Source organism: Orcinus orca, chromosome 4 (assembly GCF_937001465.1).
Source record: "Orcinus orca chromosome 4, mOrcOrc1.1, whole genome shotgun sequence".
Taxonomy (NCBI): domain Eukaryota; kingdom Metazoa; phylum Chordata; class Mammalia; order Artiodactyla; family Delphinidae; genus Orcinus; species Orcinus orca.
Genome location: NC_064562.1, coordinates 91,321,246 through 91,465,424, shown reverse-complemented (window position 1 = coordinate 91,465,424; position 144,179 = coordinate 91,321,246). Strand labels below are relative to the sequence as shown.

At 40.6% G+C, this 144,179-nt stretch overlaps 4 protein-coding genes across 14 annotated transcripts in view; 1 reads left to right on the top strand and 3 right to left on the bottom strand.

The window, feature by feature from the left end:
- Positions 1–8,342, bottom strand: part of TLR10 (toll like receptor 10) — a 10,095-nt gene extending 1,753 nt beyond the window's left edge. Inside the window, exons 1-3 of one of the 3 annotated variants that reach the window (XM_033421648.2) lie at positions 8,106–8,341; positions 4,471–4,555; positions 1–1,331 (exon numbers count right to left, since the gene is read on the bottom strand). The exon at positions 1–1,331 is cut by the window's left edge and continues 1,753 nt beyond it. In XM_033421648.2, the coding sequence (XP_033277539.1) occupies positions 1–1,243 (1,243 nt within the window). In that variant the 5' untranslated portion in view covers positions 1,244–1,331; positions 4,471–4,555; positions 8,106–8,341. Of the gene's footprint in view, positions 1,332–4,470; positions 5,291–8,105 lie in introns of those variants that run through there. The other 2 variants (XM_004266232.3, XM_049709617.1) reach the window with 2 other exon arrangements.
- Positions 8,343–22,659: 14,317 nt separating this feature from the next.
- TLR1 (toll like receptor 1) lies at positions 22,660–66,526 on the bottom strand. 4 transcript variants are annotated; one of them, XM_049708995.1, is made up of 3 exons: positions 66,336–66,526; positions 33,980–34,078; positions 22,660–25,302 (listed from the first exon to the last, which is right to left on the bottom strand). In XM_049708995.1, exon 3 carries the CDS (start codon positions 25,233–25,235, stop codon positions 22,845–22,847), a length of 2,391 nt encoding a protein of 796 aa, XP_049564952.1. In that variant the 5' UTR covers positions 25,236–25,302; positions 33,980–34,078; positions 66,336–66,526; the 3' UTR covers positions 22,660–22,844. The 4 variants fall into 4 exon arrangements, with proteins under 4 accessions (XP_049564952.1, XP_033277545.1, XP_049564951.1 ...); XM_033421654.2 differs by lacking the exon at positions 33,980–34,078; XM_049708994.1 differs by lacking the exons at positions 33,980–34,078; positions 66,336–66,526 and adding an exon at positions 56,637–56,767.
- TLR6 (toll like receptor 6) lies at positions 39,611–56,710 on the bottom strand. Of its 3 annotated transcripts, none has more exons than XR_007476950.1 (2): positions 39,908–43,823; positions 39,611–39,798 (listed from the first exon to the last, which is right to left on the bottom strand). XR_007476950.1 is itself a non-coding variant. In XM_049708993.1 (2 exons), exon 2 carries the CDS (start codon positions 42,488–42,490, stop codon positions 40,097–40,099), a length of 2,394 nt encoding a protein of 797 aa, XP_049564950.1. In that variant the 5' UTR covers positions 42,491–42,559; positions 56,637–56,710; the 3' UTR covers positions 39,611–40,096. The 3 variants fall into 3 exon arrangements, 2 of the variants coding, with proteins under 2 accessions (XP_049564950.1, XP_033277544.1); XM_049708993.1 differs by adding an exon at positions 56,637–56,710 and having other exon boundaries at positions 39,611–42,559; XM_033421653.2 differs by adding an exon at positions 44,309–45,411 and having other exon boundaries at positions 39,611–42,559.
- A 96-nt stretch (positions 66,527–66,622) lies between the features above and the next one.
- FAM114A1 (family with sequence similarity 114 member A1) lies at positions 66,623–126,789 on the top strand. Of its 4 annotated transcripts, none has more exons than XM_004266236.4 (15): positions 66,676–66,737; positions 67,301–67,452; positions 75,206–75,561; positions 85,533–85,620; positions 98,406–98,519; positions 98,639–98,745; positions 101,576–101,710; positions 106,480–106,632; positions 109,998–110,121; positions 113,665–113,756; positions 116,017–116,178; positions 117,023–117,162; positions 119,725–119,797; positions 123,978–124,031; positions 125,246–126,789. In XM_004266236.4, the coding sequence occupies exons 3-15, from the start codon at positions 75,214–75,216 to the stop codon at positions 125,345–125,347; spliced, it is 1,692 nt and encodes a 563-aa protein (XP_004266284.1). In that variant the 5' UTR covers positions 66,676–66,737; positions 67,301–67,452; positions 75,206–75,213; the 3' UTR covers positions 125,348–126,789. The 4 variants fall into 4 exon arrangements, with proteins under 4 accessions (XP_033277548.1, XP_004266284.1, XP_033277547.1 ...); XM_033421656.2 differs by lacking the exon at positions 66,676–66,737 and adding an exon at positions 67,153–67,167 and having other exon boundaries at positions 98,642–98,745; XM_049709044.1 differs by lacking the exon at positions 66,676–66,737 and adding an exon at positions 67,153–67,167.
- The last annotated feature ends 17,390 nt before the right edge of the window (positions 126,790–144,179 follow it).

Here is a 144,179-nt window from a genome sequence, read left to right as displayed (position 1 = left end):
CATCATTTTCATGTTGTAACAGATTTTCGCTCAGATCTAAGTGCCTCAAGGATGTGTTGCCGGCAAAGCAACTCACCAAGGAAAGTGTCTCCAATTTATTGTCCTTCAAAATGAGAGTTTTCAAATGAGGCAGTTGGATAGATGTTTTAAACACGTCATCTGTTAAGATATTGTTAGCAAAATTTAAATATTGGAATCTTGTAGGATATATAGGGAACAGCATGTGAGGCATTTGTGCATCTGATATTGTCAGGTTTTCTATATCCATTTTGGTAAAAAGCAAGTAGACTCTCTCCTGTGGGATATTAAAAATTCTGAAATGTACATTCTCCAATTTTATAGTTCTCATTACAGTATTTGAGTAGTCAAATGAATTGTGGTCAAGATAAACCTTACCTCCAAAAGTCACATGTTGAATCTGGAAGTATTCTACTGACGTATGCCAAACAAATTGGAAGATAAGCAGAAGATCATCCCAGAGTAAATCAACTTTATTAAGTAACAGAATGGATGTCTTGGCATTCTCTAAAATAAGATTTTGCTGAGTTTCATAACTTGCAAATTGGCTTTTGCCATCTATATTTGTAATTTCTAATATTTTTGAAGTCTTCATTCCGTCACGCAAAAGAACCCAGAAATTTGTGTTCATTGGTAAAACAATGTGAAGTTTTGTTGTGTTTAAGATGGGCAGGCTACCTTCTTCATAATGAGAAAGAGTTCTCAATCCTAAGAAGACAGTATTTAGATGCAAGTGAGCAATTTTCTGGAAATCTGATTTTTGTATTTTTGCCCCACTCAAACCTAGGATTTCCAGGTGTGACATGTTGCCAGTCTCCTCGCAGGTAGGCACGGTGTCAAAGTCATTGAAGGACAGATCTAGATGTCTGAGACCTGCCAGCGAGAACCAAGTTACACTCTTCAGTCTGTTGTAAGACACATCTAAATATCTTAACTCCTTGTTGAATTCAAAGGTCTTGATATCCAGCTCTTGGATTCTGTTATGGCATAGAATCAAAACTTTCAGTTTAGAGAAGGAACGAAAATCTGAACGCTGGAGTTGAAAAAGGAAGTTGTAGGACAAATCCAGTATGGTTGTGGTTGGGGTCAAGTCTTCAGGAACCTTTCTTAAAGACGCGTTTGAGCAGTTGGTGGTCAATTCTGTTTCTTCTGGCAGCTTTGAAGCCCCACTATGCACTGACGTAACAATACTACAAAATACGTAAATTCTTCTGATATGTTTCATTGTAATTCTGAGGATTTTATCACTGGTTCACCTCAGATGACTTTTTTCACACATCACCTCATATGAATGAGGAAGATGAGTTCAAATCCTGGAAAGACAACATATAATGTTAAGTGGTTATGTGATTAGTTAAACCCTGTAGGATTTTTGTTTTTTAATGCCAACATCTGACTGTATTCACCAAGAATCTGGATTGGGGTTCCAACCCATTTATTGAGTCTTTGACTTGATCTCAGAGCTTGGCTTATAGATTTCCAAGCCAGGTACTGTGTCACACCCCCATCACTGAGGCAAATCAGGATTCCCAGAAGGGAGATAGATATATAATAGCTGGCAGAAGTTCCTCTCACCCAGTTCAAATTAGGGACTGCGTTGCTAGGTCATATTCAATACCCCCCTGCCACATCCTCTTTTGATAGCCTGAAAGCTTTAAGAAAATGAAAAGAAATTTTTAAAAATTAAGATTTTTTTAGAGCAGTTTAAGATTCACAGCAAAATTGAAAGGAAGGTACAGAGATTTTCCATATCCCTCCTGCCTCCACACATGCACAGTCTCCCCCATTATCAACACACACACTGGAGTGGTGCATTTGTTACAACTGATGGACCTACATTGACTCCTCATAATCATGCAAAGTCCATAGTTTATGCTATCATTCACTCTTGGTGTTGTACATTCTAAGGGTTTGGATACATTATGGATACATGATGACGTGTATTCATCATTATGGTATCATACAGAGTGTTTTCATTTCCCTAAAAATCCTCTATGCCAATTCATCCTCTGCCCACCCCACAACCGCTGGCAACCACGTGTCTTTTTTTTTTTTTTAAATAAATTTATTTATTTATTTTTGGCTGTGTTGGGTCTTCGTTTCTGTGCGAGGGCTTTCTCTAGTTGTGGCAAGCGGGGGCCACTCTTCATCGTGGTGCGCGGGCCTCTCACTATCGCCGCCTCTCTTGTTGCAGAGCACAGGCTTCAGACGCGCAGGCTCAGTAGTTGTGGCTCACGGGCCCAGTTGCTCCGCAGCATGTGGGATCTTCCCGGACCAGGGCTCGAACCCGTGTCCGCTGCATTGGCAGGCAGACTCTCAACCACTGCGCCACCAGGGAAGCCCAACCACTTGTCTTTTTATTGTCTCCATAATTTTGCCTTTTCTAGAATGACATATAGTTGGAATCATACAATATGTTCCTTTTTCAGATTGGCTCCTTTCTCATAGTAATATGTACTTAGGTTTCTTCCATGTCTTTGCATGGCTTGATCGTTCATTTCTTTTTAGCACTGAATAATATTTCATTGTCTGGATGTACCTCAGTTTATCCATTCACCTACTGAAGGACATCTTGGTTGCTTCCAAGTTTTAGCAATTATGAATAAAGCTGCTATAAATATCTGTGTACAGGTTTTTGTGTGGACATAAGTTCTCTGTGAAAGTAATTCTTCATCACTGAATGCTGTGGGCCCCTGAATTAATGCCATGAAGTTGTTCTTCAACTTTGTATCTGTGAACATAGAGAGTCTCTTGAGTGAATATCTGACTTTCAATAACACTTAGCCATGTGTATAGAAAGTCCAAAACACGGAAATAAACATGATGGTTCCTGTCCTTGTGCCTCCATATGTCTTTAGGTTGGTGGCAGAAGCAGTCTGGATCACTGCCAAATAGGGATAATGATAGAAACAATTTCCATTTCTTGAAGCGTTTTGAGGTGCTAAGAGATATACTAAACACTTCACGTATATTATCTCACTTATCCATCACAAAACTCTGGGAGAGAAGTACTATTACCCACATTTTATAGATGAAGAAACTCATGGATGCAGAATTCTGAGGATTTTGAGAGAAGAACCAGGCTTCAAGTGTTTGATTAGACACAGAACAGAGGTGGTTGGAGAACTAAGAATTTCATATTATTATTCAAGATATTTATTGAGTACCTACTCTGCCAGGCACTTTTTCTAGCCACTGAGGATATAACAGTGAATAGAACAGATAGAATTTCTCTTCTGACTCAGCTTATATTCTTGTAAGGGGTAAGAAAGGAGAGACTATACACAAAATAATAAATTTATCTGTTAGGTGGTGATCAGGGCTAGAAAGAAAGTAACTAAATGAGGGGACCTGAGGGTGACTGGGGAGTGATATTTTGTACAGAATGGTCTAAAAAGGCCTCACAGGACCTTCATGCAAAGATCTAAGGGGAGCGAGGAAGTGAGCCACTTGTTGTCTGGGGATAGAGTATTCTGGAGAGAGAGAGCAGGTACAAGTTCAGAGACCTGATGGCGGGGGGACATGTTTGGAAAATGTGAGGAATGACTTGTGGAATTGGGGGAGGTGGATTCAAGACGTCAGACCTTGTAAGGATTGGGGATTTTCCTCTGACTGAAATAAGAAACCAGTACAGGATGTAGAGTAGAGGAGTGGCAGACTCTGACGTACATCTTAATGAGTCCTCTGCTTGTCTGTTGGAAATGACTGGAAGGGCACAAACCTGGCAGGGAAGAGCCCCGGGACACTATGGAATAATTCATGCAAGAAAGAAGGTTGAGAGGGAGGTGGTGAGAAGTGGTTAGATTCTACTATTAAATTAGTAAATTCTTCGACTTTACGTCCTCCTACACCAGGAACTCTGAAAACACAAGGGAAGGTAACTAGCAGTGGTGAGAGTTTTCCTGCTTCTACTTGCATGTGTTTAATACTCATGGACCCTCAGTCTCCCTCAGACTGGTCACTCCCATAGACAAGCAGGAGGAACAAGAGACAAACTCACGGTGTAGTGAGACTTCTCTGTACTGTTCATGCTGTCCCGTTGTTCTGAGAAGCTGTGTGCGTGTGTATGCACCCATGCAGGGATGGTGGGGAGAAAAACTGGCAGAGCTAACACAAAAGGATTCCTGGAATATTACCCACTCTCATCTGGATTTTTCTTTCTCTAGAACCTGTCTGGTTTTATTGTTGTGGTTGTTCTTGTTGAAGTGAAGGAATTCTAGAAAACATGTTGATATTTCCTAAGATAACTTACAAATGAAAATACTTTATAAAATTGTTTCATAGAAAATAGGAAAAGGGAAACAGAAATGTCATGTCAAGCATCCTGTGACGTGAGTGTGAAGAGAGAATGTTTATTTTTAATACTCCTTGTCCATTGTGCCCTCAGTGGAAGAGGACCATGAAAGGCACTGGTTGGGGGTGGGGCTGAGGAGGGGCGGGCCCAGAACTGACCTTTCACTTTTCCACTGAGATAGTCCCTCCATGTTTGTTTCCTCCAGTCCATCCCATGCAGCCCTTTCTTGGTCATCTCCTTTTTCTGTAACATTTAATATACCATCCAATGATCAAAATAAGAACAAATACCAACATAAAAAAAGAGTCTCGGGCTTCCCTGGTGGCGCAGTGGTTGAGAGTCCGCCTGCCGATTCAGGGGACATGGGTTCGTGCCCCGGTCTGGGAAGATCCCACATGCCGCGGAGCGGCTGGGCCCGTGAACCATGGCCGCTGAGCCTGCGCGTCCGGAGCCTGTGCTCCGCAAGGGGAGAGACCACAGCAGTGAGAGGCCCGCGTACCGGGAAAAAAAAAAAAGAGTCTCTGTGATATAACTTTATGTCCATGGTTATTTTCCAGATTTTAGGAATCGAGCAAAATAAATTAGTTGCCAATACCATAATTTTAATCCATATATTCAGCATGTCTAGTAGCATCTCCACGCCATATTGACTCTCATGCAAATGAGGCAGTGGCCACCTGATATCTTTTTGGATAACAACTACCATTCACTGACTTTCTGTAGATTGATTCCTACAACCACCACCTTGTAAGGTAGGTGCTATCACTGTTCAGCCTTTACAGGTAGACAGGGTGGCTCTCAGAGAGGCCCTGTAACTGCCTCACAGTCACAACTTAACCCATGGTGAGTGCAGAGCCTGGGCTCTTAGCCACTCTGCTATCTTGTCTCTCTAGGGTGAGTCAAGATAAATCTGTTTTCAAAATACACTATAATACATTAATCAATGAAATTATAGCTCACTACATCATACTGAGTCTTTAACGTTTCCTTATACACAGTTCAAGGAACCCAGTGAATAAGTCTGCAAGTGCCACCCAGCTTAGGTTTTAGGTCAGTTACTTACAAGGATTGACATGGATTGAGCCGTTATGTAGAGCACTGTCTTGTTGAAGCCACTGTATTTTGGGGTCGCTTGTTATAGCACCCTGCCTATGTCCTACCTAATGTACTATTGCACTTAGAATGAAATCCAAACTCCCAATACTGGATTGTAACGTCTCCCAGGAGCTGGTCTTGCTTCCTTCTGGGATCTCGTTTCACATAACTCTTCTCCTGACCCTCTGCACTCCAATCATACTGCCCCTCTCTTTGGTCCTTGGCCACATCATGCTTGCCCCAACTTCAGGGCCTTTACCCTAGCTTTTCCCTCAGCTTGGGATGCTCTTCTCTCATCCTTCCTTGGCTGGATCATTCTTACCATTCAGGTCTTGGCTTAAAGTTTATCTCCTCTAAGGAACCTGATTTGACCACCTAATCTAAAGAGGCCATTTTGGGCTTCCCTGGTGGTGCAGTGGTTAAGAATCCACCTGCTGGTTCAGGGGACACAGGTTCGAGCCCTGGTCCGGGAAGATCCCACATGTTGCGGAGCAACTAAGCCCGTACGCCACAGCTACTGAGCCTGTGCTCTAGAGCCCGCGAGCCACAACTACTGAAGCCTGCGCACCTAGAGCCAGTGCTCTGCAATAAGAGAAGACACCGCAATGAGAAGCCTGCGCACCACAACAAAGAGTAGCCCCCGCTCGCCGCAACTAGAGAAAGCCCGCGTGCAGCAACGAAGACCCGACGCAGCCAAAAATAAATAAACAAAATAAATAATTTTTTTAAATGGGAAAAAAAGGCCGTTTAGATGAACTTGGTGTTCATTCCCTTCATCCTATTTTATTTCTCTACAAAATAGAGCACTTACCACTATCTGAAACTTTTGTTCATTTATTTGTTTGTTGATTACTTCCCCACCGCTCACACCCATGAGAGAAGGGGTCCGACAATCTGGCTCATCTCTGTATTCCCAGCACAGAGAATAGTGCCTGGTACATCGCATGTGCTCAGTAAATACATTAATGTATATATGAGTAAATGAATTATCTCACTTTTTATTCCTTAGCACAATGCAGTACATAATATGCTCTCAAAAATATGTATCGGATGAATTAATTGAAGTTATGAATTCCTGTTATGATGCAGTGCATGATAATCAGAGAATGAGTTTAGTGATAGGAATTGATCACTAAGGCATAGAAGAGATAATGTATATAAACCACTTGGTATCACACCTAGCATATCACAAATGGTAGCAGTTATCAGGGCTAAAACTAGGGTGATTTCAGGCACATATTTTAAGAGGCACCAAGAAACAGTAATCAAGATAAATAATATTTTAATAAAATATTTTAAAATTAATATAAAATCCATAATGAACAAAATATCAAATTTTTTCATAAAGACAGGGTTAGTATTACTGATTTTTCCTCTTGTCTCAGGTTCCAGTGTGGCTTGGTAGGACATTGGCAGTTATAGTCATTAAGAAGATGAGGTGTTTTTAACATTATTATCTCACAGAGTACTTCAGTTCATAGCGACTTACTTTAAGTTGCTCCTATGTCTAGGAGCTATGGCCCTTGAAAAATACTATGTCTAGGAGCTATAGCAACCCAGTTGCTTTATCTGGAATCCCCTGAGGTGAGATGTCATAGCTTTCATGTTTTACCCATGTTTTACTCTTCTCTCTGCCCAATACCACAACCTCATCTGAAACTTATTCTAAAGAAGTGAGAGGAACTAACTCTTTCTGAACTTCTCTTAATACAATAAAATAAAAAGGTCCTCTCTCTCAGGCAATGCATATAAATTATGGCATTTCATTTAAACATTTTTAAAAGTAGGACAAACTTTTGATGAAAGATGCAGTCAATAAATATGTTACTATCATAGTCATGCTACTGTTACTGGGTGCTGAAAGCAGGTGAAAAACAGAATGACTTTCTTTAACAGTTTATGATTTAAAAGTCCAAGTCAAAAGACACCATGAAATGATTATTGGTGGCTTGCCAAAGAATACTTAAACATCTAATTTCTCTTTTCCCAATGATGCAAAAACAAAAAATGGAGAAGGGGTTAAAAACCCATCGAATGTTGAATAATCTTTACAACATAAGAGTAAGAAAGACTGACATTTTATGAGCGTTTCCTGTTTGCCTGGCACGGAGCTAAATGCTTTCCATACATTCATTATCTTGTTCAATCCTCTCAACAACCCAACAAAATGTTGGATACTTTTATCCCCATTTTACAAATGGAGGAGCTAAAACTCAGAGGTTAAGTAACTTGCCCAAGGCGAGCCAGTGAATAAGCGGTAGAGCATGAATTTGAACCCAGACCTATTTGGTTCCTTCGGAACCCAAATGGAAGGCATTTCAAACTCTGAAATGAAAGAGCTTAGGGTGTGATTTACCGAGGCTAATTCCGTTGCCGGGACTAGTTGCCACTGTGGCCTCTTCCTCTCTTCCCACCTTATGTGCCTCTCTCCGAAGCTATTTATACTCTGCTAGGTGTCATAAATTTCCGGAAACCCAAACCCTCAAGCACTTGCAAGACAATTCCTCAGATCAATAGTGATCAATAGTAAGCCCAAGGTCACTCACTAATCATTAATATTTAGATTAGTATAGGCAAAATAATAAATACTGAAAATCTGAACAAATCTACTTTCCTCCCATTTTCTTTAGAAAAGACTATGCAGCCCTTATTTCATTTTCATGAGTGTTAACAGCAAACAAAACTAAAGAGTTCTTACCCTCAGGCTTGCAGCGTCTCCGTCAGAGCTGCAGGTGTGGATGATTCATAGACAGGACTAGAATTGGCTGGAGCAGTGATTGAATCAAGCTTTTCTGTGAAGCGTACGCTCCTTTGCCCTCTACTGCATACTGGTGGCATTACATGTTGCGTGAGTTCATACAATCTTAGATCACTTTTTAAAGAATTGCAGTAAAATACACGTAATGTAAAATTAACCATTTTAAGTGCACAGTTCAGTGGCATTAAGTACATTCACATAGTTGTTCACCCATCAGCATCACCCATCTCCAGAACCTTTTCATCGTCCCTCCCTGAAACTCTATATCCATTAAGCAGTAACTCCCATTTCTCCCTCTCTTCAGTCCCTGGTAACCACTATTCTCCTTTCTGTCTCTATAAATTTGCCTACTCTCGGTACCTCAAATAAGTGGAATCACACAATATTTGTCCTTTTGTGACCGGCTTTTTTCATTTAGCATAATGTGTTCAAGGTTCTTCCATGTGGTAGTATGTACACAGTTTCCTTCCTTCCCTTCTTAAGGCTGAATAATGTTCTGTTATATGTATATAGCACATTTTGTTTATCCATTCATCCATCAGTGGATATTTGGGTTGTTTTCACCTTTTGACCATTGTGAATAATGTTTCTATGGACATGGACGTGTACAAATATCTGTTCAAGTCCCTGCTTTCAGTTCTCTTGGGTAGATACCTAGAAGTGGAATTGCTGGATCATATAGCAATTCTACGTTTAAATTTTTGCAGAACTGCCATACTGTTTCCTGCAGCATCTTAGAGCACTTTGATGCTGCTTTACTTCAAGGTTCGAATCAGTCATGCCGCCCATCAAATTGGGTGGGAAGGCCAAGTGATAATAAGAAGAAATAGGAATGGTGGCGCCAAAGTTTCAGCAATCTGACTGGAAGAGAGTGGGAAGGGGTTAATTAGAGGCTTGTCTTGAAACGAAGTGGTAAAACAAGCATGACATTTTTTAATGTAGACTGCAGAGAACAGATCAATTTTTTCAAAGCAACACTTTTTGAGGTTTTATTTATACTTGACTTTAGGTTCAGATGACACTGCTGGAGATCACTAAGGAAGATGAAAATTTCCAAATGGATTTGTCGACAGGTGCGTGATGGTCAGTTTTTAAATGGATAATTATAATAGGTTTATGTAAATGTAAAATTAGGGGGTCCTTAACACAAAATTTTTTTCACAGTTATGTTGAGGTTCTTTAGTAAAAATGTATGTATTTCTGCATATATTGTAGGGATAAAATCATACAATGAATAACTATAAAGAAAAACAAAAAAAACAGTCTTCTGCCCACGTAAACATATACAAACATGTCTACATTCACGTATACATGAAGTCAGGTGCTGGATGCATGCCCGTCGGAAATACTGGAGAGAGTGTTGTTAGCTTGTTGGATAAGCTCTAAAATTTCTTTCATCTCAGAAATTCTCAAACGACTCTGATTGGTACACATATTCTATACAGCCCTCTCAAGAAAAAATAATCACTTGGAGTTTTTCATGTCCAAAGACATATTCTTCCCTTTCTCATAGCCCAACATTTTTAAACACTCTACACTCTCAGTGAATGGGGAATTTTCTTTACTCATTTTTAATTTCCAGAAACAAGTCAAGCCAAGTTAGAGAGTAGTATTCTGTGTCGTCATCATCATCGTCGTTGTGATCACTATAGCTTGCATTCTTCCTAAGTGCAGAAAGTATTGCAAATAAGATATTGGCTAATCCTCACTACAAAGGACATAGAACATATATATGATTCCCATTTGACAGATGATGAATCTGGTTCAGTCAGAATAAGAAACTTGCCCAAGGCCATCATCTGGTAAGAGATGGAGTCAAGATTTAAAACTGAGTCTAGGGACTTCCCTGGTGGTCCAGTGGCTAAGACTCCGTGCTCCCAATGCAGGGCGCCTGGGTTAAATCCCTGGTCAGGGAACTAGATCTCACACGATGCAACTAACAGTTTGCATGCCACAACTAAGATATCCTGCATGCCACAACTAAGACCCAATGCAGCCAAATAAATAAATATTTTTAAAAATAAATAAAACTGAGTCTATCTGGCTCCAAAGCCCACAATATTCACTACTTCAGGTACCTAAGAGTTTGTATACTATTTCCTCTGCCTTCACCTGGAATTTCTAAAATCTTTAAATCCTAATAGTATGCTCAGAACCATATGTGCTGATATCTTTGGCTAGGCATTTTTTTTTTTTTTTTTGGCGGTACGCGGGCCTCTCACTGTTGTGGGCTGTCCCGTTGCGGAGCACAGACTCCGGACACGCAGGCTCAGCGGCCATGGCTCACGGGCCCAGCCGCTCCGCGGCAAGTGGGATCCTCCCGGACCGGGGCACGACCCCGTGTCCCCTGCATCGGCAGGTGGACTCTCAACCACTGCACCACCAGGGAAGCGCTAGGAATTTTTTAAATTCCCTTCAAAAGTCTTTCTCCGATGCAGGGGACACGGGTTCGTGCCCTGGTCCGGGAAGATGCCACATGCCGCAGAGCGGCTGGGCCCGTGAGCCATGGCCGCTGAGCCTGAGCATCAGGAGCCTGTGCTCCACAACGGGAGAGGCCACAACAGTGAGAGGTCCGCGTACCGCAAAAAAAAAAAAAAAAACTTTCTCCGTTTTCCTTCCTTTTTTTCCCCCTCTCCTCTTACTCTGGGCTTCAGAGATATGTGCCCTGATATCCCTCCACCTCGCCGCCCCGCCCCCCCCCCCCCACGTAGTCATTCAGTCACTCACATACATTTCTTCCCTTATGCCTTCCCCTGAGTTTAGACTTCTACCTGCCGTATTTCTGCCTTCATATAAAATTTGCAACCAACAGAGAGCTTTGGGTTACCTCAAGTGGATGGAGGTTTATTTTAAAGATAAAGCTCTTGCAGTCTAGCACATAGTCTAGTATGAAACATATGTTATTTGGGTAGAGCTCCTCTAGTTTAGTTATAAGTATCAGTAAGAGAAAATAGCGACAGAAGTTTTTTTCTGAATTTCTAAAAAACAAATATAAGTGAATAAAATTCTCACATGGTTAGGAAATTCAAATCATTTATCATTCATTTACTACACTCAGTGAGTATAAGGAGGGGAGAAAATTTTAATTCAAACAAATAAGCAGTGGAAACCTAATAATTTTGCAGAGATTTGGTACTTTATTACCAAGGACTATAGCAGCATTGTCCAATAGAATATAGAAAGAATGCAAGTCACACAAGTAACTTTAAATTATCTAGTAAACATGTTTAAAATGACAAAAAGAAATTGGTGAAATTAATTTTAATTATATATTTTATTTATTCCATTATATCAAAATGTTCGCATGTAACAGAAAAAAAAACTACTAACAAAATAGTGTACGTTCTTTTCTCATAGAATGTCTTAGAAATATGATGTGTATTTTACACTTACAGCACATTTCAATTCAGATTTGCCACACTTTAAGAACTCAGCAGTCACACATGGCTAGTGGCTACCATGTGGAACAGATAGGGCTAGAGTCTTAAGTTAATAAATGACCATCCTACAATTAACCAACAAACTGGAACCCTAATTCACCACAAAATATTTCTTGGTAATGCCAAATATTGCTGTTGCTCACTTCCTCATGTCCCTGATTCCAGCTCCTTCTCCCTTTCTCATCTGACCCTGTTCACTCTGCAAATGATCCTGTTCTAGGAACATCTATCAGGACCTGTGTCCTCAGAAATTATCCCAAAGCCTTTAGGGGCAAGAAAGGGAAAAAAATCTATATAGGTATATAGATAGATATATTGGAATGGGGAGAGAAGAGAGAGGATAAGCAAAGACTAAAGAAATATTAAAGAGGAAAAGAGAGAAAAATGGAAGGTTTGGAAAAGCCAGAAGGACAGCAGATTTAAAAAGGAAAAATCTCTTTCTGGGAGAAAGAATGGAGGACAAGAAAATGGAGGAAATGAGGATGGAAGGCAAGGGACAGGAAAGAAGAGAGACCAAAAGAAGGGAGAAAATAAAATATATAGGTTAAAGAAGGGAGTGGCAAAGGAGCACAGTAGAGAAGGAAAGAGGAAAGTCTAGATTTCTCATTCAGGTGCTAATTATTATTATAGCTTTATTAGTGAGTTGCCTGGCGTCTATCTTAGACAAAGTTATAGAGAAATTCAATGATGTATTGGTTGGCCAAAAAGTTCGTTCGTGTTTTCCATGTTAAACCCGAACTAACTTTTTGGCCAACCCAATAATAAACGTCCTATAAGACACGTCAGCGTAGGACTCTCCCTGGATTTCCTTGTTTGCATCCAAACCACATGCCACTGTTTTGGCTGAATATGAAAAAATTACACACTGAATCATGCTTACTAAGATATGTTCCAAAACATCCACTGGTCTGCTAGAGCCAGCTTACTCCAGCTCATGAGAGCCAATTTTTAATTTTCAAGAATTTGGTGGACTTCCCTGGTAGTTAAGAATCCTCCTGCCAATGCAGCAGACACAGGTTCGAGCCCTGGTCCGGGAAGATCCCACATGCTGCAGAGCAACTAAGCCTGTGCGCCACAACTACTGAGCCCGCATGCCACAACTACTGACGCCCACGTGCCTAGAGCCCGTGCTCTGCAACAAGAGAAACCACCACAATGAGAAGCCTGTGCACCACAACAAAGAGTAGCCCCTGCTCGCCGCAACTAGAGAAAGCCCGCGCGCAGCAACAAAGACCCAACGCAGCCAAAAATAAATTAAAAATATAATAAATTAAAAAAAATTAAATTGTATACACTTGCAATTAAGTAAACTATATTAAAAACAAAAGTAATAAGTACTCAAAACCCATCACTTCCTAATTATTTTACTATATATTTACTATTATTATGCTCTTGAAGTTATTTACATCTGTAGTATCTGTATGGTGGAAATATACACAGTGGTATATTGCTGGTACATCTCCTTCCAACCCCACCTTTAGTGACATCATATTGGTACCTTGAAAATGACCACACTGAGAGTATTTACACCATGAAATTGGCAAAAATTATAAATCAGGACTTTGTTTTGTTAATTTTCTGGAATTATTTTTGGAGAATCTGTTGTTAAACATTTACCAGCACACCACTGCCTCTGGTATCATCTATATCTAGCAAAAAAAAGAAAAGAAAGGAAATCATGTCTCTAACTCAATGATTAACTCTTTTTTTATTTTTTTATTTTATTTTTGCGGTACGCAGGCCTCTCACTGCTGTGGCCTCTCCCATTGCGGAGCACAGGCTCCGGATGCACAGGCTCAGCGGCCATGGCTCACGGGCCCAGCCGCTCCACGGCATGTGGGATCTTCCCGGACCGGGGCACGAACCCGTGTCCCCTGTAACGGCAGGCGGACCCTCAACCACTGCGCCACCAGGGAAGCCCGACCTGGAAGATCCCACATGCCGCGGAGCAGATGGGCCCGTGAGCCATGGCCACTGAGCCTGCACGTCCGGAGCCTGTGCTCCGCAACGGGAGAGGCCACAACAGTGAGAGGCCCGCGTACCACTAAAAAAAAAAAAAAAAAAAAAAGTTATCTCTTACTTTTGGTTAAATCATGTTCAGTGTTTACATTCTTGTGGTATGTAAATATTGGGGCACAGCTGAAAACTACATTGTATACTATGATTACGACTCCACGATTACACTTAAGTCTGACTTGTAGTTGCTGCCATTCTGCAACGTCCTTGCCCCTCTCTCCTCTGTTAGATTTATTAGATTGTCTGTTTCCTGGAATGCGTGGCATCTTCTTTCTTGATTTTCACCTATTGTAGTGGAACACATCTTCCCATAGTCTCCTAAGAAAGAGTGCTTTGACGGTTAATTTGGAGAAAGAACGTAAATGTCCCGCCTCATGTTTGGTTGATTGTTTGGCTGGATCTAAATTTCTAAGTTGCAAATAATTTTCTCATGTAATTTTGGAGATTTTTCTATTTTCTAGCTTATAGTATTGTATTGAGAAGTGCAATGCCATTTTGATTTCTGTTTCTTTGTACATGCTTCCTCCCTTTCTCTCTTTCTCTCTCTTCCCCCACTCCCTCCCTCCCCTCCTCTCCATCTCTCCCTCCCTCACCCCCAATCCTACCTGCCCTCTCATTCTTTCTTTCTATGGAAGTTTTTAGAATCTTGTCCTTGGTGTTCAAAAATTTCAAGGGAAAGTAGCTTATTCCTTTCATTTTGCTGGGCACGGTTTGGAGATGCAGGCCCTCCCATGGAATTTCTCAATTTTATTTCTTGGATAATGTCTTCCCCTCCATTTTCTCTTTCTGGAACACCCATTAGATGGATGTCGACCTCCTGATTTAGCTCTTTTTTTTTAATTTGTTTTATTTTATTTTTGGCTGCGTTGGGTCTTTGCTGCTGCGTGCGGGCTTTCTTTAGTTGTGATGAACAGGAGCTACTCTTCGTTGTGGTGCATGGGCTTCTCATTGTGGTGGCTTCTCTTGTTGTGGAGCACAGGCTCTAGGCATGCAAGCTCAGTAGTTGTGGCATGCGGGCTCAGTAGTTGTGGTTCGCAGGCTCTAGAGCACAGGCTCAGTAGTTGTGGCGTACAGGATTAGTTGCTCTGAGGCATGTGGGATCTTCCCAGACCAGGGCTTCAACCCGTGTCCCCTGCATTGGCAGGTGGATTCTTAACCACTGCGCCACCAGGAAGCCCCCGGATTTAGCTCTTATTTCTTATTTTTTCTCTTGCATTCGCAATTTATCTTTTTGTTCTAATTCCTTAGAAATTCCCTTAGTGTATTTTCCAATGTTTCAATTTATTTGGGGGAGGGGACTATCATATTTAAGTTCTAAGAAGTCCCTGTATCTTCAAGTTGTCTTGAATGAGAGGTGAACATCCTCATGGGCCTGATGTGACCACATCATCAACATGCAGCACTCCTGTCCCCTGACTCTCAAAGGCACGGTGCTGGGGACCTTGTTGATTAACTTTGATAATGGATTTTTTTAAGGGTAGTCATCCACTTGTGTGTAGGTGTTAACCTGGGGAATACAAGAAGTGACTGTGTCCTAGTATGAGGATGAAGTCCATCAGAGAGCTCAGGAACAGCCAAGGAAGGCAGGGATGAGCTGGTCCAAAGTGTCGTGGAGACACAGGAAGAAAACAGTCCAGAAAGAGAGCATGCGAGGTAGCCAGGAAGTTCAGCACACCTCTGAAACCCTCAGGAGGGACAGATTTCCTGTCACCACAGAGGTTGGGGACTCAAATTGTTTAATTGAAAATAAAAGGAAGTGGTAATCCCACAACTAGAAACTTTGGCAACAATCGTGTTGCACTAATGAGGTTGAAGTTTTTCATGTGTTTCTTCTCTAACTGGATCCTGTTTGGAGCTGTCCAGCTCATTGTCAATATATCAGTTGGGATCTTAGTGCTTTTCTGTTTTATCTTATTAGTTATTTCTATAACAAAGGAAGAGAGAATTTTATCTGTGATATTAGCTACCGGTTTACTTCCCAATTTATTATTTCCCCATTTGTCATTTTTAGTGGTTTTTATTTGTTTGCTTATTCATTTGCTTGTTTGTTAACATAGAGCTGTTTCCAGGGGGGTTTTTTTGTAGTCAAATTCTGTCTCTTTTATGATTTTCTTTAATCTTAGAAAGCCCAGGACAATCTAGACTGAACATGATCAGCAGCTCAGCTCCAGTTCCACATTTGGTGGCATAAGATAATGAAGATAACAATTATTGCAATAATAATGATATCATTATAAGAGATAGCATTTATTGAACTTTTGCTTTGTGCCAGCCACTGTTCTTTGACATTACATATATTAACTCATCTAATGCTCCTAACAACATTATGAGACAGGTATTACTATTCCTATTTTACATCCAGGGTAACAAAGCAGAGAGGAATTACATAACCACTCAGGGTCACTAGAAGGAGGTGGAAGAGGCAGAATCCAGGCAGAATCCAGAATCCAGCCTGTCTCAGGAGTGTTCCTCCTACCCACTGTGCACCTCCAGCCCTAGAGTGAGTAGCCAGACCCTGACTTTCCACACATTATACATCTGGTTTCTTAACAATCCTATAAGAGAGGTATGGTTATTATGCCATTTTACAGATGAGGAAAAGGAGGCTGGAAGAGGTTAAGGAATTCATCCAAGGACACAGAGTTATAGAGAAATTGAGCCAGGATTTAATTCCAGAATGCTTATCTGCAGAACCCAGCTTCATAACATTTATTCTCTGCTGCTTTCACCTCTAATGGAGACCTAGTTTTGTTCTCCTAAACCCCATTTCCTTTCTTCGTTGGTTGTAAAAATTTTAAGTACAGAAAAATGTAAAAGCAAAAGCAAGCATCAAGCACAGGCAAGTGGTGATAATGTTTTTGTATATTTTCATCTAGACTTTTTTCTCTGCATATTTTTAACATATTGAAACTATCCTGTGCATACAATTTTGCATCCTATGTTTTTCATTTATATTGTAATATAAGCATTCTCTTATGTTAATAAAGAAAGACTTCCTATACCTTTTTTTAGTTTGTGGTAAAAAACACATAACACAAAATTTACCATCTTAACTGTATATACTACTTTTAATAATTGTAAAATACATCACTAAATGAGCCCAGCACATCCTTCCATTGTTGGAAATTTGAAGTGCTTCAAATTTTTCAGTTAACAATGACTCTGCAATTAACCTATTTGTAAAGAAATATCTGTCCACATTTCAACTTATTTCCTTAGGATGGATTTCTAGAAGTGGAATTACAGGTCAAAGATCATGAATATATATATATATATATACACATACATATATATATATATACACACACACACACATATATATGTATACATATATATTCCAAATTAAATGCCCATTCCCTTGCAGTCTTGTTAATATAACAAGCTGATAAAAATGGAACTATTTTAATTTCAATGTTGTCGAGCACCCTACAGTGAAGTGTGAGACTAGATAACTGCAACCCTTTGCTGACTTCTAGCCAATAAAAAAGATTGGAAAGTCTGAGAGAAATTAAGGATTAGAAGAGGATTTTGGAGAGGGTTTTTGGTGTATTATGAACTCCCTCTTACCTCAATCCTAGGAAAAGGGGCTTCAAAAGAACCACTTGCAAAGTTGGCCATGTGAACTTTGCCCTTTGGGGGACGTATTGTAAACAGTCTTTAATTCATACCTGGAAATCTAAAGGTCTTGGCTAGCTACTCTAAAGGTACATTTTACAAATAATGAATTTAGGCTTAGAAAGTTAAAGTAAATTATCCAATGTCATTCATATATAAGTAATGGAGTTAGCATTAAAACCCAGACACTAAAAAAAAAAAAAAAAAAAAAAAAAAACCCAGACACTGCGAATCAGAGCTTGCTTATGTACCCAATCTGCAATGTTTTTTTTCTTTTTTAATTAATTAATTAATTTATTTATTTATTTATTTTGGGCTGTGTTGGGTCTTCATTGCTGCGCACAGACTTTCTCTAGTTGTGGTGAGCGGGGGTTACTCTTTGTTGTGGTGCACGGGCTTCTCATTGCAGTGGCTTCTCTTGTTATGGAGCACAGGCTCTAGGTGCACGGGCTTCAGTAGTTGTGGCACGTGGGCTCAGTAGTTGTGGCTTGCAGGCTCTAGAGCGCAGGCTCAGTAGCTGTGGTGCACGGGCTGAGTTGCTCCATGGCATGTGGGATCTTCCTGGACCAGGGATCGAACCCATGTCCCCTGAACTGTCAGGCAGATTCTTAACCACTGTGCCACCAGGGAAGTCCCTGCAATGTTTATTCTCCTTTACCTGTGACATCTTTCTTACTTTCCTTACTATATATTTATTCACATTTTGAACTGATTCTTCATCTCCCAACTTTGAATTCTTGAGCAGGAGATTCCACAAATACAATTTCAAGCTCCAAGGGGCCTCCTTAAGACCACTTATGAGATCAGATATTTACATATAGGATTGATCTAACTTCTCAAAATCTTTTGTTAAATAAACTTTAACTGACTTTATAACTCCCCTTAAGGGTGTTTTTTAGACTTGCAATATGTAATGAGTTGAATTGTGTTCCCCAAAATTCATTTGTTGAAGTCCTAAACCCCCATATCTCAGAAAGTGACCTTATTTGGAAACAGAATCATGTATATTATATTAGTTAAGATGGGGTTGTTAGGATGGCCCTAAGCCAATATGATTGGTGTCCTTATACAAAAGGAAAATTTGGACACAAACAGGCATAGAGGGAAACCCATGCAAAGAAACACAGAGAGAGATAGTCATCTATAAGCCAAGGGGAAGAGGCCTGGAGTAGATCCCTCCATCCCTCAAAAGGAACCAACCCTGCCAACAACTTGATATTGGACTTCTAGCCTCCAGAACTGTGATACAATAAAATTCTATTGTTTAGGCTACCCAGATTTGGAGCCCTAGCAAACTGATATACAACTAGTACTGAACAATTGAAACTTGGTTATGAAATCTTGAAGTTCAATACAGGAAGGGCATTCATCCTAGAGAAAACAGGAAAATCCAATTCTAACAACTGTTGCAACTTCCATTACAGAACGAGAGGTTTCATACATTTTAGCATATATTTCATGGTTTTAAGTTGCTTTCTATTATAAATGAAATATAAATGATGACTTTCCTGTAGCCCTAAATTTTAACTCCATAGCTTGACTTTCGAGACCCTTGACAATATGATCTTAATCTAACTTGCCATGCTTATATCTCACTGTTGTTTTTCATAAACTTCATGGTCCAGTCAAATTAAGACACCAGTCCCAGAATAGGCCTGGGTATTCCTGTGTCTTCTCCACATCTTTCTACTTAGAATGGCCTTTTCATTCTTCATAATTACACATTGAAAAATCCAACAGTCTTCTTTCAAGGCCCAGTGGAAAAACCGTCACTCCTAAGATTTTTTTCACTCAATCTAAATGGTCTCTGAACTTCCATTTATGTTTTTGTTTCATTATTTTTATTTTAGTTATCTGCATACATGTAATGTCCTCTGATTGACTGTAAGTTTTTTAGGGCAAGAAACAACTAGCACAGGTTAAGTGTTACGTGGGTTTCTCCTCCCAAAAGTGAAGACTCAGACAAGAGCATTGTGTGTGGGTCATTTGCTCTGAAGACGTAATCTCAGGGCTCAAGGGTGAGGAGACTGAGAAGAATGAAACAAGGAAGAATGGAAAGCCAAGCCAAGAGTGAGTTATTGAGCTGGTTACTCCTGTGGGCAAGTAAGTTTCAATCCCATGGGGGATTCTGAGGAATGGTCTAGACTATGCCTTATTTTTTTTACCCAAGAATAAAAGAAAAAGGAATATTTATCTAATGACTCCCATCCCTTTAGAAGTCAAGGATCTCTTCCCAGGGTATCTCTTGTACTTCCAGGTTTGTGCATAGACCAGAATAGCTGAACAGGCCTCTACAAACATCCTGTAGAGTGGTATTAGTGACATCATGGGGCATAAAGTGAGAAGTAGATGGTGCAGCTATGACAAGGTGCTGCCGGGCTACACCTGCCTAGCACTGGCTGCCAGAGTAAGAGTCTCTAGAGACTGACTGATGAGTATGGAAAATAGCTGATATCATAAAGCTGGGGAATAAAGTCTGATAAAGCCCATTCTTTGCACTGCTCCAATCTGCTCATGCCCTATTTTAATAGTTTCCCCAAAGACAGGGATGCTGTGTATAGAAGCAGTACACATCAACTATATTCCTCCCTCTGATCAAAAGAGCAAAGGCTCTCCTGCATGCTAGTTCAGACAACTAGAATCTTAGCAAGATATCCAGCCACAGAAAACCAGACTCATTTTCCATTTGGCCTGAAGTGCAACACACTCTTGGTTTGCGACCCTAAGACAAGTATTCTACTGCAAGTAGTTTATTTCAGAGGTGTTCCCAGGGAACACCCTTGGAGGAATGAGGATATGAAATAAAAATAGAAAAGAAGTCAATAAAGCCATTTCTACCATAGAGAATCAGAATTCCATCCTACTGGGGGATTCAGGGAGAATGTAAAGTATATCTCAGGTTTGTCTCCCCCAAAATGGGTGAGAAAGTTGTGGTATTTATCTGTCAATTCCTTTCTGACATTGGTTGATGGCTGCTTCCAAGGACAACTTCCAGCACTTCTGAATTGCCCTTTGTGTGGACTAAGTGTCTTCTCATGGCCAAGAAGAAAATCCTTCAGGCAAAGAGTGTCCAGTATTAGCAATAAACAGCCTTCCTCCAAGATCAGAAGAACAAGACAAGGATGTCCACTCTCACCGCTATTATTCAACGTAGATTTGGAAGTCCTAGCCATGGCAATCAGAGAAGAAAAAGAAATAAAGTAATAAAAATTGGAAAAGAAGAAGTAAAACTGTCACTGTTTGCAGATGACATGATACTATACATAGAGAATCCTAAAGATGCCACCAGAAAACTACTAGAGCTAATCAATGAATTTGGTAAAGTTGCAGGATACAAAAGTAATGCACAGAAATCTCTTATATTCCTATAAACTAATGATGAAAAATCTGAAACAGAAATTAAGGAAAGACTTCCATTTACCATTGCAACAAAAAGAATAAAATACCTAGGAATAAACCTACCTAGGGAGGTAAAACACCTGTACTCAGAAAACTATTAGACACTGATTAAAGAAATTAAAGACGATACAAACAGATGGAGAGATATACCATGTTCTTGATTGGAAGAATCAACGTTGTGAAAATAACTATACTACCCAAAGCAATCTACAGATGCAGTGCAATCCCTATCAAATTACCAATGGCATTTTTTACAGAACTAGAACAAAAAAATCTTAAAATTTGTATGGAGACACAAAAGACCTCGAATAGCCAAAGCAGTCTTGAGGGAAAAAAACAGAGCTGGAGGAATCAGACTCCCTGACTTCAGACTATACTACAAAGCTACAGTAATCAAGACAATATGGTACTGGCACAAAAACAGAAATATAGATCAGTGGAACAGGATAGAAAGCCCAGAGATAAACCCACACACCTATGGTCAACTAATCTATGACAAAGGAGGCAAGGATATACAATGGAGAAAAGACAGTCTCTTCAGTAAGTGGTGCTGGGAAAACTGGACAGCTACATGTAAAAGAATGACATTAGAACACTCCCTAATGCCATACACAAAAATAAACTCAAAATGGATTAGAAACCTAAATGTAAGACTGGGCAGTATAAAACTCTTAGAGAAAAACATAGGAAGAACACTCTATGACATAAATCACAGCAAAATCTTTTTTGATTCACCTCCTAGAGTAATGGAAATAAGACCTAATGAAACTTAAAAGCTTTTGCAAAGGAAAGGAAACTACAAACAGGACGAAAAGACAACCCTCAGAATGGGAGAAAATATTTGCAAATGAATCAAAGGACAAAGGGTTAATCTCCAAAATATATAACCAGCTTAAGCAGCTCACTATTAAAAAAACAAACAACCCAATCCAAAAATGGGCAGAAGACCTAAATAGACATTTCTCCAAAGAAGACATACAGATGGCCAAGAAGCACATGAAAACCTGCTCAACATCACTAATCATTAGAGAAATGCAAATCAAAACTACCATGAGGGATCACCTCACACCACTTAGAATGGGCATCATCAGAAAATCTACAAACAACAAATGCTGGAGAAGGTGTGGAGAAAAGGGAACCCTCTTACACTCTTGGTGGGAATGTAAATTGATACAGCCACTATGGAGAACAGTATGGAGGTTCCTTAAAAAACTGAAAATAGAATTACTATATGACCCAACAATCCCACTAGTGGGCATATACCCTGAGAAAACCATAATTCAAAAGGAGTCATGTACCACAATGTTCATTGCAGCTCTATTTACAATAGCCAGGAAATGGAAGCAACTTAAGTGTCCATCGACAGATGAATGAATAAAGAAGATGTGGCACATATATACAATGGAATATTACTCAGCCATAAAACGAAATGAAAATGAGTTATTTGTAGTGAGGTAGATGGACCTAGAGACTGTCATACAGAGTGAAGTAAGTCAGAAAGAGAAAAACAAATACCGTATGCTAACACACATATACAGAATGTAAAAATGAAAAGAAAAAGGTTCTGAAGAACCTAGGGGTAGGACAGGAATAAAGACGCAGATGTAGAGAATGGACTTGAGGACACGGGGAGGGGGAAGGGTAAGCTGGGATGAAGTGAGAGAGTGGCATGGACTTACATATACTACCAAATGTAAAATAGATAGCTAGTGGGAAGCAGCTGCATAGCACAGGGAGATCAGCTTGGTGCTTTGTGACCACCTAGAGGGGTGAGATAGGGAGGGTGGGAGGGAGATGCAAGAGGGAGGGGATATGGGGATATATGTATATATATAGCTGATTCTCTTTGTTATAAAGCAGAAACTAACATACCATTGTAAAGCAGTTATACTCCAATAAAGATATTAAAAAATAGGTAACTAATAAGAATCTGCTGTATAAAAAAATAAATTAAATTCAAAAATACAAAAAAAAAGAATTAGGTGAATCACTCATGTGGTAGAAATTAACTGTTTAAATAGAAATTATAACATTTCATCAACTTTATGACCACATATACATGGGGAACTGGGGCCTGAAAGGACATACCCATTTTTATCTACATCCTAAATTCAGAATCATGTTTATATCCATATTGATGCAAAATAAAGTCATTGCTGGAGCTTCCAAAAGCAGCAACATTTTTTCCGAACGCAGCAGAGGAATATTTTTATATTTGTGTGTGACTTATTTCTTTTGCTTTGTCCATCAGTTTAATATTTATGGATGCTCTTAGATTAGCCCAAAAAAGTCTATGTTTGCTCTTCTCCTTGGGCCATTCCAAATAAGTTCTCTGGGCCATGAGAGCTTTGAGCTTGTGATAGCTGCTAGGAACAGAATACTGTGGAATGGGATCCAGCAAGATCAGGATTAAGTTATTAGATCCTTCACTGAAGAGATTGTGGTGGGCAAAGTAGAGTTCATAATGGCACCACTCACTCTGGACAAAGTTGGGAGACAAAACAAAGATGCACTTGTAACTTTTCTCAATGCAGTTTATGATATTTTCCACGATGCTCTTGCCAGGAACAAAGTTTCTCTCATGGAGACAAATTCTTATATCTTCTTTTTCTAGGTTTGGTATTAACTCATTCTTCACCCAGGCAGAATCATGCCCACTATATGAAATAAAAGCATGGAACTGGACAGTTCTTTGGAGTTCTTCTAAGGGTACATTCCTAGCCCTGCGCCGGGTCTGGGTCCACTGACACACCATCCTGAGATACCAGGGCAGATCCAAGTAGATACAGAGGGCAGTCACGGTAACAGCCAATACCAGCCCAGGGACCCCAATGGTGACAATCAGCAGAGCTGTGTTGCAGGATAATGGAGATACACGGAAGTCCTTTAGTGGGGTTCCCTTATAGCTTTCTGGATAATCACACTTATAAGAATCAGGCCAACCCTCTACCACTTCACTTGATACTTGGCCTACACTTTGGATAAAGTCTCTTAACTCACATGTACATTGGAATGGATTGTTCCCTGCTTTTAGGGACCTAATCTTCTGGCAGCTCTGGAAGAAATCAGCTGATGGGTTGGAGACTGAATTATAGTCAATGATCAGTATGGAAAGGCTGCTAAAGGTACCACATCCAGGAAGGTGGGCCAAAGAATTGGAAGCAACATTGAGTTCTTGCAAAGTTTCTAGACTGGTGACATCTTTAGGGATGCTCCTTATTCTGTTATTGTGGAGATCAAGAACCTTGACCCTGGGAGGTAAACATCTGAAAACAGAGTCAGTAAGTATATTTGACGACATATTTAAACTTAATAAACTTCTGGTCCAAGGGCAATTTCCTTCACTTTCATCATACTTTAGGGAATTCTGGCTAACATCCAATTGTTGTAGAGACTTCATCTCCTTGGTCATATGAACTATATTTGCAAGTTCTTTTAACTGATTCATCTGTAAACTGAGTGTCTTCAAATTAGCTAAGTTTGAACAGTTTTTAAAAACCATGTCTGTTAAGAGATTGTTGGAAAAATTCAAATACAGAAGTGGGCTAATTTGGGATGGGCAGACCATGTGGACCATGTGTGCAGCAGACACTGTGAGATGCTGGATGTTCATATTTGAAAGGGTTTTATAGATATAATCTTGTGGAAGACTGAACACTTCATTGACAACTTGGTGTATAGACAAGGCCTTCAGTGAAGTACCAGAATAATCAAAATCTCTGAAGTCAACGCGACCTTGTAGTTTCACATTTGACACTGAGAAATAGTTGATGTTTGTATGCCAAACCAACTGGAGGATCATAAAGAAGGAATTCCAAGTTGTTTCAATGTTGTTTAAAGTAAGATTCGATAACCTTGAATTCTTTTGAAGTTTTGACAGAACATTTTGGAAAGAAGAACACCCATTATCATCTAGCACACATTTGATATTAGACAGTTCCAGACTTACGGCGGTGCTGACTGACACATCCAAAATAAAATGGAATTCATTTCTTGTGGGGAAAACAATGTGCAGACTCTGGGTGTTAAGGTCTCGAAGGCTCTCAGGGTCTTCTTTTTCCCCATATGTGTCTCCTAAGACCAGTAAAACCTTACTGATGTGCAAATAAGCAATCGGCAGCATGCTGGATTTTTGTAACTGTGTGGCACTCAACCCCAGAAATTCTAGTTGAGACATGTTGCCAAGCTCTTGGCATATGGGCAGAGCCTCAAATGCATTAAATGAGAGGTCTAAGTGCTTGAGGTTCAGAGTAGGGTGGCAAGAAATCTTCTCCAGCTTGTTGTGGGACAAATCCAAGTATTCCAGTTCCTGGTTAAATCTGAAAACACTCATGTCAAGATACTGGATTCTATTATGAGAAATTATCAAAATCTTCAGCTTTGATAGTGATATTATGTCAGAAGTCCAAAGTTCAGAAATGTAGTTTTGTGATATATCTAAGATTGTTGTGTTCAGGGACAGGTCTTTGGGAACATGGGTAAGACCTGTTTTTGATCTGTCAACTAAAAATTCACTTTCATCAGATAACTGGGTTCTGATCTCAAGTATTAATATGAAGACGATGGCAAAATGGAAGATGCTAGAATTCGTTTTAGTCATTTTGTAACAGTAGACAATCCTAAGAGTAGTTGCTATTCTTCAGAGCATCTTGATACAGATACAGATCCTAGGGGGAAAAAAATCAACATTAACTGACTGTATTAAATTAGGCATGGCTGACATTAAACATTTTTTACTAGAGACTCATTAAATGAAGGCTACATTATTTGGAGTCACACAACCTGAAACCAGGAAAATGTACATATTTATAAACAATTATATTATCTCTAATCAAATAACTTTTAATATGGATATGTAATGGGTTGAATGGTGACCCTCCCCCCCAAAAAGATATGTCTGCCTCCTAACCATGTCCTAATCTCCTAACTGAATATTATCTAATTTAGAAAAAGGGTATTTGTAGAGATAATTAAGTTAAGAATCTTGAGAAGATCATCCTGGATTATCTAGGTGGTCTCTAAATGCAGTGACAATTATCCTCATAAGAAAAAGAGGGAGCGTTATTTACAATAGCCAAGATACGGAAGCAACCTAAGCGTTCATCAGTAGACAAAAGATAAAGATGTGGTATACGTATACAATGGAATATTACCCAGCCGCTAAAAAAAAAAGAAATGAAACCTTGCCATTTGCAACAACATGGACAGATCTAGAAGGTATTATGCTAAGTGGAATAAGTCAGACAGAGAAAGACAAAAACCACATGATCTCACTTATATGTGGAATCTAAAAAACAAAATGAACAAAATGAAAACAGATTCACAGATACAGAGAATAAATATGTGCCAGTGGGGAGGGGGATGGAGGGTGGGAACAATAGGTGAAGGGGATTAAGAGGTACAAACCACCAGTTATATAATAAATAAGTTACGGGGATGTAATATACAGCATAAGGAATATGGTCAATAATATTGCAATAACTCTGTATGGGGACAGATGGTTACTAGACATATCGTGGTGATCATTCCATAATGTATTCAAATGTCAAATCATTAGGCAGTACGTCAACTACATTTCAGTTAAAAAAAATAATTAGAATTTTTTAAGCATAAAAAATTATAAACAAGAGAAAGGCAGAGGAATATTTGACAGAGACAACAAAGACATGGAGAGGAAGGCCATATGAAGATATGAAGATGGCCATATGAAGGCAGAGAGTGGAATGATACACCCACAAGGCAAGGAATGCCAATAGCCAGAGAGCTGTCAGAAGCCGGAGAGGCTCTGGAGAGAGTGCAGCCCTGCTGATGCCTTGAATTTAGACTTCTGGCCTCCACATCTATGAGAGAACAAGCTTCCGTTGTTTTAAGCCACCAAGTTTATGGTAACTGGTTACAACAGCCACAGGAAACTAATACAGATGGGTTTACACATTCAAGGCAAGTCCTCTGACCCCAACCTCCCCAAGATCCTTTAGAGCTCACATTAGGATTCACAGCTGGTGTACTTTCTATGTTTGATACGTACCTCCCCATGGCTTTTTTGAGAGTTCCATCCCTGTGTGGTTGAATTAGGATTCTTTTTGCATTACCTTTTTTTACCTACACACAGTTTGGTGCCTAACTTTGGTCTTATTCAAAAGACAAGGATGTCCACTCTCGCCACTCTTATTCAACATAGTTTTGGAAGTCCTAGCCATGGCAATCAGAGAAGAAAAATAAATAAAAGGAATACAAACTGGAAAAGAAGAAGTAAAACTGTCACTGTTTGCAGATGACATGATACTATACATAGAGAATCCTAAAGATGCCACCAGAAAACTACTAGAGCTAATCAATGAATTTGGTAGAAGTTGCAGGACACAAAATTAATGCACAGAAATATCTTGCATTCCTATATACTAACAACGAAAGATCAAAAAGAGAAATTAAGGAAACAATCCCATTCACCATTGCAACCAAAAGTGGCGGGGGGAGGGGTGGTAGTGGTGGGATGAATTGGGAGATTGGGATTGACATATATACACTAATATGTATAAAATAGATAACTAATAAGAACCTGCTGTATAAAAAATAAAATAAAATTCAAAAGTTCCATAAATAAAAGAATTCTCCTGCCAATGTAGGGGACACAGGTACGAGCCCTTGTCCAGGAAGATCCCACATGCCAAGAAGCAACTAAGCCCGTGCACCACAACTACTGAGCCCTCGTGCCACAACTACTGAAGCCCACGCACCTAGAGCCCGTGATCCACATCAAGAGAAGCCACCGCAATGAGAAGCCCACGCACTGCAACAAAGAGTAGCCCCCGCTTGCCGCAACTAGAGAAAGCCCATGCGCAGCAACGAAGACCCAACGCAGCGAAAAATAAATAAAATTAAATTAATTAAAAAAAAAAAAGTAAGGGTGGTATTTTTATGTCATTGTTTGTATTTGGCTGAAAGACCCAGACATGACCCAAGTCTTCCTCTCTAGCTTCCTGAAAGAGCTACTCATACAAGGAGAAATATTTCAATGAGAATAAAAATAATACTCAATTACTGCCTGGGCCAGTGCCTAATATCTCAGAACAGAACCATCCTGTATAAGCTATATTGAAGTAGAAGTGGTTTGGGCTTATGGCTCGAGTGGGTTTCCCTACTTATTCCTAAACCTGAATCCAAATCTGGGGATCTTTTAACTTTCTGGCCAAACTCCAGAGTTCAAGGAAGTAGTGGTCAGCACCATCAGGTATGGTGCACAGCGTGTGACTGGAGAGACAAAGGGCAGAGACAGGATCCCACACACAGACGTGAGTGCTTAGCACACAGTGAACCCACCACAAGCAAGATGAAAGCGGTCTTTGTTTGCTTAACAACGGCAACCATCACAGCAAATTTAAATTTATAAAACTGAGACAAGCTGGGACCTGGGACCCTTTGTGGCAGTGCTGCAGTGCTTGTATCTGGACAAATGACTCCTCAAGCAACAAAAAAACCCCAAAACAACTATAAGGGACTAAAAATAACTGCGTGCATGTGCAGTTGGGGCAAATTCTGGACAAAAGACACAAAAAGACCAAAAAAGCCCAGCTGCCGCTTCTAAAGAACCTGGAGCAAAAACAGGGTGTCGGGAGCAAAAGCAGGGTACTGCGCATGCCCACTGCACACAGCACCACAAAGGGGCGGGCAAACCACCAAGCCACGCCTCCAGCGACCCCCCTGGATACACCCCTAACCTCACCCCAAATAAGGAACCAGCTTGCCACCCCCCTCCACCTCAGGCCAGCAAGCAAGGGAAACTGTTACTTGTTCTTGCTCCCCTCTGCTGTGGCAGGGGCCCCAATAAAGCCTTGCCTGAGTTTCCTGTCTGGCCTCTAGTCAATTTCTATTTATTGGGGAAGTCCAAGAACCCTGGTCAGTATCAAAACTGCCTGTCTTCAAGCATTTAATGAAAGCATGGCTTCAGTTTTCTATCTAGCTTAATTAGTTGACTCAAATATCTTCTATTTGCTCAACCTCCATTTTGCCCTTTCATTTATAGTCATTATCTGAAGCACTCAATTTATGAAACCATCATATTACACCTGAGATGAATGGCCAGCTCTTTTTACATTCCTATCTGTTTATGCCTGACTGTCCCATCCCTTTAACGGGAAGAGATTTGTTAACTAAGTTAGGGGCCACTCTTTCTCGAGGGGCAAGGGAACCACCCTCATCACCAAACGGTTCTAACAAAAAGCAAAAAGGAACAGATAAAATCTGAAGCTAAGGGCTTCCCTGGTGGCGCAGTGGTTGAGGGTCCGCCTTGCAATGCAGGGGACGCGGGTTCGTGCCCCGGTCCGGGAAGATCCCACGTGACGCGGGGCGGCTGGGCCCGTGAGCCATGGCCGGGGAGCCTGCGCGTCCGGAGCCTGTGCTCCGCAACGGGAGAGGCCGCGACAGTGAGAGGCCCGTGTACCGCAAAAAAAAAAAAAAAAAAAAAAAAAAAAATCTGAAGCTAAAATAGAAGCCTTAGTAGGCCCTGGAATGTGCAATATCGAGGTTCCGGGCTTGGCCAAAGATATCCAGCCAGTGATTAAGTAAAAAGGGTTATACAGTGTCTAAATATAAGGTACAAATTTCTTAAACCTAAGGAAGATCTTCAAAAATGTTTGGAAGTAGATTAACAAAATAGGAGGCCACTGGTCTGACTAAACTGACCATAGCTGATATTCAGACCCTGATAGGAATTTTGGAAGAGGCCTTCTCCCCTAAGCTGAATGAGGAAAAGTAAAACTTTCCAACATAGGTGAATGGGTATGTCAGTCCTTCAATATCATTGAGGTAACCACCCAATTCTTTGAAAAGGAGAACAAAACTTCCTTGTTTTATAAATGTAGTCTTTACAGGACCAGAGGTGTGGTTCCAAAAATAATCCAAAACTCACCAATCCTTTTGCCACTCCCAAAGCCTTGAAAGTATTAAACAAAGGGGAAACAAAATCATCCTAGGAGGAATTTGCCTGTACCTTTGAGATGCAAATGTCCTATCTGGTCTTTTCAGGAACCCTAATTTCTGACATCTTTTTAAATGGAAATTTTAAAAAAGAGGGTAAAGTAATTTAGAACTTGACTTGTCAAGGATAAATAGAAATCTTAAGTGCCTTTTCTGTAAACACTAGTAAAATGGGTTTGTTCATCTGCTAGAAACCCAGTTTGAATCCAGCCCCTTGTAACTGATGGCTTTTATGTTATACCTGACTGAGGGCTGAAATTTTGAAATGGGTACTATAAGGCCTCTGTGTTTGTTTGTGTGTTCATATGTATCTACGTGTGTTGTAGGTGTATGATATTGCAAAAAATGAATTTGTAAAAGAGCTCTACTTAATAGGCTTAAAAAAATTAAGTGCTTATATAAATACTCAGAAATAGAAAATAATCTGGGCAGAATGAATTTCAGGTTCATGTTATCTGGATAATATTCACTACTAAACTGATATCTGGTATTGAAGGTGGCTTAAGCTTGTTGGTTTGATTAATATAGACATGTAAGAGTCATCAATGTTAAGTATAATACTTCTGTTGTAACTAGGTTTTTTTTTTTAAGTTTTTCCCATACATATATTTATTTATTTATTATTTATGGCTGCATTGGGTCTTCGTTGCCGCACACGGGCTTTTTCTAGTTGCGGCGAGCGGAGGCTACTCTTCCTGGCGGTGTGTGGGCTTCTCATTGCGGTGGCTTCTCTTGTTGTGGAGCATGGGCTCTAGGTGCACAGGCTTCAGTAGTTGTGGCATGCGGGCTCAGGAGTTGTGGCTTGTGGGCTCTAGAGCGCAGGCTCAGTAGTTGTGCACGGGCTTAGTTGCTCTGTGGCATGTGGAGTCTTCCCGGACCTGGGCTCGAACCCATGTCCCCTGCATTGGCAGGAGGATTCTTAACCACTGTGCCACCAGGGAAGTCCTTCTAATTGACTTTTGATCAGGCCACTATTAAAGGTGGCTGAAAGTGGGAAGAGGGAGGGGTCAAGATCAAAGTTTTGCTAAAACTCATTCATAGAGAAGATCACTCATGGGCTTCTACCAAATGGATGCTAATCATGTCTTTTCCGACAAACTGGATTTCAGAGAAAATCTGGTGCTCAAAGTTTTTTCCATGGATGTTTCAAACTTTCTTCAAAAAGTGATTTTTGAAATCTCCATGTGAAAAACACGCTAGCTAACAATCTCTTTTCTCCGATAAGGTCCAAGACATTTCCTGTGGGTTCGTTGCTGTTGTCGGCATGCTCAAGGAATCCAACCTCATAACTCCACTCTGGTCTTTTAAAACAACAGTAACAAAACAACAAATGGGCAAATAAAGCTAAGAAATGCTAGCTAGCTGTCTTCCTCTGAACTTGTGCTCAGCCTGGTGCTGCATGATGTCCTATACAAGCTGGATGCAATTCTTGCTGGAATCAGCTTTTCTCCCACAGCAAGCAAAGTCAACTTCCCTAAGAACCCTGAGATTCTTTTTGACTTGTACTATTCTGTCTCTCTCTGTTTCCTCCTAGCCCCTCACAACTTGTTTAAGTGGGAGGCATGTCTATAAATATATTTTTGTGACTGAAAGAATGAACGTCCTCCCCCCTTCCACTCTCACTTACCATTACTTCCCCCAGGTCCATAAATGGAGATAAGGGGGCTCTTTGATTAACAATTCAGTTCCTGGCTCCCAAAAGGCATTTGATTTTGTGAACCAAATCTAGAAACTAATGCCCAGGACAGGGAAGTCAGCAGGGCAGAAAGAAAGCACTTTAGCACTCAAAAAGTCCTGTGTTTCCCTTCAAGCTCATCCCCACTCTGAGTTGCCCACCCGCCTCTTTTTTTTTCTCCCTATTATCCAATAGGTCAGCAGTCCCCAACCTTTTTGGCACCAGGGACTGGTTTCGTGGAAGACAATTTTTCCACAGACGTGGGTGGGTGGGGGATGGTTCAGGCAGTAATGCCAGCGATGGGGAGCGGTGGGGAGCGGCAGGTGAAGCTTCACTCACTTGCCCGCCACTCACCTCCTGCTATGCGGCCCGGTCCCTAAGAGGCTGTGGACCGGTAGCGGTCTACAGCCCGGGAGTTGGGGACCACCCCTGTAATAGGTAACCAGGGGCCAAACATACTTGTAATTATGTACACCCAGGCATTGATATATCCACCTCACCTAAGGAAAAACTTTAATTCTCAAAGAACATGCTTTCTTTTAACTTTTTAAAATATTTTACTTAACCCAGTATATCCAAAATATCATTTTAACATGCCATCAATATAAAACATTATTAATAAGATATCATATATAATATTCTTCATTCTAAGTCTTCAAAATCCAGTGTGTGTTCTACATTCACAGCCCATCTCATCTGGGCTCCCCACATTTCAGGTGTTCCATGGGCACACGTGGCTAGTGGCTCTACCATATTGGATGGCCTGAGCCTAGATGGAGTTATCACAGCCATGCAAATAAGTCCAAGCCTAAGTCCAGTCGATAGCAGCTCAAAGAGCTAACTCAAAACAGAGGTTCCATATCTTAGAGCCTAGGCACCTCTTTACTTCTCTCAATAGCAGTTTCTGCCCACTCTTGATTCCATACCCAGGTGTTTCTTTTTGGATCCAGGGCAATGTAAATATTCTGCCAATTAGATGGACCTGTACGTGTTGTTTGTTTTTTTAAAACAGAAGTTTTATTGAGATGTAATTCATATACCATAAAAAATGTCACCCATTTAAAGTGTACAATTCAGTGACTTCAGATCAATTCACAGAACTGTGCGACCATTACCGCAAGCAATTTAGAACATTTTCATCACCCTGAAAAGAACCACACCCCTTAGCTGTCACCCTCCAATGCCCCATTTGCCTCAGACCTAGACAATCACTACAGGTTGTACTAATCTCTATAGATTTGCCTATTCTGGATATTTCATATAAATGGAATCATATTATAAGTGGTTCTTTGTATGGTTTTTTTTCTTTCACTTAGACTAGTGTTTTCAAGATCCATCCATGTTGAACCGTGTGTCAGGATTTCATTTCTTTGTTGCTAAATAACTTTCCATTGTATGGATATACCACATTTTATTTACCCATTCGTCAGCTGATGGATATTTGGGTTGTTTACACTTATGGCTCTTATGAATATATAAACATTCATGTACAAGTTTTTGGTAGACATACTCTCTCTTGGGTAGATACTTAGGCTTGGACTTGCTGCATCGTATGGTAACTGTGTTTAGCCTTTTGAGGAGTTCCAGGCTAGCTGCACCATTTTACCTTTCCACCAACAGTGTATAAATGCTCCAATTTCTCCATATCCTTGCTAACACTTGTTATCATCTGACTTTTATTATAGCCTTCTTACTGGGAATGAAACAGTATCTCATTATGGTTTTAATTTGCATTTCCTTGATACCTAATGATGTTGAGCATCTTTTCATGTGTAGATTAGCCATTTATATATCTTCTTTGCAAATTTGCTGAACTTGTGTATTAGTTCTAATGGCTTTTTAGTGGATTCCTAAGTATTTTCTGCAATTAACATCATGTCATCTGCAAAATGTCATCTTCTTCCTTTCCAAGATGGATACCTTTTATAACATGTTCTTGCCTAACTGCCCTGGCTAGCACTCCCAGTACAATGTGGAACGGAAGTGGTGTGAGCAGACATCCTCGTCTGGCTCCAAATGTTAGGGAAGAGCTTTGAGAACCATTAAGTATGATGTTAGCTGTGAGTTTTCCATCTATGCTTTTTATCAGGTTGTGGAAGTTCCCATCCGTTTCTAGTTTGTGAGTGTTTTTTTTTTCCGGAAGAGGCAGAAGTATTGTTTCTTAATCAACAAGGAAGAAAACAAATGCTCTGACCACAGTGTCCTAGTTTGGGAGATGCCTCTCCCAGTGGAGTTAGTACAGTTGACCCTTGAATAAAGCAGGTGTTAAGGGTGCCTAATATGATTATAACTTTACAGTTGGCCCTTTGTAGCTGTGGTTCCACATCCTTGGATTCAACCAACCGCAAATAGTGTAGTACAGTAGTACATATTTATTGAAAAAATATCTGTGTGTAAGTGGACCAGTGCAGTTCAAACTCATCTTGTTCAAGGGTCAGCTGTACTCACAGCTGTGTTCCATTCCTTCCTTCCCTCCCTATTTTCCTGACAGAAAGTACAATTCCTCTTTCCAACCTGACCCCAGAGTTCAAACTGTGCCCCATGAAGCTGGCTGGGAATGAAAGATGACATCACTAGGACATTTAGCATTTAACTAATTCTCCCTTAACTACTTAAAATTTTCCAGCAATTTTTTTTTAAGTTGCCACCTGAGTAAATCTTAGGCTAAGGCCAACCTGTCTCCAGCTACTGACCTGAGGGGAGGGTTCCTCTTTTAGCTTCATGAAATGTTAACCAGCAACTTTGTACACAATCTTGGTCCAAGGTTTTTACTGTTGGCTTAGGATAAATTCCTGGAAGGAGTAAATAAATGTCTTGGATGGGTTTTCATGTTTATTGATAATTTCTATCACTTCTGTGAATTACTTGTTCACGTCATTGCCTATATCAGGGTTATGATTTTACTATTTAATTATACATTCTCTTTTATGTTACTGACACTAACCCTCCATCACACTTTCTGCAAACATCTTCCCTCATTGTTTATCTTTTTATCCCATGATCTTTTGAACCAATAAGTACATAACGTTTTATATAAACAGGTAAGTTGACTTTCTCTTTGCTACTACTATCAGTTAGTTGTGTGCTGGTGAACCAGGTTACAAAACAAAAATAAAAAGCCTGATTTTTTAGCACTTGCCAATATCTATGGTGTAAGTATTTCCAGTATAGCTGATTTCTAGTTACCAACTGACCTGCCTGCAAAATTTCTGAATATTTAACCACTGGTTCTCACAAGTGTGTACAAACCAGCTCCAGCAGACTACTGCTATATGTTGCTTTTAGGTTTAGAGAGTTATTCTTCATAACAAGGTCAGATAGATATATGTGTATATGATCTCCTCAAACATAATTTTTCAATTAATTTGATTTTTTTATTATCCAAGTAATAAATGTTTACTGAAGAAAACAGGAAATATGAATAAATAAAAACAAAATTTCAAATCAATAATAACTTACCATATAGAGATACACCAATATCATTTTTGGAGCAACCATGTAGACTTTTTTTTTTTTTTTTTTTTTGCGGTACGCGGGCTTCTCACTGCTGTGGACTCTCCCGTTGCGGAGCACAGGCTCCGGACGTGCAGACTCATGGGCCCAGCCGCTCCGCGGCACGTGGGATCTTCCCGGACCGGGGCACGAACCCGCGTCCCCTGCATCAGCAGGCGGACTCTCAACCACTGCGCCACCAGGGAAGCCCCAGACTTTTTAATATATATATAAACATGCTTTAGGCTCTTGATACCTGTTGCCAAATTGCTATTCACACACCCGCCCCCTCAGATGGCACTGGACCAAGTATTGTTTTGTAATCTGCTTTTCTTTTTTAAAATTAATTAATTAATTAATTAATTTGTTATTTTTGGCTGTGTTGGGTCTTCATTTCTGCGCGAGGGCTTTCTCTAGTTGCGGCGAGCAGGGGCCACTCTTTACCACGGTGTGCGGACCTCTCACTGTCGCAGCCTCTCTTGTTGTGGAGCACAAGCTCCAGACACGCAGGCTCAGTAGTTGTGGCTCACGGGCCTAGCTGCTCGGCGGCATGTGGGATCCTCCCAGACCAGGGCTCGAACCCGTGTCCCCTGCATTGGCAGGCAGATTCTCAACCACTGCACCACCAGGGAAGCCCTAATCTGCTTTTCTTAATCCATAATGCATCATAAATGTCTGTTTATATCAGTAAATATCCACCTACAGCTTCGTCATTATTGGCTGAATAATATTCCATTTTATTTACAATGTATTTTTAAAATATTTTAATTAACAATGTATTCAAGCAATCTTTTTAAGTTGTCTCCAAACTTCACATTATTATCATAAACAACTCTGCAATAAGCATCATGTTCATCCATTTTCTTAGGATGTGTATGAGCAATTATTTCCTTAGGATACATTCCATGAAGTGAACTCTCTGAACCAACTGACATAAATCCATACCATTTTTCTCTGCCTATTGCTATGAATATGCCTTTTTGATTTTTTATATGTCTTTTTTAAATGATTTAATCCAAATTTAGAATAGATTTTTAGGTTGTTCATCTGCCATATAATTCAATAGCCTACTGACAATTTTGGTTTCCCTTCTGTTGGTTCTACTGATTATGGTATAGGGTGTTGACTGGAACTTTTCCTATGACTTGGGTCCAAAACCAAGGACTAGGAAGTGTTACTTACCCCATATTCTAAGGAGAGCTCCCAACAATTTGGGCCAAGCACTTCCTAAAGCAGTTGAACCAGACAGTGCAATCCCCACCATCACCCCATCCTCACATTTCCCAGGTACATATACATAAAGAGGCAGCAGTGAGAGAGTCAGCAGCATTGAGATACCAGTGTTTATGATGTAAGGCTACACCCTATGATATGGGGAAAGGAGAAGACCTTTAGATGGAATTGGAGATTGAAAATGTTAAGCTAGAGTGCACTGTTAATACCTCAAAAGGGCTGAAGATGTCTGAAATCTGCTCACAAAAATTACTTCATATTTAGACTTGACTCTGTTGAGATTCCTTACTCCGTGCTTCCAATGCAGGAGGCGTGGGTTCGATCCCTGGTCTGGGAACTAAGATCCCACATGCCATGCGGCCAAACAAACAAAAAACAGAAAGTCCCTGTGGCTTTAGAAATCCCTTTAAGTCTCTTTATCTGCCTGTAATTTATTCTAATTCTCTTCCGATCAAACCAATCTCCAGAAATCTAGACAGAAAGTGACTTCCTCCTTTCCCAGTGCTGTGTTCCGTGTTCTCATTAAGACTCACTCTCTCCTCCATTTATATCCCAGTCATCCAGTCACTGTCTCTTAGCCATGCTTTCACACCCCTCCATCCCATCTTCTCTGCCAATCTCTTCCTTTTTTGGACTTCAGAACTGTGAGAAATACATTTCTGTGGTTTAAGCTACCCAGCCTGTGGTATATTGTCAGGGCAGCCTTAGCAGACCCCTACACCACTCTTCTCAATAATGGTCATGAGGCATGTAACCCTGCTCCCCACTCCTCAATCCCCATCCTCACTCACCACCATGACAGCAGGTCATGACAAGGAGCTTGACTTTTGTTCTTACTGCAAGGGGAGGTCATTAGAACGTTTTAAGCAGGGGAGTGGCTTAAAATAATTTATACTTTAAAAATAATTACTCTGATTGCTGTTTGGAGAATGTATGAGGCAAGAGTAAAAGCAGGGAGGCCAGTGAGTTTACTGCAGTCATACAGGTGAGAGATATTGGTGGCTTAGTCGGGACAGCGGATGCTCTGCTCCAGGTTACAGAGTGGAACATGCACACTCTGTCCCTGATGGCCTGCAGACTCAGCTGGGGGCGGCAGTAGAAAAAAAGGGAGGGAAGAATACCACAAAAGCTGCATGGGTCCATGAGACACTTCTGTATCCTTGAAATAAACACGCCCTTTCCCAAGTTGGTATCTGCTACTTGCAACTGGAAGAATTCAAAAGAGGAAACAGAGGATTCCTGGAGATAGAACATCTTTATCTAAAAAACAAACTGATCTCTTATGATAGAGCTTTCATATGTCTGAAATGTGTATGGTTTCATATGTGGCAAAAATACAGGTTTTGTTTAATTCTATTTGAAAATGCCAAAATTCTATATTTTCATATAAAATATATTCTATATTTTCTAAATACTGTCAACAGTATTTTGTGGGAAACCATTTAAAAATATTTGTGGAACCATTTAAAAATATTTGATCATTTAGGTGGTGTGACATAGTTTGTTGTTTGCTTTTTTTATGAATTTATTTATTTATTTATTTTTGGCTGTGTTGGGTCTTTGTTGCTGTGCACGGGCTTTCTCTAGTTGCGGCGAGCGGGGTCTACTCTTCCTTGTGGTGAGCGGGCTTCTCACTGCGGTGGCTTCTCCTGTTGCAGAGCACGGGCTCTAGATGTGCAGGCTTCAGTAGCTGTGGCATGCAGGCTCAGTAGTTGTGGCTCGCGGGCTCTAGAGCGCAAGCTCAGTAGTTATGGTGCACAGGCTTAGTTGCTCCACAGAACGTGAGATTTTCCCAGACCAGCAATCAAACCTGTGTTCCCTGCATTTGCAGGTGGATTCTTAACCACTGCGCCACCAGGGAAGTCCCAGTTGTTGTTTGCTGTTTTGGTTTTGTTTGTTGGCTTAGGGATTTTTTAGTTTAGGGGCCAAGTCCAACAGGGGCTAGAGAAAATTTACCATTTGGGAAAGGGCCTGTGGAAGAAAGTAAGTGCTCTCCTGAAGAGAAGGAAGGGCTAATGCAGACAGAAGATGACTCTAATACAATTTCATTAAGGCTAGTTTCTTTATAACTATTAATTATGAAACCAGTTTATTGAATGAGCTAAGTCCAGAAGGAAAGGGCTTTATTTTTCTCTCTAACCATAGCTTTACAAGCAAGTTTTGTTGAATCTCTCCCTCTATAAGGATCTATTCAGGATCTATCCTGAATCCTGAATCCCACAGATTTTAGTGACAAGTCTCATTTTAGTAATTGCACCTCTATTTTAGGCATTGAAATGTCCAGGCCAGTCCAGTTTAACATCAGTCTCACACCTAATTCAAAATTCTGCTTGGCCCCGGCTCGGGCCTTTCTTGCAGTGAAGCGGGGAAGGAGTGTGGTCAATATCATCACTCTTCCTCCATCTTCTCTGCCTTCTCTATATTCTGGATGTTCCCAGGCCCCTGCAAGTGAAGAGAGTATTAGAGAAAAAGGAGCAAGTCTCCCTGCAATTAACAACTGGATAAGGCAGGCAGGCCATCATGCCTCTGCCTCTGATTATGGCGGAGTCCAAATGTTGGCTCTTTCACAGGATGCATCTGTGGGTCATTCAGAGGCCTTGGGGGGATCCCACATTGCACAGCTCTTTGATGCAAGTGGCACATTCTCTGGCTGACCTCTTGCAGCACCCCCCTGACTCCCCAAGTCATACGCCTCTTCTCCCTAACCCCTTGCCTCTTAGCAGTATTGTCCCTTTGCACAACAGGCTGCCCTATTAGCTAAGGTCATATCATGACACCTCAAGCCCAGATACCCTTCCCATGGTCATTATGGCCCACAGGAAATCCACAACACTTCTGCCATGCCAAATAATGGAAGGGTAGGTTGCAATCACTGCTTCCTTTCTTTCCTCATCCTGCTATTTCGGGCTGCCCAAGCCACCCTCTTACCTCCTGAATTCTCCAGGTGAGAAGCACTCATGCAAGCACCTATATTTGCAAAGCATTGTTTGCCAATAGGTGACACTCATCCAGCTCTTCCGAGAGCTCTCACTCCATACTCTGTCTGCCTCACTGGACCTGTGCATTCCTGTTACTCTGCAAGCTTTCAGGCTGGGAGTAGGATGTGAGGTTACTGTTCTCCTAAGCTTACAGCCCATCTCGTTTGCCTTTGGAAGAAATCCAAAGCAATTTCCCCGTAAGTCTAGAACCTCTGCTTAATGACTCTCTAGTCACCCTTTTGAAGCCAGTCTTCTGAAAATGGGTAATATGAGTTGATAGTTACTGATAGTTACTGACCTCTTTCTGCTATTTTTTTATAATTCCAGCCTGGCTGTGTCTAATATCTGTTTAAAATGTGGTGATATTTATGGCCTTTTGTCAGCTTTGAGGCATTCGCCAAAATTCTAACACAACCAGATAACTCCTATTCAATCGGTTACAAATAAATCTGGCTCTGAGTTTCCTTGGCAAGCCAGTAAATCATGTCTTTGGCCTCAACAACCTATGACTAAGACTCTGTTTCCCTTTATATACATAGACTACCAATGCCATGAGTCGCTACTGATTAATTGCATATTTGTGTAGCAAAGTCAAACATTTTATAAACTATTACTCAGATGTGAAGAAAAAAAAAAGTATCTTTATTTTCCATATCTGGTCTAATTTCTCCCCCAGCCCCAAAGTAGAGCAGGATAACAGAGCCGACCAGAGGCCGATGAGGATCCACAGGACACTCCACTGCATACAGTTCTGAGGTTGACTCTTTCCTGCCATGAAGTCTCATAAACTCCTGCTCACATAAAATCCTCTGGGGAAAGGAGAAGAGAGGGGAAAGGTCCTTGAACGACTGAGCATTTACTCAAAAGAGCTTGTTTCAATTTGAAACGGAATGGTTCAACCAGAAGAGACTGAGCTACCTGTCATCAGCACGTTTGAGCACCACCACAGCCCCCAGTCTGGTTCCCAGTTCAACTGAAACACAGTTTTCATTAAGTGTTTCCTGAATGCATGGAGATAATGGAGGCAGCAAACACAATAACTTGAAAGCACAGTGTCCATCAGAATTCAAGTTAATGATGGTTTCTTAAGTTGGACGTCTGATCTTTTTAAGCTTTCACATCATCATTTTCAGTGACTAGTATTAATTTAATATTAAAAGCAGCTCTAATATTAGCCCAAAAAAGTCCATGTTTGCTCTTCTCCTTGGGCCATTCCAAATAAGTTCTCTGTGCCATGAGAGCCCTCAGCTTGTGATACTTGCCAGGAATGCTGTCCTGTGGAATGGGATCCAGCAAGATCAGGATTAAGTTATTAGATCCTTCACGGAAGAGATTGTGGTGGGCAAAGTAGAGTTCATAATGGCACCACTCACTCTGGACAAAGTTGGGAGACAAAACAAAGATGCACTTGTAACTTTTCTCAATGCAGTTTATGATATTTTCCACGATGCTCTTGCCAGGAACAAAGTTTCTCTCATGGAGACAAATTCTTATATCTTCTTTTTCTAGGTTTGGTATTAACTCATTCTTCACCCAGGCAGAATCATGTTCACTGTATGAAATAAAAGCATGGAACTGGAGAGCTCTTTGGAGTTCTCCTAAGGGTACATTCCTAGCCCTGCGCCGGGTCTGGGTCCACTGACACACCATCCTGAGATACCAGGGCAGATCCAAGTAGATACAGAGGGCAGTCACGGTAACAGCCAATACCAGCCCAGGGACCCCAATGGTGACAATCAGCAGAGCTGTGTTGCAGGATAATGGAGATACACGGAAGTCCTTTAGTGGGGTTCCCTTATAGCTTTCTGGATAATCACACTTATAAGAATCAGGCCAACCCTCTACCACTTCACTTGATACTTGGCCTACACTTTGGATAAAGTCTCTTAACTCACATGTACATTGGAATGGATTGTTCCCTGCTTTTAGGGACCTAATCTTCTGGCAGCTCTGGAAGAAATCAGCTGATGGGTTGGAGACTGAATTATAGTCAATGATCAGTATGGAAAGGCTGCTAAAGGTACCACATCCAGGAAGGTGGGCCAAAGAATTGGAAGCAACACTGAGTTCTTGCAAAGTTTCTAGACTGGTGACATCTTTAGGGATGCTCCTTATTCTGTTATTGTGGAGATCAAGAACCTTGACCCTGGGAGGTAAACATCTGAAAACAGAGTCAGTAAGTATATTTGAAGATAAATTTAACACCACTATACTCCCAACCCAAGTGCAATTTCCATCATGTCTATCATATTCCAAAGAATTCCAGCTAACATCCAGTATTTCCAAAGAGAGCATATCCTTAGTCATGAGACCTACTTTGAAAAGGTCTTTTAATTCATTCTTTTGTAGAATAAGTGTCTCCAATCTAACTAAAGTGTGGCAATTTTGAAAAACACTATCTGTGAAAATATTCTGGGTGAAGTTCAAAAATGTAAATGTGCTTGGTTTCTGAGGACAAAGCATGTGTACAAAAGGTGTGTCTGATATGGTTAACATCGTAACAGTCATCTCAGAAAACACTGTGTATAATGCTGTCTGTGAAAAAATAAAAACTCTGTTTATAATATGTTCTATATTCAGTGCTTTCAATGTTGTTTCATGATAAGTAAAAACTTCTTCATTGATGCTTTCAACTATTGTTAAATTGTAAATATTGAGATATTCTACAGGTTTGGGCCAAAGGAATTGAAAAACTCCAACCAAACATTTCCAAGTTGTTTCCATATGGTTTAGGGTAAAATTCAGTAAGGTTGGCCCTCTAGTGAGTTCTGACAAAAATTTAATTAAAACTTGACAGTTGTCATCATTCAATTTAATATTAGTCAGTTGTAACCACCCTAAACTATTCACTGATATGTTCACTTGGACAGAGAAGAAGCTATTTGGGTGAAAAACAAGGTGAAGTTCCTTTGTATTCAGAATTTGAAGACTTTCTTTCTCATTTTCTTTCACAAAATAACCTTCCAAATCCAGAAGGATGCGACTTAGGTGCAAGTGAGCAATTGGTAGTAGATCTAATTGCTGTAACTTTGTAGCACTTAATCCTAAGAAATTCAGTTGAGTCAAGTTGCCAAATTCCTTACAGATGGGCAGGGCATCAAAGTCATTGAATGAGAGGTCTAAATGCTTGAGACTTGTAGTGATCGGATGACAGGATATCTTCTGCAACCAATTGTGAGATAAATCCAAATATTCCAAATCCTGGTTGAACTTGAAAATACTAATATCAAGGTACTGGATTCTATTATGGGAAAGTCTCAAAACTTTCAGCCCTGAGAGAAAGCCGATGTCAGAGAGGTGAAGCTCAGATATGTAGTTTTGAGACATATCTAAGACTTTGGTTTTTGGTGGCAGGTCTTTGCGAACACGAATAAGGCCTATTTTTGACATGTCCACCACAAATTCACTTTCATCAGAGAAATGGATTATGGTTCCAAATACTAAGGTCAGGATGTAAACAAAATGAAGGTTTCTGACAGCAGATTCTTTGCCTTTGGTCATGATGTTGAAGTGGCTATCCCCTAGAGGGTTGTTGCTGTTCTTCAGAACATCTTGCTATGAATCCAAATTCTAGAAATATAATATACATTAAGATATATAAAGATTGGATGATTGCTCTCAAACCTCAGCTTACTAAACACAAAATCTCAATGAGTTCTTCATTCATTATCAGAATTATTTCTGTCCCCATAATTTAATGTGTTATTTTTTCCAGTTATACAAGTTGCTTGTGCCAGGAAAGGCAATACAGACCTTGTTAGCAAAGAACTGTAGTTGTGTGTTATAACCTGTCTGGTGGCTTTCTGAGGGGTCCACTCAGGACTGCGCCTTTGTTTCACCCCATCCAACTCAGAACTTTCCCAGGGCTGCAGCAGCCTCCTGGACAGTGTTTCGAAAACCTTTAAAGGCACAAACACTAGCCACAGCCACCTGGAGCAAGGGATAAGATATGGGGCAGGCAGCAGACACACCAGAAAGCCAGAGAAGGAGGAAGCTGGGAAAGGAGATACATGGGAGAAAAAAGACTCTAGAAATCTCCATGTATCCCAGGTAATCTAGAGGCCATACACATGCCCAGGGCTGGATGCATGCTCAGAGAAGACCTGAGAAAATCCTAAACATTCACCTCTGATTGGCTTTTAGGCTCTGTGCAAGCAGAAAGTAAAAGCTAAGGCAGAGTTGTAAACAGCCTGGATAAGCACTGAGGAAGTGCTTCAAAACAGCCAATCTGCAAAGATCAGGTGTTTTTTGTTTTGTTTTGTTTTGGTTTGGTTTTTTTCTCCAGATGTTTAAGAACATCTCTGTCAAATCACTAGCTGACCACTAAGCCAATGGAACAGAGAATTCAATGGCCACACACAAGAAGGAATACAGTCTTTACAAAAATAGTTTAGAAACATCACCAAACAGATAAACAACCACATCCCACAGCAAGCAGCAACAACAAACCCTGGGAAAGTGGAGAATCTGAGTTACCACATCCTAATATTTCCAGAGTTACCACGTTATAATATTCAAAATGTCTGACTGAAGTAAAAGAACTATGAGGCATGCAGAGAAATAAAAAAGTATTGTTCATTCATAGGAAAAAAAAAATTAAAAGAACAAAGTTAGAGAACTGACACTACCCAACTTCAAGTCTTACATAAAGCTATAGCAATCAAGACAGTGTGGTATTGGTGAAAGAATGGACAGATAGATCAACTGTCCAGCATAGCGAGCTCAAAAATAAACCCATCCAAATACAGTCAACTGATCTTTTACAAGGGAGCAAAGACAATTCAGTGAAGACAGGATAGTCTTTTTAACAAATAGTGCTGGAAGAACTAGACATTCCACATGCAAAAAAAAAAAAAAAAAAAAAGGTCTAGCTCAAAACGGACCATAGACCTAAATGTAAAATACAAAACTATAAAACTTCTAGAGGTTAGTATAGGAGAAAATCTAGGTAACCTTGAATTTGGCAATGACTTTTAGACACAACATCAAAAGTACAATCCATGAAAGAAAAAAATGTTAAGTTGGACTTCATTAAAATTAAAATTTTCTGCTTTGCAATTAAGAAAATGAAAAGACAAGCCACAGACTGGGAGAAAACATTTGCAAAGCACATATCTGTTAAAGAACTTGTATCCAAAATAAATGAAGAACTCAAGCTCAACAGGAAAATAAACAACACAATTTAAAAATGGGCAAAAGATCTGAACAGACATTTCACCAAAGAAGATATACAAATGGCAAATAAGGACATGAAAAGATACTCAATACCATATGTCATTAGGGAATTGCAAGTTAAAACAATGAGGAACTACTACATACCTGTTAGATTGGCCAAACAATCCTGAAACAACATCAAATGTTGGTGAGGATATGGAGCAACTGGAACTTTCATTCATTATTGAAATGCAAAATGGTTCAGATACTTCGGAAGACAGTCTGACAGTTTCTTACAAAGCTAAACATAGTCTTACCATATGAGCCAGCAATCACACTCCTAGATATTAACCCAAATGAACTGAAAATCTATGTCCACACAAAACCCTGCACGTGAGGGTTTCCCTGGTGGTGCAGTGGTTGAGAATCCGCCTGCCGATGCAGGGGACACGGGTTCGTGCCCCAGTCTGGGAAGATCCCACATGCCATGGAGCAGCTAGGTCCGTGAGCCATGGCCACTGAGCCTGCGCGTCCGGAGCCTGTGCTCCGCAATGGGAGAGGCCACAACAGTGAGAGGCCCACGTACCGCAAAAAAAAAAAAAAAAAAAAAAACCTGCACGTGGATGTTGATAGAAGCTTTATTCATAACTGCCCCAAACTGAAAGCAACAAGATGTCTTTCAATAGGTAAAAAGATAAACAAGCTGTGGTACATCCATCCAATGGATTATTATTCAGCAATAAAAAGGAGTGAGCTGTCAAGCCATGGAGGAACCAAAATGCGATTGCTAAGTGAGGAAGCCAATCAGAAAAGGCTACCAACTGTATGATTCCAACTCTCTGACATTCTGGAAAAGGCAAAACTAAAGAGACATTAAAGATCAGTGGTTGACAGAGGCTGGGGGAGTGGGGGATGAATAGGCAGAGTATAGAGGACTTTTAGGGTAATGAAACTATTCCATGTGATTTTGTAATGGTGGATATATGACCATATGCATTTGTCAAACCTACAGAACTATGCAACACAAAGACTGAATCCTAATGTAAAGTATAGACTTTAGTTAATAATATATCATTATTGGTTCATCAATTATAACACATATACCACACTAATGCAAAATGTTATAATAAGGAAAATTGTGTGCAGTGGAAAGGGAGTATATGGGAACTCTCCAGCCCATTTACTCAAATTTTCTGTAAACCGAAAACTGCTCTAAAAAATAAAGTCTATTAGGGCTTCCCTGGTGGCGCAGTGGTTGAGAGTCCGCCTGGGAGTCTCCTGGGAGGATCCCACATGCCACGGAGCGGCTGGGCCCGTGAGCCATGGCCGCTGGGCCTGCGCGTCTGGAGCCTGTGCTCCGCGACGGGAGAGGCCACAGTGGTGAGAGGCCCGCGTACCGCAAAAAAACCAAACCAAAACAAAACAAATTATAAATAAATAAAGTCTATTTTAAAAAAGGAGAAGAAAAGTCAATAGAAATGGTACCCAAGGAAGCACAGACATTGATTTGCTAGACAAAGACTTTAAATCAACTGTCTTAAAAGTTAACTACATGACTACGGTCTCTTTTCATTGGACTCAGAATACTTTATTGCTCTTTCAAAGGGCAGTCCTCTTATCCCCTCAAAATGTTTTACCCGTCAGTCAGTTTGATCATCTAAAATTGTACAAAATGGTATGCAAGGAGCTATTGCCAAAAACTACAAGACAGGGCTTCCCTGGTGGCGCAGTGGTTGAGAGTCCACCTGCCGATGCAGGGGACACGGGGTCGTGCCCCGGTCCAGGAAGATCCCACATACCTCGGAGTGGCTGGGCCCGTGAGCCATGGCCGCTGAGCCTGCGCATCCGGAGTCTGTGCTCCTCAACGGGAGAGGCCACAACAGTGAGAGGCCCGCGTATCACACAAAAAAAAAAAAAAAAAAAAAAACTACAAGACATTCTCACGAGTCTACACCAGTATTCAATTAGGTACTACGCTCAGCCATCTGCTGCAACCAGTGACCCCTCATGGGTGAAGGGTTAACAAATTCATTTCTCTCCTTCTCCATGGACTAATCTGATCTAACTCTTTTCTGGAAACCTGATACAGGGAGAATGTCAGCTGTGTTATCAGGAAGAATCACTTATGATAAAAGTGACCATTGAGGGGCTTCCCTGGTGGTGCAGTGGTTAAGAATCCGCCTGCAAATGCAGGGAACATGGGTTCGATCCCTTGTCTGGGAATAGCCCACATGCCGTGGAGCATCTAAGCCCGTGCGCCACAACTACTGAAGCCCACGCGCCTAGAGCCTGTGCTCCACAATGAGAGAAGCCAACGCAATAAGAAGCCCACGCACCACAACAAAGAGTAGCCCAGCTCACCACAACTAGAGAAAGCCCGTGCACAGCAACAAAGACCCAACACAGCCAAAAATAAAAACAAATAAATAAATTTATTTTTTTAAAAATGACCATTGAACGGTAAATAGCATCCAGGCTGAAAGGACTGCGTATGAACTATAAATACCAAGTAGGAAACCTGAGCTCTATTTCCTCTCCTGTATCTTCCTGAGTAAACTGGGACCAAGTGTGGCCTATTAGCACTTGTGCGTCTGAATGTTCAGATGAGCCTGAGAGGGCCTCCTGGTGGGCACTGCAGAGCCGTGCCAGCAGTAGGCTAGACCTTCAGATCCTCAACTCAATTTGGCCAAAACAACATGAGATGAAAAGGATGGGGAGGAAGGTGGTTGACAAGTCCCTGAGGCCTGGTTGGAAGGCCCATCTCCCTGTAGCTTGATGGCTAAATCTCTATGGCATAAGACAGGGGATAAATCCTCTTGTGAGGGTAGATGAGGATAGGAATGAGGCCAAGTTTGTGTTACAAGGAAGAACTACTTATACTTTTTACCTCCATGAATTGGACCTCAACAAAACCAGCCGTAGCTGGGCTGGCAGAGAGGATACTACCGTTCATGGAGCCATTTGAGAAGATATGATTAATACAGGCCAAGCCGGGCATTGATGACCATTGTGAGGTGGAAGCAGATTCACCAGCCCACAGACATCATGCTTGTGACTGAGACAAAGGGGTGGAACTAAAATTGTGCAAAAGGTCAAGCAAGAAGCCAGTCCCAGAAATTCAGACACACATTCGTGAGTCTATGCCACTTCAGCTCTGATCTGCACAGAAAAACATCTATGAGCCCCAGCAGGGAACAAAAGCTGGCCAGGACACACCAGGATCCACAGCCACCTAATTCCCTCAGCAGCATCCTGAGAGCAGCAGTGGCAGCTGTGATGGTCACAGGGCAGCCTCCTGCACCTACATTGGAGTGTCCACACCACATCTGCCTGGAACCACCTATAGGCAGAGGTTAGAAGTGCTTCACAGACTGGCGAGGGTCTGTTGAGATAACACATATACTCTGCTCTTTCCAGTCACAGGATTTTTTTTTTAGTTGCAGGATCTCATTTTTGGACACAATTCTCATAAACATGGAAATACGTTTTTCCCTTTCACATTAGACCAGAAGCAACAAATTCAGAGAGGCAGGATTCGGCACTTGATAATCTGAAATCATCAAGTTCCTACAGTTGACACACTGATAAAACAGGAGAAGATGGAGAAATATTAAAAAGTGCACTGAAGAAATTGGAAGGCACTTCAGGATAAAGCTGCTGTATGTAAGACAAAAGTCTTCCCAGAGCCCAGAAAGTCTCACTGTACTACAATGGATTACAAGACATTGCCTCTCAGGACAATGATGCTGAGTGAATGAGAAAAGATTACCTGGCTGAGGGGAGGAGGCAGGTGTATGCACCCATGGACTCAATATCTGCTACCAAGACAAAGGGCTAGAACTTCGAGGCTTGCTCAACCCCATTTAGGATCTGATCTCCACAAAAAAGCATCTAGGAGGCCCCAGGGGACAAGAGCAGGCAACAGGGTCCTGTGTAGCAGGAATAATTGAGAACAGATTTTGACTACTTGTTGTTGTTCAGTTTTATTAACAAAAGGATCCACTGTTCATCACTTGAGGGCACACGGAAATAGCAAAATAGTTAAGAGATGAATAGTTTTAACTAGTCATACTTTGGAAGAGTAAAAACTCTTCTGGGTTGGGGAAATTTCATTACAAAATGGCATATAGTAGTTAAAAGTCCCTCCCAGCTCCTCCAATACAGCATTTCCCACCTGCCCATCAAAACACCCAGAAAACACAGAAACTCTCAAAAACCCACCTTGTCACCAAAACCAAAGAAGGATGGAAAATTAATGGCCGGATCCAAAAGCATTTACACTCATGAAGAAATATCTGGAGCTGTATTAAGGAAAACCTGGCATACTCAAGATTTGTTTCAGGAAAACAGACTCCCTTCTGAAAGGTAGGAAAGAATTTTGTCCCTCTACCTGTTTGTCTCTGATTCAAACACCAAGGATAAGTAACAACCAGGCAACTAAGTAGCATTTCTTTTACCCCAATGCTACTGATGTTAGTAGGTCAGAATACTGAGTTTTCCTTCTACAGACCACCCCCCCACCAGCTCTCCAAGATTTCTACACCTAGTCAGTGATGGACATTATCAGGTAAGAACTGAGCAAGAAGCACTATCACCACTCCTATTCAACACAGTACTGAAAGTCCTAGCCAGAGCAATTAGGCAAGAAAAAGAAATAAAGGTGTCCAAATTGGAAAATAAGAAGTAAAATTATCTCTGTTTGCAAATGATATGATTTTATATGTAGAGAATCCTAAAGATTCCACCAAAAAGCTGTTAGAATAAACAAATTCAGTTAGTTGCAGGATACAAAACCAACATACAAAATTAGTTGTGTTTCTATATGCTAACAACAAACTATATGAAAAAGAAATAAAACAATCCCATTTACAAATGCAAGAAAAATAATAAATTTAACCAAGGAGGTGAAAGACCTGTACACTGAAAACTATAAAGAATTGATGAAAGAAATTGAAGAAGACACAAATAAATGGAAAGATATGCCATGTTCATGGATTAGAAGACTTAATATTGTTAAAATGTCCACACCACCCAAAGCCATCTATAGATTCAGTGCAATCCCTAACAAATTCCAAAGGCATTTTCCACAGAAATGAAAAAAAAAATCCTAAAATTCATATGGAGCCACAAAAGACCCTGAATAGCCAAACAAGCCTGAGACAGAGCAAAGCTGGAGGCATCACACTTCCTGGTTTCAAAACATATTACAAAGCTATAGTAATCAAAACAGTATAAATTTAGCATAAAAACAGACACACAGACCAATGGAGCAAAATCAAGAGCTGAGAACTAAGCTCACACATAAATGGTCAACTAATATTTGGCAAGAGAGTCAAGAAGACTCAATGCGGAAAGGGTTATCTCTCCAATAAATGGTGTTTGGAAAAGTGGATAAGCATATGCAAAAGAATGCAATTGAACCTGTGTCTTACCCCACTCACAAAAATTTACTCCAAATGGATTAAAGACTTAACTGTAAGATCTGAAACCATAAAACTCCTAGAAAAACAAGTAGGAGAAAAGCTCCCTGACTTTGGTCTTGAAAATGATTTTTTTTGGATCTGACACCAAAAACATAAGCAACAAATGCAAAAATAAACAAATGGGGCTACATCAAACTAAAAATCCTCATGCACAGCAACAGAAACAATCAACAAAATGAAAAATCAACCAACAGAATAGGAGAAAATATAAACCATTTTATCTGGTAAGGGGTTAATATCCAAAATATGTAAGGAACTCATATAACTCAATAGTGAAAACAAAACAAAAACTTAAATAATTTTATTTTAAAATGGGCAGAAGACCTAAATAGACATTTTTTCCAAAGAAGATATACAGATGGCCAACAAGTACACGAAGAAATGCTCAACATCACGAATCATCAGGGAAATGCAAATCAAAATCACAATGAGATATCACCTCACACCTATTAGAATGGTTATTCTCAAAAAGACAAGAGATAACAAATGTTGGCAAGGATGTGGAGAAAAGGGAACCCTTGTGCACTGTTGGTGGGAATGTAAATTGGTGCAGCCACTATGGAAAACAGTATGGAGGTCCCTCAAAAAATCAAAAATAGAACTACCATGTGATCTAGTAATCCCACTTATTGGTATTTATCTGAAGGAAATGAAATAACTATCTCAAAGATAGTGCACCCCCATGTTCATTCCAGCATTATTCCCAATAGCCAAGACATGGAAACAACCTAAGTGTCTATCAGCAGGTGAATGGGTAAAGAAAATGTGGTGCAGACACACAGTGGAATATTGTGCAGCCATAAAAAGAAGGAAATACTGCCATTTGTGACAACATGAATGGACCTTGAGGGCATTATGCTAAGTGAAAGTAAGTCAGACAGAGAAAGACAAATACTGTATAATCTCACTTATATGTGGGATCTAAAAAAGCCAAACTCAGAGAACAGAGAATAGAAAGTTAGTGGCCAGGAAACAGAGGAAATGGGGAGATGTTAGTCAAAAGCTACAAGCTTCCAGATGTAAGGTGAATGGGGTCTAGGGATCCAATATGCAGCCTGAGGACTACAGTTAACAAGACTGTATAATATACTTGAAAACTGCTAAGAGAGTAGATCATACATATTATTACCACACACACACAAAAAGGTGTGTGTGATGGATGTGGATAACAAAACTTATTGTGGTAATCATTTTGCAATATACATGTATCAGATTGTCACATTGTAGACCTTAGACTTACACAGTGTTGTATGCCAATTATATCTCAATAACGCTGGAAAATAAAAAGAACTGGGCAAGAGGTAAGGAGGGATTTGAGGGGGTACATTTCATTCTGAATGGTGTAAGACATACAACAATACTTGTAAATGGGGCAGAAATAAGAACTTTAGCAAGTGTATTCATCAGAAATTGCAGTTTGTATGTATAATACTCCATTAGGTCAAAGTATCAGAGAACTGGGCAATGAGAATAAGAGAAGCTACTGTTTAATAGCTCACAATGAAAATACAACAGATAAGGACACCTATGCAATAAATAATATTGCATCAAAATTTACAAAGTAACAATGCTGAAAACATAAGGAGACATTGATAATGAAAGTAATATATTTCTCTGGGTCATAGTTAGATCAAGTAGCAAAAAAATAAACATATATGGAGGGTTTGAATAAAATAATTAATAAAGGATTTAATAGAGACTTATAAACTTTGACCCTACAAAAAGAGAATATTTTATATCTAAGGGCCAGGGTTCATGGAACATTTGCTAAAATTGTTTCTTAGGTCAAATAAATTTTAAAACAAATACCCCAAAGCAGAAATTCGTAAAGTCGTATTTCTGACTACAAAATAAACTTTTAAGATCACTTTTTAAAATGTTCTAAATATGTTCTGGATCAAGAAAATCACATTTTCAATTATAAACATTAAAAATGATGAGAGTCAACAGGGTGATATGCACATGCGCTAGCCACCGCCTCTTGCTCTAAATCCCCAAAATAATGAAATACACACACACACACACACACACACACACACACACACTTAAAAGCAGAAAGGGAAGTCTTTAGGGGAACTGAAACTAAGAGAAGTCTCTGAAATCCACAAGCAGATTGGACTACGATAGACAGAATAGTAGCCTCCCAGAGATGTCCACTTCCTAATCTCAGAACTTGTAAATATGCTGTTACATGGAGAAAGGGATTAAAAGTTGCAGGTAGTATTAAGATTGTTAATCAGCTGACCTTAAAATTTACTCAGGTGGGCCCAATGTAATCAAAGTATCCTTAAAAGTGGAAAAGGGAGGCAGAAGAGGTCAGAGTGATGTGATATGAGAAGGACGTGACCTTTCTTGAGGAAGAGGGCCATGAGCCAAGGTATGCAAGCAGCCTCTAGAAGCTCAGAAAGGCAAGTAAGTGGATTCTCCTGTAGCGCCTCCAGAAGCAATGCAGCCTTGCCAACACTTTAAACCCAATAAGACCTATGTTGGACTACTAGCCTACGGAACTGTAAGATGATAAAGTGTGTTTTTCAAGCCTCTAAGTTGTGGTAATTTGTTACAGCAGCAATATAGAATTAATACAGACTAGTTTGGTCTAACCGCCCAACAAGCAGGCTGTGAAAACAGATCAACAAGCAGTTTTACATGGAGCCTCAAGCACAATTTGGGTTGCACAAACAAGAAGCATGACACTTTTACAAAGCAAACCCTGTGATAGAAAGGAACCAGACTCAAGATACAACAGACATTAACACCCAAGGAGACAGAGATAAAAGAGAATAGGCATTTTAATAGATAGATATCCTCAGAGAGGTAAGATTCTAAAAAGGAATGGAGTAGGAATCATGAAAATTAAAAACTTAATAACTGAAATGGAAAACTCGTTGGATGAGTTGAACTGCAAAGTGGCACTGCTGATGTGAGCATGAGTGAGACAGAAGACCAAGAAGAGGAATTTTCCCAAAATACAGTCCAAGAGGCCAAAGAGATTAAATATATGAAAGAAATGTTAAAAGATGTGGAAGACAGATCCACTATATGAATTACTAAAGGATAGACTCTATCCTCTGAAAGAGAAACTGACTCAAAAAAAAAAAAATTGGGAATCAAGAAGGAATACTTTGCAAAAAAAGTAGAAAATTTATTGCTAAGTCCCAATAAGGATTGATGACAAAAATTTTAATAACAATCTGGAATTTAAATTGCCAATGATAACAAGGGAGTTAGTGGATAGTGGAGGGAGAGGGAGAGAGTGGACTGAAAGCATGTAAAGATCCTTGCCTGACTGAGAAGAAGCTATAGATACCAATTAACTCAAGATTCTGTTAGAAAAATATAAGCTTAAGTATGTGTATTATAAAATTAAGAGTATATATATTATTAAAATATAAATAAAAGAGATAAATTCCAATTATTTGGTAGTAGGGAGAAGATCAGATTGAAGAAAACCTAATCAATCTTGCTCTATGCTGAAGGGATAATACATTGTGATTAATTTGGATGTTTCTGGGACTGTAAGCATGACTTATTATTAGCAAATCTATGACAATAATACAGCAGTGGATAAAAGGAAAGAAAAACAGAAGAGCATCTCCATAGATATTAAAAATTCACTTGATAAAATTCAGCATTCATCTTTGACTAAAAACATGTTAATTAAAGTATACATTTAAAAGATACTTTTAAAACTTGATAGGGCTTCCCTGGTGGCACAGTGGTTGAGAGTCCGCCTGCCGATGCACGGGACGCGGGTTTGTGCCCCGGTCCGGGAAGATCCCACATGCTGCGGAGCGGCTGGGCCCGTGAGCCGTGGCCGCTGAGCCTGCGCGTTCGGAGCCTGTGCTCCGCAACGGGAGAGGCCACAACAGTGAGAGGCCCGCGTACGGAAAAAAAAAAAAAAAAAACTTGATAAAGAATATATCAAGTATCTGACTTAAACCAATATCCCACCCCCAAAGCATTTCCATGAAAGTCAATATCAAGGATGCCCACTATTATTTAACACTGTTCTAGAAGTTCTAGTCATTGTAAGTAAGGGGTGAAAATGAGAGACAAATATTGGAATGGAGGAAATAAAATTATCATTATTTTTAGATTATGTGATTGTCAATGTGGAAAATCCAAGAGAAGTAATTAAAAAACTGTTAGAACCAGTAAAAGAGTACAATAAAGGGGCCAGTACAAAAATATTTTTTTAAAAAGAAATCTGTCCAAAAATAGCAGATTGTTCAAATAAATTATGGTATCTCCATATAATTAAATATTACTGTGTGGCCTTTAAAAATAATGAAAATCTAATTCCATGGAAAATTGCTCACTATATATATGTGACAAAAAGTACCTTATTTATAAAATGTGCAGCAGTTAATATGTACACATGCATATGGAAAAATTAATAAGATACATACCAAGATATTAACAGTGATGATCTCTATCTGGTAAAATTTTAAGGGGAGGGGTTATTTTCCTTTTAGTTGTTACCTATATTTTTCAAATTTTGGACATTTAAAATTAAGTAGATCACATGATTTGCTCAGAAAATTTATCCCCCCAAAATCAATAGTCAATAATATGAATAACATCCAGTCACACAAAAATCATATTAAATCAAAATAGTGTATAACATCTAAATGAAACTTGTGATATTGGACTGAATCTCAACTTAGACAGACCTGCTGTAAACGTTACTTGAGTATCAAGGGGAGAAAGGATTTTAAGAGGGACCAGGTATTAGATTCTATTAAGAAATAAATGTTAATTTTTGATAATGTTATTTGGCTATGTTAGGAAAATGTACTTTTTTTAGAAATACAGAATGAAGCATTTAGAGGTGAATTATTAGCACGCCTATAATTTAAGATATTTAAGTATCAAAAGATAAAGTGAATCAAATGGGAATTTTTTTCTTAAATATTTTTTTAAAGGCATGATTATTTTCACCTACCAAATTGGGAAAATTCAAAAATATAGTACCCAGTGTTGGCAGGTGGGACTAAAATAAGAACTCTCACTTACTGCTGGCAGGAATGAAAAATTAGTACATTTGTGAAAGGCAATTTGGTCCCATGTATAAATTCCTTAAAAATATGCTTACCCTTATTTTAGCAATTCCACTTCTCAGAATTTTCTTCTAAAGGAATACACATAAAAATATTACTATGAGGTTGCTCATGAAGATGAAAAATTGAAAAAAATCATAATGACTAGTAGAGAAAATTGTTTAATCAGTTATGGTACACCCATACCATGGAATAGCATGCAGCCTCAAATACTGCACTTCGGAAAAAAAATTTCTATGACATAATGTTAAGTGGACAAAAGAATACAAAATCGTGTGTGCAGTAGGACTCTAGTTTTGTTAAATATGATTAAAACCTGACATGTACAAAAAGCCTAGGGGGAAAAAAGAATGGAAAGAAATATACAAAATGCTAACTGGTTATCTCTAGATCTCTAACTCATAGATGAATTTATATTTCCAAAATTTCTAATTTTGAACATGTTTTATAAGTTGAAAGGCTTGTCTGGAAATATAGCTAATATAAAATTATCTATATTTAAAGAAATATAATACACTTGCATTTGTGTGGAGAGAGAGAGAGGGAGAGCTTCTTCCACGTGATAGACAATTGACATCCGTGAGTGAGAACCCACTCAGAGGTCTCTGGATGGTGTCTGTGTTCAGGGGACTGAAACTTAGCCACTACATAGGAAAGTTGATAAGCTTCTTGTATATCACCCTGCCTCCAAAACACAAATATTCTTCCCCGATCATTTATGTCCTCAAGCGTTTCCTAGTGTTTACATTTAAGCCAGGAGCTTCTCTATTTAAGAAAAAAAAAAATATGGAGGGGGGGGGAAAAGGGAGACGAGAGAGCGGAAGATTACAGAGGTCACAACTTTTTTTTTTTAAAGGAAGTGTAAGAGATAAAAGGTAAAAGGTTTTTTGTTTTGTTTTTTTTCTTTAATGCATCAAATGAAAGGTGTGGGTGGGGGAGACAGAGGGAAGAAGCTCTATATCAAGAAAGAAAATGAAAAAAAAGGGGGCTTCCCTGGTGACGCAGTGGTTGAGAGTCCGCCTGCCGATGCAGGTGACACGGGTTTGTGCCCCGGTCTGGGAAGATCCCACATGCCACGGAGCGGCTGAGCCCGTGAGCCATGGCCGCTGAGCCTGTGCATCCGGAACCTGTGCTCCGCAACGGGAGAGGCCACAACAGTGAGAGGCCCACGTACCGCAAAAAAAAAAAAAGAAAAAAGAAAAAAAGAAAGAAAGAAAATGATGGATAGGATCTATGAAAATAAAAACTACGAAAAAGGAAAGACCGGTAAAACGTGCAATTCCATAATCAAATCAACAAATATGCAAGAGAAATACTGTTTTATTTGTCAAAGCTTAGGTGAGAATGTTGAAAAAGGCAAGTTCTGGGCTAGTCCCCGCCACTTCCTCCATTTAATAAATGTTTATTCAGAGTGTACTATGTGCCAGAACTGCCCCAGACGTCCAGTGCCGGGGATATAAATACGAATAGCAAAGGCATAATCCCTGCTTTCAAAAGCTTATAAATTAGTGACAGACACAAATAAACAATTATAGAACCATGTGACAGGAAGGATCAAACACTCACGTCTGTGGTAAAAATACATAACATGTGATAGGCGCCATATCAGCGGCAGAAACAACTGTAAACCTTACTGAAAACAAGGAAATAGGGAAAGGTGAAAAGAAAAAATGTAGTAGACAAAAACAGAAGAAAGAAATAACATCAGTTAGTTTTTTCCTTAACTATGACAAGTGCTAGCTATTTTTATATCTTTCAAGATAGCCATATCTTTATCTTTCTTGTCTAATAAAAAGAACGCTTGCAACATTAAAAAAAAACCACCTTAAAATCATTTTGCAAAAACTTAAAAGAAACTTTACCTATTTCCTATACAATCGTTAGCATTTTCTTGCTTATTTGAAGTAATTATTCCATAATTTGAAAAAGCCACAAAGGCTTCTTACTTACCAAGATTTCTTTCTCAGAAGAAGGGAAAATAACTTCTAAATGCACGGAAAAATAAGTGCTTGACAAAATGCAAGTCCTTAGTTCAAGTAAAGCAATACCATAAAGACGGTTTGCGCCACCTGTCGGACATTACTGGAATTACCCCTGCACATGAATTTCCCCTTCAAAGGTCCTGAGCAAAGCATGTGGTCAGTAGGGTTTTCTGGGCTACAGATTAAAACAGTAATCAAATTTCTTAATTCATATGATCACACAGCTTATGACAATTTCAGTATGAAGAAAAATGTTTTTCTAAGGTGATATTTATCTGTAAAAGTTTGCAGCCTGAATGTTAAATTGTCACCACAATGGAAAGTTATTGAACTTTGCCTGTTTTATCACCATTTTTAATATTTTCAATATAATTGTAACTACCATGATCAATCAGTTTTGAAGCATTATTTTAGCTGGATGGGATACTTTAAAATAAAATGAACTTAGGTTCAAGAATTGGTTTTTAAAAAATCAACTTTTAAGGAAAGTTTAGTAGTTACCACATCCGGGGGAAATTACATCCTGTTTCTCCATGTTCTGACCAACATTTGGTATTGTTAGATGTTTTCATTTTTAATTCTAAAATAATAAATGCCACTGAACTCCTGCAAGACTAATTAAAAATCAATTTTCTAAAGGCCATTTAGAATAATTTTAGAACAATATCAACAAAGCTTGATGATACAAAAAGAGGATGTCTGATTAACCAGATACTTCAGGCAGCCAGGATACCCTGTTCCCAAGACTTTCCCTTAACTGAGGTTCTGTAAAGAACTGAACATATGAGTTATATAATCTTTCTATAATTAATCCCACTGTTTGGCATTATTTCATCGTTAAAAAAACAAGTTAAGACTGTACAGTCTGACCCACGACAAAGTTGGACATCAGGGTTAGAATCACTTCTGCTTTCGGGGGAAGGAAAGGCCAACTTCTTACTATACATTCTTACTCATCAAACATAACAGGAAGCCTTCACAGGCCTGGGGAGGGTCAACAAGCAGTGGCTGGATCTCTGCTGAATGAGCAGAGGAGACGGCTAGAGTGGAGTGGGTGCCTGTGACCCTGGGAAACCAGCTTTGTGAAACAGGCAGAAGAGAAAGGAACCAGCTATGGGTTTGAGGGAATTTCAAACAACACTGAGCCAAAGTCTTTAAGAAATAAGCACACATACATGGCTGCAGATTTGGTCACATCACACAGTGACAAAATGTTTATGAGCATTTGGTCACAAACGCTCATTAGGGTATTGCATAATAATGCTGGTTTTCGGGAACAAAGAGGCTATTCTTGTTGAGGCTTTAGAATTCTGAGAAATGTCTTTAAGGAGATGAGAAAACCCACAAAAATCAGGTAATATGCAAGATGGCATGGCAGTGGAACAAACAAACAGACAGTGCTGGGCAGAAGTCCTCCAAATGCCATGTCCTAGCTGTATGGCCTTGGGCAAGTGGCTTAACCTCAAAGACTCCATTTATTCATCCACAAAATGGGAGTGCTTGTGACTTTTTTGGGAAGATAATAAATAAAAAGTGTCTGGAATAGTGATTTCCATAGAAGACAAGTCATTATAGTAAGGAGTTTTAGAATTCTATGCAAGCCTCACATTTTTTATGCTGAGGTGGAAAGACTATGAAATGAAGAAAAGCAAAGGGCAGAAGAGTATGGAGAGTGTTTCAGCATTTGCATAAAATCCGGTCCCTCAGACACCTGCACAGGTTATCTTCTTGCCAGGAGTAAGGCACACACAGAGGAGAGACACACACACACAGAGAAAGGAACAGGCCAGGTGAAAACAGAGGCAGAGATTGGAATTCTGCAGCCACAAGCCAAGGAATGCCCGGAATCACCAGTAGCTAGCAGCCCTGCCAGCACCTTGATTTTGGACTTCCAGCCTCCAGAAGTGTAAGAGAATAAATTTCTCTTGTTCTAAGCCACCTGATTTGTGGGAATTTGTTATGGCAGCCACAGGCATCTAACACAAGGGTCTACATACTTATGCTGACATCTGCATAAAAATCTTTTTTTCTGAGGGGATACTTAAGAAACTGTTACCTTTGAGCCAAAGAACCAAGGGAGGGAGATATTTTTACTCATCATTTTATGCCCTTTTGTCCTGTTTGATTTTTTTTTTTTTTACTATGTACATGCATTACTTTTATTTTTAAAAAATAAAATAGCATTATAGTGGGATAAGTAAAATAGTCTAAAGCCAGCAAATATACTGTCCCCATACAAACAGAAGCAAGACATTACTTTAATGATTTTTGTTCTTTAAAAAAACTTCTCTTTCCCTGGAAAATCAATTAAAAAATCAATTGCCTACCAACAGGTTTGAAACAAGTTATATAAAAATGATCAGCATCATAAAATATACAAACCACTAGAAATGAAATTGATAACTTAGATATTAAATATTAATATTAAAACCAAAATCTTCTGCTGAATTAAAAAGAAAAAACAAAACACATTCCAGAAGATACTTGTAACACATATAACCACAAAAGGATTGATATCTGAAATATATAAAGAATTCCTACAAATCATTAATAAAATGGCTAACAAACCCAATGGGGGTGGGGGTAGGAATTAGCAAAGGATATAATCAAATGGATAACAGGATAACGTTAAGACAACCAGGAGACACCATTGTACACCCCTGGGATGGACAAAAATTAAAACATCTAATGATACCAAGTATTGGTCACAATGTGAGGAAACAGGACCTCTTACACATGTCCAGAGATTCTGACTTAAATAGTCCAGGATGGGGCCAGACATCAGTATTATTTTGAAAGCTCTTCAGGTGATTCCACTCCAACCCAGTGAGGATCAGGGCGCCCTGAGACCTAAACGCCATCCTGAACACCGCGCCCTCTAGTGGTCCCTAGTGGTCTCCAGTGGTCCCTCTTTTCCTCACACCTCAGGGCCTGGAGGTGATGTAGGTTTCCCTGACTCTCACTGCTACTTCCAGATCACTGTTCTTCCCTCCAACCCTTGAAACCTACCCCTCCTGGTTGCAGTCATCCACAGGCCCATCACTCCCTCATTCATTGAGTATTTTTGCACCATTCACTGTCTGAGTCTAACATCACCACTGTCATATTTCTAGTGATTTCAGTAGCTATGTAGAGATTCTTTCATTCCCCTGGCTTCTTAGTTCTTTGATATTCTCTCTTCTAATGAGCTTGTCCTGAAACCTACCTCAGCCATGCATTCCCTTATTGTACCCTACATATTATTATTACCAATGGCTGTGCTCTCTCCATAACCTCTCTTGCCAGCATCCCGCTTTTCAACTAGCGCCTCTCTTTCTCTCAGATGCCATCAATTCCCCAGTCCCACTGCACTGGACTGAAAGATCATGGTCCACCCTTTTAATCATCTCTCTGAATTCACCCTCAGCTACCTTACTCCTCTCTCCTCAACCCAGGTTAAATCCAACTCGCCACTGGACTATATTGAGCCTGACCAGCTGAACATAGTTGGAGAAAATACACACCCATGCTGACTGTCTCACTTGAAATTCATGACTGGATCCCAACCTCAAGAGGGAGAAGCCATTCTACTATCCTTTTTGCTCCCCTTCCTTAGCCCATTCACTCTCACAGTCCTACACATCCTCCTCTTATGCTTCCAACACCTCCTTTCCTTCCTCACTTTCAGCTGCTGATGCTTCATTTTTCAGGAAGAAAATAAATGCAGCCAGAAGAGCATTTCCACATCTTCCCTCCAAAATTCTACTAGTGCCTACTTGTCCCTGTTCTATCTGTGCTTTCCTCTGTTCTCCTGAATGAACTCTCTGTGTCGAGCCAATTCCTCCCCATTAAGCACTGAACCTCACTCCTGCTTATCTACTCAAGGAAATCCCTTTACAATTATCCTCTCTACATTGCATCATCATTTTTTTTTGCTCTGATGTATGATTCCAATTAGCATATAATGCTACAATTTCTCTCATAGTAAAAAACAAAACCCTCCTCTGAACCCACAACCTCTTCCTCTCTGCTCCTCTTTACACTAAAAATCCTTGAAAAAGTTGTTTTACTCACTAACTGCAATTATTCTCCTCCCATCTTCTCAAATCCTCTCTCTCTCTCCCTCTCTCTCTCTCTCTCTCTCTCTCTCTCTATATATATATATATATATATTCTCTTTCATATTCTTTTCCATTATGGTTTATTACAGGATAATGAATACAGTTCCCTGTGCTATACAGTAGGACTTGTGTTTACCTATTTTATATAACTCCTAATTTATCCCTCCCCCACCCCCTTTCCCCTTTGGTAACATAAATTTGTTTTCTGTGTCTGTGAGTCTGTTTCTGTTTCATAAATAAGTTCATCTGTATCATATTTTAGATGGCACATATAAGTGATATCATATGGTATCTGTCCTTCTCTTCCTAACTTACTTCACTTAGTATGATAACCTCTAGGTCCATCCACCATCTACCTCAAACCCCAAACCTGTCCCTTTTGCATCCTTCCTCATCTCAGTAAATGATACTTCTATTCTTGCAGGCTAAATTCCTTGGAGTAATTTGAGACTTCTTTCTTTTCGCTCAAACTCCACACCCAATCCATGAGCAAATTTTGTTGAGTTTTTCTTTAAAATATATCCACAAGCAAAATCGCTCTCATGCCCTCTACCACTCCCACGTGGCCAAACCATCAATTCCCTCACGTGGGTAACTGCAGTGGACCCCTAATTGGTCTATCTGGCTCTACCTTTCCCTCCATCCCCCCCAACCCCATCCCAACCCAATTAAAATCATGGCACACTCCTACTCAAAAGCTGTAAGGATTCCCTTGCCACTCAAAGCATAAGCCAAATCCCTACCATGGTTTGCAAGGCACTGCCTGGTCTGCCCCATCTCTCAGTCTTCAGTGCCTCTGTGGCCTCATTTCCTTCCACTCTGCCCCATCCTCCCTCTGCTCCAGCCACACTGGCAATCTTACCATGCTGTGAGCACACCAAGCATGCTCCCACACTGCTCCTGCCGTTCCCCCTGCCTGAAACTGTCCCCACATATCACCGTTGTTCACTCCCTCACTTCCTTAAAGTCTACACTGAAGTGCCGCTTTATCTGCAGGGCCTTCCCTGACCACAGCTGCTCCCACCCATCATTCCCTAGACCCTATAGACTATATTCTGCTTTATTCCACCACCTTGCACATTATCTAGTTAGGGTCTATCTGCCTTGCGACAGAATATAAATTCTTGGAGGGCAGGACTTTGCTCTGCTCCTTATATCATCCTTAGTACCTAGATCAGTTTTAGGTACGTAGCACACTCTCAAAAAAATTTTGTTTAGGGGCTTCCCTGGTGGCGCAGTGGTTGAGAGTCCACCTGCCGATGCAGGGCACACGGGTTCGTGCCCTGGTCCGAGAAGATCCCACATGCCGCAGAGCGGCTGGGCCCGTGAGCCATGGCCGCTGAGCCTGCGCGTCCGGAGCCTGTGCTCCGCAACGGGAGGGGCCATAACAGTGAGAGGCCCACGTACAGCAAAGAAAAAATCAAAAAAAAAAAAAAAATTTTTGTTTAATGAATGGTTGGGACCACAGTGTAGAACGATTTCATAATATCTAGTGATGGTCAACTGGCTATTCCATTTCTAGCCTGGGATACAAGAAAACATATACAAAGTTGACCATTGCAGCTCTATATGCAATATAGTAGATAGCACTATATTGGCATTCAGCACATGTAACAACATGTAATAGTGAAACATGAAACACATTAAATGTCCATTGTGTGGGGAATGGATATATTGTGGCACATTCATACAATGGAATCCCATGAAGACTTAAAAATGCATGTACTGGAGCTACATGTATGAATATGAATGATTCTCAAAAATATAATGTTGAGTAAATAAGTGTACAGGATGTTATTTATAACATTTTAAAACACTGAAAAACAATTTTATATAGTGTTGATGAATGAGGATATGTGCAGTCAAATGTAATAGAACTATGGGTGGGAAGGATGCACAACAACCTCAGGACACTCGTTACCGTTACCTCTGGAGAAGGTGGAGACTAGGAGGAACAGGGTTTCAAACATATCTGTAACTTTTTTCTTTTTAAAAGAAGGTTGTAAAATAAATGTGGCAAAAAATAAAATTTGTTAAATCTACATATTTTCATACCATTCTCTACTTTTCTTCACACACATAAGTATTTGTCATATTGTTCCCAACCTGGGTTCTTGGACTCTTTAATCAATAGAAATTGCTAAGAGGCCAGACGAGGAATTCAGGCAAGGCTTTATGAGGACTCGTGCTGCAGCACGAGGGATTGAAAACAAGTAACAGGTGCCCTTGCTCGATCCCCAAGGTGGGTGAGCTGGTCCCTTAAATGGGGTGAGGGTGAGGGCAGATTGGTGGGTTGGGCTGGAGGGTGGCTTAGGTCATTTTCCTACCCCCTTGGTGGTGCTGCATGCAGGGATCATGCTCAGGACCCTGCTTTTGCTCCTGGCACTTCAAAAGTGGCAGTTGGGTTTTGGCTTTTTTGTATCTTATTGTTCATATTTTGCCCCAACTGCACATGCATGCAGCTATCTTTAGTCCCTCATAGTTTCTTTGTATTCTGTTGCTTGAGGAGACATGTGTCCAGGTGCAAGCAGTGCAGGAAAGGGTCCCAGGTCCCAGGTCCCAGCCTGTCTCAATATTATTCTCTAGTTTTCTATATATTTTAACTACTCCTGAGTTTTTTAAATAAAAATTGCTTACATTGCCAAAAATTAAAGTTTTGAAATAAACCAGGTGGGCTTGAAGCAGCAACATTTGAGTAAAAGGGCATAATTAGCAGTTGGCAACAAAATCTGTTGATTGATTGATAGTCTCTTATTGTAAAGATACAGTTTGAGTCAAAGGAGAAAGAAAACTGGATAAACCTACCTAAGGAGACAAAAGACCTGTACTCCTAAAACTATAAAACTGATGAAAGAAATCGAAGATGACACAAACAGATAGAAAGATATACCATGTTGTATATACCATTGATTGGAAGAATCAATATTGTCAAAATGACTATACTATCCAAGGCAATCTACAGATTCAATATTATCCCTATAAAATTACCAATGGCATTTTTCACAGATCTAGAACAAAAAAATTTTAAAATTTGTATGGAGACACAGAAGGCCCTGAATAGCCAAAGCAATTTTGAGAAAGATAAACAGAGCTGGAGGAATTAGGCTCCCTGACTTCAGACTATACTACAAAGCTATAGTCATCAAAACAGTATGGTACTGGCACAAAAACAGAAATATACATCAATGGAACAGGATAGAAAGCCCAGTAATAAACCCACTCACCTATGGCCAATTAATCTACAACAAAGGAGGTAAGACTATACAATGGAGGAAAGACAGTCTCTTCAATAAATGGTGCTGGGAAAATTGAACAGCTACATGTAAAATAAAAAAAGAAATTAGAACATTCTTTAACACCATACACAAAAATAAGCTCAAAATGGATTAAAAACCTAAATGTAAGGCCAGATACTATAAAACTCTTAGAGGAAAACATAGGCAGAACACTTTGACATAAATCGCAGCAATATCTTTTTCAAGCCATCTCCTAGAGTAATGGAAATAAAAACAAAAATAAACAAATGGGAACTAGTTAAACTTAAAAGCTTTTGCACAGCAAAGGAAACCATAAACAAAATGAAAAGACAACCCACAGAATGGGAGAAAATATGTGCAAATGATACAACCAACAAGGGACTAGTCTCCAAAATTTACAAACAGTTCATATGCCTCAATATCAAAAAAACAAACAACCCAGTCAAAAACTTAGCAGAAGACCTAAATAGACATTTCTCCAAAGAAGACATACAGATGACCAAGAGGCACATGAAAAGATGCTCAACATCACTAATTATTAGAGAAATGCAAATCAAAACTACAACTAGATATCACCTCACACCAGTCAGAATGGTGTTAAAAATCTAAAGATAATAAATGCTGGAGAGGGTGTGGATAAAAGGAAACCCTTCTACACTGTTAGTGGGAATGTAAATTGGTGCAGCCACTATGGAAAACAGTATGGAGGTTCCTTAAAAAACTAAAAATAGAGTTACCATATGATCCAGCAATCCCATTCTTTTGCATATATTCATAGAAAACTCTAATTCAAAAAAAATACATGCACCCCAATGTTCATAGCAACATTATTTACAAGAGCCAAGACATGGAAACAACCCAAATGTCCAACAACAGTTGAATGGATAAAGAAGATGTGGTACATATATACAATGGAATATTACTCAGCCATTAGAAAGAATGAAATAATGCCATTTGCAGCAACATGGATGGACCTGGAGAGTATCATACTAAGTGAAGTAAGAGAAAGACAAATATGATATTGCTTATATATGGAATCTTAAAAAAAATGATACAAGTGAAGTTATTTAAAAAACAGAAACAGACTCACAGACTTAGAGAACGAACTTATGGTTACCATGGGGGAAGAGTGGTGGGAGATACATCAGGAGTTTGGGATTGACATGTACACACTGCTATATTTAAAATAGATAACCAGCAAGGACCTACTGCATAGCACAGGGAACTCTGCTCAATATTCTGTAATAACCTAAATGGGAAAAGAATTTGAAAAAGAATAGATACATGTATATGTACAACTGAAACTAACACAACATTGTTAATCAACTGTACTCCAATATAAAATTTAAATTTAAATTAAATTTAAAAACAAGGGGAGGGGATTTCCCTGGTGGCACAGTGGTTGAGAGTCCGCTTGCCAATGCAGGGGACACGGGTTCGTGCCCCGGTCTGGGAAGATCCCACATGCTACAGAGCGGCTGGGCCCGTGAGCCATGGCCGCTGAGCCTGCCCATCTGGAGCCTGTGCTCCGTAATGGGAGAGGCCACAACAGTGAGAGGCTCGCGTACCGCAAAAAAAAAAAAACAAAAAACCACAAAGGGAGGAATGCCTGATTGGGCTGTTGCCTTTCAGCAGGGCAAGGAGGGGCAGGTGTGGCAAAGGTATTTGCTATGCCCTAGGCAGGCACAGAAGTCACAGGCAATGGTGTTTGTGTCTGTGGTACACCAAAACACACCTGTCACACCTGGAATACAATTTGCTAACACTCACAATGGCAGAACTCAGAAAGAATCACTGTTTTTAAAATTAAATTTTCCCTAAACTTTATACAAAAAATTACAATACATATTCACAAGAATAGGTTTATACTATATACACACTTTTGTAAGCTTCCCTTGCTCTCAACTTAATATTCGGCTATGGGCCGCCTTCCTTCCATATCAACAAATTGGACGTACAGTTATAATTAATGACTACAGCATGTCCGATTGCTTGAAGTTACCATAGTTTACTTCACCAATCTTTTTACTGGGGGACAGATTATTTCCGCGTTATTTTCCCCGGCATAAACAACCACAATAAACATCCTTGGACATACATATTTGTACATTTGACTGTTTACTTAGTACAATTCGCAGATGTGGAATTCCTGGGCCAAAGCTAATACATTTGAATTTTGATCCGCATTTCTAAACTGGCCTTCTAGAAAGTATTTTTATTCGGTTGATTGGTTTTAAATCAAATTACACTCCCACAAACAGAGTAAGACAAAGCTGTTTAAAGCACCACCAGGGGATCGCAAACTCTTACTGAACTTGAGCGGCCCCTTCTCGGTGAAACTGTCTGCGGTGTTTCCTGGGCGCTTTTAAAGGAAGGAAAGGGATCCGGAGAACCCCGAGTCCCGCCCTGGGTGGGGGTGGGCGCCCCTCCAGTTCACCCGGAGGCGCAAAGCCAGAAAAGCCAAGTTCCCCAAGCTTGGTCGGAAGCGCGCCCGCGGCCTGAGGAAAGAGGTGCCCGGGGCTTCCGCCGCGCTCTGGGCTGGGGCGGGGTCACGGGGGGCGGGGCCCTGTCGGGGCCGCGGGGCGGGGCAGCTCGGCTCGTCAGCGCCCGTCCCCCTCCTGGCCCGCCCTCAGGCCGCGTCCCCGCCAGCCCTGCCGACGTGGCGGGGCGGGACCCGGCGGGCGCTCCCGCGCGCACTCGGCCGCCTGAGCGGTAAGAGCCCTGGGTAACTCTCGCCGTCATCCCCTTCCCCGGGCGGGCAGATGGGGGGGTGGGGTGGATGCGGGGACAGCCGCCGCGGGGTGGTGGGGAGACCCTGCCGTCGCTGCTTGTCCTGTTCCCGGAGTCGGCAGGGGCTTGGCACGGGGCGCAGGACCCGGAGGACCGGCCTTGGGTGAGGGTCCCGGGCGGCGCGAGCGTTGCGGCCGAGGGCCCTGCGTGGGTGCGGGCGTGTGAGTGTGTGTGTGTGAGTGTGTGTCGCTCCGGGTCCACGCTCATGCACACACCCACACGCCCGCACTCTGGCTCTGCCCCCTCGGCCGGCGAGAACCTCTGCGGAGCCTGTCTTGTGCTCCCGAAGTATCCTGTCCAGCACCATGCAAGTCGGAAAAAGTTTCCCCAAGGTCCTAGGTTCGACTGAGAGGTAGGCTGCGGGGTCTCCGCAGCGCGGGACACAGAGGAAGCAAGTCCCATCCTGGGGTTCGCTGCCCTTGGCCTCGGAAAACTGAGCTCAGGCCTTGACCTCCCACCCAAGCTCATCATCTCTCCCCCTGCAGACGCCGGCCGTGCTGGCTCTTCCACCCCAGCCAACACCCTAAGCCAGCAGCACCTCCATTCACAGCTCCCAGGTTGAGTCCTACTCCCTACGCCAGCTCCCCAGCCCCCCCACCTGCCCACCCAGTTGGCTCATCTTCTTCCCTGGAATCTGGTGAGTATTTCCAGCCATCTCAGATCAGGCGCCTAAACTTCACTGCCCTTTCCTAGAGTAGGAGACCTCTCTGTATCATCTTAAGAGTGATCTCTGTCCTACCGATCCTATCAATTCCCATCCTAAACACGGAGAGAGTCAGGCAGGTAGCTTTTTAAAATCAATGTCTCTTGAACTCCAGAAGACCTCAGCCAACCTGAGGAAACTGAGAATGAGGCAGGCTTACTCCTCAGAGGCCTCTCTCTGCCTTCTTTTCCGCCTAGTGCTCCTTTCCTACCTCACCCATATCCATTCCCTGCTCTCTCCTTCCTTTCTCCATCAAAACCTGAGCTCAGGAAAGACTGATAAACTCCTTACATCATAAGCTTTAAGCAAAAGAAGGAAACTTTCAGGGTGGAATTTGAGGCTCCACGGAGCCAGTGCAGAAGGAATTTGAGGGTAGGGAGGGACCTTGCTGAATCTCAGGGATTCAGACCATATAAGCAGCCATTTATTTATAAGACCAGGGTTACAGGACTGAGATGGTGAAGAGATCTTCTGGGTACTCTGGGATCTCGATACAGGGAGGCCTTGGTGAGCTATGAATTACTCTCATCTGCCTCTCCACAGGGGTTGTCGTCACTCCTGTTTTCCAGAAGATTCTCTGTAATGTTTCTGTAGGACTTTATACTCCACAAGCTTCAATTAAAGCAGGATTCAGTTTGAAAAAAATAATAATAAGACCAGGCTTATACGGAACGTTGTTTCTTTTTAATCAATATGAAACAATATATTTCAGTTCAGTAAATATTAGAGGGTCCAAAGCCAAACTATGTGCTTGTTGGTCACAGTTCTGGAGGAGAGAATGACAGAGAAATAAATATTCCTTATAAATGCCATAGAAGTCCATGCAAGGTATCATGAAAAACATGGAAGAGAGAGTAATTCATTCTTTGGAAGGAGTGGGACAAATTCAGGAAAATTTCAAAGTAAACAGTGACATTACACATTGAGAAACAAATAGGAACTTGCCAGGCAGTTGGAGACAGGGCATCCTGGGCAGAGAAACCAGCATAAGCAGAGGTGGGGATGTTTATGAGCTGTGCCGGCAGTGATGGAGCATCTGGTGAGGGAAGAGTGTCGGGTGTGTTGAGAGTTACAGAAGCGAATAGAGAGATTGGAGCTGGATTGTGCGGGGCCACGGATGCCGTGCAAAGGTGTTTAAACCTAATGGTTTTTAAACAGGGGAGCAGGTAGGTCCTCTCCGTGTTTCATAAAATTACCTGGCAGACACGTGGAGGCCGGACGGGAGGAAAAAGAGACTGGGCTCTGGGCACGTGTACTTGTCAAGCACCGTAGAAACTCTTGCAACCTGGTTAAGAGCCTGTCATCCACAGTTTTTGTTCCTGGTCTTTCACTTACTGGCACTTTTTGAAATTGGGAGCAGTGATTTCACACAGGGTATGGTATTACCAAATTCTTATTTTGCCAAGTGAGATCATTAAAAAAAAATCCATGCACTACACCACTATTTCGTAAAATGAAAGACATTTTAATACCAGGAAAAGCACGAAGGCTAAACTTGCAAGATGAAGGCAGTGCTTTACATTTAATAAATTTAGATTGATGAAAAACTCGCTATCTTGTCCTCATTCTTCTCTGTCATCATGGACTGGTTCCAGTCCTGCAGTCTGGTGTTGGGGAACAAAGTATCCAGATCATTTTGTCCAGCCTTACTCTACGTAGGAGGGAGTGAGGAACAACAACAAGAATGAGCTGTACGCCCACAGAGGGATGGTGGGACCAGAGCATGGCTCTTTGCACCTCAGCATCCATCCCTCCCATCCCTCGCTGTTCCTCCATATCGCTCTTGGTCCAGCCACACAGCCTCTGTTCTGAATATCTAGATTCATTCTTGGGCATTTGCACATACTCTTATCCCATCATGCCTGAATAACTATCAAAGCCCCTATCAAGGTTCTCCCATGTATGAGATCAGTCTTGTTCAGGCACATCTTTCCCTGCTTTGATGTGCTGTTTTGCATCATCACTTAACCATTTCATGTTAGATGCAATAGTTTCCTGGGCCTTCACTGACCAGGAATAAAATGAAAACAGATTATTTGTTTTCTGAAGGATAGTAACCATGTCTTCCGTTTTAAACTTATTTTTGGAGCTATGATGTTGCTGCTCCAATACCTAGCATAGTTCTGGGAGCATTTTAGGTGATGAATGAATTTACTCATGAAAAACTAACTTATTCCCAGCCCATAAAGGCTTCTTTATATGCCACTCTTCTTCTCCTTGGAATTTACTGAAGAAGCCTCCTTGTTTCTGTGGGTTGAGGCTCCCTAGCATCAAAGCCACAGGACGTGGCTGCAGCGATCAACATTCCAAACCATAAATCAGGAGATTTTAAGTCTGACTGCTTCTGGGGCGTCCAGGCAGAGATGGGGGCTGTCCCAGGAAAGAGCATGTATCACAGCTGTGGTCCTTCTGGACACCAACAGTCACTGCATAGAAACAGCTGTGTCTTTAGAACACACAATTTCTAATGGCTTCAGACAAAAGGGCACCGCCTTAAAAAAGATTACATGTCTCCTGTCATAATAACATCCAGAGTAGACAAAGGTCTACCAGGACAAAAAAGGTTTGGGAGGGGATTCTTTTTTGGTTTTGGTTTAGGGAAAATGTGGACCTGTAACAGGCAGAAGTTCATGTACAATTAGAAGTTAAAGTAGGGCTGAATATTATGGTGACCATTTTCATTATTTGAACAGATGTAAAAATATAGTCTTTCTGAAATTTATAAGTTGTCTATAAATATTTCCTAACAGTATTGGTTCAGCACCTGATAGATGAACTTTGGGCGTGTTTCTGAAGGAATGGCTTCATGTTGTTGCTTGAATACAGAGCAGCTGCAGGGAAGAGAGGTTTTGTTCGATAATTTTTCCACAGTTGAGGTGAGCTGACTTAGGGCAGTTTGGCCATCAGAGACGGATGAGGGCTGTAGGGCTCCTCTGTGCAACATCCCTACCAAGACTGATTGTACTATGAATCCACCTCTCAGATGGAGTTCTGCCTCACACTCACATGTATATTAGCGACCAGGCTCAGTTATGTAGCTTGTTCTTGTAGGTTGATGAAGTCCTAGCTCTCTTTGCTTTTAGGACTGCTCTGGTGGCAGGACTCAGCTAACCTTGTAATCAGGCTTTGATGTTCTCCTGCAATTAGCAGAAGAACTAGAAAAACTCTACTGCAAAGTTCAATAGCTGCTGGACTGAATATAATCTTCTGCCCTGGAAATGGAAGAGCTGAAAGCACTTGTGCATAATTTCTTGCCAATCCACTTTAAGCACTATTTCCATTTTATCAGTGAAAAATGCTTTTAATACCCCTTAGGATAAGTAGTACCCCCTGATAAATAGCGATCAGAGAGAGGGATAATTGAACCCTCTCAAAAGGTGAACACTTCATTACAGAATCTGAAATGCTAAGTAAGTAAAGACCCTGGAGAGTATATTCCTGAATAGGGCACTTCAAATGTTAGCCAGCTACCCTCAGGGCATAAAATACAGCTAACTCACATAGATGTCACATGGTATGTGCTGAAATATTTTAGCACTGGGAACAGTATCACAGCAATTGAGGGTGAAGCAGATACAACAAAGTGTTTATAATGGTTTTTATTCACCCATGAATGTTTATCATAACCAGGTTTATTCTCATGTTCCTGCTTATAGAGAAGTGAAATAGCTTGGAACTTCTTAATAATCCAGATTAATAAGGATTTTCAAATTATCTTACAAAGAAATTAAGATATCAGACAGTGCCTATGACCAGCTGTTGATGAACAGAAAAATGGGAATATAAGTGATGTCCAATATGGACCCATTCTCCTTATGGTTGTGCCCCTAGGACCCAGGCGGGGTTAGGGCAAATTAGGACAGAGAACTCTAGGCCATGGCCGTCAAGCAATGTCCTAGACCATGGGTTAGCAAACATTTTCTATAAACGGCCAGCTAATAAATATTTTAGGCTTTGCAATTTTGTGGGCCATATGGTCTCTGTTGCAGCTATTCAACTCCGCTCGTGTACTAGAGAAGCCATAGACAGTACATAAACAAATGAGCATGTCTGTGTTCCAATAAAATTTTATTTACCAAAACAGAGGGAAGGCAAATTTAGCCAGCAGGCTGTAGTTTGGCAGCCCCTCTCCTAGGCCAGTCCTGACTCAAGGTTTTCATAAAGATTTTATAAGTTTCCATGTGATGATAGCTTTTCAAGTACCCTCCCTCAATCTCATCCCCCTCCCATGAACCACAGTAACTACTCCTTTTCTGTACAGTGGCCTTTTTCACTCTTTACTATTTCATCTAGGCATTGACCATACTCATTGACAGACCATATCCAACCTTAAATATCTGAAATTTAATATCCCACCTAAAAGGAAATATGCATTATTTGCCTTTCCCATCTGTAGACTTGTTTAAAGGTGTGTTATCAGAGAATTCAAGTATTTTTGTTTAAAAAGAGACATTCTAACTCAGTTATCTGGGAGGTGAAGGAACAAAGGAAAGACAATATGGGTCATTTGGAACCACTTGCTGTAAGATAACTCCTGAGTAGTGAATGGGGTAAAGACATTTTCTGCTTGCTTTCATTCCAAATTACACTTTAATTTTAAATCTCCACAAAAATATTAATACAACTCAACACACATATTTGTTGAGCTTTCCACTATGTTCAAGAAACCATGTTAAGTGCTATATAAAATATGAAGACAAGGAAGATCCTTGTCTTCATAGAATTTACAGTATAGTAGGAAAACACTCAAACGACTGATCAAAGACGATTGTAACCCTCCAAAGTGAGACAGATGCAAAGCACTCTGGGAAGTTCAGAGGAAGAAAAATTATATCCAGTTGGGAAGAACAAAAATAGAGGAGGTGGTTATTTTAAATGGGCCTTAAATATGTTAAAACAACATACTGAACCAACAGCCACCTGAGGTTCTTTTGTGAATGTCAGGCATTTTTCACATACTTATGTTGTCTCACTTAAGGATTTGGAAGGGCATCGTGGGAGGTAAACCTAGTGGGATCAGAGCACAGAGGTCCTTGGATGGCAGCTGAAGGATGTAGCTTCATCTCAATAGGAAGTGGGAAGCCCCTGAGGATGTCTGAGCAGGAGGTGATGTAATTAAAGCAGTGAGGTAAAGGGTGGGGAAGGATGGGGAAGTGAAAGGGAGAACAGTGGAGAGGTGAACCCGATATTGAAATCATCAACATGAATCAAATTGAGGACCTGATTGAAGGTGATGGCAGGGAAAATAGAAGTCAAAGAGAGGATATGGATTCTGAATAAAGAGCCTCTAGGATTTGAGCACTGGTTGAATGTAAGAGAAGAGGCAAGTGGCATTGCAGATAGGGCTCTGACGTGGCTTAATCTCAAAGTCAGACGTGGGTTCAAATCTCAAATCTGCCACTGTTCCTTTAAGTGTGACCTCTGAGCATCAGTTGCCTCATCTGTAAAATGAGGCTCGTCGTAACTAACTCACAGGAGATAGCACATTTAAAGAGCTTGGATTTAATAGGCACTCAGTAAATGATAGCTATTGATATTATATATTCTTGAGAAAGTGAAGGTTTGGTCAATGACAGCTCTGAGATTTTAAGCCTGGGTTATTGGAGAAATCTAGGTGCCATTAAAAGAAACACAAAGGTCAAAGTGAAGATCTAGAATTAATGGCAAGACAAGGTTTCCTTTGGGACAGAAAGATGTTCAGCTGACTATTAGAACTGCTTATCCAATGGTAGAAGTTTTTCTATGGCAGTGTATTGAGATATAATTCATACATAACAAAGTTCACATACTAAAACTTCACTCTTTTTAAATGTGCAGTTCAGTGGTTTTTAACATGTTCACAGAATTGTACAGCCATTACCACTATCTAGTTTTAGGACATTTTCATCACCCACAAAAGAAATCTATACCCATTAGCAGCCATTACTCATTTCCCCTCCCTTCAGCCCCTAGAAGCCACTAATTTACTTTCTGTCTCTATAGAATGGAGGTAGATATTTGAGAGTCACAACATAGAATTGTGTAAAACTGTGAGAAAGGAATATGATTCACCAAGGGAGAGAATGTAGCAAGAGAAAAGAAAATAGCTAGACAACTTTAGGGAATGGCTATTTGAGGGGACAAGAGGGTTGGCATAGTCACGTGAGTTCTAAGTCTGTGCCATCATGTGGCCAGTATGTTAAACGGCTTCCCATATACTGTGGTTTTAACAGTGACCAGAGATTTGACCAACTGGTAAACACTGAGGTCAACAAAAATACCCACTGATTTTCCTGAGACTTGGCTTCCTGTATAGTGAGAACACTGTGTCTTTATTTTAGACTAAGAAAATTATCATCTTGAATAAGCCTTCTAGATATGTGTTATTCAGTAAGATAGCCACTAGCCACACATACCTGTGTGAATTTAAGTTTACATTATTTAAAATTAATTTTTTTTTTTGGCTGCACCGCATAGCTTGTGGGACCTTAGTTCCCCAACCAGGGATCGAACCCAGGCCCACAGCCCTGAAAGCACCAAGTCCTAACCACTGGACCACCAGGGAATTCCCTAAAATTAAAATTAAAACTTAGTTCCTCAGTTGCCCTAGCCACATTTTAAGTGCTCAATAGCCACAGGTGACTGTTAGCTACCATATTGGCCAGTGCAGATACAGAACATTTTCATCATCACTGAAAGTTCTGTTGAACTGCACTGTTCGATATGATAGCAATAACTTGCAAGCTTCATAAACAGTTTTCTGCTTCGTAGGTTATTTTGTAATGGCTACATTCCTTATTTGGCTTAATATTGGCTTCTTTTTTTTCTGTTTCATCCTTGTGTTTTTCCATCTAAACTATTGTCCAAATATAGCCCAGGCCTTCATGGGCTGGTACCCAACAAGGCACACTTATGTGTATGTATGTCTCTCTCAATTTGAATTTCAGACCACATTGCAAAGCCAAATGTCAAATATTTTTTATAAGCTCTCAGGTATTTTCCATGCTTATTCTCATTATGGCTAAAAATATAATTAATAAAGTCATATTAAATAAGTACTTTCACAGATATAGATAATACTCTTAGTTCCCATATGCATATTTATTTCTTCATGCCAAGTAAGAGATCCATGAAAGTTTAAAGAGAGCATGGGTGGCTTGTATTAGTTTTTTATTGCTGTTGTAACAAAGTACAACCAACATAGTGGTTTATAATAATACACATGTATTCTCTTATAGTTCTGGAGTCTCTGAGGGGAGAATGGTTTCCTTGACTTTTTCAGCTTCTAGTGGCCACCAGTGTACCTTGGCTTGTGGCCCCTTCCTTCATCTTCAGAATGCATCACTCCAATCTCTGCTTCTATCATCACATCACCTTTTCCTCTTTGTAGTCAAATCTCCCTCTGCCTCTTTCTGATAAGGACACTTGTGATTTCATTTAGGGCTCACCCAGATAATCCAAGCTTCTTAATTTAATCATATCTTCAAAGTCCTTTTGGCCATATAAGGTAACATTCACAGCTTCCAAGGATTATGACATGGATATTTTGGGGGGCCATTATTCAGCCTACCCCAAGGTTACATAAACTTTCTTCTTGGTAGAAGAAAGGTTACCCCCACCAGATTTAACTTAATTATTCAGGGCTTTGAATTAACGTTTAACAATTCGGATTAAAGCATAAGATGTTTGTTTGTAATCATGTTGACAGATATTAAAATGTCTGATGATGGCGACGATACCTTAGCCACTGGAGACAAAGCAGAAATCACCAACATGCCCAATAGTGATACCTTACCCAAAGATGCAGAAGCGCACTGTGATTCAGCTACGATTTCAAATGAGCTAACGCCAGCTGACCCCAGAGGAGATGTACATGAAAATGCGGCTGTTCAGGGTGCAGAGACTGCTGACACTGGACTCACTGAGCAGCCCAAAGACCCCGGTCCCATGGAGCACCCCCGCAATGGAGAAGTGACTGAGGATACCCTTGTTGAATGCATTGACTCCGTCAACCTCGAGGCAGAACTTGGATCCGAAATACTCCTGAAAGAGCAGAGTAATCCGGTAGGAGTGGTTCACTTGACTCAGTTCAACCTAAGTTCTTACTGATACTACCATGGCCATAGATTTGTGCCAGGCTCTTTGGGTAGGGATTAGGAGTTCAGTATATACTGTGACATTACCTCTGTCGTCAAAGATGTGTTGTGTGGTGAGAAAAGGCATATATGAGAGTAATTGGTCATTATAATATTTGCATTTTGATAATTGTTTTATTATTAATAATAGCAATCACCAATTATTGGGCACATCCTGTGTGCCAGGCACTCTGCTAGCTACTCTATATGTTATGTAATTCACTCTATACAACAGTTCTTTGAGGTTCTAAGCTGGATATTATTGACCTCAAGTTATAGACGAGGCAACCAGGCTCAGAGATATTAAGCAACCCAGTAAGATTAAGCTACTCAGTAGTATATGGAAGATATTGTAATATTGAACGTAATGAGTCCAAATTATTAACGAACCTGATTCCACCCTAAACAAGTCAATGTTTCTTTAACATCACTCAAATTTTAATACATATTTACAAATCTACTGTGAAGATCTTAAACATTCAGATCACTCATTTATTATCACATACCGCCGTCCAGGGGACCAGAGGCAGAACACGTTCATGCTTCCCTTCAGTGCCTGCACCTGTCTCTCTGGGAGATAAGACAGACCAGTGTCTCCCAGGTGGTACCTGGTTCCACATCAGTATGACCATCAAGCTGGGTTTTCCTGACACCTTCCCCTCCATCCATGTGGGGACTGGAAAGGGTGGGGAGGCCCTGTCCTCCAATCCTCCCTTCTAGAAGGATGCTATGGTATAGGGGAAATGAGAGTCTTCCCTCTGCCAGGCCCAGCCCTGCTCTCCTGGAGTGTACCACACAGATCACCGCCTTGAGGTGACTCTGCTGCAAGCAGTGAGGGACGGGAACGAAGCAGGGGGTCGGGGGGCCTGGGTTTTCATCCTCCATCTATCGTTAACTTTGTTAGTTTGAGCAAGACACCTAATTTCTCTGTGCTTCAGTTTTTCCTCTGTAAAATGAGGACTTTGCACACGAAGACCACGAGGTATCCTTCCAACTAATGTTTTGTGATTCTTTTATTCAGAATCAAGCTTCTTAGCCACAGTTTCCTCAAAGCGACTCTTAGAATTATTCTAAGATGAGAGGAGCTTCCTCAGGGAAGAGGCGGGGTTCCCATCACTGGAGATGTTTAAACAAAAGCAAACAGTCATTCTGCAGGAACGTCATGGAAGGCATTTGAGGACCAGATGGGAGTTGGATCAGATATGTAAACATACGTGTAAAATTTTGTTTACAAGTTCCATGATATCACAGACCCTTTAAAGCCATCCATGGACCCCCCTGAGGGAACTCCTAGACCAGAGGGTCTCGACCCTAGCTGAACATTTCAACCACTGAGAGAGCTTTAAGAAATAATGATGCCAGGATGTATATTAGCCTGAATTCTCCAGAGAAACAGAACCAATAGGATATACCCTATTCTTGTATTTACCTATATGCCTGACTCTGGAACCTGGGTTCCCTCCATGCTGTCTTTCTATTGGGGGACCATTGGTTCCCAATTGTTATTGTAAGTACTACTATTGATACATATTAAGACACTATGTCTTAGCCACACCAATCTGACCGAAGACGACTTAAAGAAACTACAAAAGCTCCACTGATTCAAAATACGTGAGCTCATGAAGGCTAGATTATACATTCCAATTTCAGACTTCTGAAAGTTATAACAAGATTGCCAATAAAGATAGCACAAAAAAATTCAGTATGCTCCTACACATCCATCTTCCTAAATTTTGAGCAAATTGAATGAATCCTGCTCTTGCAAGCACTTTATAAACCTCCTTAGTGCTACAGGGAGAGAGCCAACTGGCAGACAGATACTCCCCTCCTCTCCCAGCACCACTGATAGCTTTCAAGGACTTTGAAAAGGTGAGCATTTCCTCATAATGAAGCATCACAAAAGTATCTGGATGGAAATACAAATATTGGCCACAGAGTTGGGGCCATGGCTCTGCATGTGTGTGTGTGGCATTGCATCAGGAGCTCAGATAGAAATGGGGTGTAGGAGGAATTCTTGTGAGTATATTGGTTCTAAGAAGGCAGAAAGCTGATATGGGTGGCTGGAAGGGCCTTGAAGGGAAGGGATATATCTCTTTCACCCAGGTTCCATTTAAACCCTTCTAAATAGGTACAAATATAGTCGCCTTTAAATAATTACCAGAAAAGGGGGTTCTGCTATCTCTCGTGGCAGCCTATCCCTGTATCTTAGGTTAATATAGAAGAATTCGGTTTTGTGCTTCGTCTTCAAGCATTGTTCGTTTGCTGTTTTATTTGCTGTTTGTTGGACACTGATAAGAAGTCCTTTTGCAGTGATGAAAACAACCACTTTTCTGTTGATCCAGCAGATAATGAATTCTACAAAAAATCTTCAATGAAAAGTTCTTTTACAAGTTGGCTGTTTGGATCTTGGACACAGATCCCCTGAGGGATGTCAAGTCCTATAGGTGTAGTCAAGCTCCAAAACCTCTCTGATTCCAGGTGTATCTGAGCCTAAAAGAATCTCATCACCTTTAAAAAACGTTTCTAAGGGAAAATGCCTGCTTAAAAAAAACCTGGCAGAATAGTCTTTGAAGAAGTAAACATATAATCTAGGACACACTAGATTTTGTGATAATGGGTTTAAATGTATATATTTTTCTGTAAGTGGTCTGAGTTCCCTTAAAATCCACACTATTAGCTTCACCTTTGCCTGAGCCAGCATGGGGGCCATAACTTGGCAGGTAGGGCGGTGTGACAAGGAGGGGGCCTGGGGCCAGCGGTTCTGCCAGCTACTCAGCTGGCACCTCTACCTTGAAGGATCACACCGTTCGCAGTTGATGCACTCAGAGAAGCTATTTCTGTCTTTAGGGCCCCTTTCTCATCCATTCTGATGTACAGACTCAGAAGCCATTGAGTTAAGGCTTCCTTCAGGACTCCACTCTACAACACCCATAAGAGATGGTCCCCAGCCTCACTTGAACTTTGAAGGTTGTACTAGATCCTTTAAGGCCTCAACCAGCCTCAGGATACATGAGTTATGCCCCAGAATCTGAGTAGTACAACTATCTTCAGGACGCCTGCCATCTAGATGGGTAAGGCAGTGTTGCATAAAAGCAACTATAGCATGTCTTATAGTACTAGATAGGACAGGCACAAGGTGGCCTTAGAGCACTCAAATCAATCTTAAGGAGTCAGTGAAGTCCTCAGCTTCCATTCAGAGATGTTTGTCTTGAGTGCTAGCCTGGAGCGACATTTATTCCCAGAGATCTTGTGGGACCTTATTATATACTAGTCTGTCAGCCCCTAAAAGATCTAATCTAGATAAAATTTCTCTAAATTCTTAGCACCAAGAAATATTTCCCAGAGTAAAAAAAATTTCATCCCTACTGTCCTACACCAGTGCATAAGACCAATTATGAAGAAGGTAAAGAACGCAATGTTACAACTAAAAGTACTCTCAAAGGAAAACATAGACTACCACTCAATAGTTCTGTCCCTGGAAAAGGAAAAGCAGGGTGTTTAAGAGCAATAAAATTTCTATCAACAGAGACAAAGATGAGAGAACGTAGGCCAAGACATGCTGATGATAGATTTTTGCCTCTTAAATGAGTGAGTAGAGTTTGCTCCAATTCTGTTGGAGTATTTCTCCTTTTAAGCCTCTCTCCATCATGGCACCTGATTTTTGACTTGGGCAACCAGGTGGATGCTGTTGCCTTATGGCTATATTGGGCAGTGCGTCCTAAATCTGGTGGTATATTAGAATTACCTGGGAAGCTTGTTAGAAATTCAGATTCTCAGGGTAGAAACCCTGAGAGATTCTTTTTTAAAAATTTATTTACTTTATTTATCTTTGGCAGCGTTGTGTCTTCGTTGCTGCGCACGGGCTTTCTCTAGTTGCGGTGAGCGGGGGCTACTCTTCATAGCGGTGTGTGGGCTTCTCATTGCGGTGGCTTCTCTTGTTGCAGAGCACGGGCTCTAGAGTGCAGGCTTAGTAGCTGTGGTGCACGGGCTTAGTTGCTCCACGGCATGTGGGATCTTCCCGGACCAGGGCAGGAACCCGTGTCCCCTGCATTGGCAGGCGGATTCTTAACCACTGTGCCACCAGGGAAGCCTGCTGAGAGATTTTTGTTTTGTTTTGTTTTTTGTTTTTGCGGCACACGGGCCTCTCACCATTGTGGCCTCTCCCGTTGCGGAGCACAGGCTCCGGCCACACAGGCTCAGCGGCCATGGCTCACGGGCCCAGCCGCTCCGCGACATGCGGGATCCTCCCGGACCGGGGCACGAACCCGTGTCCCCTGCATCGGCAGGCGGACTCTCAACCACTGCGCCACCAGGGAAGCCCGAGAGAGTCTTATTCAAAAGATCACAGTAGAAGCCAAGACTCTGTATTTTTAATAAGTTCCCCCAGATAATAGTCTTGCAGTCAGTCTGTGGACCCGTGTTTGGGAACCACTAATACGGGAATCGTGTACAATTGAGAAGATGGTGAGTTCCATATTGAACATGAGATGAGACATCCAAGTGAAGATATTTTGTGGGCAGTTGGTTACAGTGGTCTGGAGCCCAGGGGATAGAGAGAGATTTGGAGGCCAGCAGCAACTGGATGTTATTTAAGTAATGGGAGTGGGTAAGATTGCCCAGGTGTTATATATAAATAAAGAACAGAGGCCAAGGACCTGGCCCTGAAGTCTCCTGTCTCTAAGCCACTTTGGTCATGGACCGCTCTTTGATAAGTTGTGATTGCCAGCAAAGTTCATTCTATAAATGAAATCAAATCTCAAATCACATTATACTACACTGATGTTTTAAAATTAAACATTAATTAACAAGAAAGTTAAAGATAGCTTGTGAGAACTCATGTAGGCTTGAGAATGTGCCATTGTTTTGGACTTTTAGGTGCTTTGACCACTACCCTGCGTGAAAGGTGCATTCAACACAAATGTCTAGAATTCTAGGGGCAGGGGTTTCTTCCCTTATACCTGGCATCAGAAACCAGAATTCTCCAGAGTTCAGAGATGGATAGAAGATCATTTAGTACAGGGAAAAACCCTTTCTTGCACCCTATTCATGTAAAGGTAGGAAGAGGCTCTAAAATATATTTAACCATCTACAAGTGTTTAATACCTTTAATTTCACCATCGAGAACCCCTTTCAGATATTTAAAATGCTAGTCAACGGTCCACCACGTTTACCAGTTAAAGCCCATTTCTGTAATTCAGTATGCTAATTAGCAAAGCATCATACGTTAATACAGATGCAAATAATAGAAGTGTTCATTATAGCTGCCTTTGGGGTATGGCTTTCCTGATTAGGTTGCCAGCTGACCACCTGGACTGTGTGTATTTTATTGGAATGCAGTTGGGTTGTATCTTAATCTAAGGAGCTTCCATAATATCACAATATGCATGTGGAAACTTTCTAAAGTAAACTGAAATCATCATAATAAGGGATGGACAAAAAAAGCAAGAGTCAAAAGATAGGTCATGAAAGCCATGAGAATAGTCTTTTAAGAATTGAAAAGTGCTTAAGCTTCTGATGCTACTGAGAGGTCAAGAAATAAAATGACTAAAATGAGTCCATGGCTTGACAATGAGGAAGCCATTGTGATTTTGGTGAGAATGGTTTCATGAAATAGTGACCATGGGAGAGTCACCATGGTGGGTAGAGGAGTGGAGGGGGTGGATACAGAAGGCAGGCATCTTTTTTAAGAGTTGAAGAAGAAAGAAGGACATGGAGCAGAAGCCAGAGAAGTTCGAAAGAAACATTTTGTCATCGTGATTTTCATTTGCTGGTTTTAAGATGGAGGAATCGTGCACACCATTAAATGTGGGAAGCAGCCAGAGAGAAAGGTTGAAAAACCAGGAAAAAAGGGAGAACCAACCTTCCCAGGCCCAGAGGAGTTCAGATGGAGGTGATAATTACAACTAAGAGGAAGATATCATTTCCGTTATGATAGAAGGGGAGGAAGTAATTGTGACTGGGGATGCAGTAAAGTTAGATTTGTATTGAGATGGGTTTTTGGTGTAGGCTAGTCTGTGTTTTGTCCATAAGAAAATGCTACTCAGACTTTTAATTTGGTTTAAACAATTAGTGTTCAATATATTAAGGTTACAGATTCACAATGTCAATTCTCCCTAGTATTTACATTCATCTCACAAATCTTACTCTATTAGAAGCCACACATAATTGAACAGTCACTTTCAAGGGGCTTTTGATTAATGCTTGGTCCTTTTTGCCAACTTAAACACTGTCAAATATTTTTAAACTACATCTATAAACTTAATATACTTTTTAAGTACCTCATTTATCTACTTAAACAAAATCTTGCTGAGTACTTAAAAATTGTTGTAAATCTTAAATTTATAGAGTAGACTAAACAACCCCTTAGGTGGCATAACATTATGCATAAACTTAGGAAGATTTCAACTTAAAAATCAAAAGTCTAGTAATTCAATTATTCATTTTAAATTGATTTTCAAAAACTTGTCACTCTAATCAGTCAAATTCCTTAAACATCAGTAGTATAGAAAAGACCAAATATGCACAAAATGATTAATAGCATATTTCATGCTTTAAACCTTTCCATATTTGATGTTAAATCTTCCTAGAGTTGAGTGATGCATACTCACCAAGGAAGAAGATTACCTGGGAATAACTGAGGCCATTTTCAAGCAAATATTTCGACAGAGCTGCAGGCCTCCAGAGTAATTTACATCCTCCCAAATGTCACACTGGGCCCTTTTTAGAACAGCTGTGTCACAAGTTACAAAACTTAAAAAGGCTTTGGTCTCATAACTCCTACTGTCCACATCCCAAGACCAAAGTTATACACAGTATCTGATTCTTGATCTACCCAAGGAAATAGGACAACCAGGTTGGTCTTTATCCTTTAAGAGAGGTACATATATCTTCTATCTAAATGCTAAAGGCCTTTGAATTTGATGGAATTCTAAGATTTGTGCATATTTTTCTATCTAATGATACCTTTGAACTTGATAGCCTAAAAATAAATAAATGTCTTATATTTAAAGAACTTCGAACTTGATAGAATCTTGCACTCTTTCGTGTTCTTAGGACCACACAACAGTTATAGATGTTTGAATGATCTCCAGTTGAGTTTTGGAGATCCCTCTTGATCAAACCAAGTCTGATTTGCTGTTACAATATGCGGTCACTCTTCTGTGAGTTTATGAGGAAGGGACAGGAAGTTGAGAGAGTTCTTATCTGATGGCTTCTGTTTTCTCTGTAAATTAGGATGTGAAGTTCTCTGGTAAAGGAGGTGGGGGTTACATGGGTGAGGGTGAGAAAAAAGCTTTAAAATATGCATATATGAAAATGGGAGATCTGAGTAGATCCATGCTGTCTAATTTGTAATCTCATAAGCATGTGACATTAAAGCTATTTAAAGTGGAGATAATACTCAAGATGAGATATATTTATAATTCATGTCAAACATTTAGTTTTTGTGGTTTTATATTAAATGTGCACATTTAGTTATTTGAGTATTTGCCATTGATAACAAATATTCTTTTTAGCTGATCAGGAAGTCACAGCTCAATGTCAAAGGAGCTTTATTAATAAAGCAATTGAAGTAGTCACACTGCAAAAAGTTCTAGACTCATTTAACATTAATTTCCATTTGCTAGTCAATTACCAGCTGTCACGGCATATTACGTATTGTAAATTTGAGTCAGAAGCTGTCACCTCTAAGTGTATTAACTCTCCCTAATCACATAGGTAGAGATTGGTTCCATGAAAGAACTATATTAATCACCAACTTACATATGTCTTCATGATGGTATAAAATTGCCACTGGCTTCATTGCTGAAGTGAAGTAAATCAATGTAGACACCAAAAATGAAAGCAGACTGTCATGAATCTTGAGTATTTCCATTCATGTTAACAAGCTTTTCATTGTTTCCAAACAGAAAAATAATGTCAGCCAACTTTCAAAACTTTTTGCTTCTTAGTGTTAAAAATGTAGTTACTTATTATTATTATTATTACTAGTTAACATTTCTGGAGTATTTATTATGTGCTAGGCACTATGCTTACAGCTTTAAGCGAATTATTTCTTTTAACTTTCACAATAACCCTGTGAGGTTATTGGTTCTTATACTTATGGTTGCATTTTTGTAATGAGTCAGTGATAGCTAAAAGACTTGAGTAACTAACATGTCCAAGTGGCAGAGCCTGGAGTCAAACCCAAGCAATTTAATTCCATAAGCTTTACTCTTGACCAGTAGTCTATGCTGATGGATGATGTTTGATATTTATGAGGTGAATCGCTTAGGAATGCATTTGGGTGCAAGTAACTAAAACCCAACATATATTAGCTTACAAAATAGCAATTAATTTTTTCTCACTTAACAGAAAGAATGGAGATATGCAACAACTCACATTTGTTTAGTAGCTTAGCAGTACCAGGACCAGTGACTCTGTGATTCCCTGGCCTTTCCCTCATGGCAGCAAAAATGGCTGCTTCAGTTTCAAGCATCAGGTCCACATTCAGGGCAGGAAAAAAGGAGAGGGGAGAGTCGGCACCAGACAAAACTGTGTATTTTATCATGAAAGCAAAACCTTTCCCATTTATATCACTTGTCAAAACTGTTTCACATGGCCACCCTTATCTGCAAGAGTGGAAGATAAGAGTGGAAGACTGCACGCAGAAGGAAGTTGGGGATGATGATGGATCAGCCTTGAGTCAAAAGTTATAGAATCTACAAACTCTGTAGGAATTTTTCATTTCCTTCTTAACTTCTTCCTTTCTTTTCTTGGAGTGAAAGAGCTGTTATTCTTCATCTCCTAATGTGTTCTTGCCTCATTTTCTATAATGCATTCCTGGATATTAAGGGAAAGCTGTGGTTCCACTGAGTCAGGATGCATTGGTTGCAAGTAACAGAAACTAAGCACACCTAAGAAAATGGATGAATTTCGGTCATTTATTTAACAACTAAATTTATTAAGCACTCATTATACGCCATGAATTCTATGCTCTGTGGACATAACAGTGAACAAAACATTAAAAGAGAGAGAAACACTGTGCTGGAATCTCATAAAACCCAAAAGTAGGAATGCGGTAGGGCCTTGAAGAGGGACAGGAAGCAGAGGCTGAGAAGCTCTCTGGAATCCAAACAGTTTCTCTGAGCGTATCTCAGAGAAGATTCTGCTCACTATGCTTTCTCTTAATTCTTAGTCTGCATGGTGGGTAGAATATGGTCACCCCACATTGTCTGAGTTTTTATCTTCTATTCAAGCTGAACCAGAATCTCTCAGTCCCAATCAAAATACCTAGGAAAAAGAATTTGAATCAAGTGAGCCCAGGGACAGTGAGAGATATAGTTACAGGGGTCGTTGTGAGTGGAGTGGACACCTTGAAAGTTGTCTACTTCAAAAGGCTTCCTGTTGCTATTCGCCATCTCCAAGCTTCTTGATGCTTTTCTAGACACTTTGCCTACTACCATCCATGCCAAAGCTCCCTCCTACCACCCCAGATTTTTGAAAGTTAACCCTACCTTGAAGAGCACATTATTTTAGTTCTGTAAAAATTGCATGAGTCAAGGTTGTTTTGGAGTTTTAACAAATCACTGTGTACCCTAAAATACTAAATCTCCCCCTCCCCTCCACAGCCCTATTCCTGTCTTCCAGATAATGGGAGATTTGGGTCTTAGTTGACATCAAATTCCCTTCTCACTTCAAGCTAAGCCCTCAGAAGCCGACACCACTACAAACCAATTTGGTTCCAAAGTACACATTGCAATGTAGACTGGTATATTTTATGGCCCTTATAAACTATAAGCCAATGAGATATGGTTGTTGGTGATTTTTTTAAAATCTTCTCTTTGTTTCAAATGAATGGGTGTTTTTCCATTCAGGGATGAATGAAATTGCTGACCTTGTGGGTAATCTGGTTTTTTGCAGGCCGTGGATTCCTCTCCACGTGGAGGGGGCTGGGCAGGCTGGGGCTCCTGGGGCAAATCTCTGCTCTCATCAGCATCTGCCACAGTAGGTAAGCATTACACATTGCGTTTGAATGGATAAAGTTCAGGAGCCAAATAGGATATGACATTTTGATCATACCATGTACTGATAGAGTTTAACATTAGCTCATGACATAATAAGAGCAAATTGTTTTTAGTGTTTGCTGTTCTCAGTGCTTCCTGTATATTAATATATTTATTCTTCAATATAACCCTATGAGGAGGCACTCTTATTTTCTCCATTTTAGAGGTAAGGAAGCTGAATCACAGAGAGGTTAAACATTATCCAAAGTCAGGAGTGGCTGAATTGGCTTTTAACCATTATATTATATTGCATCTTAGAATATAAGATTTAGGCTTTTATAATATATCCTTAATGCTTTGTGTTTATCATCCCGCATGAACATTTTAAAATATATAAATAGCCTACTCCCTAAAAGGATTTGAGATATCTCAATAAAAGGCATTCATCACAGGGTATTAAAATACAAATACAAAAAGAAATATGCAGGTAGGGAGGAGATATATATCAAGGATAATATAATTGAACATTGACATTAACTCTGAGATTCTTGGCTACCAGTAGATTATCTATCTCACTGAGTGATAAAACAAGACTTAGTTTATTTAGATAAATTTATTTTCCTTGTATTAAACTTTTGAAGAAATGTCCCGTATTGGCTCGTATACAAAGAGAAAATATAATAGACAATGTCTTCATCAGTGAAGGTTTGTCAAAATATTCTTCATGTGACCATTTCTTACATCCACTCTTCATGAAAACTGAAGGTACAACATAAACGTGTCTATGATAATGTAGCCGTAGCATTTCATCTTGAGGGTAGAGAGTGAAGAGCAGGACAGGGGAAGTCACAGGTAACACAGCTTGCAGATCATCTAACTCAGGTGTTCTCAAGGTATCTCTGTGGCATGAGGATCTTGTGATGGGCCATGAATTGGTCCAATTCACTGTTACTCCTAAAACCAGCAGGGCTGAGGTCTTTGACCCCACTCTAATGGACCATGGTCACAAACAGTTGAAGGGCCAGATACCTAATCTGATAGAACTTAGACTCCCTGGAAGAATGGATAGATTGCATTCTCCTAATTCCATGTCTGTCAAGTATCAGGAGAGCTCTGGCAAGAAGTAGATGGTGGTCAAATAAACGTTGCCCTCTGCATGAGAGCCTGGAAAGCAAATTTTTTTCTATTGCTAATTGAAAGGCCAGGTATGCCATGAATATTACATATGCAGATGGAAAAATTAATCAGATTAAAGTAGAAGAGCCTGTTTTGTTTTTTGAACAGGACAGAGTCTTTTCATAAGAGTGAGGACAGGAACCTGAAGGCATCCTACTTCCTAGGGAAAATGTTTGAGCTCTTAGTGGCTCTCAAATGCATCTTGCCTCTGGCAACACTCAGGATTGCCAGCTTTCTGAACCAAAATTAAAAATGTTGTGCAGTCTAAAAGTTTTTGAAGTTGTGATAAGTCATGGAACAGTAAATTATATGGTCACCAAATCATACGGCTCTCCTCATGGTTTATGTCATAAAACAGTACAGTGTTTTGGGTGCTTCCAGTTATAATAATGGTGTCCAGAACTGCCCTGGCTTATAATGAACTTGGTGCTTCAGAAGGTTCTATTATAGACAAAGGATTTACTTTCTCGTTAAAAATTTAAATATAAGCTCCTTCCACGGTAAAGACAGCTATCAGCTGCCCTGTGGGTGTCATGTGCAGGTGTTTTTGGTACACTTACAGGTGCACTCACCTGTGACTGCTTTGCTCCTCGTAGGTCTGACTCTTTGCTATTGTTTCTTATCAGTCAGCGACTACACCTCACCATTTGACTTTGGGCTTTGCTGGACCTTTATAAAGTTTTCCATCCATCAACTGGCGGCTTACCTGTTGAATTTACTGTGCATTATCTTTTTCAGTGTCCTGTTGTAATCTGACCTTTGCACATATACAGCCTAGTGCAGCCTTCTTCCGGTGGACTGTGCTCCAAGACCTCTAGGTTTTGTTACCTGATTCAGGTATAACCAGTAGATGATGCTGGCTTTACTGCTTAAAAATCAGGCTGTGACTCCGATGGCAGGTCCCAGCCCATACTGGTAGGCACTCATCTTTTAATTTGACCTCAAGTCAGTGTCTTAATCTTTAGCCTGTGCTTGGGTTTGGGGTTACTCTTGAGGTTTCCCTAAGGCACCCCAAATAAATGTTGTGTCTTGTTAATGTTGCAACCACTTAAAACTTGTGGTGCTTCTCACCTGGCTCTGTGCAGTAACTGATCCAGAAGAACCTGGGGAGATAACTGCCTGTGGACCAGCAGGATCATTGTGCCATCACTACTGCCATTTCCCTCTTATGGTTGGTGGAGACAGGGTTCCTCTGAGATGATCTGACAGTCACACATTGCCCCATCAAATATCAGAATGAAGTTCAAGTAGACCCTCTTGTATTCACTTCTATTGCTGTGTAACGAGTTACCACACATGTGGAGGCTTAAAACAACATACAGTGATTATCTCACAGTTTCTATGGATCAGAAATTCAGGTCCAAGGTAGCTGGGTTCTCTGCTTAGTGACTTGCCAGGCTGAAATCAAGGTGTCAGCTAGCTGCATTGTCATCTGACATTCAGGGTCAGTTTCAAGGTTATTCAAGTTGTTGGCAAAATTAGTTCCTTGCGGTTGTAGGGCTGACACCCCTGTTTTCTTGCTGGTTATTGGCCAGGGTCGCTCAACTCCTAGAGGCTGCCCTCCGGTCCTTTTTCAAAGCCAGCAGAATAATTTCTCCCATGCTTCAAATCTCTCCCTTTAGGAAGGGCCCAAGTCCCTTTTAAAGCCCATCTGATTAGTTCAGGCTCATCCAGGATCTCTCTTTTGATTAACTCAAATTCAACTGATTAATGACCTTAATTACTTCTGAAAAGTCCCTTCACCTTTACTGTATAATGTAACCTAATCATGGGAATGAATCCCATCATATTCACAATCCTGTCCACACTCAAAGTTGGGGGATTGGGCTTCCTGTTGGCGCAGTGGTTGAGAGTCCGCCTGCTGATGCAGGGGACACAGGTTCGTGCCCCGGTCTGGGAGGATCCCATATGCCGCGGAGCGGCGGGGCTCGTGAGCCATGGCCGCTGAGCCTGTGTGTCTGGAGCCTGTGCTCCGCAACAGGAGAGGCCACAACAGTGAGAGGCCCGCGTACCGCAAAAAAAAAAAAAAAAAAAGTGGGGGGATTGCATGTTGTATATGCCAGGGTTGAGAATCTTGGGGTGATCTTTCAATTCTCCCTAACAGACCTCCCTTTTCCATTTGAAAACCTCATCAGTTATACTACCAATGCCAGAAACTTAGTATTTTTTAAGGGCTCTGGCTACATGTTGGAATTTTTTTTTCAGGAGAAGGAAGGATTTATTATTACTTGCAGTAAGTAAGGAGAACACCAGGGATCCTTCCCAAAGCACTATCTCCCTGATATATGTTGGAAGTTTGAAAAGCATTTTAATCTTGGCATTTTTCTCTTATTTGCACCCACAATGACCAAAGGGCACGTGAGGGAGAGCAAAGAAAGTTTGAAATATTGATACTCATTCTAAGAATCCCTTTGGAAAAATTGGAGCTATCTTTAGAGATGTAGAGACTAAATATGTTCATCACCGCTGGTCATCACAACCCCAATAAATGCAATAACAAGATAGCTGAATGCCATCCCTAATTTGTTCTCCAGGTACATTTTGGAGATTTTTGGTCAGGATGGGCTTTAACTTTACAAAGTAATAGTAGCTAAACTAATAGCAGTATATACTTGAAAACGAGATAAGTATTTTGGTGGACCTGATAGAGAACTTAAACTTGAAGCATAAGGGGAGGCTTAGGTTCCAAGGCTGGAAACAGGCAGTGGTGGTGATTGGGAATTTGACTCTCAAAAGATAACAGGGATCACAAGTGTCCCACAAATGGAGAAGTGTCACAGCCAGGCTCACAGCCTGAAATAGAGGGTTATAATAGAGTTCAACCACCTTTTTACAGAAGCTTGAAAAAGTTATAGGCACCGTCCTGGGTTGTGGTCTATCTTGAGCTACTATCTTTGGATTGAGAGAGGCAAGCAAGGCAGACCTTCCATTATGTACAGGCAAATAATATCCATCCAGGGCTTTGCAGCATTAACAGTTTATTATCACAGGGTGAAAAAACTTATTGGAAAACAGAGCACTCACAGCAGCAGACAAGCTCTTGAAGGTTTATAAATTGCCTGTGGAAAGTAAAGAAAGAAAATAACCATATATTCTATTGCAATTAATTCCCACTCAGAAACCTCATGTTACCCCCGGGGTAATTCCAGTTGCAGATGGAATTCTATGCAAGACAGCATCTATAACAAAACTCAGAGCTGTCAATTGAGCACTAGAAACAGAAACCAATACTTCTTACAGTTGTTGAAAAACTGCAGTCACAATCATTAGAACTGTTTAGAGTTGGCAGGAGAGTAACTGGAGAATGGAAAGATTTAGGAGATGATTCTGTCCTGGAAAGAACACTGTATCAGAAGTCATAAGACCTGAGACCCAGTCCCAACTGCTACTAACTTGTGATCACAAAGAATTGTCACTACCTAGCTACACTATGCACTGAACCTCTCCAGACTCAGCTCCTTACTTGGGAAAGTATGGGTGGAAGAACTTGAGAAATTCTAAGATTCCCTCCAACTTCCAGAATATGATGATTCCATAGTTTGTGGCTGTATATAGCAGGAGAAAGATATTTGTAACCACTGTGCTAAGTAGAAAAATATAGAAAATTGATTGACTTTTTGCTACACTGTATTTTTATATTTTATCTTTTGCCTCACTACTTTGACCCCCAAGGTTAAGGGAAAATGAGAAAAAGCAACCTTTCCAATGCTTATATAAAATCCAACATTTCTCAGCCAACAATTGTTTTTGGAGAGACCATATCTCCTGCATTAGTTTCGTTGACAGCCATGCTATTATCACATTCTAAGAAGACTTGATCAGCTGCCATTCATGCCTTTGGACAAGTTCGTAAGATACAATGAAAACGGTTGTTATTTAAGATCCAGGAAGAAAGCTGAGTGGGAAAGGAAAATGTAAAAAAAAAGAAAAAGCAATTTTGATGATAATTTCAAAGTACTGTTGTGAGAACCAGATGTGATTTCCCACAAGCACCTTAGAGACCTGACTTAATCATAGAATATATTGCTAAGTTAAGTGATGGACTAGTAATCAAAATGAAAGTCAACAATGCTGAGATATATACAAATATACCAAGGTAAAAATCCTATAGTAGAATAGATCAACTTATTTCCAGATACTACAAATGACCTACATGTTTATTTAAAATTCTAGTTTTGACAGTTTTATGAGTCTCAACACCTTGTATAAGAGTACCTGAGGAGGGGGAGGGAGATCTGATCTGCATATTTACCTTTTCAGAGTTACCATTGTTCTCCTTCCCCATCCTCTCCTGAGTTACACAATTTTTTCCTTCAGCACATTTTAATGAAAGTCTTCTACCAGCACTGTCAGAAATAATGACAATGTCTTTTTATCACAGAGAACGGCAAACTTGTCAGAATGATACTACAGTAAGAACTCTTAACTAGGTATTTCAGTATCAATATCACATGGGTTTATTTTTGAAGGTGGCATTGCTGATGATGTGAAAATTCTCAAGGATCATTGATACAAAAGATAATAGGATTAATGCTTGGAGTTTGTTCACAATTCTTTACAATCTATGAATAAGTTAATGAATTCCTATGTGATGGCAAGGCAAACACTATGAGTTCAGAAACTCTTCTTGTCAATTTTGAACCTAAAGAGAAGTGAGTATCTGATTACAGAGTGGGCATCAACCATCATTACGGAGAGAGAAGACTTTTCCAAAAGGAGGGTTGATTGGCTGCAGGTTCTGCTGCCCTGAAGTTGGCTTTAGTTGAGCACAGCAACACCATCTATGTGTTTTTCTAAATAACTACTTCTCACAACTATAATGTCTTGAATTCATTGATAGTAGAGTCTGAAATGCAGCCAATATTTTTATTTTTATTTATTTTAACATCTTTATTGGAGTATAATTGCTTTACAACGGTGTGTTAGTTTCTGCTGTATTAACAAAGTGAATCAGCTATACATATACATATATCCCCATATCTCCTCCTTCTTGTGTCTCCCTCCCTCCCACCCTCCCTATCCCACCCCTCTAGGTGGTCACAAAGCACAGAGCTGATCTCCCTGTGCTATGCGGCTGCTTCCCACTAGCTATCGGTTTTACAGCCAATATTTTTAAATGGTTCTATTTCTCAAAAATTCACCCAAAGAAGAGTAGAAATTGGCACAACCTTCAGAAGAACAATTAACACTATCTATAAAATTTTAAATGCATGTGTCCTCTGTCTAGCAGTTCCACTGTTGATTCTTTGCAAAAGTTCATTAATGTATATGTTCAATATGGAATTCACTCAGCAAATACATATCTTACCAGGCCCTATTCTAGGCACTTGAGGTAAAGCAGTGAGTAAACAAGATGAAGACCTTGCAGTAGAGTTTACAGACTTGTGGAAGGATGCAGACAATAAACAATACACATCCAGCAATCCCACTCCTGGGCATATACCCAGAAAAAAACCATAATTCGAAAGGATACATGCACCCCAATGTTCATTGCAGCACTATTTACAATAGCCAAGACATGGAAGGAACCTAAATGTTTATTGACAGAGGAATAGATAAAGAAGATGTGGTATATATTTATATAATGGAATATTACTCAGCCATGAAAGAGAATGGAATAATGTCATTTGCAGCAACATGGATGGACCTAGAGATTATCATACTAAGAGAAGTAAGTCAGACAAAGACAAATATGATAGCACTCATATGTGGAATCTAATTTTTAAAAAGGCTGAAACAAATGAACTTGTTTGCAAAACAGAAACAGACTTACAGATATCAAAAACAAAGTTATGGTTACCAAAGGGGAAATGTTGGGGGGAGGGATAAATCAGGAGCTTGGAATGAACGTACACACGCTACTATATATAAGATAGATAACCAACAAGGACCTACTGTATAGCACAGGGAACTCTATTCAATATTCTGGGATAACCTATATGAGAAAAGAATCTAAAAAACAATGATTATATGCATATTTATAACTGAATCACTTTGCTGTACACCTGAAACTAACACAACATTGTAAATCAACTATACTCCAAAAAAATTAAAATTTTTAAAAATTAAAAAATAAACAATACACATAATGAGTAGGAAGATTATAGAGAGGGTTATAAAGTGTTAAGTCTATGAAAAATATAAGGTAGTGTCAGGAGTACAGGTTAAGCTTTTAAAAAAGGTGGTGTGGGGTAGATCTTAATGAAATGGTATTTGAGCAGAGACCTGAAAGAGCTGAGGGAGTTCACCAGGCATATATGAGAAACTGGAAACAACCCAAGTATCCATCCACAGAGAATGTTAAACATGACAGAGCCATTCAGTGGAATTCTGATTCTATGCAACCATTAAAAAGAATGAGGTAGATCAGTGTCCTAGGTCGGATGCCCGGGGAGAAACTGAGGCAGGGATGAGTGTCCTGGAGTTTTATTAGGAAGGACCCTCAGGAGCAAGCCTTGCAAGAACTTGGCTGCAATGCAGTTGTGTCAGAGGCCACAGCCCATCCCACAGGGAGCTTGGGGGTTGGGCTGACTCTTCAGAGCTGTCCCAGGGCATAAGGCACAGGACTAGGCTTTTGTATCACCAACTTCCCTACTGACCAGTCATTACAGTACAGTCTTGAAGGAGCCAATTCCCTTTGGTGAAGGGCATTTCAAAGGGAGGTGTTTAGCTGAGAGCTAGCTGTCAGCAGGGGTGAAGGAGCACTGGGCTCCCAGGCAGCACACACAGCCTCCACCACCATCTACACATGCTGAGACCTCCACTGTATATGGTGAAGCCGGGTCCAAGACACTTATATGTAGGGATGTGCTTTTCAGAACTTTTCCCTGAAAGGAATCAACAAGAAACACAGCAGACTTGTTATCCTTAGAAGGAAATGGGGTGTAGGGGGTGGGACTGGAAGGAAGGCAGGGCCCCTTTAAGTCTTTTAAGAGCCCTCTCCTTTTGGAAGTCCCTCTCATATCACAACAAATATAATAAAATGCACCCACATCCTTCATTAAATATGTAATTTGTATATAACTGTGGAAGAGTTGAATTTACTTGAACTATAGTTGACCAGTTGACCAAGTATTACATTTTTGAATACATTTAAGTAAATATTATTTAATTTCTAATTTACAAATTTTCTTTTTTGTCTTTTAGAACCAATACTTCTTTTCAGGTCTTAAATCATTCCATAGGCCCCTGTAAGCTCATAGACTGTATTGACTGTTAGGTCAATAGGCGCTGTTTAGGGAGAAAGAGGCTGGCCCACCTTCTGTTGTCTATGTTTCTATACTCTGATTTTGCTAACATTATAAATGTTTATTTTTACTTATTTATTTAATTTTACATTTTTATCACTTTAATTAAAAGTTTTATTTTGAAAAATATTCAGACCTACAGAAGAGTTGCAAAAATGTTATAATGAACTCTCACAGTACCTTGATATAGATTAACCTAATAAATGTTTATTTTTAGAAATCAACCATATAGAGAAATGAGATTATGGGATTTTTTTAAAGTTTCTTTTCTATATATCCACCTTTTAAAAAGAAAAAGAAAGAAATGAAATGAAAAAGAAGGAAACGTTATATTAAAGCAATCTAAAAGAGGAGAACCCTCTGAACAAGTTAGCTGCTGCCCTCCTGGGGGGTCCTTTATCATAAGGGACCAGCAGAAAGTACCCATAAGGCTACCCAGTCATCCAGGGTGCTGTGTAGAACTACTCTTGCTCCCCTAAGTTACCACTTGGTCAGAGAGACCCTCCCACCAACAACAGATTCTTTTCATCCTCCAGAGAGAGGGGAGACCTCCCTTCAATGGGGTTTTGATCTTCTCAACAAGAAGTGAGGTTGGTAAAAAATTTTTGAGAAAAAATTAAACTGGAGGTAGAAGACAGCACCACACAGTGTCTTGGGATCCGTGCCTGCACAGCACAGGGATTATCCTAAAAACATTAAGCTGTGCCAACCCAAGGCACAGCTGGGAGGGCCAGGGTTAGAGGAAGGTTTCACTGCAGGGGTGACCCTCACCTGGCTGTTTGGTCAAGGTAAGGTAACTCAAGCTAATTTTAACATAAACCAATATTTTAAAGATGAAGAAGCTCCTGATTAAGTATCTGATCTCCAAGGAGTTATAGAAATGGGACTAAAATGACGTTTAATCAACTACAAACGGCATGTAAGACTTTCTTAACATAACATAGTGATTGAGCAAGTGAGTTTTAGAGTCAGAAATATGGGGTTCAAATCCTGCCTCTGCCACTTATTGGTTTGGGGACCTTCAGCAAATAATTTCACATCACCAGGTCTCAGTTTTCTCAATCGTGAAATGGGCATAATAGTATCTCTTACTTCATAATGAAAAGATTAAATAAGATAATTTACTACACTGAAAATATTTAGTCCAGTGCCTGGGACATAGTAAGTGCTCAGTAATGTTGACCAGTACCAAAGGTTTCACATATTTCTTCTCAGTGACCTTATAAAACCCTGGGAGGTAGATGTTATAAACCTCCTTTCAGAGAAGACACAGCAGCAGAGACTCAGAAAGGTCACCAAGACCACAAGGCTAATAACTGATGGAACCAAAATTCCTCCACAAGACTCCTGACTCCTAAGTTTAGGGTGTTTTCCACTAGACTATGGATGATAAATTAAACACCAGCCAATCATTTAACATTTGTTTTTAAATGATACAGTATCACGGCATGTATTATCTTACTTTCTTTGCAGTACTCACCTTTTTACTGCAGTAAGTCAAAGAGTAGAGGATATTCCGTCTTTAGAACGATAGAATTTGGATGGGTTCATTTCTTGGGGATACTTAGGGTTCATGATGACATGTGAAGAAATGAATCCATGAACTCTACCCTGTAGTACTATTCATATTGGTTGTTCTTCTCTGTTATTGGTAGAACAAAATCAGTATCTCTGAGAATGAATCGCTCTCGGTCAAAAGGCAGCCGTGGCTCCGTATTATTACTTCCTTGTCTGGGCACTAGATGTCACACTAAGTAAAATTTTAGAAGTTATTCTTCAAAGTAGGGTGTGGCATAGAGTCTAAACCTTAGCTATGAAAAACCATAGCTTTATATTTCTAGTAGAATGTAGTTAAAGATGTACTTTCACTAACAAAAGAACTCAGAGAAAAAGAACTGTTAATTAGAAAATATAATTGGAGGAATCTTAAATATGTGCAAATCCTTGTACATCCATGATACCTCAATAGTGTGTGTATGTTTGTGTGTATATGTGTGTGTATGTGTGTGTGTGTGTGTGTGTGTAGGTGGAGTAGCAGCCTATTGTCATGTCTGTTAAAAAGACACATTCTACTTATTATACACGTAAAATGGTATTTCCTTCCAGAAACAAAGCGATTTTTCTAGAGGCAGGTAATGCATACATATCCATGGTCGTTTGTGAGAAGCTGAGATGGTGAGAAGCTGTTCTTCCCCGGGAAAAGATTCAGACATGGCTCTAACCTGCAAAGGGATGGAGAAGGTGAAAGAGGAGGTAGTGACAGTGACGTTCATTAAACCCTGAATGGTCTCAGGGAAGGATATGGAATCATCTCTCTTGTACAGTTTACACAAAGAAGATATAGCAGATGCCTACCAGCCTTCTGAAACTCATTTATCCCTTGATTTTAGCTCTCAGAAATCTAAATGAGAATCATGGATGGAGATTTGGATGTACATTATTTCCTTTTTGAAAATATTTGTGCTTTTAAAGGATGTCGAGGAATATGAGCTCAGTATATAATAAAGTTAGATAATTATATCCCGTAATTTACATGTGTTACTGAAACTCCAGTAAGTTTCCATTGAAATGCTTTGAATTAATTGGAAGCTAGAGAGAATCAAGTCTTACTTTTAGCAGTTATAGTGCATCTTTTTAAAAAGTAACTCAATAAGGCTTCCCTGGTGGTGCAGTGGTTGAGAGTCTGCCTGCCGATGCAGGGGTCACGGGTTCGTGCCCCGGTCCAGGAAGATCCCACCTGCCACGGAGCGGCTAGGCCCGTGAGCCATGGCTGCTGAGCCTGCATGTCCGGAGCCTGTGCTCTGCAACGGGAGAGGCCACAACACTGAGAGGCCCGCGTACCGCAAAAAAACAAAACAAAACAAACAAACAAACAAAAAACAAAAAAAAAGTAACTCAGTAATGAATTTGGACTGTGTCTAATGATCTACACATGAATATAGTCATATGTTTCTGTATGTAATTAATGTTGTAAACATTGTAAATATTGTTTCCTAAGTTTCAGTGTTTTCTAGATAATGTATAATAACAGGTGATTCCCACTGGATATAATTAGTCCTCTATCAGTTTGGCAAATTTCGGTGCCATGATTAAGTTAAGACCCCTCTGATAAGCAAGCTTACGATTGATGAAATATGACTCTTTGGGTTTGGGGTTCATCCATGTCTTTCTCTTATTCAGGAGATGGACGGTCAGTCATTTGAATGGTGCCCTCTACAACTAGATGGTTCTCTTTGGCTCTCAAATCCTGCTGTGACTTGGGCCTTTTTCCCCCAGATATTAATATTGCTGCTGCCTTGGGTTTTAACAACCTGAGGTTGCCTAGGGTCCTGAGTGAATCTTTCATTTTCTCCCCGAGCACTAAGGGGGAGGTGAGTGCTGTGACGATGGCAGCCCAGGCTGCTTCTCCAAGAATTCAAACAGCCACTTAGGACATCACTAGACTATTAGTTTTCTAAGGAGAAAAAATGGCTCCAAAATAAAATGTAGACAAAGCTATTTCTCTGTCAAGCCAAAGTTTGTTTGTGTGTATGTGTCAGTGGCGGGGCGGGGGTAGTGGATGAGAAGGTCAGCTCTGTATTCACTAAACAGTTATTGATATTGAATGCACACTGTGCTGGGCTCCAGGGAATTATAGGGATTGTCCCGGCTCAGATAGAGTAAAATCAGTGCCCCTCATCCTGGCCGACTATTCTTACATCTTGTGTTTGGACTGTTACTGCTTAAGATAACTATCAGAGCTGTTGAGTGCCCTTTCTGGTTTTCCCACTGGCTTGCCTTTGGATCCTGACATGTCATCTCCAGACCCTGCTCTCACACATACAGACCGTACTAAAGGAATGACTGACACTTTGTTAAGGCTCAGCTGATTTCTATTCAACAAGTAGTAACTGAGTACCTACAATAGGATAGGCCTACAAGGAATCAAAAAATGAAAGACACATACCTGCCTTGAGAAGCTTAGAAAAGAGGAAAGAGGGTAAGACAGGGATACCATTCACAGATAATATCTTGGGTTGGAAACCCCAGGTTGCTAGTTAGATAGTGTGAGAAGTAAGAGGGATTAATAAAGCATCTGGGAGCCCTGTACACGCACTTATTTGCTCCTCACGACAACACAGTGGAGAAATTGAGTCACAGAGAGGTGGTAACTTCTCAAAAGTCACCCAGCTGGGTGATGGTGAAACTGAGCTCGAACTGGAACCCACATCTGAGGGCTCGCAAATTCTGTGCTGTTAATCACCACGTTCTCTCACAGTCGGGATATACACCTACAGCTTACAAGAAGAGCTCTGGGAGATGAGCTGTGGAACCTGCAGACCGTGGGCTTCTATTGTATCTATGAGCCATATTTTATTTCCTGACAGGTCATGGGTTGACAGCGGTCAAGGAAAAAGCAGGGGCCACCCTCCGGATTCACAGTGTGAATTCTGCCTCTTCCGAAGGGGCCCAACCTGATACTGCAAATGAAATCCCTCAAAGTGAGTGGCGCATTTATTTGGGGATTTCTTGGACTTGGGCTGCATTACACCACGTGCACAAATAGAGTTCCAAGTTCATATCAGCAAAACGAACTCTAAAAGGCTGTTTTTCTCTTTAGTAGCAGTTGCAGCCGCAGATCAGAGGCCTGCAGAAAGCCCACCCACTTCTCCTTCATCGGGGTCTCGGGGCATGCTGTCAGCCATCACCAATGCGGTTCAGAACACAGTGAGTCGTTGGCTGCTTCCTCTGTTTTCCCTGAGGTCTGCCAGTGCCTTTTTTTGATATTTCTATTTACCAGTGACCTAGATACATCAGAGAAAAGATGGTCTTGCTCATAACTTTGGATTATGATTTTGTTATGCTTTCTCCCACAGAGTAGGCGTGACCTTGGAACCAAAATGATAAGAACAAAATGAAATATATTTTATGTTTAAAAGAAGGGAGCTGCTTAGAAGGAACATTTTTCAGTCTGATATAACAGTGTCCTTTCCAATGGCTGCAAGGACAGCCTCTGCTTGCGGGGAGAGAGGGCTCTTTCTTAGAGCTGTCTTTCTGAGATGCTCTATGTTTCTTAACCTTCAATTTGAAAAATTATAAAGTGATTCAGGTATATATATATATATATATATACCAGTAAAGAATCAGGAACATTCCCCAACATGTTACTAAAGTGTTTCCAGGTAACTAAGACCAACATTCTTCCTCCATCCCTACCTCCCAATTCCCACTCTCCTCTTTCCTTGAATAGCCCTAATACACATCCCTCCTTCCCAGGCCCCTTCCTTTTAAAGAAGCTTAAGAAGCTTGTTATTGACAACAAAACACTAATGAATAATGAAAAAAGGGGGATGCACCCCAACTGAGATAAGGCAGTTAGCTGGTCTTCAGGATCAGAAGGAAAAGGTTTACTTTCTGCTATGTGAAACCAAATAACTAGTTTTTTAAGAAATATGGCTCACATCCAATTTATTCATTCATTCATTAAAAAAAAAGGTAATTAGCTTTCATTATATCCCAAGAGCTATGCTAGATGCTGGGCATAAGCTGAAAGAGGGCATAACATCCTGGAAGGTGGAGGCAACTTAACAGTTGTCAAATGCAATGCTCTATGGGAAGAAGAGGGGGCTGTGGACACACATATGGGGGTGTCTTAGCCAGACTTCAGGTCAGGGTATGCCAGAAATAGGAAATGACTGTTCCTTTCCTTGATACTTGAGGTCCTCTAGACTAAGCAGGGAGAAGGGGGGTCAGCAAGTATGTTTTAGGAGTCAGATAGCAGTACAAGTCCAGTATGCCCACGGCAGGTGTGCGGGGAGGGTTGTAGGGCTGGGGATGGGACAGAACACTTTCATTACCTCTGGCGTAAGAAGTGAATTCATGGGGACTTCCCTGGTGGTCTAGTGGCTAAGACTGCACGCTCCCAATGCAAGGGAAGAGAGTTTGATCCCTGGTCAGGGAACTAAGATCCCACATGCCTCATGCTACAAAGGCACGGCCGAAAAAAAAAAAGGAGGTAAATCCATGGTCTCCCTGAGCTACGAGGCAAGGCCCTCTGAGTTTGTTCTCAGCATCCTCACATTCCTTTCTGTGTGCTCTCCAACCTTCTGGTTCTCCCTTTTCCCAAGCTCCAGACACCCCCCCACCAAGTCTGCCCTTACTCAAAGTCCCTTCATCCTTCCTTCTCCCATCTTATTCTCTACTGAAGTAATCCCTCACAGGATGTTAGGAGAAAGTAAATCAAATTATGCAAAAGTGTGAATTGCTGATATCCCCTAGTCCTCCCAAAATATGTGCATTTAAAAATCTATTTTGGGGCTTCCCTGGTGGCGCAGTGGTTGAGAGTCCTCCTGCCGATGCGGGAGACGCGGGTTCGTGCCCCGGTCCGGGAAGATCTGTTTTGTAGTGTGATTATTGATTGGCTCCCAGATCGGAAAACAGTCTAAATGTCCAAGATGGTGATGACTAATAAAGCATATTAATCAGTGAAATCAAATATTGCTGTTGAAGTGATAATTATGAAAATGGATAATGCATATAAAGAATAATGTAGGGCTTCCCTGGTGGCGCAGTGGTTTAGAGTCCGCCTGCCGATGCAGGGGACATGGGTTCGTGCCCCGGTCCGGGAGGATCCCACATGCCACGGAGCGGCTGGGCCCGTGAGCCATGGCCGCTGAGCCTGCGCGTCCGGAGCCTGTGCTCTGCAACGGGAGAGGCCACAACAGTGAGAGGCCCGCGTACCGCAAAAAAAAAAAAAAAAAAAAAAAAGAATAATGTAATAATAAAATATAACCTATGCAAACTCATGTAAGGTGAGAAAAAACACAGATATATACATATTGTAATTGTAGTTGTATAGTTGGTGTATAGGCAAAGAAGATGTTGCAAAGAAATGTAAGCAGTTCTGTTGGTATGTACAGTTTATATGAGTAAATCTTGGTTGTTTTACTCTTTTTTTTAGTGACTGGCAAAGGAATTTGCAGTGGTTAACTACATAACAGAACAATTTCTAAAGCCAGAAGCACATGGAATCAACCTGTCTTATTTCATGAAAATACTAATTATAGGCGGTTATTGCTACTTTCTGAAAGTGTGCACGAGCCACTGAAACAGCCTGAGGGTCCTACACTCTAGGGCCCTATATTAAAGAATTCCCTAAACTGGCAAGAGTATTTGACATTTTAATAGACTGCTCCAAATGATTCTGTTACTTGGGTTAAAATGTTTTCAAACAAAAACAGCAATTGGGTCACCTATTAATTTTTTGTCTTAGGAACATATTTATTCATACACACAGCCAATAAAATTAATCCCTAATGTGCTTTGGTTTTCTTAAGCATCCTTATTTAATAACATTGCATGTCCTACAAAGTTATATGACATACGCTCTTCCACGGAAAAGAAAATAGGATTAAATGGATGATAAATCTCCTGATGAGAAAAAACTGTGACTTTATATTGCTTTTCATATTTGAAGATAGTGCAGTCTAGGAGGTGCTGACTGCCTCGGAACAGCAAAACGTGAAAACCTAATCTCATGCAATTATCTCATTGGCAGGGTAAAAGCGTCTTAACAGGTGGTCTTGATGCTCTGGAATTCATTGGCAAGAAGACTATGAATGTCCTTGCAGAAAGTGACCCAGGTTTTAAGCGGACCAAGACACTCATGGAGAGAACCGTTTCCTTATCTCAGGTGGGATTATGTACTTTTGTGATTTGTTCTTTCAGTCAATAAAGTGAATACATTTTTATTTACCTTTTTTAATAGATGTTTTAAAGCACATGTCAAATTCAAATGACACAAAATATCAGGGAGTGAAAATTGAGTTTCTAATACACCCCTTTCCCCAGCCACACATCATGGGAGACAACCATTGTTAACGACTTCTTACGGATTCTATCAGAGACGTTATACAGACAGATTTAGATATAGATATAGATATGGATATAGATATGACTATATAGATAGATGTAGCTAAACATATACATATATATACATGTGCACATATATACATACAAACTTTTTCAACCAAATGTTAGCATACTAACCATGCTCCTTTGTACCTTGCTTTATTAAGTATAAATTATACTTAATAATTTCTTGAGGATGATTCCATTGATGCCATTTGTCTTAGTCCATTCGGGCTGCTATAACAGAATACTGCAGACTGGGGGGCTTATAAACAACAAACAGTTATTTCTCAAACTTCTGGAGTCTGGGAAGTTCAAGATCAGAATAGCAGCAGATTCAGTGTCTGGTAAGGGCCTGCTTTCTGATTCATAGACAGACATTTTCACACAGTTTCTTCGCATGGCAGAAGAAGGCAAAGGAGCTCTCTGGGTCTCTTTTATACGGACATGAATCCTGTTCGTAAGGGTTCCACCCTCATGACCTAATCACCTCCCAAAGACCCCACCTCCAAATATCATCACACTGGGGATTATGTGTCAACATAAGAATTTTGGGGAGACACAAACATTCAGTCTATATTACGATTATATTCCAGCTCTACCACGTTCTAGCTACATGACCTTGAGCAGACGACTTAACCCTTCTGTGCCTCAGATTACTCATCTGTACACTGGGAACATCAATACCTACTGATAGCTTTGTTGTGAGGATGAAATGAGTTAGAATAGAACCAGACTCATAGTTAGCACCCAAGAATGTTAGTTGTTGTCATTGTCTTTTTTATGTATCAAGATGATAGGTAGAAATGGTATCTCATTGGAATTTTAATTTATATTTCTCTTACTATGTGCAAGGTTAGACTTCTCCTCTCATACTTCCAGCTCTAAAGTGTTCCTCCTTGAGAAATATGGTATGAAGAATTTAATCTATGTTTTGCTTACTTACAGTAGTCAGTAAAATTAAAAATAATGTTTATCTTATTTTCCAAATACAGAACTCTAATACTGAACTTGCTCTTTCAGTTGACACATGACCAGCTCAGACCCCATAGTGTCAATCATGCCCCTTTTTCCCTTCCCCCTTAAGAGTCTGATACACCAGGTCTCTCTATGTCTTATCAAAATCAGGAGCAGCAGATGCAGGATCTTACAAATTTCACAGGCAGGACAAACACATCTTCCCATGGCTCAGTGCTGGGAAGCCACGAAAGAGCTATCACTGGCAACAGGTGAGTGGCAGCTCCTGAAAAGTTTGATTTTTAGGTTATTTCTTCTTGGCTCTTCCAGAATAACCCACATACAACCACTGTGATATTACAGCCCAGGTAGGGACTTGGCAGGATCAGCTAGACCATCACTCTCCTGATCCTTAAAGAAGAAAATAGATTTTGTATTAATCAGGACATTAACACTAGATGTTGTACAAATACAAAACAAAACCAAAAATAATAATAATAACCCAAGTATCAATGTGGCTTAAAATGAAGACGTTTTATCTTTCATTCCTATAGCGTTAGCGTTCGTGGGCAGCCCACGTCTTGTGGCTCCACCATCTTAAAATCCTTTACTTCCAGCCTCATAGAAAGGGGAGAAAAATATGTGGGGGGCCACTGCCCACTTCAGCTTCCTTCCGAACAGTAATTTTTCATTCGGTCATTCACTCCACAATGCATTTTGAATGTCCGCTATGTGCTAGGCACTGTTCTAAGCACCTGAGATACATCAGTGGTCAAAATGAGTAAATATCCCTGCATTATGGAGATTTGCTCTAGTGAGGAGGGACAAACAAACAATAAACAGTATCTCATATTTTAGAAGATGATGAGTGCTGTCAAAAAAATAGAAAAAGTAGAGCAGAAAGAGGGTAATCAGGAATATGGGAATGAGGGGCAGGTTAAGTATTAAGTCAGATTGTGAGGGAGAACTTCATGAAGATAGATGAATGACGTTTGAGCAAATACTTGAAGGAGATGAAGGCTTGACTATGCAGAATCTGGGTGAGGCGCATTTCAAGCAGAAAGAGCAGCTTGTGCAAAGGCCCTGAGGCAGGAGTGTCTGGTATGAACAAGGAAGAGTAAGGATGCTGTGTGGTGGGAGAGGAGTGAGCCAGGATGAGAGCTGCTGAAGATGAGGCCAGTGTAGTCATGGGGAGCAGGTGATGGAAGATTGTGGAGGGCGTTTGTAAGAACCTTTGACTTCACTATTAGTGAAAAAGGGAGACCATTGCAACGTTTTGGAGTGACAAGATCTGATTTTAAAAGTATCACTCTAGTTATGGTGTTGAAAACAGACTAGGTTGGGGGGAGGGTGAAGGGCAGAGAGGCCAGTTAGAGTGTGTATCAGCCTACATCCTCCCGGAAGCAGATGCCAAGGTAAGTTTAAACGTGCAAGGATTTTATTGGTAGAAATGACAATGTGAGAGAAAATTGTGGGAGTTGGGGGAGAGCCATAAGACCACAATGCAAGTCTGATCCCAGTGGAGGGGAACAAGAAAGGAGACTGGGTGCAATCATCCTAGACTGCTGTGCAGTCTAAGGAAGGTTTGGCAAAGCCATGGGAGAGTCCTTCAGCCAAAGTCCACTGACAGGAGTTTCCGTCTCTCAGGAGAAGGTCTGCCCTAACATCCCTGCTGCACCAGTGATTGGCAGGGGGAGGTGGTAAGAGGCATGACCTCAGTGAAAATGAAGAGTGGGTTTCAAAGCGCACCCTCGGGGCTCTTGGTCATTTATGCTCCCCTCTCACAGCCTCCTCAGGAGGCATTTGCACGTATCTAAACAAAGGATAATGGTGGCTCAGAGCAGTGTGAAGCCATGAAGGTGGTGATGAAGGTTGGTTCTGGGTGTAGTTTGAAGGTCAATCCAGAGTTCCTGGTGGACTGAGTATGGAGTATGACATAAAAGGAAGAGGCACGGATGATTCCAGGGTTTTTGCCTGAGCAGCTACAAGGATGAAGCTGCCATCAACTGAGAGAGGGACATCTGTTACGTTTTTCCTAATCCACACTAAATAACTCTAGACATCAGAAATGTTCATGCATGCCCTCCCTAAGTTTCTCATGCATTCTATCTTACTCTTTGAATAACGTGGGGACAGGGTGATTCTCAGATCCCACTGGTGTAAGTTTCCAAAGCTGCCCTTCTGTCCCAAAGTCTTCCACGCCAGAATCACTCACTGCTATTTAAACCAATCTCCTTTTCTTCTCCGGAAGGAATGTAGCAGCAGCACCCCGAAAGCCAGTTAATTCTTCTTTAGGCCACTTTAATTTCACTCTCCATATCTTGGGTGAATCCACATCGTTCCAAAGTGACAATTTCCCTTTACCTTTTATTGCATCCCTTTTTCCCTCTAACCTGAATCAGAATTTAGAGATGGAAGTTGGTGTAGGAAAGAAAGCAATTTCAGTGTCACTTTGTTACTTTATTTCACCACCACCAAGCCAGTGAGATCCGTGGTAGTAGCTGGGTTTTATTGTAAATGTTAACAATTCCCAGGGATGATTTGATGGGGCTGTTTTGAAAACTTTCAGATCTTATACTTATTTAGTCTTAAAGACAGGCAGGAGGGAGAATTCTGTCTGCAGCCTGGTGGGTTTGGGGTTAACAACCTCAAGAACCAAAAAGGAGAATGAAGCTGATTGTTTATTGACACATAATAAAAACCAAAATCTATTCTTTCATGATCTTCCCCTTGTGACCTTGTGGTGGCCAGTGCATTTATAGTGCTCTTCACAGATATTAAAGAACCCTATAAACTAAATGCCACAGTCACCTTGATGAGGAATCAAATAAAAGATGCTTAGAATTGAAGAAAACAAAGGCAGGAAATTAAGAGTAACTGGTGGACTTGCGTTTATTTTACTGTCTTATTATTTAATCAGCAGAAAAATAACTGGAGAAAAATGATCAACCTGGAGAGGAACTCGGTTCACAGTATTTCTAGAAACCAATCTTATCAAAGAACTGATAAGCTAACATTCTTATTTATATTAATATTAAGTATCTGGTGAGGAATACACTATGAGTTTATATTTTATTAATCATTTTCATCAAAGATGTTTAATAACCACACACACAAAATTTTTAAATAACTCAAATAAAATCAGACCAGCTTATTTTTGCTTTGAAGTCTGCCTAGGTGCACAAGTTGCAATTAATCCTGGCACAATAGATTCAACTTTCCCAGTGTAAATAAAATTTGCTCGTTATAGAAAATCTGGACATTTTAAAAATAAGATTAATCACACACATGGAAAACACTTCAGTAGAAACCACTGTTCAGCTTTTGTTTTGCTTCTTTTCAATCCTCTTCCTGGGTGTAGAATTTTTGCTTTGTTTTGCTGTGTACATATGAACATGAAAAGTTCAAAGTGGAATATTATGTAAAAACTTGTGAGTAAGATCAATGCAAAAAGTCATTTTTTTAGAAATTCCACAGTGACTAAAACCTACTCTTCACAAGTACCAAGTCAGTGCTCATCTCCCCCAACATCTTCCGCAGGAAATGCGGCTTTTAAGCGTACACCTAATGTACAAACACTGTGTATTTGTGCAGATGTTGCGGGAAGCCAAGGAGAAGGAGAAGCAGAGGCTGGCACAGCAGCTCACGGCCGAGAGGACCGCACACTACGGGATGCTGTTTGATGAGTATCAGGGTTTGTCACACCTGGAAGCCCTGGAAATTCTGTCCAATGAAAGCGAAAGCAAGGTATGTCTGTCCTGGTCATTTGAAGTAGTATGCTCATGAATACGTCTTCTTTTTTTTTTTTTTTTAAATGTTAAAAAAAAAATTATTAAAAACACACACACACACACACACGCACACACACAAACAGGGTCCCTGTACTCATCTCCCACATTTGGGGTCTGAGGACTGTCTACTACATTAGAAGCACCTGGAGTGAATACGTCTTCTTAAACAGGAAAGAAAGCCTCCTTTCTAGAGCCTCATTACTGTGCTGAGGTCACAGATACTGTCCAGCCTGATGACCCCCCTCAGGCTCCATATAATTTTCTCTCTATCCTGTGCCTGGCTGTTCCCCCTCACCAGCCCCAGGAGGGCCAGCATGATAGGAGTCATCACCACCCCCAACTCACGGCCCAAAAGGCCTTGCAAACCCTGGCTGTCAGCATCTGGCCTGTGCCTCCATTTGATGATGTAGTACCCAGATCAGAGGTGCCCTGCCAGGCCGTGTCTTCATTCCTACCCAGCGGAGACAAAGCAGCTGGTATTTCTCCCAGACTGCAGGGTTCTAATATATTTAGTTTCATGGGTGATATAGTTATTTATTCACCCATGTGTTAGAATGCCTGGGCCACAAAGGGCAGGATTACCTTACTGGGCGTTAAAGCTCTATTTAGTGATGCTCCTGAACAGAGCTCTGGGAAATTACCTAACAGCCCTGCACATTCACACTGTCTGATCCCAAGAAAACAAACATGAATAGTGGAAGTCAGCAGGGTTGTTGGTGATTTCTTTTTTTTTAAAAGGATGTGTGTGTGTGTGTGTGTCCGTCCCCAAATGTGTGTGTTTTTATTTAACAAACACTTATATGTCATTTATATAATCACTAATCTAAGCACTTTAAAACTATTGACTCATTTAATTGTATATACTGCTCTTTTTGTGAGTCAGGCTTACTGTAGTCTGGGGTGTTTTTGCAGTGAAGGCCACAGGGCAGTACCCTCTGGACTTCCTGGGAGGGGCCATGGGCCATCCCAGTGACATTTACTTGGGGGAGAGGCAGGTCCTCAGACAGGAGGCTGAACTTGGAAGTAAGCCTTAGAAGTGAAGAGTGATTTTTGACTCCCTGTTGGCCTTGTCTTCTTACATTTGGACTTTGGGGGGTTGAGACATTCTTGAAGCCCACCTAGTCAGGGAAAGAGGACCTCTGCCATATAACAGGTAACGAAGAACCAAACAGGATGGACACACACACACATACAAGATTACAGAATTACAAGTTACTCTGTGTTTATTTCCTTTTTCGTTATCCATCAGCCATCACTGACAGTCTTGTGGTTAAACTGTTAACGGATCATTTTTTTAAAGCAAAATCATGACTCATGCAGATACCAAGTGAACACAAATCAAAGAATTTACTTACCTCATTAATTAAATGAAAGAACCAGACAGATGTTATAACCGGTTCGAAGGAAAAGCCAAAGAAGCACAAATTCATATGAAATAAAGCAATTTTGAAATGAACGTACAAATGGACACAAACCTGGTTTTTCCATAGAAGGAGAGGTTGTCCCTCCACTGGGCAAAATTCGTTATTGTTTTGCACTGCTATCAGCTATCTACATTTTACGGAGTTATAAAATTACTCCCATGGAATCAGAATCCAATAATCTGGTAAAGTGTGATCTGGAAAATGTAGTTTTCCACTAAAAAACAAACTTTTCCCTACAAAAGCAGGGTTTGGGGTCAGACATTATGTGATCAAATGCCACTCAGTAGCTGTATGGTTTTGGACCTGTCTTACCTCAATCTCCTTACCGATGAAATGGGAATGATAACCAACTTCGTAAAATTATTAAAAGAATTAAATGAGATGATCCATGTGAAGCTAGTTGCAGCATGCCTAATACATAATAAGTAGTCAATAAACGTTAGCTGCCATTTTTACATACACGTGTAGATGCGTATATAATGTTGATGACATTTTATTTTTATCTGCATTCTTATATATACATGTTATTATTGTTGAAAACATTACAGGGGAGCATGGCCCCTTGAATCTATCACGGTGGTAGAGATACATTCCACTCTGGCTGGTTCCAATGCAGGTCTAGCTGTAAAACAGCCCCAGGCCTCTAGAAAAGAGCCCCAAAGGACTGATGTTGCCAGGAAGGCAGTTTGGTCCCTGGAGGGGGGCGTTTCCCTCTGTTGGCATACTGCTCCCACAAGCTCTGCTTTCTTTCCCCAGCCTGGAGATTTTCGTAGTTTTCATAGTGAGAAATGCAGAACTTTTTCTTGGCTTAGTAATAATAGTTACTGGGTGTTATAATAAATAGTCCTAAAAATATATGGGTCAAAAACAGTAAGAGTTCTCCTCACTCCTGTGACAGCCCAAGATATGAGTGTCTGGTCAGCAGGCAGCTTGCCAGCATTTAGGGATCCAGAAGCCGGGCTCTGTCCATCTTATGACTCCACTAGTCCCATCCTAGTAGTCACAGGCTCCTGGCAAGAATACAAATGGAGACCCTACTGCGGTTGTCAGATTTAGCAAATAAAAATACTGGATGACTAATAAAATTTTAATTTTAGATAAACAATGAATACTTTCTTAGTATAAATATGTCCTGTGCAATATTTGAGATACACACTTATACCAAGAAAACGCTCATTGTTTATCTGGAATTCAAATTCAGTCAGACATCCTATATTTTATCTGGCAACCCTGCACATACCAACTATTTCAAAGTTAAAGAGTTTTGGAAACAAACTGTTAAAGAAAACATATTCTGTCATCCTTCCTTGACAAATGTACTTTCATAATGGCCTGGAAGGCCAGGTTTCCACTTAGAATTCTCAGACTCCTCAAATTTTCATATCACCCTCCTGCCTGCTCTCTTCCCTTTATCTCCAGCTGTCTGTACAAACTTGCAAAAGTAGTAAATAAGCGATAGAGATCTAATGTGTAGTATGAGGCATACGGACAACAGTATTGTACTATAATCATCAAACTGGCTAAGAGACTACAATTTTACTTGTCTCAACCACTAAAAAGAAAGTATAATTATGTAATGTGATAGAGGTGCTAAATATCGCTACAGTGGCAATCATATTACAATATACACATGTATCAAATTAACATGTTATACACCTTAAATTTACACAATGTTATCTGTCAAATATATTCACTTAAAAACATGGGAAAACTGAAGCCCAAGGAGCTTATGTAACTTACCCAAAGTTGCACAGTTACTAGGCAGTTAAATCCAACATTCAACCCAGTGTTACCTCCCACACCATGAATCACCTGGGAGAACTGGGCACAGCTGTACGTAAACATCATTAATGAGAAGAAAAGATGACAGTTATGCTGACCTATTTCTTTTTTTCAGGTTCAGTCATTTTTAGCATCACTTGATGGAGAGAAGCTGGAAGTCTTAAAAAATGACCTAATTTCCATTAAAGACATCTTTGCAGCCAAAGAATTAGAGAATGAAGAGAATCAAGAAGTGCAAGGTAAAGGAAAGTAACCAGTTAAATAGCAAGACAAACGATTGGTGCCGTCCTTAGAAACTGCTGTTAATAAGCATAGCCCTTTGAACAGGAGAGAATTTCTTAATTCAGGTGCTTCTCCTGCTCACTTCCAAATTCTCTGTGCATCTGCTCTTTTTACAGGAGCTGGTCACATTGACCTATAGTCCTCCTGTCCTTTGGGTGGGAACTGCTGAGTGAGGCACCTTTATTTCTCTGGTGTCCCTGTCATGTCACAGGCACACAGCAAATGCATCTGGTCAAGTGAACAAAGAGCACAGTGCACTCAACAGGGCCCTGATGACTAGAGTTTATGCTCCAGTGTCTGATTTTTTACCTGCACGTGGAAGTTGTTGAATGTGGTTGATCTTGATGGTGGGCAGGTCTTTCAATGGATTTCTTTTCATATTTTTCTTCTTCCTTTTAATTTCTGTGTGTAGGAGTTAGGGTGTATTTGTAAGTGGCCTACACGTCACCCCAAAAATACAAAGGCACAGGGTGCATCAAGGCGTGATTTGTCAGGTTTGATTGATTTAGTCAATCACTAAAGTGAGCCAGGTACACGCTCTTCCAGCCAGACGATGACATGACCCCAAGGAGACTAGAACCTATTTTGTGAGAAGCAAGGCTTCCTTGAGAGAGGAAAAGAGGTTCCCAAAGTTGGACGTGCTTAATGATTAAGTTGTCCATTTAGGAGCAGAATATAGTAAAGCATTTGTTGTGTACATGGAGAGTGATTGATGTCATCACCAAGCACTAGACAGTTGTTTCACGTAGGTTACGCTGAAAACTTAAGCAACCTTGGACACACAAGGCTGGCTTCTCCTGGGATCATCTGAAGGGTCTTATGTGCAACATTTTCACTACTTACTTGCTATTTGTCCTTGAACAAGTTATATAACCTTTCTGAAATTCAGTATCTTACCTGTAAAATGGAGACAGTGATACCTATTCCTAAGGGCTATTGTAAGGATCAAATTAGATAATATATGCAAAAACATAATGCAGAGCCTGGCACACAGAGCTGCTCGAAGTGTTAGCTGTTATTATTATTAAAAGTGCTAACACAATTCCAGGAAAATAGTAAAGATGCAATAAGTTACAACTTTTATTTACGATTGTACTTGTGATAGTGTACATGCATAGCATGTACATCACTCTCTGGAAGCATTTTGTGCCCAGACGTGTTACATATCTTTAATCAAAGCTCAAACACAAGAGCTCAAATGCTTCAGCCTAGATGCTCGGGGCAAAATTATTCTAAGCATTTGCAAACTGTCTTTTAAATACTATCTCCCGCTTTAGCCCCGCATGCTGACCTCGTGTGCCTTCAGTTTAATGAGATATGCTCACTGCATCAAAATAGAAGAATCAATTACACTGAAGCATAGGAAAAGGTCAATATCAAAGAGACAGATGGAGAACAATGGTTTTGAGCATTTGTGTGTTTCTACAAAGTCACAAAGGATGACAATCTTGTCTTTGCTTTAATAATGAAGAAACTAAGATACTAGCTGTCAAAGGTCATGCAGCTAGTATTCTGAACCCAAGATGAGCTAATGTAGATGCCTCTTTTCCAGAGTAACAATCACCAAAAAGATGCAGCCTATTTTTCTTCAGTTTATGATGCCTGAGGTAGACCTTTGCCTTACTGGGGGTGTCATTCAGAACGGATAAAAACAGGATCCCAAATTCTCCCTAACATCAAAGAAATATTGTTTCCAGTGTAAGTGAATGCAGTATGGCATCCCCAACTAGTGCAATTTCTTGGAGATAAAACTTGATTCAATACTGTTAAATAGAAAATGTTACTACATGTGTTATGTTCCAGTGTTAATATAGAGCTTCAGTAAATGGAGATTTTTTAATATGACCAAAAAAAAAAAAATTGAAGTCCTGAACAGCATGCTTAAGAAATGGTAGATTGGGCTTCCCTGGTGGCACAGTGGTTGAGAGTCCGCCTGCCGATGCAGGGGACACGGGTTCGTGCCCCGGTCCGGGAAGATCCCACATGCTGCGGAGCGGCTGGGCCTGTGAGCCATGGCCGCTGAGCCTGCGCGTCCGGAGCCTGTGCTCCGCAACGGGAGAGGACACAACAGTGAGAGGCCCGCGTACCACAAAAAAAAAAAAAAAAAAAGAAATGGTAGATTAATCTCTCTTTAAGTGATGGAACCCTGTTACCTCCCATAATATGTCCATTTTCCTAAAGGGCAGCTCCAGATTATCAAAACACAATTACTTTTAATTAACTTAATTTAATAAATAAATGTCATTTAGACACCTAAAGAAGAATAGGAGAGAAGAATAGCAGGGTTGTCATTAAATCAATCCAACATGATGTAGTGTTACAACTCCAGAAAGGTGAGGGATTAACTAAAAGCTGTCGAGAGCAATCTCATTAGTGAGGGAGAGCAGACAATCCAGGAGCAAAATTCTGGGAGAAACCACAGCATTCTCATCATATTTTTTCTTGTAAGCTTGCATTCCTAAAAGCCCCCTAACACCTAAATAATTTATTTGGTAGTCTTAGAAAATGTAATGAACTGTCATTTTTAGATAAATTTAATATTGGGCTCCTCTGCATTTAATAACATTAGCTAATGATTTGCATGTTTGTCCTACCAGCAGAGTGTAATTTTATCACACTGCCGTGGGTCTCTAATTTGGTTTACCACTGTTGTGAAAAGATTTTTAAAAGATATTTTCTCTTTTTATTGACTTGGTGAAGATCTTCTCGGCCACACATACAGACCAAGAATTGTAGTAATAGGTATTCTTTGTTGCAACACTCTTTAACATCTGTTTTTTATTTACATCCATTTTTCTCTGTGATGATTTTCCTAAAACATTTGCTACAAGTTATTGGTGTTTTTCTCTGTCCTATAGAACGAATGCACATTTAAAAGCTGGAGCTACAGAGAGTACGTGTATCCTAATTTAGTGTTGATTACTCTCAAATATTTTTAATCTCCCCATGTTTATATCTTTGTAACACTTAACAATATAGTTTATATAAAACTCTAGTGTTTACAAAATTCTGCTTGCTCAGTACTGTGGCTCTGTGGACCTAAAAGGGTACCCTGAGTATCATTAAGGGTTGCAATGCTAAGCATAACAGTACTGTAAGTCATAAACACAGTGTTGTCCCAGGGCTCTCAAGCCTGAGAAGGGTCATTCATTTGTTCATTCAGTCATTTAGCAAACAGCTACTGACCACCTACAGCTGTGAACAAGACCAGTAGGTCCCTCCCTGCCCTCACGTGCCCTTCGGGCCAGCCCAGGGGTGCCCCAGCTAGAGCTGCGAGCAGCAAGGCTCCACCAGCCCCTCGCCCAGCTGCAGCCTGCTGCCTCGCCTCTGTGCTCATACATGGGCACAGCTTGTCTTTGCCCAGCGGCTGGAGGGCGGGCTGCTGCTGCCCCCACTTATACTCTGACTGTGGGCTCTGACTGTAAGGTTGGGGGAGCTGCCACATTCTGAAGGATGAAAAATAAATCATGCTTCTTACTTCTGTCATTTTCTATTTCCAGGGATAGAAGAAGAGGGAGAAGAATTTGCTAGCATGCTTACAGAGCTTCTCTTTGAATTGCATGTTGCGGCCACGCCTGACAAACTCAATAAGGTCAGCACCATATGAATCTCAGTTTTTGCTTGTTGGTTTCTTTTTGTTTTTTTTTAAAGGTCTCGGTTGTAAAATCCAGAAATCCACCTGAAATAGAAAAACCCCAAGTCCCAATGGCACATAGCGGGAGGGGAGTCCCAGGTCAGTAATTAAGATTCGAGGAGGCAACATCATGAAATGTGGCTGCGGAGAACCTGTTAGGCTGTGTCGCGAGACCTGCATTTTAGTTGCAGTTTCATTGGCAATTACCTTGTGACCTTGAACAAGTCATTTCTCCTTAAAATAGGGTCTTAGATCAGATCAGTGGTTACCCTCAGCCTAGAGGAGGAAAGAAGGTGCAGAATCACCAAAGGGCTTTTTCAAATTCCATCTCCCCTCCTCTCGAAAGTGACATGCCACCATTAGGCAGAGAAAGCACATCTGCCAGAGCCAGGCCACTCACACAACCCCTCCCACGGGAAAGCCGGTGCTTCGTCGTGTCTAAGACCATCTGAGCTTTCACTGTCTGGCTTCCTCTGAGGGTAACACTGGATGTTTTGCAAGTTCCTACAAGGTCTTGCGATGGCATTTCTTAATGAGGTCACTGATCATTAATTACTTAAAACTGTCATTTTTCCCATTCTCTCTTTCTTCTCTTTTTTTTTTGAATTTATTTAATTTATTTTTTTATACAGCAGGTTCTTATTAGTCCTCCATTTTATACACATCAGTGTATACATGTCAATCCCAGTCTCCCAGTTCATCCCACCACCACCCGCTCTCTTTCTTCTCTTTAGCGATCAGTGGTTGACACAGGTCCTCACTCATCAAGGTGGGTGAGGAAAGGGCAGACTGAGGCAGTGAGGTGGAGAGATGAGCAATTTCTTTATCTCTGGTAGAGGTCACTGATTCTGGCAGGTCAGTGACTTGAACACAGCAGGGAAATTGCCTCGTTCATCTCCACACAGCACCTGCCGCAGCTCAGAGAGTGTGTGTGGTGCCTCTGAGGTCTCACTGGCTTATTTACATAGGTAAACCTTTGTCCCTAAAAGAGGACACACCAAGCATGGTTTGTTAGGTTTTGTCTCCCCTAATCTTCTCCCCATTAACTTGCCATCAACACCATGACACATTAAACTTTGACATGCAAGCTTTCAAATGAGAAGTAAGTTTTGCATAAGCTCAGATGCAACTTAAGCAAACAGCTTAAACTATGATATAAAAGCTGGTAAGTCTGCCCTTTCAAAATTCAGGGAGTAACAGATAGGGAAGGTGGTGTCTGCTTGTTCAAAAACTTTTAAGGCCACAAGTTGCTCAAACTGCACTCATGTGAAGTGAAATTCATCACAGTTCTTCTCTTGTTCCCACCCCCCGACCCCGCCCTGCGAGGTTCTGGCATGGCTGGAGAGGAGCAGAGCCATCCTTCGTCTTCCGGTGCGATACATTATTAGGTTCATGAAATATTAAGGGCTTCATGAGACATAGCAGATGAGGAAATTGGCTTTAGCAATGACCCTGGCTAAATTTCATATATATATATATATATATATATATATATATATGAAATTTTACAGTTGGTCACAAAAAGTGAAAAATATACTATGGCTTTTCCAAAGTGACGGTCATTTTTATTCCTATCTGAGTATCATTTTATTTTTATTTTAAGATTTTATTTATTTATTTTTTGGCCGCATTGGGTCTTCTGTTGCTGTGCACAGGGTTTCTCTAGTTGCGGTGAGTGGGGGCTACTCTTTGTTGCGGTGAGAGGGCTTCTCATTGCGGTGGCTTCTCTTGTTGCAGAACACAGGCTCTAGGCGCGCAGGCTTCAGTAGTTGTGGCACACGGGCTCAGTATTGTGGCTCGCAGGCTCTAGAGCGCAGGCTCAGTAGTTGTGGCGCACGGGCTCAGTTGCTCTGTGGCATGTGGGATCTTCCCGGACCAGGGCTCGAACCCGTGTTCCCTGCATTGGCAGGCGGATTCTTAACCACTGCGCCACCAGGGAAGCCCTGAGTATCATTTTAGAATGCTTTCCAAAAATTCCTCAGGCCCTGCAGTTTTCTCTCCATACATTCTTTCTACTCTGTCCCTTTTTCTTACTGTGTTTTTTACCAGAAAGCAACAACAAGGTGTTTTTAAGGAAGTTGAGGAATTGCCCCATCACTCTTTAAACGTACAGAGAACCACCCTTGGCGGTTTAGGGTTTGATCCAAGTCATGGGATTGGCTTTTGTGTCTCCATATTTGTACAATAAACGTATTGCTTTGGTTGGGGGCCTTTGCAGGCCATGAAAAAAGCTCATGACTGGGTGGAAGAGGATCAAACTGTGGTGCCAGTAGACGTGGCCGAAGAGTCAGAGGACAAAACAGAGAAGGAAGAAAAGGAAGAGAAACCTGAAAACGCCGAAGAAGACAAGAAGGAAGAAAGGAAAACTAAGACAGTCGAGGTAAACACATTACAGATCGTCCGCCTAAAGAGCAGTAATATTGTGTTCATTTTATTAGCAGCCTAATTTTAAGTGAGGCAAAACCATTTCATTTTCATTTACACCCTATTCCACACTATAGAAATATGAGTATTAATGTAATAAACACTAAAATTTCTCTATACCAGGACATTTCATGATTTAGCATAGATATTGTAGCTTTCCTCCATAGCGTTACAGTTATAATTTAAAGGAAAAAAGATATTTAAGAACATAGTTGATTTATCTTTAGGGTAAAATTCCATCATATCAAATTTGTAACCATAACATGTCCTTATGCCCCATAACTAATGAGATAATTCAAGCTTTTTCCAAAAAAGAATTTCATTACCACAGTTTTTATTCTGTAGTTTAATAAATTTATATGTGCATAATTTATAATCTGCCTATGTTCACAAATGAGTTTGTAATAACTTCATTTTACGTTGAATTTTAATTTTAGAGAAAGAAAATTTCAAATTAGATCGCTCTAAAGAAAAATGTCCACTGAGGTCTGTTCAATTCAGCCACCCTTCCACACGCTTTCATGTCTGTTGTGTGCCCAGCACTGCTCTGAGAACTGGGGACCCAGCTGTGAAGAAGGCTTGTTATGTCCCTGGGACCTGGTGACACTTCTGTTTTATGGTAGTATTTCCACTTAGAAAAGTCTTAGGTATACCCATTAATCTTTGGGTAAATTTTTTCAGGTCATATTTGTTTTGGGGGATTTTTTCCAGGAATTATGTAATTGTTTTAATGTCACAGGAGTTTTTTAGAAAGCATCTTCTCAATGAATAATTTTCTGACTTGTACTTTTTGCTTTCAGGAAGCATACATGCAGTCCATCGAAAGCCTGGCAGAAGTAACAGCTCGCTGTATTGAGCAGCTTCATAAAGTAGCAGAATTAATTCTTCATGGACAAGAAGAGGAAAAACCAGCTCACGACCAAGCAAAAGTTCTGATAAAGTAAATGTTACCTTTAATTCTTATTTTTCCAATTTTATGTATACGTGCCATTCAAATGCACACACACACGCACACACACGCATACACCCTCAGCTACTAAAGATTCAGATTTTATGTCAACTAATTCCATTGTTCTGTGGTCATCTTAAGAATTAAGGACTCTCTTAAGAAATGAGCCAAGTTAGCGAGAACAGTAATAATCAGCTAGACATTCCAGGAATTATTTATGAAGAGATTTAAGGGAAGACACCCTACATCATTCAGAGCTAAGTGTTTCTTTTAATAGATCAGAATCTTGAAAGTACAGACCTTTGAATATAATTACATTTTCAACATGCCACACAGATAAAAGACACCTTAATGGACCTTCTCAACTAGTTTCACAGAAATATGCAAACACACCCCCACTGTTCCGAGGGACTTACACAAGCTCTGCATGTGCTGAATTCTGGCAATGATGGTCACTAACGTAAGCCAGTTCACTGTGGATTGCTTTTGCGTGCATATTTGCTATCATATGTTTATTCTTCAGTAAGCTACTATTATTAGTTTAGTGAAATAAAAACGTGTATATATATATAATGTTATACACATGAAAATAGCTGGTATGGAGCGTTCATTAATTGATTATGGAGCTGAAGAATAAGCCATTAACTTTTACACATATGACTGTAAGCTATGGTGTAGAAAATCAGCACAGGTCCAAACGCCCTCTCATTATTATATAGACACAGGAGCCCAAATAAGAGCCTCCTAAAAATATATGGGTACACACACACAGACACACACACACACACACACACACACACACACATACATCTCAACACATTCACTCACTTGCTAGCTAACTAGTCTTCACTTACTACTACATTTGGCATTGTAGGTTGGGGAGCAAATTTTTGGTGGAAGGACCTTCCAAAAAGTCATTATTAGTGTCTCTGATGGCATTTTTCCTCACTTGTACAGATTTGTGATCTAGTGTAGATTTTCCTATCTAAACATGTGAAAATCCAAGATATTATAAGCACTGCACAATCCTGCCCTTAAAATGCCTGCAAAGAATATGTACTTGTCTCGACGTAAAGAAGGAAGAGGAAAGGGCGACATAGGAAAAGTTTCAAGTATTGAGGAAAACATCTGAGTACTGTTTTATATTAGCATGCTGATTGGAAAGAGGAGGGCTGAAGTCAGAAGTTTCTGAGTATGGAAAGCAGAACCTTACCCTTAGCTCCTGTCTGATTCTCAGCCCCTGATTGTCCCAACCTTACCAAGCTACTCCAAGCAAAATGTAATAAGGCCTCATATATGTCTGTACGGTAAGTGCCTTTCCACCCACCTGCCCAAGAACATAGGCAGAACTGCTCTTTGCTATCTCTTGGCCTTACTCCTGACCCTTCCTGCAGATAAGTTTTGGATGGTTGGGTGGATGGATGAGTAGTTGGATGGATAGATGAGTGGAAGGAGGGATAGATGGATATAGCTCAACAAACCTGAATACATAGCTTAGACAGAACCCCTATTTATCAGAACAAAACTTGCCTCTACTGACATCACTAGATCTTTTAACATGTAAGATTCTTAACTTGGAGTTATTGTTTTGCTAATAGCATTTTAATCACTTCATAAAAGTCTTACATACTTATTGTTTAAAAAAATCAGGCAAAATGCACCATTGTTAGGTAGATTGTTTTCAGCTTTTGTCATCATCTATAATGTTATGACAAACATTGCTTTGTTAAATATTTGTATCTATCTTGCATTATTTTCTTGGGGTAAAGTCCTAGGTGTGATGGCTGGAATAAACATTGGGGTAAAGTTTTGATGTATTTGATGTAAGTCTTAAAAAACATATTCTACAGGATCTTTATTTTGAGGCATCTCATAAAAACATAATCAAGGGCTTCCCTGTTGGCGCAGTGGTTGAGAGTCTGCCTGCCGGTGCAGGGGACACGGGTTCATGCCCCAGTCCGGGAAGATCCCACATGCCGCGGAGCAGCTGGGCCTGTGAGCCATGGCCGCTGAGCCTGCGCGTCCGGAGCCTGTGCTCCACAACGGGAGAGGCCACAACAGTGAGAGGCCCGCGTACCGGAAAAAAAAAAAAAAAAAACCCATAATCAAGATATGAAGAGACATCTGAGTTTGAATTTCTTCATCTATAAAATGGGAATAATAATGGATCCTAATCAGGTCATTATGCAGATTAAATGTGATTATGCATATAAAAGTATTTAACATAGTATCTCAGTGAATGTTCATTATTATTTTCAAATGAACAATGCTGGAGAAAAGTCCCTTGGCAAGAGTTTTATACCCCTTGTGGAGCTCAAGCCTGGTATTTTCCTGCATATGCTTTTGCTTCGATAAAGAGGTAGGGTGAGAATTAGATTAAACTGTGATTGTGAATCATGGAAGAATACTGAGGAAAATATTTCTACAGAGCATCTTCAAACTTGAGTGCCCTTCTTTTAAAGGGAATACTGTATTAATATCAATAATTGTATTAACAATACAATTATTTTTCTTTATTAAAAATACCCAAATCTCTTTTTTTTGTTCTTTCAGATTAACTACTGCAATGTGCAAGGAAGTGGCCTCCTTATCAAAGAAGTTTACAAATTCTTTAACCACTGTTGGGGTAAGATTATGATACTGATTCTCTTTTCACCTTTTTGAGGGGAAGGCCTACAAGGGGCTGTGATATGGAGTGGAGGACATAGTACCTTCTTTGATAGCTCCACAAAGCAGAAGCTCTGCCGGGACATTTGCTAAAATGAGACCTGAGCATCTTCTTTAGTTATAGGCAGCTTAAGGCTCTCATCTGACTGAGTTCTAGCCCTGATGCGACCATATCAGACATACAAGGTATTGGGTGGATTTTCAAACCTCTCTGGGCCTCATTTCCTTTATTTGTTCACTAAGGTTCCTTCTATTATTTAACATCTGCGATATATAATTCCACAATCTCTAGTAAAATAATTCTGCTTTATTGTTACACCTCAACTTTGACCAAAAGAAAAAAATGTTACCAATCTGTAGAAGTGTTTCTGTTCTCGAGGCAACAATTTTGAAAGGTTCGGCATTCATTTGGAGCTGTGGCTTCTGGTTCTTTTCTTTAGAAATCAAGTCATGTTTTGTAACTCCACCTAATGGGATTGGAGAAGACAGTGGCAATTATTCCTTTTCAACCTTTCTACTTTTCCTTTTAAGGCCCTGGATGCAAAGGCAGATGATTCTTTACAAGAGAAACAGCAAGTTTCACTTCCTGTTTTAGCTAGGGTGTTTGGGTTACAAATGAATTAGTTTCCTAGGGCTGCCTTGACAAGTACCACACACTGGGTGACTTCAACAGCAGAAATGTATTGTCTCACCATTCTGGAGGCTAGAAGTCTGAAAGTAGGGTATTGGCAGGGCCATGCTTCTTCGGAAGCCACTAGGGAAGGACCCTTCTCTGCCTCTTCCAGCTTCCCAGGCATTCTTTAGCTTGCAGCAGTGTAACCCCAATTTCTTCCTCTATCTTCACATCATCCTCCCTCTGTGTGTGTCTGTGCCCACATTTCCCTCTTCTTATAAGGACAGTGGTCATATTGGATTAAGGTATGACCAGTACAACCTCATCTTATCTAATTGAATCTGCAACACCCTATCTCCAAATAAGGTCACAGTCTGATATACTGGAGGTTAGGACTTCAACATATCTCTTCCTAGCACAAAGTAACAGAAACAAGCACTAAATAATTTAGACAGAAAGGGGAGCTTATTAAAGGTAGTGGAGGTATATGAGCAGCTGTGGGGGACCCATCACCAGAGCTCATGTACCTTCTCTCTAAAGTGTTGTTATTAATGTGACTCAACTACAGCAGTTCCTGGTTCTCTTCATTCAAATTCCAGGATCCTGGGTGAGAAGGTTTGAAAGGCTCAGATACGCATCTTGGTGTCTCCAGTAGTGATGAGGACAGGGTCGTATCATGTAGACCTACTTTGCTGCTGGGGTACACCTCTTCCCACCCCCACCCCAGGCAAAGAGCAGGTCTCAAAAAAAGCAAAAATGATTGTGGACTGGGCTGTCCGAGTTGTGTGCCTCTCAGACTTCTGTAAGTGGCTTAGTTGATAAAGGATGAGTTACATACCAACTATTCATTCTGCTGTCAAAGAGTATGGTTTGCTTCTCCTATTTTGTAAAAGACCAGCTTTTATATTTGTCTAATTTCAGGCCTTCAGCAATAGAGCTTCACTGTAAACAGGCAGAGTGAAGGGGGAGGGTAGAAGCTCATTGATAGGATAGGCTTGATAAAATACATTTATGTGATTGGCATCATCTAAGTTAACTGATTCCCATGGACTTTGGTGTAACTGCTAGATTTACAGAGAGGTGTGAGCTCTTAATCAGGATGGAATGACCTTGGCGACTCAGCTTCCCAAGGCTCTACTGTACCCTCTTCTCGCTCTTTCCAGTTTACTACCTGAGAAACTGAGTCTCAGAAGGGTGAACGATTCACCCAGTTGACTCAACTCCCAGTTGGCTGCCCATCAGACACAGCAGACAGATAGCTAACTGTTTGGTTCTCTACGGTTGCCTGGTGATGAGGATGTATATGTCTGTGTCTATGTGTGTTATATGTTTTATATGATTCATGTTAAACATTAATTAATTTATGTTAGTGGGTGATATTCATGGTATTGCTTTCTATTCCCTTTAATGTATTGTATTCCAGCACAGTGCTTCTCAAACCTTAATGTGCAAGCAAATAACCTAGAGAGCTTATTAAATGCAGATTTTGATTCAGTGGGTCTAGGATGAGGACGGAGATTCTGCATTTCTAACAAACTCCCAAGTGGTAACAGTGCTCCTAATTCATATCCTACATTTTGAGTAGCAAAGCTCTAGCAGATAAGTGTGTAATTGAATAAATACACACACATAAAATACACACACACAGGGCTTTCCTGGTGGCACAGTGGTTGAGAGTCCGCCTGCCGATGCAGGGGGCACGGGTTCGTGCCCCGGTCCGGGAAGATCCCACATGCCGCGGAGCGGCTGGGCCCGTGAGCCATGGCCGCTGAGCCTGCACGTCCGGCACCTGTGCTCCGCAACGGGAGAGGCCACAACAGTGAGAGGCCCGCGTACCGCAAAAAAAAGAAAAAAGAAAAAAATACACACACACACACTTGTGTCCAAATGTTTGTATGAACACAATCAGGAACACACAGATTATCGTTTGGAGAAAGAAAAAGCCAAATCTAAATGGAGTTTACTGAAATACCATCTCACGACAACAGTGCCTCTCATCTTGTGCTGTGATGAATCATTCACATCGTCATTGTTTGTATTCTCTAAAAGAGCCATTATTCATAACTTGAAGTTAATGAGTATATATTGCTCTCCAGACTCTATTTAAATTGCTTGCACATCTCATTGATTCTGAAAACCGATGCCATTTTATTGCCCTCATTTTGATTATATTTTAGAGGTTTATTGATAATCAAATAAACATGAAAGCAAACCATAATGGATTTTCTGGTTACTTACTAAAATGACTGGGTTTTTAAAGAGTTTTTCCCAAGACTCCATTCTGGTTTCCCCAGTAGGACATTACTTAGCCCTCGGTAGAGTAATGTCAGTGAAAGTGGGCTGCTCTGGGAAGAAATAGTTCATTTATATACTTTTGTTTGTCATAAAGTCTTTCAAGTACAGTGAGGGAAAGCAGCCTATTAAGACTGCCCTCTTCTTTCTAGTCCCTGTAATTATTTATTGTCTAAGAGTGGATTGAACATTTTAGATAGAGAAGACTGGACATAATAATAACGGCGACATGAACACTGACTCCCACTTTTTGAACACCTACTTAAATTAATATCAGGTTCTGTATTCTGCGTTTTCCATGTTTTGCAAACTGGGATATGCTGACCTGTTTGCAAGTTATATTTAAGAGTGTTTTAACTTTACTGCCAACCTTGAAGACACACCCTATAATCAAGTACCCGTGTTTGCATTTAAAAGAAAAAAGACTACAGACCAGGTCTGGAACTAGGGTAGGCAAGTAAAAGTACATAACATGTCTACCAAATTTAAGGGGACTCCCCCCCCACAAAAAGAGACAAAGAAACAACCTCAGTCATCTAGATAAATATTTTAATGCAGTATTTTAAAATCAAAATTAACACCAAAAAATCATGATGAACAAAATATCAAAATTTTAAATAAAGACTGAATCCGACCCTGTACAACTCAGCCTCACTCACCTCCCCCTAATCCCAGACCTGCTACGAGCTTTAAGTAGTTTAAAAGGTCTGAGTGTAAATTTCTAGCTACATGACCTTAAGCAAGTTACTCAACCTTCCTGATTCCTATTTTCTCATCTTTATTTTTTTTAATTTTTTTATTAAAAATTTTTTTGATGTGGACCATTTTTAAAGTCTTTATTGAATTTGTTACAATATTGCTTCTGTTTTATGTTTTGGTTCCTTGGCAGCAAGGCATGTGGGATCTTAGCTCCCCAACTCCCCAACTAGGGATTGAACACGCACCCCCTGCACTGGCAGGCGAAGTCTTAACCACTGGACCGCCGGGGACGTCCCCTATTTTCTCATCTTTAAATCGGGGTTATCATGGTACCTACCTACCTCCTAAGATTTCTGTCGAAATTAAATGATCGTGTAGGGGAAGCACCAAATATGAAGCCTTGTCTGTAGTAAGCATTCCACTTCTCCCCTTCTTCTCTAAGAGATTCCTCAACAAAGCCAGCATCTGCATTTTCTGGGACAAGCCTTGGAGTATGAGCACCTAATCTGTCAATTTCATCCTTTTGATTCCACAGAGCAACAAGAAGGCTGAGGTCCTTAACCCCATGATCAATAGTGTACTGTTAGAGGTAAGTGGCCTCCTGGAGAGAAAGTGCTTCTGAATCAAAGCAAATGTTAGAGCTACATTTTGTGTGTGTGTGTATTTCTCCCAGGCAGCAAGTGTTATTGCAATTCTAAATTTTATCGTCTACAGTCTTTTCTGAGTACATTTGTGTAGTTAAACCAGCTGTAAACCCTCGGGTGAAGCAGCAATACCTCATTTTCAAGAATTCTGATTATAAAGAGAAACGCTAAGCTCGCATGTTATTTCTGTTGCTGTTTCCCCCGACAGAAGCACATTTCTGCTGCCAAGTTTGACACCAGATTTAACACTGTGATAACTGGCTGCAATGAGGGATTCTTGCTCAGTGGTGATTTTCATAAAAATGGGCACTTCCCTCCATTTACATAACCTTGAGTTTAGCTAGGTCTAAGCTCCAGACTGGCAAAAATGACAAGTAGAATGTTTTTCATCTGCCCGTTCAGTGACCAGAGGCAAGACCCTCTGTGACCGCTCACTCCGTGGCCTGCCCACCCACCAGGACATTGTAACATGGACATGCACCTGCCCCGTACAGCTGTGGCTTTGCCAGAAGTAATGATGTAAGATCGAAGAAGAGAAGCCCAGGAGGCCTCATTCTTGACTTAGAGGCACTGTGTTCCACCTGTAATTAGTGGGGAAAACCTTCTATTAGGGACCATCTCTAAGGAACTGGCACATCTGTAGCCCCAGGGCACCCCACTGAAGCCACAAGGTGTTGACAAGTTGAGTTTGAACATGGGCAATGCATATACAGTAGTTTCTTGCTGTCTGAAGTACCTGTCAAATGCAAAATTTGGAAATTACAAAAGTCAGGGAGGGCTACCTATGTATTTATAGCAATGCATTTAGGAATTGGGTCTTATCGTTAAGGGAAACTACCAAGGTACAAGAATAACAATGTGGTGACAACAAATGTTATCGTTTAAGACAAAGCCACAGAGGGGGATGGAGTTGACAAGAAGAGACAAGGAACCGTAGAGGCAGGTTCTGGAGGACACAGCTAAGAGGAAACCCAGGCAGTCAGAACAGAATAGAAACATCCAAAGAAATGTGTTTACATCTTTTTTAAGCACCAACATTAAAAGAAAAATATTCTAAAATAGTGTGGGGTATGAGGAGAAGGAACATTATCAAATGGGAGGAATTGTCAAGCTGGAACTCTGACAATAACCCTCCAACCACAATTTTCTCCCTTCATAGGGCTGCAATAGCACCACATACATACAGGATGCCTTCCAGCTGCTGCTGCCTGTCCTGCAGGTTTCACACATCCAGACCAGTCGTTCCAAAGCACAGCCATGACCTGGCCAGACTCCATCTAGTTAAAGGAAACAGCAGGCTCTGTTGCTCTGATATATACCATTTCATGGAATGTTTTCGACGCATCTGACCACAGATGCCTGTTTGGAGACACTACAAGCAATTTTGCACAGACAGATTGAGAATGCAAGTTCAAAGACAGTATCATTTCTCTTAATGTATACGGTTGTTTTTACAAGTAATTATGTTTCCTTTATGTTAATTTAAATTTACATGGCTTTGTATTGATAATTTCCTTTATCTGGAATTCACTCAAAATATTCATTTCTATTTTCCTGGTCAAGCATGTTATATTTGGAAATTCATGGACAGACCCTAGACTTTATATTTCCACTTTTAAATTTCCCATTCTTCTAGTATGACTTAAAATCAATTCTTATCCTAAACTTAGTTTTGTTATATTAATGCCACTGTCAGAGATAACACTACTCATAGATATTACCTATTATGGTGAAAGAGAAACGTAAGTATCTGTTTATAGTCATGTACTCTAAGAACAAGCATTTATTGAGCTCCTACTGTGTGCTCACAATAGAGGAACATGATCTCACCCCAGTAGAGACGGATATTCTGAGAGGGGATTTATAATACTTAAAATGCTTTAAATACTAATAACTTTTTTAAACCTTAAAAAATTTGAAGAACAAGGTAAATTAGTGTTTTTTAAAATGTTCTACCCTTCAACTGATTGTACTTTTTTATCCCAAGCTTTACATATGGGATGAAAATACATATGAAAAGGGATACTAAAGAATATTTTGTTTAAAATTGAATTCTTATGACCATAAGTACATAATAGCACAATCATAAAGCTTGTAAGTATTCAGATAGAAAATTAAGGGAATTACAACAGAGCAGACCCCCAGGACTGCACTTCTAAATCTACTACAGTTGAGTCAACCTGTTCCATGAATACACAGATCACACTCGCCAATGGCAAATGTAATGATTGCTTCTAAAGACAGAAAATGCTGATGTGTGGATGACTAATTGGTCACAATCCAGGAAGCTGCACAGAAGACCCTGCGGCCAGGAGAGGCCTTGTCAATGGGCATTTCTCCCCCCGAGCCCCATATGGTCACTCTGGGTAGGGGTCTGTACAACGTTCCTATCTGGGAGCCCCACTGACATCCCTCCAGGTACTGTCACAAGGTGTCTTGCACAGTGGCTCTCTCCAGGCCAGATGAAGCCTATACTTTTGCCAGGGTGAAAAAATTCCTCATTCACTTTTGGTTTTATTCCCCTGATAGAGTTCCGTACAGGCAAAGTAGGTATATTTTTGTATCATCCTACTTCTCAGCATTTTATTTTCCAATATCCTGCATTTCATTTGTGTATCTCCTGAAACAACAAAATGGAAAATATAAGAATTTATAATCTGGAAAAAAATTCTCTGAGGAATCAATTAAAGCTGGGTTTTCCTACTTGCTTTTTTTTTTTTGGCTGCTTTGGGTCTTTGTTGCTGTGCGTGGGCTTCCTCTAGTTGTGGCGAGCGGGGGCTACTCTTCATTGTGGTTCACAGGCTTCTCATTGCAGTGGCTTCTCTTGTTGCGGAGCATGGGCTCTAGGCACGCAGGCTTCAGTAGTTGTGGCACGTGGGCTCGGTAGTTGTGGCTTGCGGGCCCTAGAGTATGCGGGCTTCGGTAGTTGTGGCACACGGACTTAGTTGCTCTGTGGCATGTGGGATCTTCCCAGACCAGGGATCGAATCCGTGTCCCCTGCATTGCCAGGCGGATTCTTAACCACTGAGCCACCAGGGAAGTCCCCCTACTTGCTTTTTGATTGCCTGAAATGTTTCTGCTATTCAGTCTAGAGAACAGTTAACTCATGAAAGTGTTCCATTTGCCTCATCATAAATTTTAGACTTTTTGTGTATAGAGCAGAAGAAAGGGTTTAGATTTACAATTTCTTCACATCAGATGTTTTAGCATCAGATGGATTTATAGACGATAACTGGAAATGTAAAAGAAACGAATAGTTTCAAAGGGGCTAGATTCCCAAAATTAGACTTTAAGCCTAACTGCACCCATTTAGTGCATAGCAAAAATTTTAATCATAAAATGAAATAGAAATCTGCGAAAGAACAAGAGAGATAATTATTTGTTTAAAAGTGGTTGACATTATTTACATTGCATTTATATATCTTTTAATGATAGAATGTCAAGGGTTGCCAAATGGAAACGTAGGCCGAGAGATGATTCCTGGGGCCTAGCTCCATGGTCTGTGAATTATATTATTTAAGAGAGAATCATCACTTAAAATGTATCCACTCTCCAGGATTGCTCTCTTTCAATACTGTTTTTCACCATCACTTTTATTTTTTATTTTTTTTTATTTTTGGCTGCGTTGAGTCTTCGTTGCTGTGCGCGGGCTTTCTCTGGTTGCGGTGAGCGGGGACCACTCTTCGTTGCGGTGCGTGGGCTTCTCATTGCAACGGCCTCTTTTGCTGCGGAGCACAGGCTCCAGGCGTGTGGGCTTCAGTAGTTGTGGCACACTGGTTCAGCAGCTGTGGCCCATGAGCTCTAGAGCACAGGCTCAGTAGTTGTGGTGCACAGGCTTAGTGGCTCCGCGGCATGTGAGATCCTCCCGGGCCAGGGCTCGAACCCGTGTCCCCTGCATTGGCAGGCGGAGTCTTAACCACTGCGCCACCAGGGAAGCCCCCACCATCACTTTTAAATAACTGCTTCTTTGCTTTGCTTTAAAAGCTAGCAAAGCACAGGATCCAGATCTGGGCACATGTCAATCCGTTACTGAATGAATGATTTAGCAGGCTTACTTTGTAGGTTTTGTATTCCTTCAATAATCCTTTACATAAATTGGGTTCATTTTACTCTATGCAATTACCCTGAACATGCATGCCAGTTTTTTATTTTTTCCTTACATCAGGTGCAAAAGATGTTCTAGTCTAAATAATGAATGTAGTCCTGTGCCTGTGCCTTATTAAATAAAAAGCATATTTCAAATTCAAAGCAAAATGCATCCAAGAAAAATTGCTTTGGGGTATTGATACATACAGCTCTGAAGGGCAAAATCCCAAATCTTAAAGCAAAGGCCTAAGCGTAAATATTCTATCCCACCGAGGACAGAAGCCTCTCTTTCCTCTGGGTCTCACACTGGGCTGTACATCAAGCCCATGGTTAAATGAGCAGTGTGGCTCACTGGGGCAGTGCCAGGAATGAGCTGCTTCAGCTGCACCCACAAAGGAACCAGGGACCTCAGCTGCAGAACTCAAAGGCGAAGAAGCACCAGCCTTGGGAAGGCAAAGGAAAGTGCGAATTACATGGTAGAAGTCCCAACCGAGAAATGAGAGTGTCTCCAGTGCTTTGTAGAAGTCAGCTGCCCCGAGGGGCTTGCATGTCTGGGAAATTACCTTCTGCACAGGCCAGCCAGGCTGCACTTAAGCTAGAAACAAAAGCAGGCAGATTCCAGTCACAGCCATCTCAGAGGTCCAGGATATAACATCTTATGAAGTAATTCAGCAAAAATGTGAAATAAGCATATTTCTTTTTTCCTAAAAAAAAAAAAAAATGTATGTATGTATGCTGAACAGATGGGGTGGATCATAACACATGACTTCAATCCGTATTTAATTTTATAAAAGCAGTTGTTCTTCAAGGTCAAGGTAAATTTTGTAATGTAAAAATTACCCTTTGGTCTTCCTCTTAAGTGTGCCCTACGTTCTGATATTCAGATCCAGGCTTCAACTTGGCTTCTTAAATTATTGTGTTTGTAAAGGCACGTCAGAAGAGATCATAATGAAAATTCAGTTCAGAACTGCAATTCTGCCTTGATTTTGTAGTTGATTAGAATTCAAAAATCTAATCTAGGAGTGGATTCAGACCAGCCATTCTTCACATTAAAGAAAAAAATCATGGGGTTAACCATTTGTTGTATTTTTCTAGGTATCTCATAACTTATTCAGGTTTGTGTTCATTTTCTGTATATTTACCTATAAATAGATGCTCCACTACAATATCTGCTATTAAACAAATCTAAATTCTTTGTGTGTGTGTGCACGCTTAGATCCTGAAAATAATCTGAGTTATTCTATCGTTTGGGCATTTTACCTTTAGCAATGATTAACTTATTACAACCCAACAGTAAGAAATCAGTGGTGTTTCTGATATTTCTAGTGTCTCCTGTCATCATAGACTGGGAATAGAAGCTGATTATGGAGGGTAAGAATTTTGTGTTGGGGGCTTCCCTGGTGGCGCAGTGGTTGAGAGTCTGCCTGCCGATGCAGGGGACACGGGTTCGTGCCCCGGTCCGGGAAGATCCCACATGCCGCGGAGCGGCTGGGCCCGTGAGCCATGGCCGCTGAGCCTGCATGTCCGGAGCCTGTGCTCCGCAACAGGAGAGGCCACGGCAGTGAGAGGCCCGCGTACCACAAAAAAAAAAGAATTTTGTGTTGGAATTCAAGCTACATTTACCTTTGTCTGAACCAGAGAATATTTTTCTCTGCATGAGCTGTCAGCCAAAAAGCAAAAGGCTTATGTCTGCCTTTGGTCACTGCTGACTCACTTGACAGGCCTGTCTCTTCTATTAGTCTCAAAGGAATTACGTACTGCAAAAGACTAATATGTACATTTCATATATGCCTTCCCTGAGAACAGAAGTTTAGGGTAATTCAGAAATTGGTCTGTCTCCTTGCCCTGGGTTTCACCACTAGGTTTCTAGAGCTGCATTTGGAGGAAAAAGCAAGCGTAGAAGCCAAGACCAGATGGATGAAACCTTGGCAAAAAAGCAAAGCTAATTCTCTGCCTCGAGTCCCTGCCATCTTTATCCTTTTTCTCTCTCAGGACTTTTTTGACAGTCGTTAAGTACCTCTCTTCCAGGATCAGCTTTTCACATCCTGCCTCTCTTTTTCATGTCTCCTCTTCTATCCTTTCTCTTTCTCTACATTTATACTCTCCTTTCCCCATTTACCTCACCAGAAAACAATCCAGCCAAAAGATTTCTATAATGATCATCATATGTATTTACTGTTTGCTGGGCACTGTGCTGAGTGTTTTATATGCATTATCCCATTTAATCTCCATAAGTACCCTATTGGGTAGATATTATTACAATTTCCAGTGTCTAAATGAGAACATTTAGACCCAAGGAATTATGGAACTCATCCAATCTTACACAACTAGTAAAACAGAGCCAGGATTCAAATCCATGTCAGCAGTTCGTCCTGACCAGCTAACATTGTAAACTATTATGTAGAACTTCCCAACAAAAGAGAAAAGTAACACGTTATTTTAGAGACCTCTGAACACTTACGTGTTTAGTTCTCTTTACGCCGTGAGGTGGATTTGTAGCTGAAAGATTTGGTCGTCAGCTTGGGTTGTTTCCACACAACTGAGGACACACTGGGCCAAAGAGACACAGAATGAAGCCAGGCGAGGTTATGGAGCCCCTGGATGGTTCTCACCGCAGGCCTCTTCACCGCTTCACAGACATTTACATCAAGCAGCTCCCTGGTCAAATTCAGCACAGCAGCCTGTCTCACAGGTACCTTTTTCCTAAAATGGCTCTATTTCCCCCTCCCCCTCCCCCTTCACTGGTGCCAAGGAAGCCCATTTTCATATCACCACCCTTCCTGAAAATCCTTAACCCTCTACTATTTGCCTGAAGGTTGGGGTTGTTTTATGCTTCCCTTGCCTAGAAGATTACTGACTTTAGGCAGCCTCTCTGCTGAATCTTCAGTACCAGGTGCTGTGAGATACAGATAAGTGTTTTAAGGATGCACTCAATAATACCTGCTTGTCCCTGAACTTGCTGCTGTTCCCTGTTAAGCCCAAGAAATTATGGTGGTGGTGGTGATAGAGATGATGGTGATGGTGATGGTGATGATGAACTTATTCACAAGTACTTACTATGTCCCAGACACTATCTCCATGATCTCAATTTAATTCCCAATGTCAACCTTATGAGATAGCGACTATTATCATACTCATTTTACAGATGAAAAGCGAAACACAGAGAGATTAAATAATCTGCCTGAGGTTATCCAACTGATACTCGCAAGAGATAGGACTTATATCCAGGCAGTGTATAAAATGCTAGTCAGAGCCCACAGACAAGCAGATACCTGGTCATAAAAAGGAAAAGTTTTTTCCCTTAGGTTGAGTTCTTTTCTTCCAGCTAATACCTGGGCTCTCCTCTCTCTACCCTGTGGCCTCAGGCAGAGACAAATTGCTCCACAAATCTCCCTGTCAGAAGGCTAACCACATTTTTCCTGCTCATGCTTCTGATCCCAAGAGAAAGTGGGTAGCCTGTGTATACCATTCTCCCTCATGTTATAAATCTCATGCTGAGTGGTCCATTTCTCACTGAAAACTGTGATTGCCTCTTAACGCTTCTGCAAGAAAGCTCTAGTCTACTATCTTTGGGAAAAAATCCGATGCTAGGAAATGTGATAAAGGATGAGAAACCAATGATGCACTGCAGGGCAAAAAGACTGGTCATTTCTGTCAGAAAGAATTATTTGGTCCTAGAGGGCATCTTAGTCAGGGATACATAGGATAATTTTCTTCCAGACAGCTTCACACATCCCTCCCTCACTTCTTTTAGGTCTTTATTCAAAAGCACACCTTCTTGGTGAGGTACCTCCGGGTCAAATTGCAACCCTCCCAATATTCCCTTTCCCTGCTTTGTTTTTTCCTCCTTAGGATATATCACTATCTACCATCCTTTACATCTTACTTGTCTATTATTTATCTCTTGCACTGGGATGTAATTTCCATAAGACAGGGATTTTTTTGTCTGTTAACATATTCCCTGCATGCATACCAGTGTTTGGCTCATAGTAGGGGCTCAGTAATGATTTGTTAAATGAACAAATACATCAAAGTCTTAAGGGTGCAATCTGTAAACACTGAATAAGAGAATGGGAACAGCCATATTATGGAGTAATTAATGATGGAGAATATCTGATCGAGTTAATGTTAACTATAGAAGTCCTTGTGTCCATTTTAATGGTATTTGGTGTTGTAACTTAAATGGGCATGATTTGAGGGCTTAGAAGTACATAAACGGGCTTCCCTGGTGGCACAGTGGTTGGGGGTCCGCCTGCGGATGCAGGGGCCACGGGTTCACGCCCCGGTCCAGGAGGATCCCGTGTGCCACGGAGCGGCTGGGCTCGTGGGCCGTGGCCGCTGGGCCTGCGCGTCTGGAGCCTGTGCTCCGCGGCGGAAGAGGCCACGGCAGTGAGAGGCCCGCGTACCGCAAAAAAAAAAAAAAAAAAAAGAAGTACATAAACATTTTTTCCATTAAAGTGAATGGAATTTACATTTTTTACTTAGAAGAATTCACTCTGTAAGGGATTTTTCAAGACTCTTCATCAGGCCAGGGTAGACTATAGTGAGAAATTAGAAGCACCTTAATAAGTAACTATGGTATACCAATACTGTGAAATATTATGCAACAGTTAAAAAGAATGGAAAGAATGTGTCCTGATCTGTTTGAGCTGCTGTAATAAATATACCATAGACTAGGTGGCTTAAACAATAAACATTTATTTCTCCAGTTCTGGAGGCTGGGAAGTCTAAGATCTAGGTGCTGGCAGATCCAGTGTCTGGTAAGAGCCCACTTCTTGGTTTGCAGATGGCTGTCTTCTCATTGCATTCTTACACAGCAGAGAGCAAAGAGAGAGAGGAAGCAAGCTCTCTTATGTCTCTTCTTATAAGTGCACTAATCTCATTCATGAGGGCTCCACACTTATGACCTAATTACTTCCTCAAAGCCCTGCCTCCAAATACCATCACATTGGGGATTAGGCTTCAACACATGAATTTGGGGGAGGATACAGACATTCAGTCCATAGCAAGGTGGAAGAGATCTCTGTACTAATGGAGCTCCAAAATGTATCACTGAGTGAAAAAAGAAAGCTACAGTATGGTACTTCTAGTATATTTTCTCTCAAATAACATGTGCACACACAAAAATATACTATACACACACACACACACACACACGCACACATTCCTAGAAGAAGATCTGCAAAGATACACACAAAACTATTAACAATGCTTGTGATCAGGGGTGGAAAAGGTTGCAATAGGATGGGGAGAACATCAGAATTTGACATAGTAATCAAAGGAAACTCCAGTGTTGTTCGTAATATTTAAATATTTTTATAATGAAAATATATTAATGGATGACTTATATAATGAAAATTTTAAAATCAAAACAAGAAGCAAAAGAACATAGCTTCTGATGAGAGAGACGAGAGGCTAGGGCCCTGCCAGGGCCTTAAAGTGTAAAATACACAGGTTATTTTCAACAGAAGGGCCAGATGTGTGAGTGAGAGCATCTGAATGATTTGGATTTCTTTGTCATCAGTGTTCCTATAAAGTTCTAAGACAAATTTGAGGACTATACAAATCTCTCCTTCCTTTCCTCAAAAAAGCCCCAAACCAAGTATTCCAAATGCATAGTTTGTAAAGACTGTGATGATGTAAACAGAAAAATTTGTCATTTCTATCTCATTGGAAAAGGCCAACTTCTTTAGCTGGATAGTCTCTCTAATCTTCCTACTAAACCTGAACAATTCTACGTCTATGTAATGACTACAAAAGCAATTTCAGAAACTTCTGGAGGGAAACACCACACAAATGAATGAGTCTGTGGTTCACAATTATTAGTTTGATGCCCAAATGCATATCATGTTTGCAAGAGGCAGTTTACAATCTGCTCATCTTGACAAATGTAGCACAAGGGGATTTAAATCCCTGCATTTGCAATTTCTGTCTCTCCCTCTCCAAATTTATGGCGAAATTGTAGACATGAATAATGTGTCAGGGATGAGTGAACTGAGGTCTGTGCTCTGTTCCTATAGCTCCATTTCACTCAAAGGACAGTAATGAATGGGAAACAAAGAAAAGTCTCAGCAGGTAATGAATTTGAGTCCTAATGACCTTCCTGAACAATAAAATGGATTTTCTTGGCATTGCCCAAACCATTTGGTGCCTGTAGTGAGGTGTGAAAACATTTTGACCATTCGGGGCCAGGACCATGCATTTTAAGTATTTCCTCGATGATTCATGAAGAGTCAGAACTACCTTTCCATGGAAAGGTAAAAGTCATCCATCAGTGGTAATGGAAGACTTGTTTCCAACCTGCCCCGTCTATCGCCTTGACGGCAGTGTGGTTGATTATTAAGGAGTCTTGGACTATTCTTCAGCCCCCTGGGACCATAGTATGGCCATTTATATAAGATATGGGTATCACAATCCAATGCCTGGTATCCCACATCTCTTTCTTTTAAAGCCAGTTGATCTCTGGCAAGGAATATAGAGTGAAGACTCACATTTACTCGAAGAAAGTCATGTGCAAAATAACATGTTTGCTTACTGAACAGTAACAAGTCTGTCACTTGACTGGTCATCTCCATCTGGATTTGCTGCAAAGGCAGCCGTCGATCAGTCACTGCTAGGGCATCAATACCTAATGGGAATAATATACATCAATGGTCTGAAATTAGTTGGCATAAAAATGAAAGGCTCATTGGCTTTTAAGAGCAGGAATGCAGTCTTCCATGTATTGCATCCAAACAGCCCATCCATTGTGGCCTTCTGGTTTCTTTGAGATAGTCATATTTTTCTTCTTTCCAGAGCTAAAACTGAAACAAATCATGAGATAAAGTAAAAAAGGAAAACATCTATTGATTTTCATGAAGCTCTACCCTTCATTCATTCAATTATCCATTCATCCATATATTCATCCAGTCAGTACATAACATTTATTGCAACTGTTTTACCCTCTAGTAATTAAAATAGGGTTCAATTTGAAATTCAAACTGAAACTGACTTTGCAGTTCTTTTATCCAAAATTATATAAATCTGTTTGTGCAAAAAAATGCACTAGGTATATCCATGGTTTCTACAACCACCCACCTATATGTTAATGACGCCCAAATTTCTACCTGGAGCCCTGATATCACTCCTGGATTCTAGCCATAGAGTCAGCTTCCTACCAGACACCTGTACATCAATATTTGGGTGTCCTAGTAAATTTAATCTGAACATGTCTGAATTGAATTCATCACCTTTCCCCCTCCTCCTACATTCTCTGTCTTAGTTGGATGCACAGTGTTACTTCTAGCTGTCACCCTAGGCTCTTGCTTTTCTACACCCTCAACACCCAATCAGTTTCCAAACGCTATCAGTTACTTTGTATATCTTCCTCAATCCCACTGCCTCGGTCTTGTTTCCCTTTCTTCTCATCATTCTTGTGAACTGGTGTAATAGATACTGAAGGGTTGCAGCATATGCCACTGCAGTATATAACTGTAGGAGTTCAGGACATGCCATCCCCAAATATGCTGCTTTGGTATGTTGATTACTTTGAGTTGTAGGCACTTGAAAAACAGCAAATAGGCATTCCTAAAGTCAGCATAGCATCATTAGCACAAACTGTGCTTTCATGGAATTTATCTTAGACTGGATTTTTAAAAATCTGGCTATAATATAACCCCCAAAGAGGGATGAAATTTCTTCCAGTGTCTCAATCTTCTCTTACTGCAATGATTCAAAAACTGGTAGTCAGGGATAATTGGGAAGGAAAAAAAAGAATTTTCCTGAGAAGAGTGTTAACCATTAATAAACCTTTTTTTTTTTAAACTATAGTGAATTCCCAAACCTTTCAGTTTATTATTGTGTATTGAAACTCTCCAAAAGGTGGACTGAAGGTGCAGCTTCTCTCCAGGTTGAACAGGGAAGCCTAGATCTGGAGCCCCAATTAACAGCCACCTCCAGTGGTGTTCCTCTGAATGCAATCTGGCTTCCCTCCCTTCCAATAACCTTGTGAGTAATAAATCATTCTTTCAGTTGTGCAGTAGCATTTAAGGCCTGCCTGCTTAATCTTTAATTGGTTAAGCAGTTACAAGCTCAAATTATAGAGTGTGAAGAATATCACAATAGATCACAGTATTGTCAGTTTTCCCCTGCAGAACCCTGACATTATCAAGTTTAACAAAGCCCATCCTCTCCCACATTAATTACGACAATGTCCTTGAAAGAGAATAGCATGGTTATTACTATTTCAAAGAGAGCATGCTTCTGTCTCTTGCATGACAGGAGCTCACGTGTGTGTGTGTGTGTGTGTGTGTGTGTTAGACACATAGATCTTAATTTAGGCCCCCACTTTTCTGTACACAACTGCCCAAGTGCCTTCATATGTGTTCTTTACACCCTGGCCAACTTCTCCTTTCAATCTCAGATTGTGTCCCCTCCTCCAGGAAGTTTTCCTTCACTTCCTCCTCCTTGATTTAGGTTCCCCTTGTCTGGGCTCCCATAGCACTCCATTCATTAAGTCCACAAACACTTAATGGGTAATTTCTATATCAGATACCAGTATTCGTTACTGGCGCTCAGACACTAGCTTGTTGGGGGCACAGGTAGGCCAACCTGGGTCCCCAGGGAGGGGAGGCCTACACGCCCAGGGCTCATACAACCAGTTCCCAAGGGAGGTAGGAAGCCTCCTACCTCCTCTTCCTCTCTCCTCCCTACTGCTCCTCCACCCCTACCCATCCCATGCAAACCAGCAGTTTCTCAGGAATACAGCCTGTGTGAATTCTGTCTCTGATGACATTTCTGTCAGTAAAACATGCCATTGAAAGAGATCATTTTTGCTCACATTGATCGAATTATTCTGATAAAAAAGCAACAACTACTACTGAATAATAAACATTTTGTCTAGTATTAGTCTGTTATTTAGATAGCTGGAATAAAATAGACAATTTTTAAAGTACCTTTTTATCTATTGAATTTTTCACTCTGAATAAAGAATAATGTAAGAAAAAGAAATCTCACTATGATGTAATCATTAAGCACTCTTTTTTTTTTTTAACATCTTTATTGGAGTATAATTGCCTTACAATGTTTTGTTAGTTTCTGCTTTATAACAAAGTGAATCAGCTATACATATACACATATACACATGTCTCCTCCCTCGTGTCTCCCTCCCACCCTCCCTATCCCACCCCTCTAGGTGGTCACAAAGCACCGAGCTGATCTCCCTGTGCTATGTGGGTGCTTCCCAGTAGCTATCTATTTTACATTTCGTAGTAGATATAAGTCCATGCCACTCTCACTTCATCCCAGCTTACCCTTCCCCCTCCCCGTGTCCTAAAGTCCATTCTCTATGTCTGCATCTTTATTCCTGTCCTGCCCCTAGGTTCTTCATAAGCTTTTTTTTTTTTTTAGATTCCATATATATGTGTTAGCATACGGTATTTGTTTTTCTCTTTCTGACTTACTTCACTCTGTAGGACACACTCTAGGTCCATCCACCTCACTACAAATAACTCAATTTTGTTTCTTTTTATGGCTGAGTAATATTCCATTGTATCTATGTGCCACATCTTCTTTATCCACTCATCTGTCGATAGACAGTTAGGCTGCTTCCATGTCCTGGCTATTGTAAATAAGCTGCAATGAACATTGTGGAACATGACTCCTTTTGAATTATGGTTTTCTCTGGGTATGTGCCCAGTAGTCAGATTGCTGGGTCTATGGTAGTTCTACTTTTAGTTTTTTAAGGAACCTCCATACCGTTGTCCATAGTGGCTGTATCAACTTACATTCCCACCAAGAGTTCAAGAGGGTTCCCTTTCCTCCACACCCTCTCCAGCATTTATTGTTTGTAGATTTTTTGATGATGTCCATTCTGACTGGTGTGACGTGATACCTCATTGTGGTTTTGATTTTCATTTCTCTAATGATTAGTGATGTTGAGCATTCTTTTGTGTGTTTTTTGGCAATCTGTATATCTTCTTTGGGGAAATGTCTATTTAGGTCTTCTGCCCATTTTTGGATTGGGTTGTTTGTTTTTTTGATATTGAGCTGCATGAGCTGCTTGTAAATTGTGGAGATTAATCCTCTGTCAGTTGCTTCATTTGCAAATATTTTCTCCCATTCTGAGGGTTGTCTTTTCGTCTTGTTTATGGTTTCCTTTGCTGTGCAAAAGCTTTTAAATTTGATGAGGTCCCATTTGTTTATTTTTGTTTTTATTTCCATTTCTCTAGGAGGTGGGTCAAAAAGGATCTTGCTGTGATTTATATCATAGACTGTTCTGCCTATGTTTTCCTCTAAGCGTTTTATAGTGTCTGGACTTATATTTAGGTCTCAAATCCATTTTGAGTTTATTTTTGTGTATGGTGTTAGGGAATGTTCTAATTTCATTCTTTTACGTGTAGCCGTCCAGTTTTCCCAGCACCACTTATTGAAGAGGCTGTCTTTTCTCCATTGTATATTCTGGCTTCCTTTATCAAAAATAAGGTGACGATATGTGCGTGGGTTTATCTCTGGGCTTTCTATCCTGTTCCATTGATCTATATTTCTGTTTTTGTGCCAGTACCATATGTCTTGATTACTGTAGCTTTGTAGTATTGTCTGAAGTCCAGGAGCCTGATTCCTCCAGCTCCGTTTTTCTTTCTCAAGATTGCTTTGGCTATTCGGGGTCTTTTGTGTTTCCATACAAATTGTGAAATTTTTTGTTCTACTTCTGTGAAAAATGCCAGTGGTAGTTTGATGGGGATTGCACTGAATCTGTAGTTTGCTTTGGGTAGTGGAGTCATTGTCACAATGTTGATTTCCACTCCAAGAACATGGTATACCTCTCCATCTGCTTGTATCATTTTTAATTTCTTTCATCAGTGTCTTATAGTTTTCTGCATACAGGTCTTTTATCTCCTTAGGTTGGTTTATTCCTAGGTATTTTATTCTTTTTGTTGCAATGGTAAATGGGAGTGTTTCCTTAATTTCTCTTTCATATTTTTCATAATTAGTGCATAGGAATGAAAGAGATTTCTGTGCATTAATTTGGTATCCTGCTACTTTACCAAACTCATTGATTAGCTCTAGTAGTTTTCTAGTAGCGTCTTTAGGATTCTCTATGTATAGTATCATGTCATCTGCAAACAGTGACACCTTTATTTCTTCTTTTCCGATTTGGATTCCTTTTATTTTTGTTTTCTGATTGCTGTGGCTAAAACTTCCAGAACTATGTTGAATAATAGCGGTGACAGTGGGCAGCCTTGTCGTGTTCCTGATCTTAGTGGAGATGGTTTCAGTTTTTCACCATTGAGAATTATGTTGGTTGTGGATTTTTCATATATGGCCTTTATTATGTTGAGGTAAGTTCCCTCTATACCTACTTTCTGGAGGGTTGTTTGGGTGTTGAATTTTGTCAAAAGCTTTTTCTGCATCTATTGAGATGATCATATGGTTTTTCTCCTTCAATTTGTTAATATGGTGTATCACATTGATTGATTTGCGTATACTGAAGAATCCTTGCATTCCTGGGATAAACCCCACTTGATCATGGTGTATGATCCTTTTAATGTGCTGTTGGATTCTGTTTGCTAGTATTTTGTGGAGGATTTTTGCATCTATTTTCATCAGTGATATTGGCCTGTAGTTTTCTTTCTTTGTGACGTCTTTGTCTGGTTTTGGTATCAGGGTGATGGTGGCCTTGTAGAATGAGTTTCAGAGTATTCGTCCCTCTGCTATGTTTTGGAAGGTTTGAGAAGGATAGGTGTTAGCTCTTCTCTAAATGTTTGATAGAATTTGCCTGTGAAGCCATCTGGTCCTGGGCTTTTGTTTGTTGGAAAATTTTTAATCACAGTCTCAATTTCAGTGCTTGTGATAGGTCTGTTTATATTTTCTATTTCTTCCTGGTTCCGTCTCAAAAGGTTGTGCTTTTCTAAGAATTTGTCCATTTCTTCCAGGTTGTCCATTTTATTGGCATATAGTTGCTTGTAGTAATCTCTCATGATCCTTTGTGTTTCTGCAGTGTCAGTTGTTACTTCTCCTTTTTCATTTCTAATTCTATTGATTTGAGTCTTCTCCCTTTTTTTCTTGATGAGTCTGCCTAACGGTTTATCAATTTTGTTTATCTTCTCAAAGAACCAGCTTTTAGTTTTATTGATCTTTGCTACTGTTTCCTTCATTTCTTTTTCATTTATTTCTGATCTGATCTTTATGATTTCTTTCCTTCTGCTAACTTTGGGGTTATTTTTGTTCTTCTTTCTCTAATTGCTTTAGGTGTAATGTTAGGTTGTTTATTTGAGATGTTTCTTGTTTCTTGAGGTAGGATTGTATTGCTATAAACTTCCTTCTTAGAACTGCTTTTGCTGCATCCCATAGGTTTTGGGTCGTCGTGTTTTCATTGTCACTTGTTTCTAGGTATTTTTTGATTTCCTCAGTGATCTCTTGGTTATTAAATAGTGTCTTGTTTAGCCTCCACATGTTTGTATTTTTTACAGATTTTTTCCTGTAATTGATATCTAGTCCCATAGCATTGTGGTTGGAAAAGATACTTGATATGATTTCAGTTTTATTAAATTTACCAACACTTGATTTGTGACCCAAGATATGATCTGTCCTGGAGAGTGTTCCATCAGCACTTGAGAAGAAATTGTGTTCAGTTGTTTTTGGATGGAATGTCCTGTAAATATCAATTAAGTCCATCTTGTTTAATGTTTAATTTAAAACTTGTGTTTCCTTGTTTTATTTTCATTTTGGATGATCTGTCCATCAGTGAAAGTGGGGTGTTAAAGTCCCCTACTATGATTGTGTTACTGTCGATTTCCCCTTTTATGGCTGTTAGCATTTGTCTTGTGTATTGAGATGCTCCCATGTTGGTTTCATAAATACTTACAATTGTTATATCTTCTTCTTGGATTGATCCCTTGATCATTAGTAGAGTCCTTCTTTGTCTCTTGTAATACTCTTTATTTTAAAGTCTTTTTTGTCCTATATGAGAATTACTACCCTAGCTTTTTTTGATTTCCATTTGTATGGACTATCTTTTTCCATTCCCTCACTTTCAGTCTGTATGTGTCCCTAAGTCTGAAGTGGGTCTCTTGTAGACAGCATATATACGGGTCTTGTTTTTGTATCCATTCAGCGAGTCTATGTCTTTTGGCTGGAGCATTTAATCCATTTATGTTTAAGGTAATTCTTGATATGTATATTCCTATTCCCATTTTCTTAATTGTTTTGGGTTTGTTATTGTAGGTCTTTTCCTTCTCTTGTGTTTCCTGCCTAGAGAAGTTCCTTTAGCATTTGTTGTAAAGCTGGTTTGGTGGTGCTGAATTATCTTAGCTTTTGCTTGTCTGTAAAGTTTTAATTTCTCCGTTGAATCTGAATGAGATCTTTGCTGGGTAATCTTGGCTGTAGGTTTTTCCCTTTTGTCACTTTAAATATGTCCTGCCACTCCCTTCTGGCTTGCAGAGTTTCTGCTGAAAGATCAGCTGTTAACCTTATGGGGATTCTCTTGTATGTTATTTGTTGTTTTTCCCTTGCTGCTTTTAATATTTTTTCTTTGTATTTAATTTTTGATAGTTTGATTAATATGTGTCTTGGCATGTTTCTCCTTGGATTTATCCTGTATGGGACTCTCTGTGTTCCTGGACTTGATTACCTATTTCCTCTCCCATATTTGGGAAGTTTTCAACCATAATCTCTTAAAATATTTTCTCAGTCCCTTTCTTTTTCTCTTCCTCTTCTGGGACCCCTATAATTCGAATGTTGGTGCATTTAATCTTGTCCCAGAAGTCTCTGAGACTGTCCTCAATTCTTTACATTCTTTTTTCTTTATTCTGCTCTGCAGTAGTTATTTCCACTATTTTATCTTCCAGGTCACTTATCGGTTCTTCTGCCTCAGTTATTCTGCTGTTGATTCCTTCTAGAAAATTTTTAATTTCATGTATTGTGTTGTTCATCATTGTTTGTTTGTTCTTTAGCTCTTCTAGGTCCTTGTTAAATGTTTCTTGTATTTTCTCCATTCTATTTTCAAGATTTTGGATCATCTTTACTATCATTACTCTGAATTCTTTTTCAGGTAGACTGCCTATTTCCTCTTCATTTGTTTAGTCTGGTGGATTTTTACCTCACTCCTTCATCTGCTGTGTGTTTCTCTGTCTTCTAATTTTGCTTAACTTACTGTGTTTGGGGTCTCCTTTTCACAGGCTGCAAATTCGTAGTTCCCGTTGTTTTTGGTGTCTGTTCCCAGTGGCTAAGGTTGGAGCAGTGGGTTGTGTAGGCTTCCTGGTGGAGGGAACTAGTGCCTGTGTTCTGGTGGATGAGGCTGGATCTTGTCCTTCTGGTGGGCTGGTCCACATCTGATGGTGTGTTTGGGGGTGTCTGTGGCCTTATTATGATTTTAGGCAGCCTCTCTGCTAATGGATGGGGCTGTGTTCCTGTCTTGCTAGTTGTTTGGCATAGGGTATCCAGCACTGTAGCTTGCTGGTCGTTGAGTGAAGCTGGGTCTTGGCGTTGAGATGGAAATCTCTGGGAGGTTTTGACCGTTTGATATTACGTGGAGCTGGGTGGTCTCTTGTGGACCAGTGTTCTGAAGTTGGCTCTCCCACCTCAGAGGCACAGCACTGACTCCTGGCTGGAACACCAAGAGCCGTTCATCCACACAGCTCAGAATAAAAGGGTGAGAAAGAAAGAAAGAAAGAAAGGAAGAAAGAAAGAAAGAAAGAAAGAAAGAAAGAAAGAAAGAGAGAAAGAAAGAAAGGAAGGAAGGAAGGAAGGAAGGAAGGAAGAAAGAAAGAAAAGAAAATAATTAAAATTAAAAATAATTATTAAGAAAAAAATTTTAGAAAGTTAAAAAAAAAAAGAGACGGACAGAACCCTAGGACAAATGGTGAAAGCAAAGCTATACAGACAAAACCACACACAGAAGCATACACATACACACTCACAAAAAGAGAAAAAGGTTAAAATATATATATATCGTTGCTCCCAAAGTCCACCACCTCAATTTGGGATGATTTGTTGTCTATTCATGTATTCCACAGATGCAGGGTACATCATGTTGATTGAGGAGAGTTAATCCGCTGCTCCTGAGGCTGCTGGGAGAGATTTCCCTTTCTCTTCTTTGTTCGCACAGCTCCCGGGGTTCAGCTTTGGATTTGGCCCCGCCTCTGCGTGTAGGTCGCCTGAGGGCGTCTGTTCTTCGCTCAGACGGGACGGGGTTAAAGGAGCAGCTGATTCGGGGGCTCTGGCTCACTCAGGCCGGGGGTGGGAGGGGCACGGAGTGCGGGGCGGGCCTGCGGCGGCTGAGGACAGCGTGACATTGCACCAGCCTGAGGCGCGCCTGCGTGTTCTCCCGGGAAGTTGTCTCTGGATCACGGGACCCTGGCAGTGGCGGGCTGCACAGGCTCCCGGAAGGGGAGGTGTGGATAGTGCCCTGTGCTCGCACACAGGCTTCTTGGTGGCGGCAGCAGCAGCCTTAGCGTCTCATGCCCGTCTCTGGGGTCCGCGCTGTTAGCCGCGGCTCACGCCCGTCTGTGGAGCTCGTTTAGGCGGTGCTGCGAATCCCCTCTCGTCTCACACCCGAAACAATGGTCTCTTGCCTCTTCAGCGGGTCCAGACTTTTCCCCGGACTCCCTCCCGGCTAGCCGTGGCGCACTAACCCCCTTCGGGCTGTGTTCACGCCGCCAGTCCTCTCCCTGGGATGCGACCGAAGTTCGAGTGTCAGCTCCCAGCCCCGCCCGTCCCAGCGGGTGAGCAGACAAGCCTCTCGGGCTGGTGAGTGTTGGTCGGCACTGATCCTCTGTGCGGGAATCTCTCCGCTTTGCCCTCCGCACCCCTGTTGCTGTGCTCTCCTCCGCAGCTCCGAAGCTTCTCCCCTCTGCCACCCGCAGTCTCCGCCCGCGAAGGGGCTTCCTAGTGTGTGGAAACGTTTTCTCCTTCACAGCTCCTTCCCAGAGGTGCATGTCCTGTCCGTATTCTTTTGTCTCTGTTTATTCTTTTCTCTTTTGCCCTACCCAGGTACGTGGGGAGTTTCTTGCCCTTTGGGAGGTCTGAGG

Excerpts from the sequence above, each read along its gene's own strand:
- TLR6 (XM_049708993.1), bottom strand. The coding sequence starts at position 42,490 with ATGACCAAAGGCAAAGAATCTGCTGTCAGAAACCTTCATTTTGTTTAC.
- FAM114A1 (XM_033421657.2), top strand. The coding sequence starts at position 75,214 with ATGTCTGATGATGGCGACGATACCTTAGCCACTGGAGACAAAGCAGAA. Across the intron at positions 116,179-117,022 it reads GGAAAACTAAGACAGTCGAG|GAAGCATACATGCAGTCCAT; the intron begins GTAAACACATTA and ends TTTTGCTTTCAG. Across the intron at positions 124,032-125,245 it reads TCAATAGTGTACTGTTAGAG|GGCTGCAATAGCACCACATA; the intron begins GTAAGTGGCCTC and ends CTCCCTTCATAG.
- TLR1 (XM_049708995.1), bottom strand. The coding sequence starts at position 25,235 with ATGACTAAAACGAATTCTAGCATCTTCCATTTTGCCATCGTCTTCATA.